The 103,141-nt window shown below is 46.2% G+C and overlaps 1 protein-coding gene across 2 annotated transcripts; it reads left to right on the top strand.

Moving 5' to 3' along the window:
• The first annotated feature begins 35,586 nt into the window (after window positions 1-35,586).
• TRANK1 (tetratricopeptide repeat and ankyrin repeat containing 1) lies at window positions 35,587-101,269 on the top strand. 2 transcript variants are annotated; one of them, XM_032647449.1, is made up of 24 exons: window positions 35,587-35,803; window positions 38,031-38,081; window positions 40,057-40,183; window positions 42,016-42,166; window positions 44,768-44,886; window positions 47,419-47,502; window positions 48,086-48,239; window positions 49,989-50,120; window positions 52,277-52,447; window positions 58,328-58,489; window positions 59,031-59,285; window positions 60,830-61,006; window positions 61,654-64,545; window positions 71,161-71,360; window positions 71,644-71,781; window positions 77,571-77,717; window positions 79,042-79,198; window positions 82,135-82,223; window positions 84,532-84,635; window positions 84,741-84,873; window positions 91,226-91,371; window positions 94,454-97,503; window positions 98,576-98,674; window positions 99,692-101,269. In XM_032647449.1, exons 1-24 carry the CDS (start codon window positions 35,673-35,675, stop codon window positions 99,787-99,789), a joined length of 8,967 nt encoding a protein of 2,988 aa, XP_032503340.1. In that variant the 5' UTR covers window positions 35,587-35,672; the 3' UTR covers window positions 99,790-101,269. The 2 variants fall into 2 exon arrangements, with proteins under 2 accessions (XP_032503340.1, XP_032503341.1); XM_032647450.1 differs by lacking the exon at window positions 38,031-38,081.
• Window positions 101,270-103,141: the final 1,872 nt, after the last annotated feature.

Here is a 103,141-nt window from a genome sequence, read left to right as displayed (position 1 = left end):
TTTCTGGTTTTGGTATCAGGGTGATGGTGGCCTTGTAGAATGAGTTCGGGAGTGTTCCTCCCTCTGCTATATTTTGGAAGAGTTTGAGAAGGATCGGTGTTAGCTCTTCTCTAAATGTTTGATAGAATCCGCCTGTGAAGCCATCTGGTCCTGGGCTTTGGTTTGTTAGAAGATTTTTAATCACAGTTTCAATTTCATTACTTGTGATTGGTCTGTTCATATTTTCTGTTTCTTCCTGGTTCAGTCTGGGAAGGTTATACCTTTCTAAGAATTTGTCCATTTCTTCCAGGTTGTCCATCTTATTGGCATAGAGTTGCTTGTAGTAGTCTCTTAGGATGCTTTGTATTTCTGCGGTGTCTGTTGTAACTTCTCCTTTTCCATTTCTAATTTTATTGATTTAAGTCCTCTCCCTCTTTTTCTTGATGAGTATGGCTAATGGTTTATCAATTTTATTTATCTTCTCAAAGAAGCAGCTTTAAGTTTTATTGATCTTTGCAATTGTTTTCTTTGTTTCTATTTCATTTATTTCTGCTCTGATCTTTATGATTTCTTTCCTTCTGCTAACTTTGGGTTTTGTTTGTTCTTCTTTCTCTAGTTCCTTTAGGTGTAAGGTTAGATTGTTTACTTGAGATTTTTCTTGTTTCTTGAGGTAGGCTTGTATAGCTATAAACTTCCCTCCTAGAATTGCTTTTGCTGCATCCCAGGTTTTGGATCGTCACGTTTTCATTATCATTTGTCTCTAGGTATTTTTTGATTTCTTCAGTGATCTCTTGGTTATTTAGTAACGTATTGTTTAGCCTCCATGTGTTTGTGTTTTTCACTTTTTTTTCCCTGTAATTGATTTCTAATCTCATAGCATTGTGGTCAGAAAAGATGCTTGATATGATTTCAATTTTCTTAAATTTACTGAGGCTTGATGTGTGACCCAAGATGAGATCTATCCGGAGAATGTTCCGTGCACACTTGAGAAGAAAGTGTAATCTGCATGTTTTGGATGGAATGTCCTATATATATCAATTAAATCTATCTGGTCTATTGTGTCACTTAAAGCTTGTGTTTCCTTATTAATTTTCTGTTTGAATGATCTGTCCATTGGTGTAAGTGAGGTGTTAAAGTCCCCCACTATTATTGTGTTATGGTCGATTTCCTCTTTTATCACTGTTAGCAGTTGCCTTATGTATTGAGGTGCTCCTATGTTGGGTGCATATATATTTATAATTGTTATATCTTCTTCTTGGATCGATCCCTTGATCATTATGTAGTGTCCTGCCTTGTCTCTTGTAAAATTCTTTATTTTAAAGTCTATTTTATCTGATATGATTATAGCTATTCCAGCTTTCTTTTGATTTCCATTTGCATGGAATATCTTTTTCCATCCCTCACTTTCAGTCTGTATGTGTCCCTAGGTCTGAAGTGGGTCTCTTGTAGACAGCATATATATGGGTCTTGTTTTTGTTTCCATTCAGCAAGCCTGTGTCTTTTGGTTGGAGCTTTTAATCCATTCACGTTTAAGGTAATTATCAATATGTATGTTCCTATTACCATTTTCTTAATTGTTTTGGGTTTGTTTTTGTAGGTTCTTTTCTTCTCTTGTGTTTCCCACTTAGAGAAGTTCCTTTAGCATTTGTTGTAGAGCTGGTTTGGTGGTGCTGAATTCTCTTAGCTTTTGCTTGTCTGTAAAGGTTTTGATTTCTCCATCGAATCTGAATGAGAACCTTGCCAGGTAGAGTAATCTTGGTTGTAGGCTCTATACTTTCATCACTTTAAGTATATCATGCCACTCCCTTCTGGCTTGTAGAGTTTCTGCTGAGAAATCAGCTGTTAACCTTATGGGAGTTCCCTTGTATATTATTTGTCGTTTTTCTCTTGCTGCTTTCAATAATTTTTCTTTGTCTTTAATTTTTGCCAATTTGATTACTATGTGTCTCGGCGTGTTTCTCCTTGGGTTTATCCTGTATGAGACTCACTGTGCTTCCTGGACTTGGGTGGCTATTTCCTTTCCCATGTTAGGGAAGGTTTTGACTATAATCTCTTCAAATATTTTCCCTTGTCCTTTCTCTCTCTCTTCTCCTTCTGGGACCCCTATAATGTGAATGTTGTTGTGTTTAATGTTCTCCCAAAGGTCTCCTAGGCTGTCTTCATTTCTTTTCATTCTTTTTTCTTTATTCTGTTCCACAGCAGTGAATTCCACTATTCTGTCTTCCAGGTCACTTATCCGTTCTTCTGCCTCAGTTATTCTGCTATTGATTCCTTCTAGTGTAGTTTTCATTTCAGTTATTGTATTGTTCATCTCTGTTTGTTTGTTCTTTAATTCTTCTAGGTTTTTGTTAAACATTTCTTGCATCTTCTCGATCTTTGCCTCCATTCTTTTTCCGAGGTCCTGGATCATCTTTACTATCATTATTCTGAATTCATTTTCTGGAATGTTGCCTATCTTCACTTCATTTAGTTGTTTTTCTGGGGTTTTATCTTGTTCCTTCATCTGGTACATAGCCCTCTGCCTTTTCATCTTATCTATCTTTCTGTGAATGTGGTTTTTTTCCCACAGCCTGCAGGATTGTAGTTCTTCTTACTTCTGCTGTCTGCACTCTCATGGATGAGGCTATCTAAGAGGTTTGATGGGAGCAACTGGTGGTGGGTAGAGCTGACTGTTGTTCTGACAAATGCATATCTTAATGAATTTTTTTATACATTTATTTATTTTATTTTTGCCTGCATTGGGTCTTCATTGCTGCGTGCACGCTTTCTCTAGTTGCGGCGAGTGGGGGCTACTCTTCGTTGCAGTGTGTGGGCTTCTCATTGGGGTGGCTTCTCTTGTTGCGGAGCATGGGCTCTAGGTGTGCGGGCTTCAATAGTTGTGGTGCATGGGCTGTAGAGTGCAGGCTCAGTAGTTGTGGCTCACAGGTTCAGTTGCTCTGCGGCATGTGGGATCTTCCTGGACCAGGGCTAAAACCCATGTCCCCTGCATTGGCAGGAGGATTCTTAACCACTGCGCCACCAGGGAAGCCCCTATCTTAATGAATTGTTATAAAGTAAATACCCATATAACCACCATTCAAGCCATAAAATAAAATTTTGCCAAAACCCTAGAAGTCTATACCAACATTCTCACCCCCCAGCTTATACTCCCCTTCCTGATCACAATGCTGCCTTTCCCTCCTAGAGAGATCCATAATTCTGAGTTCTGTGTACATAACTTGCTTTCTTTCAAAAAAATAATGTTATCGGGAACTCCCTAGCAGTTCAGTGGTTAGGACCCAGTGCTTTCACTGCCTTGGGCCCTGGTTCAATTCCTGGTCAGGGAACTAAGAGCCCACAAGATGTGTGGCAAAAAAAAAAAAAAAAAAGTTATCATTTAAGTATGCATCCCAAAACACAGTCTAGTTTTGCTTATTTTAAGCTTCATATAAATAGAAGAATATAGTATATATTATAGCTGACCTCATTTGCTCAATATTATATTTTGAAATTCATGTTGTTGCATGAGGCTGCAGCTCATTCATTTTCATTGCTGTATTCCAACAGATGAATCTAATACAATGTATTTAGCCCTATACTGCTGATGCATATTTACGTTATTTCCAGTTTTTGCTACTGTGAATAATGCTGCTATAAAATATCCTTGTCTTGGAGATCTGTAGAAGAATTTTTTATGGGTTACTAGTATAGCATTGTTAAAATCTCCCAGCAGCATTGCAAATTTCTCTTTGAAGAAAAAGTCTGACAACTTTTGCTTTAGACATATGGAGGTAGTTATTTGGTACGTACACATTTAGAATTGTTCATTCATCCTGATGACTTGAACCTTTTGTCAGCATGAAGTGGCTGTCTCTAATGCTTTTTGACCTAAATTCTGTTTTTTTGTTTTTTGTTTTGGCTGCATTGGGTCTTCATTGCTGCACCCGGGTTTTCTCTAGTTGGGGTGAGCAGAGGCTACTCTTCATTGCGGCGCGTGGGCTTCTCATTGCAGTGGCTTCTCTTTTTGCGGAGCACGGGTTCTAGGTACGCAGGCTCAGTAGTTGTGGCTCGCGGGCTATAGAGTGCAGGCTCAGTAGTTGTGGCACATGGGCTTAGTTGCTCCGCTGCGTGTGGGATCTTCCTGGACCAGGGCTCGAACTCATGTCCCCTGCATTGGCAGGCAGATTCTCAACCACTGCTCCACTAGGGAAGCCCCTAAATTCTGTTCTGTGTGATGTTACTAAGGCGAGACCAGCTTTCTTTCTTTCTTCCTTTCTTTTTTCTTTCAGCCATGCCGTGCGCCTTGTGGGATCCTACTTCTCCAACCAGGGATCAAACCTGGGCCCATTGCAGTGAAAGCACTGAGTCTCAACCACTGCACTGCCAGGGAATTCCCCTCTTTCATTTTTTTAATTGCGGTAAAATACACATAATGTAAAATTTGCACTTTAGCCATTTTAAAATGTACAACTCAGTGGCATAAAGTACATTCACAATCACCACTATCTCATTTCAGAACTTTTTCAATCTTCCAAACAGAAACTGTATACCCATTAAACAACTGCCCCTCCCCCTTTCCCCTCGGCCCCTGGTAACCACTATTCTACCTTGTCTTTATGAATTTGAGTGTTCTAGGTACCTCACACAAGTGGAATCATACAACCTCTGTCCTTTGGTGCCTGGCTTATTTCACTTGTTTTTGGAGCTTTAAACAAACTTGCTATAAGACATCATCTTCATATAAATGCACTAAGCAGAGATTTAAAAACAAACAAAACAAAACACCCACTGAGCGTAAGGCCCTGTGGTAAAGCAAAGATAAATAAACCACTGTCCCTACAGCGGAGGGCATGATGGATTGTGAGATGAGTGGCGTGTGGTTTTCCTTTTGCTTGACCTCAGCCGCTGTAAAGAGAAGTCTGTGTATGACATTTAGATGCCACTGAAGTTGCATCCCTAAGCGTGCGGGGCCAGAGTTGTTTTCGCTTGATGGAGGTAAATCCCGAGTCCACTGCCCAGGTGTAGTTGCTTGCTCCGGCCTCACGGTGGCGCATTTCCAAAGCAGCAAGGGTGCTCCTACCAGGGGAGGAAACAAACCCCTTCCCAAGTGTGGTGGCCGTGATCGAGGTGCTGCAAGAGCTTTCTTCTTCTCATGACGCCACCTCAGTTGTCCCTACACAACCCTCACGCCACAGTCCCCCTTTACACAGTCACTGCCTTTCACCTGCGGTCTTAACATTTCCCCCTGCCATCCTCACCGTCACAGCCCAGTAGGGCTGTCCTTTGAGCCCTCAGTTTCATTTCTTTCATTTAATTTGCTCCTCCCTCTGCCATATGAGAATCAGTTTCCGCATTGAATTGCAAATTTCTTGGCAAAATCCTGCTGAACTTTTTTTGTTTGCCCCACTCCTAAGCTCTTAAGATGAGACACTCGTTGTCACAAATACCAACTTGGAACTATAGTCAGCAGCTTCGAGACGAGGGGCTCGTTACTGACATGTATTGCTTACTCATTCATTCCACGAGCATTGTGTCACTAAGTGCCAGGGAGCTAGCAGCACAGAACCAACAAGATAAAATCCTAGGGTTCAAGGTATGTGCTGTCCAGGGGTAAATAACAAGTAAACTGTTATAAAACAATGTGGTAAGGGCTGTAAGAGGGAATAAGTGGCAGTGAGCAGGAAGTGCTGAAGACGGGGAGGTGGGGCTGGTGGATGGTCAGCTTAGGCTTCCATGGGAAGCGAGGATGGAGATGAGTCATCCAGAGACTTTTGGAGTTTACCAGATGGAAGAGGGCAGCAAGGCCATTATCAGGCTGCAAAAATAGCCCCTGAAAACAACATTATTTCCTCATGCCTGTCTGGAGTTCAAGAGGTCAGGGCAAACCACGTGTGGGGAGCTCCCTGCTTGCTTCGGCTTGCCAACTGGATCTGGCAGGGGTGTTTAGTTTTATTAGTGATGATAAAGGTGGCTGATCTATCTGGCCCGTATTGCTGCTCTCTCTCAGTAGTTTTCATCTCTTGCGCACTACCAGTTGCCCCGCCGTCCACTCTAGCCTCCAGTTTACATTACTGAGAAATGGTCTGGTACGGAAAATCGCTGTGGTCCCTGTCGTAACAGCTTTCTCACAAGTTGGGCTCAGTGGGAACTGGCCAGTTGGCCATGGCTGCCATTGGGATAGGTGCCTGCCCACCCTTGTCCAAGTAACTGTGTCCAGGGTTGGGATCTTGTTGTACAAACCATGGCCAGTTGTCCCAGAGGAAGCAGCCCCAACTGGTTTATTAGCAAGTTGCTGAGGGCAGGACAGTTGTCCCCTGCTTCTTCAAAGGCAAGGTTTCCCAGTCTTGGCACTATTGACATTTTGGGCTGTGTAATTCTTTGTCGTGGGAGACTGACCTATGCATTGTAGGATGTTTAGCAGCATCCCTTCCCCCTCTCAATGAGTTATGATAAGTAAAAATGTCTCCTGGGAGAAAACTCATCCCTGGTTGAGAACCACTGTTCTAAGGGGATAGGAGACTACAGGATTGGTCCTTCCAGGTGGATGTAGTCAGTGGTCAGGACTGTGAGAATGAAGTCTACTGCGTATATACCTGCCTCTACAGGGCTGGCTCAGAGGCTGAGAGGAGCAGCTCCTGCTGTGGGCAGGGATCTGAATGGAGCATTGGTGGGTTCAGATGTGAACAGCTATGCTCAGAGCGGGGAAACCAAGACAGAGTATCGTGTGTGTGTGTGCATGTGTGTGTGTGTGTAGCTGCATGGATTTGAATGAGCATGTGCTGTGGTTTACTCTTTTTTTTTTTTTTTTTTTTTTTTTTTTTTTTTTTATGCGTTACGCGGGCCTCTCACTGTTGTGGCCTCTCCCGTTGCGGAGGACAGGCTCCGGACGCGCAGGCTCAGCGGCCATGGCTCATGGGCCCAGCCGCTCCGCGGCATGTGGGATCTTCCCAGACCGGGGCACGAACCCGTGTCCCCTGCATCGGCAGGCGGACTCTCAACCACTGCGCCACCAGGGAAGCCCCATGGTTTACTCTTTGTGTACATATTTCTGAGAATGTGCAGTTCTCAGTGTGGGTGTACGTATATGCATGAGGACATAGATATCTGTGTGTTTCGAGGTTGGACTGTACATAGTCCACACTGCCCCTCCTTCTGTGTTATCAAGATAAATTAGTGTCATATATGACACTTAATTGGTACTCTCAGTATGCTGATTCAGCTCTACTGAAGTTGAAATGAAACTTGGTTTGGAGTGGTTTTTCCTATTGTGTAGACCTGTCTATCCCTAGACATAAGTAATGTGTAATGAATGGGGTGTTAACCCCAACGGTCTCCAATGACATCATGCTTCAGCACCAGAATCCAGGGTGGACCGAACTCAGGGTCCAAGAAAGCACAGGCCAAGTCCATTCTGAGCTCATCTGTGTTCTAGAGACCTAGAGTCTCAGCCCTTTGACCAACTGGTTGTACAACAAACCAGTTAACCTTTCATTTCTTTAATTTCCCTTCTTGTAAAGTGGAGTTAATTAACATCCTTCTTAGGGGACTCTCTTGAGAACAACTTACATTATCATAAAGACTTAAAAAAATAGTGCTACATAAATGTTGAGTGAAAATAAATTGTTCTTCCTCATTATATAATCTCCTCCCTTAAAAAGTCAGCTGATGTTTATTTATGTACTCTGTGTTCCTGCTACTTTATCTAAATATTTGTCTTTCTTACTTGGTTAGCTATGTGGATTGGGTCTGTATCTTCATTTGGTATAGTGGCCATTGTGGCCACTAGTGACTCAATTGTCATTCGTGTTCATGATGTTTTTGACAGTGATGATTCTGTCCTGCCTAATTCCCCAGATCATCAATCAATTTGAAATGAGTTCTTGGACACTTTCAAGAGAGAAGAGCTTGTATTCTTTCAACCAACCAACCAACCAACCAACCACATGTGAAAAGCAAAAAGATATGTGGGTCAAGACTCTGTCCCTGAAAACACGGTAGTAAGGGACAAGGCACAGACTTGGAGGAGAGAGACTCATGGATGCTCCTGCCAGGTGACTTTCCTGCTCTTTTAAATTAATATTATTTTTTTTTCCCTCCAACTCTATTGAGGTACAGTTGACAGATAAAATTGTTTATATTTAAAGTGTACAACATGATGATTTAATATACGCATACTTTGTGAAATGATTACCACAATGAACACATCCATCACCTTATGTAGTCACCGTGTGTGTGTGTGTGTGTGTGTGTGTGTGTGTGTGTGTGGTGAAAATAAGATCTATTCTGTTAGCAAATTTCAAGTGGTCATTGTGGGTTTTCTTTCTTTTCTTTTCTTTTCTTCTTTGGCCACACTGCATGGCTTATGGAATCTTAGTTCCCTGAGCAGGGATTGAACCCGCGCCCTTGGTGGCAAAAGCTCAGAGTCCTAACCACTGGACCACCAGGGAATTTCCTCAAGTGTTCAGTATAGTATAGTTAGTTATAGTCATCATGCTATACATTGTATCGCCAGAACTTATTCATCTTACTGAGGCTTATATCCCTTGACCAGCATCTCACCATTTCCCCCATCTCTAGCCCCTGGTAACCACCATTCTACTCTCTGTTTCTATGGGATTGGCTTTTTTTACTTTTGATTCCACATATAACTAAGATCATACAGTATTTGTCTTTTTCTGTGAAGCTTATTTCACCTAGCATAATGTCCTCTAGGTTCATCCGTGTTTTTTGCAAATGGTAAGATTTCCTTCTTTCTCATGGCTGAATACTATTCCATTATACTCTATCCACGTATGTATGTATGTATGTATCTCATTTACTATATCCATTCCCTATCTTGGCTATTGTGAATAATGCTGCAATGAAAATGAGAGTACAGATATCTCCACAACGGACTGATTTCATTCCCTTTGGATAAATATCCAGAAGTGAAATTGCTGGATCGTACAGTTCTCTTTTTAAGTTTTTTGAGGAAACTCCATACTGTTTTCCAAGGTGGCTGCACCAGCTTACATTCCCACCAACATTGCACAAGGGTTCCCTTTTCTCCACATCCTTGCCAACACTTGTTATCTCTTGTCTTTCTGATGATAGCTATTCTAACAGGTGAGGGGTGATATCTTACTGTAATTTTGATTTGCATTTCCCTGATGATTATTGACGTTGAGCACCTTTTCACGTACCCATTGGTCATTTGTTCATGGCTTTTTTCAATAGTAAATACTACTACACTATCTGCAGTTGGTTGAATACGTGGAGGCAGAACCTCGGATATGGAGGAACCTCGGATATGCAGGAACCTCGGATATGAGGGCCAACTATAAGTTATACGTGGATTTTCGACTATGCGGAGGGTCAGTGCCCCTAACACCTGCATTGTTCAAGGGTCAACTGTAGTTATTTATTTATTTATTTTGGCCTTGCTGCGCGGCACGCAGGATCTTAGTTCCCCAACCAGGGATTGAACCTGCGCCCCCTGCAGTGGAAGTGTAGAGTCTTAACCACTGGACCACCAGGGAAGCCCCCTGTAGTTATTTTTAATACTTTTGTTCTTTAACCTCTATACTAGAATTAAATGATTAACACACCACTGTTACAGTATTAAAGTATTCTGAATTTGATTATACACTTACTTTTATTTTATATGCTCATATTCCTAAGTAGCATCCTTTCATTTCAGCTTTAGGAATACCTTTCAGCATTTCTTGTAGGGCAGGTCTATCGGCAATGAATGCCCTTGGCTTTTGTGTGCCTGGCAAAGGGTTTATCTTTCCTTTGTTGCTAAAGGACAGGCAGCTTTGCTGGGTAAAGTGTTCTTGGTTGGCAGTTTTTTCTTTCAGCACTTTTATGTATCATCCCACTCTCTCATGGACTGCAAATTTTCTGCTGATAGCCTGTTGAGGGTTCCTTTGTATGTGAGATTCTTTTTTTTCTCTTGCTGCTTTAAAAATTCTCTCTTTGTCTTTGATTTTAGAAAGTTATATTGCAATGTGTCTTGGAGAAGATCTCTTTGGGCTGAATCTGTTTCGGGACCTATGAGCTTCATAAACTTGGATGTCCAAATCTCTCCCTAGATTTGGGAAGTTCTCAGCCATTATTTATTTAAATAAGCTTTCTGCTCCTTTCTCTCTTTCTTCTCCTTTGAGGACTCCAATAACATGTTGTTTTGTCTGATGGTATCCTATAATTCACATAGACTTTCTTCATTTTCATTCCCTGTGATAGCTTCTTTGCTTTCTAGAACAACAAAGTATCCCAGGATCAACCTGTACATTTCTGCCCCCAACGTGGAATTAATGATTTTCTTTAAAGAGTCCTGGCTCCTTGTATTGATAGAAAGGAATGGTGTTTAGGGATCACCTCCTGGGTGTCAGGGATGCATGCTGTTATTAAACCCAGCAATAATGCATCACATCAAGGATGAATAGAATGTACAGAGCCAGACAATAAACTACAAGTTCATACTGATATTTCCAATTTAGTTTTCAGATTATAGAATTTTCCCTAACTTCTTTGAGTTTATATTTGCATTTCTTTTCTCTTACACTGAAAATCTTGATTCTGAATGAATTTACTATAATTGATTATTTGCTTATTCTAACTTATACACATTACTGAGTAATAAAATATTTCCAGTAATATCTCTAAATACATGTTTTTAAGAATGTTTGTAAAACATACCAATATTACTTAGTAACAATAAGACTATGAAATTCAAGATTTCTCTGTTCTTTCTTTCCCTTAGGGTATATCCCTTTGGTAAACAAAACTGTGTTTTAAAGTCACTTGAAATAATTTTTGTTTGGTTGTGCTACCCACTTGATATACAGTTAAGTTCATTTGTCTCAGTATGGTTTCAATTTTAGGAACTACTCTTCAGAAATTAGATTTAATTTTTCAATTATATTAAAGGTTCCCATGGTTTCAAAGTCAAAGCTATAAAACAAGGTGTATTTAAAGAAGCCTAGCTTCCCTATCTTTCCCCTCTACTCTGTTCCTCCTTATAAGTAACCACTTGTCTTAGTTTTTGGTTTTCCTTCCATTGTTTCAGAAAATATAAGCAAATGCATAAAAATATCCACCTCTTGTTATTACTCTAAAGGTAGCATACTATAAACACTTTTTCCCACTTAATAGTATTTTCTGCCCACTAGCCCATAGTGTTTTATCCTAGTGGTCCTCCTCATGACTCAGTGCACAGTTCTCTATGGTGTGAATATATCATGGTTTATTCAATCATTCTCTATTAATGTACATCTGGTTCCCTCATTCTTAATTCTGAGCGGATAACCATCTGAGGAAAATCCATAACAAGGAAAACAAAACAAAAAACAGAAACAGAAAAAGGAACCTGGAAAACAGAGCCTATGTAGAGAAAACAAAAACTACTATATCTGCAGGGAAATTAGAAAAGTTATGTAACCATGGAAAAGAGAACAGGGTACTCCAATGAAGGAATGCTTACAGAATAAGAAAGAGCTCTTGGAAAAATCAAAGTGTGGAATCAGAAATTTAAAAAAATTAAAAACCAAAAACTTCATTAAGAAGGATCAGAAGATAAAGTTGAGGAAAGCTCTCAGAAATTAGAGCAAAAAAACCAAAAAACCAAAACCCCATAAAGATGGAAAATAGGAGAGAAGTGATTTGAAAATCAGGGGACTACATCATAGAGATCAGTCCTGGAAGTCCAATATTTGAATAATAGGAATTCCTAAAAGAGAGAATAGGGAAAATGGAGGAGAAGAAATAACAAAATTATTTAAGATAATTTCCAAGAACCAAAGAGCTTGAGTTTCAAGACTGAAAGAACTCACTCAGTATACAGTGGATGGATGAATAGGCTTGCATCACAGAACATCGTTGTACAACTTCAAAACATTGGGGAGAAAAAGAAGATTTTTTTAGACTTCTTAAAATTAAAAAAAAAAAGAGGTCACATAAGATGAGTAATTGGGTGTTTTCAGAATTTGGAACAGCAGAAGTGGAAGCTAGTGGTCATTGGAGTAATAGCTTCAAAGTCCTGAAGGAAAATGATTTCCAACCTAGAATTTTACACCCAGCCAAACTATATTGAGGGTGAAGGTTTTCAGACAAGCACAAACTAAAAAAACATAAATTACCCGATGATGCATAAAACTGGAAAAAAAAATCCCAATAGGAAGTAGAATGTTATTTACAGACACAAACACAGCCATCAAAACAATCAGTTAACAGAGGTAAAAGTGGTTGCCCCTGGGAATAGATCATGTGGGAGGGGGGAATTATCTTTCAACTGTGAGAATGAGTAATTTTGATAAAAATAGCAGATAAAAAATATCAGAGAGAGAAGAAACAATTTTTTTAAAAAAGATGACTTTTGAGAACTGTTTTAAGTTGATGTGACTGTTTTGAAGACTATGATAAAAGATACAGAGGAAGAAGTATGACTCTGAGATGTTTATGGAAACTGGTTAAAGCATCAAAGTTTAGAGGCACCTTTTAAACCATCTGCACTCACCAATCTCCTGGCTTGCCCTCCTTTATGTAAGAACCTGACTAGGCCTTCTGGAAAAAGAGACTCCTTTCAGTTGGTAAAAAAAAAAAAAAAAAAACGAGAGAGAGAGACATGCTGGAAGAGGTGGCTTGGGCCTTTCCTAAATACAGAACTGGGAGATGTTGGGAAAAACATTGAAGAAAGGATATTTCAACTTTCTTAAAAGTGAAAGGACCAGTGATGTCAGGGAAATGCCAAATAGCTCCAATGATTTGGAGAGTAATAGTGTTTCCCAAATTTATTTCATGTTATAATCACCAGGAGAGCCTTTAAAAATCCTGAGGCCCATATCATACCGCATACCAATTAAATCAGATTAAGTAGGAGTAGGGGCCAGACATCAGTATTTTTTTTTCTTTTTTTTTTTTGGCCATGCCGGGGGACTTGCAGGATCTTAGTTCCCCCACCTGGGCCCTCAGCAGTGAAAGCATGGAGTCCTAATCACTGGACCACCAGAGAATTCCCCGACATCAGTATTTTTTCAAAGACCCTCAGGTGATTCCTGTGTGCAGTCAAGTTTGGGAACCACTGGGGTAGAGTGTGTGTATGAGGAGGATAAGACTGAAAGGATAGGGTAAAATTGTGAAGGGTCTCAAATGCCCAGCTACTAGAGGGCAATGGAGGTGCCACTGAAAGCTTTTTAACTGGAAGTGATGCAGTGTGGTATATGGGGAGATTAATACATAGAAGAAGTGGGAGGAGGTGAGTTCCAAAAGCACGGAGAACACCGATTAGACTGATAGTCTAGTTCTTAAAGTCAGAGGAAGCAGCACAGAGAAGTACGCAGGCTGTGTGCGTTTGGTGTGTCCACGGGTCACCGAGTCCTCCCTGCCTTATTGGAAACTACTGTTCCTCTCTCAAGCTCCACGGGGCCCGTCTGGTGTGGTGGTCCCCCAGATGGGTGGGAGAACCACCAGGAGGCAGTGTCGGCCAAAGCCCGGCCCAAGAGAGGGCGGCGGACTCCACTCTCTGATTAGGCCAGATCCCCGGCGTGGAGGAAAGTGATCCCTGTCCCAGAGAAGTTGAAGACCAAGCAGGGGCGGTGGGTAAGGAGGCTATGCAGCTTTTTGCGCCAACAACCGAAGGGGCAATGACAGCCTGAGGTCGTCCTAACTGCCCCCCAACTCCTTAGGTCGTCACTGCCCTTCCTTGCTATTCCCGCCTGAGGTGAGAGGTTCACTCCTCTGCCGGCGCCATGAAAAAGCCAGTGAGGGTCTAGAAGTCGGCGGCCTCGCCGGCCTCTTCCCACCCGAATCCCCAGCACCCCTACAATGGAGGGCCGAGCGCATAGTAAGTACTCCGTATGCAAGGAAAGACTCAACGGAGGCAAACAGGAAGTGGGAGCTGCTGGGCACGAGGGGCATCGACCCCGGGCTTGTCACCCCTAGTTTCTTTGTTGTCGGGGACGGGAGGCCAGGGGCAGAGGCGGGCCAAGGCCGTGGGCTGACCATTTCCTCAGTCCCCCCGACAATCGCGGCGACCCAGCTAGGGCGAGAAGTCACGGTGACCGAAACCTGTTGGAGGGGGGCTGTATGCTCGCCCGGTCCCTCGTGGTGACCGGCTCGAAGCACTAGTTTTCCAAAGGCGGCCGAGAGCCACCCCACTGGAGCGCTCGCCCGCAAGATGGGATACATCGAAACGCCTCTTTTGAACACACGGTGACAAAGACCCCCTCCCACCCAGCGGCGACGTGCACGTGACAGTTTTCGGGCCGTCGCAACTACGTGGGAACTTGGAATAGGTCTGCGGCTGCACACAGCCGGGCGCCGGGGTCCCCGCACCCACACCCCGCTCGTCAGGGCCCGGGGGCCGAGCCACTGCGAGCAGGGGACACCCCCCAGGGACCCCCCGCCCCCGCCGCGTCTGTCCCCCGGGAAGCGGCTCCCGAGGCGGCGGCGCCGGCCATGTGGGACCCGCGGGCAACCAGGTGCGTAGCGGCGCGGGAAGCGCGGGGGCCGCCTCCGCTTTCAGGGCCCCGCGCCTCTTTCCGGAAGGAGGCGGACCCGCGCTGGGGCCGGCTACCCCCGAGGCTGCGGCCGGGCGGGCTGCCCTCGCGCTCATCCAGGTGCAGACTCGGGCCTGTTGCGCGGGGTCGGACGCGGGGGGCGGCTACGGCCTTCCAGGCGAAGCGGGACGGGGCGCGCGCTGCGACAGGACTGCGGCGGCGTGCGGCCTGCCTCGTCCCCACCCGGGCACCGAAGATGAAGCTCCGGGTCCACCTCCCGCCTCCTTCCGGGGACCCCGGGGCCGCGAATGAAATGATATGGGAACGCGCCCCCGGGGCACGCCTCGGGCTGGCAGGCGCCTGGGCGCAGGGCGGGATTTGTGGGGAACTTGGGAGATTGCTGGCCACTTCCCGGCCGGAGGAGGTTGGCGATTCCAGCTCCAGGCAGGCCTCTCCCCCAGCCTGCTGGATCGTGAGCTGGGCTTGCCCGAAAGGGGCTTCACGACCCACCGACCTCGGCTAAACGAGTGGGAGAAGGGGATTGCAGTAGGGGCCCGGGGCTCAGAAGCAGAGTCCCCAGAAGCCCAGGCTTCTTCTGCTTCTGAGCGTTTGCAAACGCGGACTCGGAGCCCGGAGCCTGGGAGGCGCAGTCCGCCCCCTCGCCGCGCGCCCACTAGGAGCCCTAGCCGGATGAAATTGTGCCTTTCTGCAGGCCCGCTCCCAGCTGGGGGCGTTTCTGTGAGGCTGCAAGCTTTGGTGCTTCCCAGGGAAAATATTTCGGGAGACGTGCAATTTGAAAAAAAAACAAAAATTTAAAGAGGAGAGAGAATGGGGGACTCTGAGGTCTCTAGTCCCCAGCCCAGTTGCTTGTGGTCCAATCAGTCCATACTCGGGAAGAAAGCAGGGAGCCAAGGGCCTTTCGTTCCCAGCACCCAGGTTCTGCCCCCTGTCTGGTGCTGAGCCTCCAAGGTGGAAGACGCCTTTCTGAAGAAAGGCTGTTACCCGGATGGCTTGGTCTTTTGTAGTTCACACTGTTGTAGGAGAGTCAGAAGTTTGTTTCAACTGTTTTGTAGTCAACTCTGTTTTGTAGAATTGCAGGATGGATGCTTGAGTTCTAAGTACCCTGTGCCGGCCCTTGCATCCTCCACAGGGCATGGAGGTGGGATGGGTGTGTGTGGCATTCGTCCCTAGGGTCAGATCCCTCTGCTTCAGGCCTGTGATCTTTTCAGTCTTTTCCTGATCAAGATCCACAGTAGAGAAGCACACCCACCCACATACATCTATAAGTACAAAACTGCAAGAAGAGCTTCACAGGATATTCTCTCTACAGGGAGAGGCACAGTGATATTTTCTATCCTATTCTATTTTCTGTTTTTTAAGAAAGCTAGTCATAATCCCCTAACTTGATTTGATGACTGACTAACCAATTCTAGGTGGCAAGCTTTCTTTGGGGCACGCCCAGAGGGACTGAGGAGAGAGCATCAGCATTTCCCTGGGAACTAACTTTGGAAGGGATGAGCTGGTTGATGAGGAGACATGAAGAAGGCTGAGATTCAAACTTGAGTAAGGAAATTCATACTTGAGTAAGGAGAGTATTACAGGTTGTGGCTGCAAAGGTGGGCTGAAGGGTACTTCTGGTTACTCTGGCTCCATGTGTCTGGCCCCGCCAAGCTGGCCGCCTGCCATAAGCATAGTGAGTGGGGTCTTGTGTGAGTGGTGTGAGTGCTGGGGAGGTAGGGGAGTAATGGCTTCTTGCCATCATGTCTTTTTTCTTTTCTTTTCTTTTCTTTTTTTTTTTTTGGAGGAAGAAGGAAGGAGAGTGCTGAAAGGCTGCCACAAGCTCTGGATTCATAAATTCGAAAGGGGACTCTTAAGTCTCTGCACAGAATTTCACAGCAGGGTCAGGAGCAGGGCTGTGAATATTTTATAGATGAGGAGCCTGAGGCCCATCACCTGGTAGTCATTATAGCTAATTAGTAGTAGATCTGGGGTTAGACCAAAAAGAGGCTTTGTCTTTGTGGAATTCTTAAACTTCTCATTGCTGACCAGTCCTGTTTTCCTGCACTTGCTACCAAAGTCCCATGGCTATGCTGTGCACCCTCTTATTATTTTATTTTTGCTTCTTGGGATGAAGATTCTGTTAGCAGACAAAGTAGAGCTTGCAAGCCCCATGTTTGGGTGGGGAAGGTAAGTGACCCTGAGGATGTTTTTAAAAACTGAAGTGGGGTTGGGCTGTGGGCCTCTGGTCATTGTCACGGTGTTGGCATTGCTTTTATTGACCTCGAGGAACAAGCTCACCTCTGCCTTTCCAGATGAAGAAGTGGAGCTGACAAATCAGCGCCCTGCCTCTGGGTTTCTAGTCAGTGACACAGCTGACCTTGGCTCCTGGCTTTTGTAATAAGTTTCCTTGAAGTGTAGCCTGAGGTTCTAAGGCCAAGAAATCTTTGTTATGAGAAACCTTTACAAGAAAGAAGACCTTGGGGGAAATGGACAGTCTCTTTAGCAAAGATGACACTTTACGTCACTGCTGAGATTGATGGTGTGGACAGTGGCAAGGGTGGGGATAAAATTTGGGTTTAAACTTTATTTTTTTATTTTTTATTTTTGGCTGTGACACATGGCTTGTGGGGAGTCTTAGTTCCCCGACCAGGGATTGAACCCGCACCCTCAGTGGAAGTGTGGCGTCCTAACCACTGGACTGGCAGGGAATTCCCTGTTTGTTTGTTTTTTAATATTTGTTTATTTGGTTGCGCCAGGTCTTAGTTGCAGCACGGAGCTCCTTAGTTGGGGCATGCAAACTCTTAGTTGGGGCATGCATGTGGGACCTAGTTCCCTGACCAGGGATCAAACCCGGGCCCCCTGCATTGGGAGCACGGAGTCTTAACCCCTGTACCACCAGGGGAGTTCCTCCCTGGGTTTAAACTTTAAAAAAAAGGTATTGAACCAGGTAAACAGACATCTTGTGAACCCCAAAATCTCACAGTGCCCAAACCAAGAGCAGTGTTCTTTCTTTGGTTAGTGAGGTTGTCCATTCTGCCTGATCAGACATTTTTCTTTGTTTCAAATTTCCTAAGTAAGCATTGCCTTGTTTCCTTGATTTTGTGGAAAATCTGGAAGTGTGAATGAGCCTTACCTCTGACCCCCTGACCCAGCTTACCTGATCTACTCCATCTTTTGCCTGGGCATTGAACATCAGCATCAGTGCCCACCTGCACCCCCGTGGCAGACAAATCTCCATTTGTCTGAGCTTCCATGAGCCTGGCGAGCTGGTGGGACCTCCTGTGTGTCTGTTGGAGACAAGCCACGTCTGAGTTTAGCTATGTCTATGTTTGAAGTTCCGATGACATCTAGATTGAGATGTTTTTATCTTTTAAGCACTGAGTCCTCCGATCAATGGGGTCAGCACTTGGAAAGGGGGCGGGATTGCTAGCCTTAGAAAATGGTGATGACCTTTTGAAGGTGTGGGGGCAGAAAAATGTTCCCGTCTTCTCTTTTATGTTCCTTGGCTGGTTCTAATAATTAAATTGACATAAGAGAGTAACAGGAAAAAAACGAATTTAATTTCCTGCATATGGGAGCCCCATAAAAACATGAGACTCAAAGAAGTGACCAATACAGGAAGCTTTTATACCTTTTAGGCAAAGAAACAATACATTTGTGAAGCATTGACAAGACAAAGGGGCTTGGGGTAATAAATTGGTGAAAAAGTAACAAGGTTTGTTTACACAGCTCTCTTGGCCCTAAATTCCCTGTCTCTGGTGACAAGGATGCCTTCTACCCTCCTGGTACAGGGAGGGTGCCTTTCACATGGGAAATTTATTTTCTGCTTCCAGGGGGACAAAGGAGGGTCACAGTGTCCTTTTCGCACTGGCTGTTTGTCAAGTACCTTTAATTCGAAATAATCACTATGCCAGAGGGGCATATTATTGGGTGGCATATTCAGAGGAAACCACGCCATTTTGGGGAAAACTGCACAACAACAGAAAATATAGAGAATTATGTGCTCTACTGAGCAGCTGGATTTACTGTGAAAAATACTCTGGATCACAGCCTTGAACTGGGATGACCTTCGTGTCCACCTGCGGCCCCTGGGGCTGTCTCCTTTGGTCACCCTCGGGCCAGCTCATCCTCTGCCATCAGAGTCCACTGCACCTGGAGGCTCCAAAATTGGTGACTTCCAAGGCTTATTGGCGTCTGGGGTCTGAACTCACTGTCCAGGTACTAAGGGTCCCCGTAATCTGGCCTCAGACTTTCTCTCTAATATACCCTTTCTTCTCCCGTCAGTATCTCACCTCTTTTTGCTTTTCTGTTTTCCAAGGCAGTTTCTCTCCTCATATACCTGAGGGCTCGTTCTGGCCGATGGAAGGTGTAAACACCCAAGACCTAGGCGCTGCTAACGGGGTCAGAACAGAGGCAGTGCCAGGCAGCCCTGTGAGAAAGGGTGAGTGGACCTGCAGACAAGCCCTCCAGGAGGGTTCCCAGATCCTGAATCCTTCCCAGGACGAAGTCTGGGAGGTCAGCTTTGAGCTGTGCCCGGACAGATGGAGGGCACTTCCAGCAGGCAGATTGAGGGGCGCCAGGAGGGAGAGGGGACATTCCAGGTAAAAGGGGCAGCTTCGGGCTTCCCTGGTGGCGCAGTGGTTGGGGGTCCGCCTGCCGATGCAGGGGACACGGGTTCGTGCCCCGGTCTGGGAGGATCCCGCGTGCCGCGGAGCTGCTGGGCCCGTAAGCCATGGCTGCTGGGCCTGCGCGTCCGGAGCCTGTGCTCCGTAACGGGAGAGGCCACGGCAGTGGGAGGCCCGCGTACCGCAAAAAAAAAAAGGGGGGGCAGCTCCTTATGAAGAATAATGGCGAGCACCGTTTCCTTACATACAGGCTAGAGGTAATAAGACCTTGAGAGCGTGTTTGGAGGTTCTGACTGGGGAGCGAAGCTCCTTTTAAACCCTGACTGAAAAGTGGTCCTCCTCAATGGGGGAAGGGCGTCGTCTTCCGCCGGGCATGCGCAGGAGGCCGTGAGGGAGGAGCCGCGGCAGATGTCATTTAAGGGTACAATCTTGCAACTACTAGTTTTGGAGACCTAATGCACAGCCTAGTGATTATAGTCAACAGTATTGTATATAAATCTCAAAGTTGCCAGAAGACTAGATCTTAACTGTTCTCACCACAAAAAAGAAATTATACTTGTGTGTCATAATAGAGGTATTAGCTAATGCTATGGTGGTAATCATATTGAAATAGATAAATATCGGGAATTCCCTGGGGGTCCAATGGTTAGGGCTCCATGCTTTCAGTGCAGAGAGCATGGGTTTGATCCCTGGTCCGGGAACTAAGGTCCCACAAGCTGTGAGGAGGGGCCAAAAAAAAAAGATAAATATCAAATCACAGTGTACACCTTAAACTTACAAGAGGTTATATGTCAGTTACATCTCAATAAATTTTTTTTTTTTTTAAAAGAATAGTGGTGGGCTTCCCTGGTGGTGCAGTGGTTGAGAGTCCGCCTGCCGATGCAGGGGACACGGGTTCGTGCCCCGGTCCGGGAAGATCCCACATGCCGCGGAGAGGCTGGGCCCGTGAGCCATGGCCGCTGAGCCTGCGCGTCCGGAGCCTGTGCTCCGCAACGGGAGAGGCCACAACAGTGAGAGGCCTGCGTACCTCAAAAAAATAATAATAATAAAATAAAAAGAATAGTGGTGAGCAAAAGGCCTTATACGCACCAATATAATGATAATAATAATAGTTGACTCTGTGCCAGGCTCTATATTAAGTGTATTTCATATATTTTTATTTAATCCTCATAAAAATATTATAAGCAATCTCCATTGTACAGGTTTATCTGCACCAGAATGTAAGCTTCATGAAGGCAGCAGAGGTTTGGGTCAGTCCTGCTTATTCCCATGTCCCAGCATCCAGCAGAGTGCCTTGCACACAGGAGGTGCTCAATACTTGTTGACTGGCTGAGGAAAGAGGGAGTCCAGTCATGTAGGTGATACTGTCCCTGTTTTGCACTAAGGAAACTGAGGCCCAGGGTTAAGGGAATTGGCTACCTGACACCAGGCCTGGAAGAGGCCCAGTGGAACTGGATCACAGGTTTCTGGACTTTCTCTTCTGTGAGGAGGAGAGAGACACTCCTATCCTCCCCCTGGTGCTGGCTCTGGCCCTGTGACACGCTGTGCAAAGGCATGTGACAGGGAGGGAGCCAGATGAATTTGGGTTCATGTGGTTACAATGTGGAGAAGGCTGGAAAGGGAAGTTGAAAGGTGTGTGTGTGTGTAACAGCTTTGTATTTTATTTAGAAGGCTGGGAGAGTGGCTGAACCACATCATTTCAGCCTGGCCCACGTTTGTATTTTTTTCAAGGCCAAGTCCAAAGCCCTGTGTTTCAGGAAACTGTCAGCTGGTGTTAGAACTTGGGCTAGACCTCAGGTCCCCCCAGCACTGCTAAGGGATCTCCCTTCGAGGGGGTGCCCTTCAGGAACACCTGTAGACTCTTAATTATGGGGAGCTCCTGGGCACCTCTGGATCCTTCCCATGCCCCAGTGGATGGTGTGTCAGGCTCTCTGCTGTGTTTGTCTTGCCTTTCAGACTGAGGGGAAAGCAGGTTGCTGTGGTCTTAGGGGAGGGAGGTGGGACAGAGGCCATTAATCTGCATCTAAAGTATTACAGAGGGGCTTGGGGAGTGATGTGGAGGTGAGCGTGACTGGGCTGCTGTTATCCAACTTGAGTTCTCCTCTGAATGATGAGAAAGCACCTTTGTTCATGGGCTGTCACAGGGGCGGGGTGGGGGTGGGGCTTATGCCCTTGTAGGGGCTGCTGCAACTTCACAACCATCTGTAGCTCCCAGGTGCTCTGAGGGAGAGCGAGAAGCCTAAATGAAGGGATTGTGGCAGTAGTTGGGCATCCTGGATTTAGCACAGATACTGAGTCAAGACTTATGAGCAGCCTGAGCTGGCCGATGTGTAACTTCCTCATTTGTCTTGGGGCAGAGTGTGGAATGCCAGCTTTTCAGGGTCGCTTTTTTCCAGGTTTGATTTTAATTTTCAAGGCCACCCTTCCTGTTTCCCCCAGTCCCCCTGACTGCTTGTTCACCTCATCTCTCTGGGGTATTGTGAACACAGATTTTGGTATCAGACTTGGCTTTGTGCCTTGTTTGGAGAAGTCCCTTTTCTTTTTTTTTTTTTTGTCCTTTTTAAAATAAATTCATTTATTTTATTTTTGGCTGCGTTGGGTCTTTGCTGCTGCGCTCGGGCTTTCTCTAGTTGCAGCAAGCAGGGGCTACTCTTCGTTGTGGTGTGTGGGCTTCTCCTTGCGGTGGCTTCTCTTGTTGCAGAGCACGGGCTCTAGGTGCGCGGGCTTCAGTAGTTGTGGCTCACGGGCTCAGTAGTTGTGGTGCGTGGGCCTAGTTGCTCCGCAGCATGTGGGATCGTCCCGGACCAGGGCTTGAACCCGTGTCCCCTGCATTGGCAGGCGGATTCTTAACCACTGTGCCACTAGGGAAGCCCCCCCACCCCTATTCTTTGGTTAAACCTGTTTTCTGATCTGTAAAATTGGGATCATAATTATACTTCCCTCACTGGCATTGTCAGGGACATTTGATGAGAAAATGTCCGAGAAGGGCTTAGCATAGGGCCTGGCACATAGTAAGTACTCCGTGAATGTTACCTGTTATCACACAGCTGCCTGGGACTACTCTCATTCGAACTGAGCAGTGCAAAAAGGCCAATCTGTGACACACATGGAGGAGAAATTGTGCCCACCTCCAGCCACCAACTGGGGGAGGGGGGCCTCCTTATGGCCTTTCTCTTTGGAGGTCAAGTGATTGAGACTCCACTTCAGAGCCAGGAGTTGAGATGCATCCATCTTGGCCCTTCAGCGATATTTCTTGAGCATCTTCCAGGGACCTGGTGGTTTTAGGTACTTGGAACATCTGCCTTTCAGGGTCCAAACCATCTGCACTCTATCCAAGACTAAAATGTGCTGGAAAGCTCTTAGCTCTTCCTTCCTTGAGAATGGATTTCTTTAGTCTGAGTTTACATTCTTCCTCCTATTTATTTATTTATTAGAGTTAAAATACTCCTCTTGTGAAATTGTGGGGTCAGCAGATGGTACACCTTTATTTATTTCTTTATAAAGATGGTACACTTAAAAAAATGTTCTGATTTGGCAAATTAAGGAGTTGGCAACCTTATTTAGATTCCCTTCGATTTCTTTTCTGTGTGTGCAAATGTTACTGTTTGTCAGTTCCAAAAGTCTACCACTGATCTACAGGATTATTCTTTGCTTTTAGCATTTCTGAATCTCTGGGGCTATCATTTCACAGGTGATACGTGGCCCTGTTTGCTGACTGTTGAATTTTCAACAGGTGCTTATAAATTTGAGTAAACATCTTTCTCCTTTGTTTTCCCCAAATTGCCAACAGCTTTGGCAGTTTTATTTTGGTTGGAGTCATCTGGTTGTTTCTGGTTTGTACTTTGTGTGGTTGGCTTTTATTAAATTTGTGTTCTTCTCCGAGGGAACAATTGACGTTTCTTGGCTTTCCCCGGAGATGGCCAGAAGGCCAAACCACCAGTGAAATCGGCTAGTTTAAATGAAACCCCCCCAAACCTTTCTTCCTCTCCCATTTCTCTCACTTAATCTGTTTTTGATAGGTAAAGAAAGCCAGAGAATCATTTATTCAGGCAACAACGCTGAGTCCTCGGTTGCAGAAATAATAAAACTTAGTAAAACTTAGTTTCTGCCTTAAGGGTTCAGGCTACTGGGGAAAGGCAGAAAAACAGTGTCTAGCATGGAGCTTTTGAGACCTAGCACAAGGCCTGCAATATCGAGGTTATGGGGGAAATACATGTTGAAAGAATGATTAGATCCTAACTCAGAGCGTTCAGTGGTTATAAAAGCTACACACAGGGCCTGACAGAGGCGTTCGGAGCAGCAGTGGTGACTTCAGCTGGGGTAAGCGTGGCAGTTGACAGGTTTGCAGGGATGTAGAGTGTAGGGGAGAAGGGCCACAGAATCTGAAAGTCCTTTGGAACTTTCATGGAACTTGTGCTTGAGAGGAGGTGGGGGTGGAGGAGGCCTCATTCATGATCCTGGAGGCTTTTTTAACCTGGGCACAGCACATGATCTGATGGATCTGGGGACTGTCTTGCTGATGGAGATGAAGAGGCTGAGCAGGAGCTGGGTGAGTGTGGAGCAGGGAGCGCTAATTACAAGGCTGATATGGTAGCAATCCAGGCTGATGGGAGCGATATCTCTGGAGGGTGTGTGTGAGCCCAGCTTGGGGACACCTGTTCCGGGGCCTGCATGCCTCTTTGGGGGAGACAAAGCTGAGGGTGAGGTGGGGAAAGTGACTTGCTGTAGGGCACTTTGGGTGTTCATGCTTGGATGCACAAATTGATTTTGGCCCAAGTCTTTGTTATGCAAACTAGGAGTGGCACTCAGGATTCATCTGGGGCATGAAAGTGTGGCCACCTAGAATGAATGTTGCCAAAAGGATTCTGAGGCCTCCTCAGGCCCTGCGGGCATGAGTAATGTGACCAGAGGCATCGGGTGGGAGGGGCAGGACCCTGGATAGGGACGCTTGTCTAACGCGAAGTCGTAGAGAGGGGTGACATAGGCAAGCCATTCTCACTTCCTTCCTTTCTACTGAATGAAAGAAAAAACTCCAATGACTTAGGCCAAAGGTGGAAAGTTCTGGAAGGCTGCTGCTGTCTTTGGCAACCAGGGAAGGTGCAGGGCAGCTGCTGGGCCTCAGAGGCAGGGGAATGTGGACTTGTGGGGCCCCAGAAGGCCCTCCTTCTGCCTCTCCTCTCTCCAGGTATAGGAACTGTCATCTCTCTCCCAGAGTGCTTTCTTCTCTGGGTTGGGGGTAAGGCCACACACACTCCTCTGGAGCCTCCTACCCGAGCGGCCACCACCAGAGGAACTTTTCCCAAAGTTCCAGTCCAAACCCTCCCAGGAAGGGGGACTCTCTGGCCTGGAGGTCTGGCACCCAGAGCCCAGTCGAGGCCCTGGGCCTGCCTCCACACACTTGGGCCCACCCTTTCAAAGGAGCAATCCCAGTAGAGAAAGATTTGGGGCCATTTTCAGATGTTAACACTGCTGATCCCTCCCACCCTTCATTCAAGGCCTTGAATCACAGATTTTCCTCAGCTGCTTAACTGGTAATTTCAGGGAACCCCTGTGAAAACCGGCAAATCCTAGGGCTGTGGTTTTGCCCCCCCTCCCCTCAGGGCTATGTATATATGTTTGTGTGTGTGTGTGTGTGTATATATATATTTTTTTTTAATTGGAGTATAGTTGATGTACAATGTTTTGTTAGTTTCTGCTGTACAGCCAAGTGAATCAGTTATACATATATATATATCCACTCCTTTTTAGATTCTTTTCCCATATAGGTTATTACAGAGTGTTGGGTCGAGTTCCCTGTGCTATCCAGTAAGTCCTTATTATCAGTACTTATCTATTTTAAGCCAGGACCTGGAAGCAACCTAAGTGTCCATCAACAGATGAATGGATAAAGATGATGTGGCACATATATACAATGGAATATTACTCAGCCATAAAAAGAAATGAAATTGAGTTATTTGTAGTGAGGTGGATGGACCTAGAGACTGTCATACAGAGTGAAGTAAGTCAGAAAGAGAAAAACAAATACCGTATGCTAACACATACATATGGAATCTAAAAAAAAAAGAAAAAATGTTTCTGAAGAACCTAGGGGCAGGACAGGAATAAAGATGCAGACGTAGAGAATGGAGTTGAGGACACATGGAGGGGGAAGGGTAAGCTGAGACGAAGTGAGAGAGTGGCATGGACCATATATACACTACCAAATGTAAAATAGATAGCTAGTGGGAAGCAGCCGCATAGCACAGGGAGATCAGCTTGGTGCTTTGTGTCCACCTAGATGGGTAGGATAGGGAGGGTGGGAGGGAGACGCAAGAGGAGATATGGGGATATATGTATACGTATAGCTGATTCACTTTGTAATACAGCAGAAACTAACACACCATTTTAAAGCAATTATACTCTGATAAAGATGTTAAAAAAATAGTTATCTATTTTATATACAGTAGTGTGTATATGTCAATCTCAATCTTCCAATTTATCCCTTCCCCCTGGTAACCACAAGATTGTTTTCTACATCTGTAGCTCTATTTCTGTTTTGCAAATAAGTTCATTTGTACTGTTTTTTTAGATTCCACATATAAGTGCTATCATACAATATTTGTCCTTCTCTGTCTGACTTACTTCACTCTGTCTGACCCCAGGGCTATGTTTTTAACAAAATATTTTCTCTTTGCTGGGTAAACAAAGCAAAGGTCCTGTAAATGTTGCAGGGATCACCACAGCCCGTACTGCTAACCTGAACCTTCCTGAACTGGGGGCAAGACCAGGTTCTGGTCCTGGCTTTCCTGCCCACTCACAGGCGGTGTGGCCCAGGGTGCTGGGTAGGGGCAGGAGTCAGCCCAGGTCTCACCCCTGGTGCTCACCACAGTGTGACTGTGGTCAGGCCCCCGAATCTCTGAGCCTGGGATTCCTTGCTCGGGAAAGTTTAGTCCAACCATCTCACTTTCTGAAATCCTTTCTCTTTATATAATTCTGGGAATATATTCAGAGAGGTGTTGTATTATGTTCCTAGGTCTGCAGGAAGTAATTGTGCAACCACAAACTGGGTGACTTGACAGAAAGGTATACTTTCCTAGTTCAGGAGCATCTTCCCCATTTTTTTTTTTTTGCGGTATGCGGGCCTCTCACTGTTGTGGCCTCTCCCGTTGCGGAGCACAGGCTCCGGACGCACAGGCTCAGTGGCCATGGCTCACGGACCCAGCCGCCCTGCGGCATGTGGGATCCTCCCGGACCGGGGCACGAACCGTGTCCCCTGCATCGGCAGGCGGACTCTCAACCGCTGTGCCACCAGGGAAGCCCAGCCTTATATTTTTAACAACTATAGTGTTCTCTACTGAGCTGTACATTCTTTATGTAAACGTCTCCACTTGTTGGACTTTTGGATTTGTATCCTTTTTGCTTTGACAAAGAATGAGGCAATTAACATCCTCATGTACTTGAACGATGTAGGTCTGTAGAATAAATTCCGAGCGGCTGTGTGAGAAGTTCGTGCATTTCTGAAGACAGATGCTGCACCACTTAATCTTGCCATTTTAGCTGTATGTGAGAGTGATTCTCCACCCATAATCTTGCTACTTAGGATGTTATTAAACTATTTTCAGGGCTTTTTGATGTACAGAAGTTTTAAGTTTTTAATGAATTCATGGCTATCACTGTATGGTTTCTGCTTTTGGTATCATTAGAATGGGCTTCTCAAATGTGAAGATTACATACAATTTTTTCATTGCATTAAAACCTTTTCGAATTTATGTAATTCAAGAATCAAATAATACAGAAAGGTTACAATGAAAAGGCGGGATTAGGTCTCTGCTCCCTCCTCCATCCCATACCCCAATAAAGGTAAATAATTTTATTTCTGGTGCATCCTTCCAGAATTTCTTTATGCATATATAAGCAATTGCAAATATATATTCTTATTCAGCTCTCCCCTCTTTTTAAAAATTTTGCACAAAATGGAACGTAATGTACACACTGTTCTAAATTTGCTTTGTGCAAATATATTTTGCAGATTATCCCAGATCAGTAAATACAAAGCATCTTCTTTCTTTTTAAAAACTTGTGTAATACTTCACTGTGGGGGGGGGGGGGGCGCTACGCTATAATTTATTAAACCAGTCCTCTGTTGATGGGCATTCAAGCTGGTCCCAGTCTTTTATTACTGTAAACAATTTGACAGTGAATAACGTTGTACATCTACCATTTCCTGTGTGTGCAATCGGTCTGTAACATTGATTCCCAGAAGTGGAACTGCTGGGTCAAAGGCCCTATGTATGTGGCACTTGATTAGATCTGACCAAGTTTCCTCCTGGAGCAGTTGAAGATAATCTAAAATTTGTAGCTATGGTTTCTTTCTCTCAATGGTTTTTTAAAAAGCATTGGTATAAAAAAATGAGATATTTGCAGCTAATAAAAGGCACAGATTTTAAGGGTACTGTTCAATGAGCTTTAACCAATGTATATACCTGTGTGACCACCATCCCAATCACAGTAGAGAACATTTCCATCCCCCAGAAAGTGCACTCACACCCCCTTTCCAATCAGTCATCCTCCCTCCTTCCCTAGGCAACCACTCTTCTGCTTTCTTAGATACGCCAGTTCTAGAGCATCAGCCAAATGGAATCACACAGTATTTAGTCTTTTGAGTCTGGCTTCTCTTGCTTAACATAATGTTTTTGAGGTTCTTTACGTTGCTGTGTGTGCCAGCAGTTTCTTTTTATTGCCGTGGTGTCTTTTATTTTTTAACCTTTTTTTTTAAACACTTAAAAATTTTTAATTTACTTTATTCATTTATATTTGGCTGCGTTGGGTCTTCGTTACCGTGTGAGGGCTTTCTCTAGTTGTGGTGAGTGGGGGCTACTCTTGGTTGCGGTGCGTGGGCTTCTCATTGCGGTGGCTTCTCTTGTTGTGGAGCACAGGCTGTAGGCGCGTGGGCTTCAGTAGTTGTGGTACACGGGCTCAGTAGTTGTGGCTCGTGGGCTCTAGAGCTCAGGCTCAGTAGTTGTGGTGCACGGGCTTAGTTGCTCCGCAGCATGTGGATCTTCCCGGACCAGGGCTCGAACCCATGTCCCCTGCATTGGCAGGCGGATTCTTAACCACTGCACCACTAGGGAAGCCCCTGCCATGGTGTCTTTTTAACACTAGCAATTTTTTCATTGACTTAAACGAATTTTGGTATATGATGTGTTAGTTTTCTACGGCTACCATATTAAATGTCCACGAACAGTGGCTGAAAATCATGCAGATTAATTACCTCACAGTCTGTAGGTGAGACATCCGGGTTTGCGCAGCAGGTTTTACAAAGCTGAAATCAAGGTATTGGCTGGCCGGGCTCTTACAGGGAGGGTCTGCCAAGAATCCTCTTCTTCTTCTTCTTTTTTTTAATATTTATTTATTTAGTTATTTGGTTGCACCGGGTCTTAGTTGTGGCAGGTGGGCTCCTTAGTTGCAGCATGTGGGCTCCTTAGTGTCAGCATATGGGCTCCTTAGTTGCAGCTTGCTGGCTCCTTAGTTGTGGCAAGCAGGCTCCTTAGTTGTGGCTCACCGGCTCCTTAGTTGTAGCACATGGGCTCCTTAGTTGCCACAGGCGGGCTCCTTAGTTAAGGCTCCAGGGCTCCTTAGTTGTGGCATACATGTGGGATTTAGTTCCCTGACCAGGGATCAAACCCGGGCCCTTGCATTGGGAGTGCAGAGTCTTACCCACTGTACCACCAGGGAAGTCCCCAAGAATCCTCTTCTAAGCTCAGTCGTGTTGTAGGCAGCATCCAGTTCCTTGCAGCTGTAGGACCAAGGTTCCTGTTTCCTGTCACCCAGGAGCCTCTCTCTGTTTCCAAGGCCACCTGCATTCCTCCCCACGAAGCCTCCCTCCATCTTCAAGGCACGAAGTGATGGGGCTAGTCTTTCTTGGGTTTCACATCTGCTGCTGCATCTCTCTTGCCTTCCTCTTCCCCAGCATCTTTCTGACTCCAGCCAGAGAAGGTTTCCTGCTTTAGAGGATTCATGTAATGAGATTGGGCTCACCCAATCCAGGATAATAGCCTTGTTTTACAGTCTGTAATCTTGATTACATCTACAAAGGCCCTTTTGCCACACAATGCATTGACAGGTTCTGGAGACTGGGGCATGGACATCCTTGGGGGAGGGTGTGTGTGTGTGTGTGTGTGTGTGTGTGTGTGTGTGTCTATTATTCGGCCTATCAAATAGTATGAATTAGAAATTTGACTTCTTTTCAAGATATTTCACCAGTTGTGTCAATGGATTCATTCTTTCCCTATTTTAAAAGCTACCTTTTTGACACATGGAATTCTTTTATAGTGTATGTTTATTTCTGGACGTTCTGTTTTGTTCCACCGATCTGCTTGCTTTCACGTTAGTATCAAACTTTAAAACTTAGTTAAGTTTTATGAATACATTTTAAAATGTTAGAGAAGGTTTTTCTCTTGATACTTTTCTTTTTGTTAAGAATATCTTGGGGGCTTCCCTGGTGGCGCAGTGGTTGAGAGTCCGCCTGCCGATGCAGGGGACACGGGTTCGTGCCCCGGTCTGGGAGGATCCCACATGCCGCGGAGCGGCTGGGCCCGTGAGCCATGGCCGCTGAGCCTGCGCGTCCGGAGCCTGTCCTCCGCAACGGGAGAGGCCACAACAGTGAGAGGCCCGCGTAACGCATAAAAAAAAAAAAAAAAAAAAAAGAATATCTTGGCTATTCTGTCTTGTGTATTCTGAGATGAATTTGAGAATTCTTGCATTAATTTCTTTAAATATCCTGTTTCTTAATTGGAATTTTGTTGAAAATACATTAATTAATTTAGAGAGGATTTGATATTTTATAATAGTGAATTTCTCCAGACAGAATAATGTTGAGTATTAAAAGTTAAAATTCAAGACTGTTTATTGTTGGGTTTTTTTTGGTGATATGCGGGCCTCCCACTGTTGTGGCCTCTCCTGTTGCGAAGCACAGGCTCTGGGCGCGCAGGCTCAGCGATCGTGGCTCACGGGCCCAGCTGCTCCGCGGCATGTGGGATCTACCCGGACCAGGGCACGAACCCGTATCCCCTGTATCGGCAGGCAGACTCTCAACCACTGCACCACCAGGGAAGCCCAAGACTGTTTTTTTGAGTAAAGTTTTATTTGTTTTTTTCCATATCAGTTTTGCAATTTTAAGAGTGCTAGTGGCTATTTTATAAGGAGATTTTTTTTAAGTTTCTTTGAGAATTTTATGTGTAATATATACTTACATTTTTTTAGTTAAAAGTTTTCTTATTACTCTTTTTTTCTTTGAAAATCTGTGTCTGTTCCCTCAGGTTGGACAGATACAAGGTTTTTGTTTCTGCTTATTTGGGTTTTTTGTTGTTGTTGTTGTCCTGTGTTAATTTAAGCCTGTGAACATCAAATTGTAAAGCAGTGTAAATATAACGGACTTCCCAGGAGTCCTGCTTCTGCTTTTCTGCCCATAGTGACATGTTCCATTTGTAATTGAGAATTTAACAAAAAACATGCTTTGAAGTACTGGTTAGTTGCAGGACAGGAGTGAGTCAGTCTGAGGTGAATCGAGTCTTAATATGAATATCAGGGGAAACAGGACTTTCAGCTGGCTGTATTGACAGGTCTGAACAGTAGGGATCGAGCTTGAATAGTGGACTAAAACAATTCTGTCCCCCTCAGACAGAAACCAAGCTGCTTCATGAAATCATGTCAGAAACCTTTTCTTCTTTATGCTTGCTTCGCAAGGTCAATAACAGCTTAATTGACTTGTACCTTGCTTTTGCACATCTTTGCTCTGTTTAAGGGAATAAGTAGGATGGAAACTTAAGGTTGTGTATTTATGGGGAAGCTATGGAACAGTGAGCTAGTTTCTAGTTGTACTACTGCGGCCACTAACGGAGGATATATGGCAACCTGTGACCCCACGTTCTATGCCGAAATGTGGTGAAGAAGTAATTCCATGAGAACTTAGTTCCTGATAGCAGATACTATTCATCCCAATGTGTTAGATGTTGTGTGGGATAGAAAGCACGGTGCTCAGAGGTGGCAATAAGGTAGTGCAAGGAGCGTGGAAATTGCACCCCTTCCCCCAAGAGAAAAAGAAAGAAAAACAAAGAAAACAAATTGGAGTCCCCAGAATGAGTTCTGACTTTCGATATTTATCCCAGACTGTCTGTACCCACCTTCCTGTGGGGAGCAGGAGGGAGTCGGTTTTAAGAATTGCTGTCTCTGGCCTCAGTCTGGAATTGTCTCTACACCCAGCTTTCCAGAGTTGATCTTGGATCATCCACTAATTTGGGGGTGTTTTGAAAGGATTTTAATAAAAAAAGAAACACCACCACCAGAAACCAAAAAAAGTAAACACATTTGCTCTTAGGATGTCAAGTCGTACCCAGAGAAGAGATAGGGGAAAAGCGTCTCTCTGCCCCTTTCAGCTGTCCTGAGCCCACCCCAGTTTTCAGTTTTGCTCCTACAAGTCAGTTATAGAAAACTTCATGTGTATATACACAATGGAACTATAATGGAAAAGAATTGAAAAAAAAAAGTATAGATATATACATATGTATGTGTAACCCAATCACTTTACTGTACCCCTGAAACTAATACAACATTGTAAATCAACTATCCTTCGATAACCAAAACACACACACACACACACACACACACACACACACACACACGAAACTATAACAACATGCATCTGCTCTGTTTCAAACTTGCTTGTTTCAGAACCTCCCTAGTGCGTTTGCATTTTTCTTGCATCTACTTCCTCCATTGTTGCCAGGCAGCCCTGGCCACCTCCCAACAGCTGGACCTTGAATCCTCCTAGGGACGTAGTGAAACTGAGCAAAAGACAACTCTACTCTGTGAAACTGCCTTTATGTTCTAATCTTTTAGCTTTAGCCCCGCTGACAAAACTGAAAGTGCAGGGGTGTGATCGCTCGGTGCCAGCAAGTGTCACACTCTGAGGGGTCTGACTGTCTGCTGACCGTTTAGCCTCTGCCTTGGCTCTTCAGAGTGGAGTCGAGTTCCCAAAGTCAGCCCACCTACCTTTGGATTCCAGCACTACCACTGACCCTGGGACTATGGCAAGGCGCTTACCTCTCCTTGCCTCAGTTTCCCCATATTGTGTCAAATGGGGACACAGTCAAGCCTACCTCCTGGGGCCTCTTGTAAGAATGAAATGACGTGATGCTGTAAAGCATGTAGCAGGTGCTAACCACATATTCGTTCTCAAGGGTATTGGCATTATGGTAAATTATTACCACTTGTATTTAACGGTTTCATCCTACAAATAGACTGCTCACTTGTTAAAAAGAAGACTCAGTAGCTGAGCCCTAAGTATTCAAAGGCAGAGATATAAAGCATTCTCCCCTGCAGTGAGGATGTAACTGTAAATAAATCCTACTGAGAAACAAAAAGCCTTCCCTGTGGTTGGCAATCTCCCTTTCCCCTGTCACGTGATTGCACCAAGAAAAAATAGAGATGTAAGTGGATGAATACATTTGATGTCTACTCACATAACGTTAAGAGCTCACTCTTGGTTTCTAGAGGAGTATGAAAAAAATTTCTGACGTGAATAGTTTTTATTGTATTTGTAAATACAGTGGAAAGGTTTTGTGTTTGAATTCTTCAATTAAGCCCTTAAAGAGTCTCATTTTAATAACATTTATGGTCTGATTATGAAGGTGGAACATTCTTGGGCAACTGGAAATTCAAAAAGCACGAGGAGGAAGATTAAAACCCTGCCTAATCCCTATGGTGTGGCTGTTAACATTCTGGCGTGTTTTCAATACATTAGATGTGTTTAAAATTTAATTTGGGATTATACGCCTTTTTATGTAGCCCATATCTTTCATTTACTAACATAGCCTATCTTTAAGTGTTCTTTTACAACATGACTTTAAAAATAACTATGTGGGGCTTCCCTGGTGGCGCAGTGGTTGGGAGTCCGCCTGCGATGCAGGGGACACGGGTTCGTGCCCCGGTCCGGGAAGATCCCACGTGCCGCGGAGCGGCTGGGCCCGTGAGCCATGGCCGCTGAGCCTGCGCGTCTGGAGCCTGTGCTCCGCAACGGGAGAGGCCACAACAGTGAGAGGCCCGCGTACCGCAAAACAACAACAACAACTGTGTGCTGTTCTGCCATATGGATATTGTACAACTAATTCAAATCCGTTATGCATTATGAAATATTTAGGGTTATTTCTGGTTTTTCACTGTGGCAAACATCCATGAGGCTAAAAATATATCAGCAATGTAGTGTATTTACCCTGTAAAAAGGATATGACTGGGGCTTCCCTGGTGGCACAGTGGTTGAGAGTCCGCCTGTCGATGCAGGGGACACGGGTTCGTGCCCCAGTCTGGGAAGATCCCACATGCCACAGAGCGGCTGGGTCTGTGAGCCATGGCCACTGAGCCTGCGCGTCCGGAGCCTGTGCTCCGCAACGGGAGAGGCCACAACAGTGAGAGGCCCGCGTACCACAAAAAAAAAAAAAAAAAAAGGATATGACTGCTCCCACCATTTGGGGTCATTCTTTTAAGTATTTCCCAGTGATACCTTGCCATTTTAATTCTTCATTTCTTTGCTTACTAGTGACGGTGGACCTGGGTATCCACTCTCCATGTATTTAGCAATTACTTGTATTCCTTTGTGAATTTTCTGTTTAGGGCCTTACGCATTTTGGTCAGGGTTGTTGGTCCTTTCTTGCAGTGAAAAGGTATTTATCAAAGAGGGGTATCGGGAATTCCCTGGCTGTCCAGTGGTTAAGACTCAGCACTTTCACTGCCGTGGGCCTGGGTTCAGTCCCTGGTCGGGGAACTAATATCCCACAAGCTGAGTGGTGTGGCCAAAAAAAGGGGGTGGGGTATTAACCCTTTGTCAGTTGTTACAGCCATTTCCTTTTTCTAGCTGTCCAAAAATGGCCAGTTTAAGATTATTCATTGGACACACTGGCCTGCAATATTTGAAAGAGAAACATGTTTTTATTCTCTATTCAATCAATTCTTTAAATTTTTTTCATGTTCTACTCTGTCATCTCTGTATAAATGTGAGCCATAAAATTGAGAGATTATCTAATGCAAAGTCTAGGTGGAATTTCGTATTCTGACTTGTTTAGCAATCACATGCCTCATTCTGGTACACCTCTGCCTGAGGAACGCAGGAATGCAGTTCAAAAGCCCAATAAGCTCATATGGGTTTAAAATAAGCCACCACTTCTATCTGCTTGAGTCTGCTTCCCCAGCCCCAAAACCCCTGGACAAGATTTGAAATAAGAACAATAAGAATTATTCGCTATCCAAGAATTGTGCTGGTGGAGAAGGCCTTTGGTAATTGTATGACCCCACAGGTACAGGGCCTGTGCAGCCACCTGAAGTGTCCTCATTTTTAAGACCCTCCCCACTGCCTTGCCTTTGCTGCTGCCATCTTGGGAGGAGAAAATTCTAAGGGGCATCTCTTCTGACCCCTACCTTTTTTTTGGCCACAGCACGCAGCATGCAGGATCTTAGTTCCCCCAACAGGGATTGAACCTGTGCCCCCTGCAATGGAAGCACATAGTCTTAACCACTGGACTGTAAGAATGAAATGACGTGATGGAAGTCCCTGACCCCCACCTGTTCCCTGCCTCATTGGCAGCTGCTTCTCAGGGCTCTCCAAGGCCTCTCCTCTCCACTACCTTGGTTCAGCAAACACTTGCTGAGGCCCATCAGGTGGGCAGGGCTCCAGGCCCTTCTCTCCAACCACCCAGAGACCACGCCAGAGAGAATCAGTAACAGACAGCCTGTCTGAGTCTGGCATTCAAATTTATTACACCACAAATATTTAAGTACCCATTCTGTGTTAGGCCATAGCATTACAAAATAAATAAAGCAAGAGTCATGAAAGAGGCAGGTGCTTCCTGGGGGATGCAGACAGGTAAGCAGGAAGTGGCAGTCTCAGAGACAAATACTCCAAGGCTTATTTTACTGGTGTTTTTAGGAAGAGAGGAGGGTGGGAGAGGCAGTGGTGGTGGCCCCATGTCCTAGCCCCTTGAGGCCTTTAGGACTGTACCTCCCCTCCCCTTTCCCTCCTTCTAAGAGAGTGGAGGGACTGTCAGCTCCTTGTATGAGTAGGTGATGCAGGACAGGGTCAAGGGCAGAAACTTGGAATTGGAGTCAGAATCGGGAAACGCCATTAGCAGATCCTTAGGCAAGTGACTTGAACCCCTTTGAGCCTCAGTTTCCTCATCTGAACAGTGAGGACAGAGCCTCCTTCTGGGCTGCTGTGATGGGTAAATCAGAGAGTAATACTAGTGGCGGTTATGGGAAGAGCTGCCACTACCTACCAGCTTTATGTCAGCTTGTGCATGGAAGCAGCCTCTTTGCTCAGAGCCTAGCTGGTCATTAACACAGAATAGATGGAATCATTCTGGCTGCTTGCTCCTGAGGTCAGAAGAGAACTGAGGAAGAAACCGTCTCATCAGAGCAGACACCCAGTCTGGTTCCCGGGTGGTGAGGGGTGTGGTCAGGGTGTAACCTAGGCCGGTGGGAGGGGCCAGGATGAACCACCTGCCTCTCCAGACTCAGCGATGCAGATGTGGAGGGGAAGGAGACCTGTTCAGGCGGGCAGCCAGCCTTTCCTCCGTCTCCTCACAGGATGGACCCCACAGCTTACGCTGAGCAGTTGAAAGAATCTGGCAACCAGGTTTTTAAGAATGGAAACTTCTCTTTGGCCATCAGAAAGTACGATGAAGCCATCCAGATTCTCCTGCACTTATACCAGTGGGGGTAAGTGTTTGGATTTTCTCCCTGCCTTTTGTTTGTAATTTTTTTAAGTAAAGGGGGACTCACTCTCTTGCTTTTGTTTTTTTCTCATTTGTTACCACACCACCTAGTTTCTGTTTCCTTTCTCCTCCCACTTTCTGTTTCTCTTCTCTGCAGTGTTAGCTCCGAGACTAGAGGAATTCAGGAAACGGAAAGTGAAACATAGGGGACTGTTGATAAACATTACAAACTTCCCCTTCTTTCTGGTTCCTGGGATGACTGAAGCCCCCAAGCCCCTCACTTGTCGTTCATTTCATCTTGTTTATCCATTCCATCAACCCGCTGGCCACAGGGCACACCACCAGGAACTAAGCCTCACCTCTTCCCCTGCCCCTTCAACTTCTAGCAGACCTGTTCCCAAACATTTCAGGATCACGACTGCTTACAGGCAGGACCCCAAAGAGCTTTTGTTGATGTAGTTTGTAACTATCAATAAAGCCTGTATTAGAACTCAAAACTGAGAAACATTTAAAATATGTATTTATTCATTTTTTAAAATAGCAGTAATAAACCCATGATGTTAACATAAGCAGCATTTTTATGAGAAATAACTATTTTTCAAAATGAAAAATTTGGTGAGAAGAGTTTTACATTTTCGCAAGTCTCTTTAATGTCTGTCTCAATGGAAGATGTCTGTCTTCTCACATCTGCTTCTGCATTTAGTCTGTTGTGATACCACACGCCAGGTAGCCTCTGGAAAATTCCCCGTCCACATGAGAGAATGAATGTGAAAAAGGCACACACTGTCTTGGTATTATTGTATTCATTTCCTGTTGCTGCTTTAACAAATGACCACCAATTTAGTTGCTTAAAACAATACCCGTTTATTATCTTACACTTCTGGAGGTCAGAGGTCTGAAAGGAGTCTTACAACGCTAAAATTAAGGTGTCACCAGGGCTGGTTCCTTGTGGAGGAGACTCCATTCATTTCCTTGCCTCTTTTACCCTCGAATGGCTGCCTGTATCCTTGGCTTGTGGTCCCTTCCTGCATCCTCAAAGCGCATCATTCCAGTCTCTGCTTCTGTTGTCACATCACCTTCTCCTCTGCTGTGGCCGGCTCTCTCAGTCTCCCTCTTATAAGGACCTTTGTGACTGTATCATAATCCAGGATAATCTCCTCTCAAGATCCTTAAATTAATCCCATCTCCAGAGTTCCTTTTGCCATAAAAGAAAATATTATTTGACATATATACACTAATATGTATTAAATGGATAATTAATAAGAACCTGCTGCATAAAAAAATAAATAAAATTCAAAACAAAAAAACCCGTCATTTGGAAACCATTATTCAGCCAACTACAATTGTGAAGATATTTTGACCTTGGAAACTATTTGAAATAGTAGTTCCCAAGGGAACTACTGTTGTTCCCTCTGGGGGAACTACCCCCCAGAGGTTCCCAGATCATACTCTGGGGACAGCTGTAGTAGAGGAAGCAGAAGTTGGCATTTGTAGGGTGCATGCAGCCTAAACGTGTACCGAGAAGGGGCACTGACTTGAATTCCCGACACATGGCTCCCACCTCCTCCCTCCTTGGTGTCTACACTCCAGCTGGACTTGAATTGACTGCAATTGGCCTGAGCCTGTGTAGTTCTGTCATTCTGCCCCCTCAGGTCAGACTGGGCCTAGAGCTCCTCATTCGGGGGAAAACATTGACCTTTCTTGAAAAGCTAATGTTGTGTCATGGTTGTGGCCATAGACTGACCACACTGTGAGTACTCAGATCTCAGCACCACCACTTACTAGCTGTGTGACCACTAATGGGACACCTGCCTGCACCCTCACATGTCGCCTGTCATGGGACCTTCCTGACACAGTTCCCCGTGCCCATCACTGCCTTCCTGCTGCTGCCAGCTGACATAGGGGTTCAGGGAATTGTGGTTAACTGAGCAGGTGCTCTCAGGAGAAGGGGACTGAGGGAGAAGCAGGATGGGGCAGGGATGGTGTCTCCGCTGGAGTCAGCTGCAGCCTGATCCCCTGGGGAGCTCTGGGGCCCCTGAGATGTACTGCAGAGCTGTCCCACTTTAGGAAAGGAGGCTGACCTTTTAATTCCCATGTCAGTCAGTCACCGGTCATAGGCTGTCTGGCCCCAGGAGTTGTCCTAGGGAGTGGGGCTGGATTAGTCAGCTCAGGCTGCAGTAACGAACTACCACTGACAGGGTGGAATAACAACAGAAATTTATTCCTCACAGTTCTGGAGGCTGGGAAGTCCAAGGTCCAGGTGCCAGCCAATTCAGTTCCTGGTAAGTGCCCCCTTCCTGGTTTGCAGCCAGCCACATTTTCACTACAACCTCACATGGTGGAGAGAGAGAACGGAAACCCTCTGCCATCTCTTATAAGGGCACTAATCCTATCGTGAGGGACCCACTCTCCTGACTTCATCTAAACCTAATCACCTCCCCAAAGGCACCCTCTCCAAATACCATCACTGTGGGGGCTGGGGCCTCAACGTATGAATTTGTGGGGGGAGGGACACAGTCCATAACAGGGGTGTAACTTTCTGAGGAGAGGGCAGCTCCCATTAGGCTGAGGATAAATCTCTGGAGAACGGGGCATCAGGAGACCCTAGCTGCAGCCAGCACTCATTCCTGCTGGGGTCGGCTGCACTGGCCAGGTGTCTGGGCAGGACACGTGGCGACTACTACAGTATGGCCATGGCTCCATTGTCAGTTACCCTCTGACAGCCCCGCTGCTTCTTCTGTGCTTCTGGGTCCTCATCCTTCACTGAGAGGGAATGATGGGCAGTGAGAGGAGCCGGATACACCAAGCACTGCGGGTAGGGACATAGTAGAGGAGATTTTTGCTTTGCTTTATTTTTGTGGGTATCTATATTAACTAACTTTTCTGTTTGTATTATTTTTACAGTTAAAGTATTCAATAAAAAAAAAAGAAGCATAAGCCTTGCTTTTCCACCTTGTGTGTCTTGAATTCAACAGCACTTGGGCTTCTGTTGACCTGTTATGGTATATTTTGTGTTTTGCTTCTTGCAGCCTGGTTTCAGCACTAACCTTGCAGCTGTGTGACCCCCTAGACCCAGGCAGGAGGGGCCCTGCCCTGCCAGGCTTTATAGGCCTGCTTTGGCCGTCCTCCAGCTGTACCCTCCCCACAGGTGGGAGTCTGGGGCCAGGGGCTTTACCCAGCCAGAGCCCTCTGTGGGTACCAGGCCCCTGGAAGTCCTGTCCATGGACCCTGCTCCTAGGGCCTACACAGGCCTCTTACCCACAGTCCGTTCTTTGGAGCGCTGTCCAAGGTCAGGAGTGTGGACAGAGCTTGGGATTGTGTCTTCTGCAGTGCAGGATGAAGGCTGAGATGGAAAGAGACGAGGGAGTGGGCAGGGGTGCCAGCTTGGCTCACCCTCCCCTGACAGTGCCTGTGTTCTAAATTTGAAGCTTGCCTTTCAGTTATTATAAAGTAGAAGGCTAAGAGATATTTTATTGAACATTTGTAAGCTTGAGTTATGGCCTTCAAATACTTAGACTAGCACTGTCCAATAGGACTTTCTGTGATGATGAAAATGTTCTATAGCAGAGAATTTGGCTATTGAGTACTTAACAGGTGGCTAATACAACTAAGGTACTGAATTTTAAATTTTAATTAATTTTAATTAATTTAAATTAATTTTAATTTAAATGGCTACACGTGGCCTGTGGCTACTGTATCAGACAGAGATTAGCCACATGGTGTGAGGGCCTCCTTTTGCACTCTGGCCCTGGGTTCTGCACGCATTTGGGTGGCCCTGCCTATGTAGTAGAACAGTGTTCATCCTGCATCTTTCGCAGGGCCCGTGGGGACAGTGTGGTCATGTGTTCTGATGAGCTCTGCCTCCGTGCGTGTGGGGTGGCTCCCACGGTGTCTGTTCTCTGCGAGGGCTCGGTGGGAACTCCCATCCTCTCCATCTTTTCGCAGCATCTTCTCCAATGGTCTCTAAAGGATAAAAAGACCTGTGGAGATCGGTAGGAGGTAGACCCAAGGTGTTGAGAACATTTGTCGCGAAAAGTTGGGAACAGGATTTGGGAGTGAGGAAGGGAGATTGGGACGTCGCAAACATCCCAGGCTTTCCAGGCTATGAGGGTCAGATGTCATAGGCATCGTGGGGACACTTCCTGCTGAAACTCTATCACCATGGCAGCAACCAGCACCAGAATGGTGGCCTTCGAGGTTCTGTATTTGCAGGACGAAAGAACTATTTACTGACCACCAGTTTGTCCTTTCTCACAGGGCTCCCCGCAGGGACTTGGCTGTGCTGCTATGCAACAAATCCAATGCGTTTTTCAGCCTCGGGAAATGGAACGAGGCCTCCGTGGCCGCCAAGGAGTGTCTCCAGTGGGATCCAACCTACGCGAAGGTATGGTGATCACCAGATGCTGCGACTGCTGCCTCTTCCTCTTCCTCTGCCTCCTTCGCTTCCTTCTTTTTAAAATGGAAATGCTAGGAGTGCTTCTCATTCAACTTTCTTTGCACTTAAGACAGATGTGCACAGAGCACGCATGCTGTATCTGGAGAAGAGCAAGAAGGATGGTGGCCAAGTGTTGAAAGGCATTTGCAGGGGAGAGTGGAGCCGGGCCTTTTGGCAGATGGAGTCCAGTGGAGATCGTGGTGGAGCTCATTTTGTTCTGATGTAGTTGCACCAAAATTCATAGTCTGTTCATGTTCTTTGCAGTTTGCAAGTTTCTTTGTGGCCATAAGAATTCTCCGGGAGAGGGGATTTATGGCAATCTATATTTCTTGGAGTTTCTGCTTCTAATCAGAAAAGGGAGGCTCCAGGAAGGCTCCTTCCTCTTTCTTTCTTTCTTCCTTCCTTCCTTCCTTCCTTCCTTCCTTTTTCTTTCTCTCTTTCTCTCTCTCTCTCTCTCTTTCTCTCTCTCTCTCTCCCTCCCTCCTTTCCTTTCCTTCCTCCCTTCCTCCCTTCCTCCCTTCCTTCCTTCCTTCCTTCCTTTCTTCCTTATTTGGTTGTGCTGGGTCTTTAGTTGCAGCAGGCAGGCTCCTTAGTTGCAGCACATGGGCTCCTTAGTTGTGGCAGGTGGGCTTCTTAGTTGTGGCATGCAAACTCTTAGTTTTGGCATGCATGTGGGGTCTAGTTACCTAACCAGGGAATGAGCCCCGGCCCCCTGCATTGGGAGTGTGGAGTCTTAACCACTGTGCCACCAGGGAGGTCCCAGGAAGGCTTCTTTCTGCATCTGTTGAATCTCAGAGGCCTTCAGCCTAAAAGAATCCTTATGCCAAAGTGTCACGTTTTGGGGTGATGTATTCTGATCCCCTTCACCTCCCTCCAAAATAAAAGGTGAAACTTAGAACTGGAAGGTAAAGACATGGGAAATTCTGTACCAGCTTGCTTGGTTGGGGCAGGGGGAACACCTTTTTTTCTTTCCTTTTTCTGATTGTTATCTACTGTTTTAGACTTTTAAATGATGGTGAAAACAAATCAGTAAATAATCAGGGATTTGGTATTAAGTGGAATTTCAGGTGCTTGCTTTTTTATGAACCCAGTTGGTGAACACCTTGTGTTATCTTAGACAGAAAATTGTTTTGGTACCTCTTGATACTGATTCTTTTTGATGGTTAAAGTGGGGAAAGCAGTACGAATCATTTTGTTCCTTCTCAAGAGTTTGACAGTTTGTATACAGGCAAAACTGACCATTTTCTTGTATTAATCATTGTAATTTTCCTCTCTCTCCAGAAACCAAAAAAATTTTTTGGCCTCTGGTGTATGTTGCCTATAATGTGGGGCTGGGTAAACCTCAGTGCTTGTCATTACCATTGGAAATTGTGTTTACTTTGATTGAAAGGAGCAGGGAACAACTCCTGTGCTGACATGACAATCTCATTCTTCTCCAGAACACTGTATTCGTAAGATTGGTTTCATTCCTCCCTTCTTGGCCAGGCTGCGATTTGAAGCATGAATACATAAACCACACATGTCATTGGAACCGGGCCTGCTCCCTTCTCTCTGGGTCCTATGTTAGATGCTGTACATGTCATGGACTTGAAAGGGATTATTTTCTTGCCAGTTAAAAAATGGCGGGAACAATGGAAATCCTGTATCCAGAGCTTGTTAGAAATCTGTATGTACCTAGAAGTCAGACTCCTGCAGTCTGTTTCCTCACAGCCTCAATCTTGCCTTCAGCAGCAGGTCAGAAAAGATGGGTGTGTTAACGGTTTTGCTTTTCTTTGTTGCAGGGATACTACCGAGCTGGTTATTCCTTGCTGCGGTTGCTCCAGCCTTATGAAGCTGCTCACATGTTTTTCAAGGGTCTGAGACTCGTGCAAAGCGTCCAGGACCAGACCCAGGTTGCTGATTTCTTGGTGGGAGTCTTCACCACGATGGGCAGTAAGTCAGGACTGGGGGAGGCCCACCCTCTTTCTTTTAAAGTGCTTGTAATTTCTTTGAAAGCCTCCTGGGGACTCAGGTTTCTGGGGAGATAATTACAGGGTGTTTTTCTTTGTGGCTCATTTATGTAGCTTGAATGAAACTGGTTTTTACACTAGAAAGCACATGGGAAGCTTTGTTGGCTGGGGCCTTTGTGAAAACAACTGGGTCCTTTTGCACAAATCACTTAAAGTTGTCCCAATTTTCCAGTTTTGTTTCAGACTTCTTAAGTTTTCTGTGTTGCTAGCCATAGGGATTTCCCTGCTTATACTACGTGTTTTACGTGATTTTTGCATGTATCTCTCCAGTGTGTCGAGAAAATGTTCCTGTTTGCTATAAAACCAATCTGAAAAGGCTGAGGGAGGGGCCTGTGGAAGCTGACAGTCTACGAGGGACACACCAGGTTGGGCGGGGGGTGGCGGTTTGCATCACTTATTGGGTTATTAGTCTGAAGACCTGGCCTGTGAGGTGGCTTTGTCCGTGGCCTGGAATTGGCAAAAATAGACAATTCTGAAACACAATGTAATATGCTCCCTGCCAGGGACAAAGGAGCTCTTTCCCTGGTTATCACAGCGCAGTCTAAAGTTCTGCCAATGGTCAGGCTGTTGTTTTCAAATACTGTGTTTGGTCAAATTTAAGATTGCACTAATTTAAGATGCGCCACTAATTTACGTTCTGCCGTTGAGACAGCATCAATAGCAGCACATGCCCCGATTCTACAGATGGTAGAATGTGAACAATGACACATGTTAGAATTGCTGGAAAATGCTCTCAGCTTCAGAAATGGGGAAATTACTGCTGACGATAGATTCAACTGATACAGATCCAGCTCTTCCCATTGCAATTGTGGGAAAGCAACTTTTGTGCTCTGTGGATGGGATCCTACAGATTTTGGGAAGTTCGGCACAGAGAAGGGGAGAGAGCAGTGTCAGGCAGTGGGTGGGAAGGGGTTAGAGGTGGGCTCAGCTGTGTCTCCTGGCAGAGAAATAGGTGTCCAGACAGGTGCTAATGGGTCGCAGCTTTCACGTCAGCCTTTTGCCGACAGTGACTAAAGCCTGCTTCCCTTTCCTCTGAACCTGATGGCTTGACCCATTCCCTACACTTCCTCATTGTTCTCTGTGTCTTTTAAAAGCCACTGTTCTGTCAGAAGCCAGGCCAGAGTTATGGGAATTCCAGACAACTGTCTCTTGGTGACTGCCCCTCTAAGAAATCTGGATCCTGAGGGGGGCAGTTAACAGGATTTCTTAGGGTAACGCATCCCAGACTTTTCTACCAAAGTATACCTGTTTGGAGGATGAATGTTATGCCCGTGGCCCAATTTCTAAATTTTGAAAAATGTATTTATGAAAATTGTATATCTTTTTTATACAATATATGTTTTGCTATTTACTCATTTTTGGAAATTGATAATCCTAGAAGAGGTGCCATGTTATTCTGGCCCCTGACCTGTCGCCTTGGATGTTCGCATCCACGAGTTTGCAGGGTCATGAGATGCAAAAGGCCACTAGCTTGAAAGAGTGCAAATTGACTCAAAGAGCTGCTCGACCTGGGTTCCCGTCTTGGTTTTGTCATGAACTAGCTGCACGATAAGCCACGAAGCTTGATCTCATTTCTCATAATTTCTCACTGTTGGATGAAAATGACATTTGTCACCTTTCTTTCTTTCTTCCTTTCTTTATTTTTTTTTGCGGTACGCGGGCCCCTCACTGTTGTGGCCTCTCCCGTTGCGGAGCACAGGCTCCGGACGCGCAGGCTCAGCGGCCATGGCTCACGGGCCCAGCCGCTCCGCGGCATGTGGGATCTTCCCGGACCGGGACACGAACCCACGTCCCCTGCATCGGCAGGCGGACTGTCAACCACTGCGCCACCTGGGAAGCCCCTGTCACCTTTCTTAAAGGAAGTGAGTTTTATAACTTCCCTTAAGCGCCCATTTCCTCCTCCATATATGGAGGTAATAGGCACTGCCTTATTGGTTTGTTTGAGGGATTAGTATAACACCCATCACTGGGCTTGGCAAATAGAGAAGCTAAGTGAGTGTTAGGTCACATTGTGCTGCCTTAGGGGACAGTTTCACCCAAACTTAAAATGATTTTACCACTTCAGTTATATAGGATTTTATATACTTTGAAAAGGCCCTTTTTTTAAAATTTAAAGTTTTAAAAATTTTTATACAGTTTTTAAAGATTGCTTTCCATTTACAGTTATTACAAAATATTGGCTATATTCCCTATGTTGTACAATACTTCCTTGAGTCTATCTTATACCCAGTAGTTTGTACCTCCCACTCCCCCACCCCTATATGGCCCCTCCTTTTTTTTTGGCTGTACTACGCGGCTTGCAGGTTCTTAGTTCCCCGACCAGGGATCGAACCCTTGCCCCGTGCAGTGAAAGCATGGAGTCCTAACTCCTGGACCACCAGGGAATTCCCAGTTCTCTTTTTTTTTTTTTTTGCTATCTTAAATTTATCATTTGTCTATGTGTGGTCTTAATTGGAGGACCTTTTCCTAGATGTTCTAGACTTTCTCTAAGTTAAAATTTCTAAATTCTGGAACTTTCTTTCAGGTGACCCTATTGTTTTGCAAAGTTTCTTGCCCTGCTTTGATTATATTTTCACTACTGGATTCTCAACTGAAGTGTGGCAATCTGTAATAGAAAAGTTGGCAAAGAAAGGATTATGGCATGTAAGTGAAAAGAGATCTTGTGGGGAAAGTACATTCTTGCTTAAACGATTTCTTTCTGCTGGCACTGGGGGATTATAATTTAGTACTTGCTTATCTTGATGCCAAAGTAACTTTTAAACTTTAACCTCATTAAATATGAAAAGTCACTGAGACATATTGGTTCGCCAGTTTCCATTTTTTAAGCTAGGAAAACAGTTTGTGGCAACCTCACTCTTGGCTGTGTCTCCACTGTCATCAAAGAAGTGTAAAGTCCAGATGCTAATGGTGATGTGGAATGAGGGAGGTAAACAATTGCCTGTTCATCTTCATAATCCTCTTTATACGGCATTTGCTAGCCAAGTGCCTGTGCTTCTCAGAGGGTTGCTGTATGATTTCAAGGGACTGTTACCCTCAGGAAGCAGCAAGGCTGTAGGACCTGAATCCAGAGCCAGGGATCCATAGGATGGAGGAGCCCAGTGGACTGTGGAAGCTGGGCTTCACTGCCACACAGGTGCCTCCCTGAATCCAAATCCTCCCCAGTCTAGTCTGGGCTAATTCCTTCCTCTCTGAGCCTCATTTCCTCATTTGGAAGTTGCAGGATATAAACCTTTTCCCTCCCGGTTGAGGTGAGGATTAGAAATAAGGGACCAAAAGCACCTGATAATAATGTTCATTGAGGGTTTACAGTGTGCCAGACACTGAGCCAAAGGGGTTTTATAACACCTGGCACCTGTATGCTCAGTGCCCAATGAGTAGTAGCTGTCATTGACGGCAGCCTATAAGCGCTCTTGAGAATGGGCTGGCCCAGGCTGGGAATTTGGTTAGAAGGGACCTGCAGGCTTTTTAAAGCCAGGCAGTCCAGAAAAGTCTGGACTGCAAGGGCAGCCTGTAAGGACTCTGGACCCAGGAAGGCTGGATGACTGTAGGATACAGGATTCTTCGGTTTTTGAGAAGGTCACGGGTGCTATTGGGAATCTAATGAAATCGATGGGACTCTCTTTGCACACACACGTACACACAGTTTACGAGTGTAGCTTCAGGGAGTTCATGGGAACCCCCTAAAGTCTGGCCACGGGCTCCCAGAAGCACATCCCCATATTACAGTCTCGAGAACGTGGCAGTGAGGGGGCGGAAAGCAGGCTGCACTCTTGGGGAACCAGGAATCAGAAATCCGGGGCCCTGTTAACAAGAAATCTGGGATCTTCTCTTTTCCGATAAGATGGGTAAACTAAGAGATCTTTCTAGTTTTATTTTTAAAAGTGCTAAAATTCTGTGATTCCAAGTGTTAGAGTAGATCTGTGAGTGGGAGGCCCTAGGCCTCATTAACAGGAAAGTAGTTCCATTTACAGCCCCCAGGAAAGAATGTTTTACGTTCCCTCTTCCCTGCGTGGGATGAATGTGAATAGAGCTCCGTAGTCTATGTGGGGAGGGAGGGAGTGGGAACCCAGTAGCTCCTGACGGGTTATCACCCAGCCAGCCATGGAGGCCCAGGAATCCAGCCCAAGTGGTGGTCCCATATCCTACCAGCAGTGGAGCCTAGGCCATTTTCAAACACTGCAGACAGAGGCACCTTATAAAAGCCAGGCCAGCCATCAGGATTGTCAGAGCCCTGAACCTGTCATCTGGGAGTGTCTGGGCAGTGGGATCTGTTTAGGGTGAGCAGTTAAGAGTGGGCATCAAACTGAAAGAAGCTGGAAGCAAGATGTAGCCATAGACTGAGTCCCTGTGGTGCCACGCCCACCGGCAAGAGCATATGTCAGGGATGTGGATTCTGAGACTGGGTCTCCAGTCATGGCCATGCCAAGCCTAGAACTCCTGGACCAGCTGGCGTACCTGGATGATCCCAGTAGGGGCCTCTCAGGATTTGCTCTCTGTGTGACCTAGGGAAAGTTGCTTAACTTCTCTGGGGTTCAGTTTAGGGTCGGTGGTTTAACAACAGACATTCTGAGGAAAAAAAAAAAAAAAGTCCTGATCTGCGGCATTTGCCACTTCCTGTAGTGTAAATTCTCTCGATTTCAAAGGCCAATTTCAAGCTGCTAAGTCGACTGGAGGACTCACATTTGGGAAGAGCTGTGCACAGTGAGCTCTCACTGATAGGAGCTGGCCCAGCACACCACTCGATAGGGTCTTGTGGACCTCAAGTAGCAGTAATGTGCTAAAGAATTAATTGGGGTGGGCTATTTCAAAAGGATTTGATTCTTCTACTTGCTAAGCTTTAAGAACTTTGCAGGAAATTACTTCTTTACCTCCCTGCCCCTGTACTGTCCCAATGCTGCCCGCCATCGGCTGCTCCTGTCCTCAGCAGGCTTTGAGGAAAGGTGGCGAGAGCTTAGCTCTCAGCACCAACAGGAAGTTTGCCAGACAGAGACACTTTGGTTATCATGGCTCAGGCTGAAGAGCTTGGCAGGTGACTTAAACAAAGAGACAGGGCTAGAGGGTGTCTTGTTCTGTTTTTTTGTTTCTGTGTTTTAAAGCTTAAGATTAATTTTGTTCTAATAACCCATGTGGAGACCATTATTGTTCCAGCTTTTTCTGTTTCTCCCCTTTCATCAGTCATTTCTACTTCTGTCAGAGAGAAAAGATCGGCTACCGAGAAATCTCCACGTCCCAAATTTATCACTGAAAAGTCTCTTTGAGGTAAGGTGGCTTCTTGACACATACGGTTTCAAGTCAGGCCACTTCTGGACTGTGGTGTCTGGGACCTTCCCCTTCAGCCACCTCACTGCAAATTTGTTATTTATAGTAATCTTAGGCTGGGGCCACAGCTAATCAGGGTTTTACTGATTCTAAACTTTATGGGTGGGGGGTGGGAGAAGGGGGAATTGGATGAAGGCGGTCAAAAGGTAACCACTTCCAATTATATGATAAATAAGTCCTAGGGATGCCATGTACAACATGATGAATAGAATGAACACGGCTGTATGTTCTATATGAAAGTTGTTGAGAGAGCAAATCCCGAGCGCTCTCATCACAAAAAGAATTTTTCTTTTTTTAATTTAATGTTGTATCTATATGAGATGATGGATGTTCACTAAACTTGTGGTCATCGTTTCACGATGTAGGTAAGCCAGATCATTCTGCTCTACACCTTAAATATATACAGTGCTGTATGTCAAACTATATCTCAATAAAACTGGAAGAAAAAGAACCCCAAACTCTATGGGGAAGGAGTTTGAAGTTTCATATTGATATGGCCACTGCCATAATTCTTCCTGTGTAGTTTTTTTTCCTCCAGAAATGTGTCTCCTTCGGACTTTATGAGAAAACGGCACAGGTGCCCAGGCTAGTCCAGTGGCTCATCTCCATTGGTGCGAGCATCGAGACCATAGGACCGTACCCTCTGCACGCCCTCATGCGCCTCTGCATCCAGGCCAGTGAGTTCTCTCCTGACGGTGCGCCCTCCACGCTGTCCTCCAGCTTGGACCTCAGGGACTGTGCTTAGCTCAAGTGAAACCAGAATGTGGAATATTCAGATGATTTGAATAGTTCATGATTTGATCATTCAGATGAATGAAGGCAGCAGGGAAACAGCATCATTTTTCCTTCTCCCGGGACCTCATAGCTAGAGGCCCACACTGAAAGGATGCTGTGTTCTCAGACAGATCCTGGCAGCAGAGTGGAGCCCTGGGATTCAAGGACAGGCCTTGGGACAGACAGCCTTTGCTGGACAGAGCTCTCAGGGAAGCTGTGGAGGGAGTTTCCTCCCGGTGGCAAAGGCAGCCATGGTCTTCTTCCGAGTTCATTTTCTCTCGACTAGAGGACCAACTACTGTGGGGAGTGGGAGGGGGGAAACCCCAAGGGAAACACTGGCTATTGCTGATACAGTTTGCTTGTGGTTCTTTTAAAGGAATCCTATTTTCATATGTGTACATATAATTTGTCTTTTTTGAGTCTTCACCACCTGGCTATAGGATTTGAATTTTAAAATATTTTTATCATTAAAACACACACATACAATATCCACATTTACACTTTAGATAGAAGTCTGTTTTTCTTTTCTAAGCATATGTAGCTTCACTGTTGGACATTGACCCACACTATCTTAGAGCCAGAAGGAGCCAAGAGAACTTGTCTACACTGTCTTCCTCTTTTAGGCTGTAGCATCTCCTCAGGATGGGAGTGGGGGTGGCCAGTGGCTTGAAGACCTGAGCCCCCATCTTTGCTTCAGCCAGATTTGCCCTATCGTGATACATTTCATCTGTTGGAGAATCCATAAAAGGTTTCACTCTCATACAGTGGATAAGACATTTAAAAGTATGAAGTCTGATTACAAGCAATCTGATCCAATCCTCCCAGTTTCAAATTAGGTGTGCCTCTGGGTATGAAAGTCACAATTCCTCTCTGTGTCTACTTTTTAAGTTTGCTCCCGCGGTTAGAGGCAGGTGTGGATGAGATCAAGTCTTCAAGTTTATCCCCGATTTGTCTCTCAGAGGAAAACTGACATGGTGACAAATGGTGTCCACAGAGTTGGCAGAATTATGTGGCTTTCCAGGACTTACAAGGAAGGAGTCTTCGGAAAGAGTTTGAAATGTCTGTCCTGTTGATAGTAATGTAGTGGGGTAATGATTGTTGCCCTGCCCAGGTTCTCTTTACGACCAGTGTCCCCAGCCCCACCTGCTGCACCACAGCTGCCTCCTTTGCCAGGGAGCTGCTCTTTGCCAATAGGCACCATGTCCCTCTCTGGAGGCGGTTCTGTAGCTCTGGATTGATTGACACCGGGGCACAAAAGGTGAGCTCCTGCCTCAAGGTGGGTCAGCACTGTAGTGCAGTGCCTGCTCCACAGCTCCCCGTGGGATCAGGCTGAAGCCGACTCAGCTGAGGCCACATCTCCGCTTCCCTTCATCCCCTGCCCTGCTTCCCTCCCCGTCTTTCTCCCTCTGTCAATAAATCACACATACAAGAATCTCTGTCTCAGGCTCTGCTTCTAGGGAATCTGACTTCAGTTTTCTATGAACTTTATATGACTCATCCTTTCAATGCACAAACTCTGTGTCTCCACACCTGTTTGTGGCAAGTGACAATGTGTGTTGGATGCCCCTTGGGTTCCCTCGGTGTGGTGCACAGTGATTTGCTTTGCAGCTTTTCTGTGTGTTGAAAATAACATCAGTAACTCATTCCTTCAGGGGAAAACCGTCTTTTCAAGTGGTTAATGGACTACAAGCCTGAGTGGAAAGGTCACATCAACCAGAAGGACGAGGATGGCCGTACCGTCCTGCACGTGGTTGCCGCCCACTCCCCAGGGTACCTCACCAAGCGTAAGTGGCAGCACCCCTCAGAGCTGTGCTGTGGGTGGAGTGACTTCAGGCGCTAGGGAACCCACGCAACTGACCGCTTTACCCTTGCCATCCCGTGACAGGCTTTAATAGTCAAAAATATCAAATTATGCACTCTTTTTTTTTTTTGGATCATATTTTCAGTTTGCTTTTCAGAAAGAAGTATACTCTAATATATTTTATCCTTGAAAGTCTCATCCAGTGATACTCTTCTTGAGCAAAAGTACTTACATAGCTTTAAATTTTAAAAAAACTTGCTGTGATTTAAGACTCTAATTTTTTTCTGGATTTAATTATTACAAAATTATTATTACTATAGAGATCACCAAAGCAACATAAATATATTAAATTTTCTGTAAGTAATTGTTAAAAAAAATAATTTTGGAGGGAGGTGAGAGAAGGATGTGTCGTGGTACCTTTTAAAAGGGGCTTGGCAGCTACTTGATTTTCCCTTAGGTTGATACTCTGGAGGTCAAGAGCTTTCACCTCCTTTGGGGAAATACTTTGGTAATTGCATGAGTTCTCTACACTATGTAACCAATCACCGTAAACTTAGTGGCTTAAAATGACACTCTAACTCTGTAGGTTAGTAGTCTGACATGATATGACTTGAGTTTTCTGCTCAGTGTCTCTTGAGACTGTAATCAAGGTACTGGCTGAGGCTGCATTCTCATCTGGAGTTCCAGCCCTTCCTTCAAGCTCACGTGATTGTGGCAGAATCCGGTTCCTTGTAGTTGTAGGACAGAGGTCCCGTTTTCTTGCTGGCTGACAGCTTCTACAGATCGCACACATTCTTTGTCCTGTGGCCTCCTCAGTCTTCAAAGCCAGCAGGGGAAAACTTCTTGCACATCAGATTCTTCATACTTTGAATCTCTGCCCTCTTCTGTCTCTGACCTCTAAACCTTTGACCTTTAGGGCTCATGTGATCAGGCCAGGATAATCTCCCTACCTTAAGGTCAACTGCTTTGGGACCTTAAATACATTTGCAAAGTCTCATCATAGCAGAATTTAGATTAGTATTAAAATGGGTAACTGGGAGAAGGTGTGTGTACGCCAGGGGTTGGGAATCTCAGGGTCTGTCTGAGAATTCTGCCTATCACAGTGTGGTACTTGATGGGTAAGAAGTATGAATTTTTAATTTTGTCTTATTTTTGTAAAGTGGGAGAAAAGCAGCTGTGACTGGGGAGATGGGGAAGGAGAGCATCACCAGCAGGACGATACCTGGAGTAGAGGTGCTTTGTTAAGGTGGTGAATTTTAGGAAAGCACGGGTATGGAAGCTGGGAATTGGGCATTGATTCCTTTAACCTCTGTGCTCACATAAGTCTTGGTACCTCCAGGGATACACCTGTTACATTCTGAAATCTGTTGCACCTGTGATCACAGAGCCACCTTGATGCTTGGCAAATAGATATGTCAAAGCAGCAAATGGAGGGCTTCCCTGGTGGCACAGTGGTTGAGAGTCCGCCTGCCGATGCAGGGGACATGGGTTCGTGTCCCGGTCCGGGAGGATCCCACATGCCGCAGAGCGGCTAGGCCCGTGAGCCATGGCCTCTGAGCCTGCGCGTCTGGAGCCTGTGCTCCACAGCAGGAGAGGTCACAGCAGTGAGAGGCCCGCGTACTGCAAAAAAAAAAAGCAGTAAATAGAGATGGTAGCCAGAGGTGGGGCTGCAAGGGTTGAAACAGTGACAAGAAGACCCTGATGCAAAAGCAATTGCCACTTTCTTCTCTTGTCTCCAGACAGGCTTTTTTTTCTGGGAGTATATTCTGTTTCCTCTCTAGGGAATAAAGAAATCTGAAGTCACAGCTTGCTGTCATCCTTACAGCTGTAACTGTTGCCTAGTAACCAGATTCCCCCCCTCCTTGCTTGTTGCCAAGGAGAGGGGAGAAAGGTAGAGAGGAGCGCACTTCTGAACCTCTTAAAAGCTATTGCCCTTCCCATTCCACACAGGACTCCTTGCTCTGGGGACTTGGCTGAATTGCCCAAGGCCATCAGTTTCTATAAGCAGAGAGGGACACTGGTCCCCTTGCCCCAGGCTGCTCGGGCCGGGAACTGGGAGGAAGTGCACTCATGGGGACGTCTCCTTATGGAAGAAACCATGACAAACCCCACCCCGCCTCTCACTTTGGCCTGCTCTAGGACAAACAGACGATGTGCAGATGCTCCTGAGCTTTGGGGCAGACCCCACTCTGCTGGATCGACAGTCCCGGTCCGCCGTGGATGTCCTAAAGAGGAGCAAGAACTTCAAAGCCATTGAGAAAATCAACAGCCACTTGGAAAAGCTGGCAGCATGTTCTAAGGACCTCTCAGGTACAGTTTCCAGGGAATTAACTTTTTAGAGGGGGCAAAACTGGTTCTGCACCATTAGGTACAAATCAGTTTATCTTTTCTTGGTACATGAAGATGGAAGTGAGCACCGCCCCCGCCCCCCCCCCCCAGTCTTTGGAAAACTCGTTTGCTTTTTCTGAAAGATAGAATGAAGCAACTCTTACTGTGAGAGTGTCTACCACTTTCTGGAAACTTGGCAAGTCTACCTTTGGGCAGTAAGGGTGATTTTTTTTTTTTCCATGCATGCACACAGTAAGAAAGAAAACATTCAGACAGAACATGAGATAACAAAAATCAAGCCCACTTTTCAGAAACCATAGCTAACAATTAAAACTACACTTATAAAAGCAATTATACGCCAATAAAGATGTAAAAAAAAATTTTTTTTAAATAAAAAAAAACTACACTCATAGCTCTGTTTTTTGATCTGTAAGTTTGGGACGGCATATATGGACTAATTGCTGTAAAAGGTAAAGTGCAACAAGTCAGCCCTCGTTGTTGAATTTTGTCTAGTAAAGCTGTGTCATTTACATCCTATTCCTTAACTCTGGGTTTTCTGTGCTTCATCTATAGATTGATTCTGAACATTGAAAACCATTAAATCACATTTACATGGTAGTATGATTTCTACAAATAGTTGCATAGTTGGACCCATAAAAAAGAATCACCAAATGCCCTGAAAACTTTGCTCTTTAAATGTGATACTCTTTGAGCATCCTGGCTTGATGAAACATATACATACACATCATTGTGTATGTGTGTATTAATGTATGTACACACATATATTTTTAGACTTTAACTTAGACGGTAGCCCCAGCACATATATATTATGCTTCTTTTAGTTCTTGTGCTCATATATGGCTCTTGTGGCTCACACTGTCTGTCTAGATTTTTCTCTTACTCTGCTAGGTACCAACTCCAGTAAGTTTTTCATGGAGGAGATATGCATAGTAGACTTATGGTGTTTTTGAAAATGTCTTTATCCTTAGATTGAGAATTGGTCTGCATATAAGCACTGTATTTTATCGATCCTCAGTTGCACTTTCCCCCCACATTTTGCCACCTTTGAAACGTATGTGTTTCACAATCAGTGGCGTGTCACAGTTTAATGGCAGCATTTTCTGGTGTGTCTGACAATCTGGGGTCTCTTAGATTTATGAAATACTCTGTAAAACCTCGTTCCTTACAACTTTGTATTCTAGCCTCTGTTACTGATTAGATGTCAGTTTCATTTATTTTCCCTTTTAGAATTTTCTGTCCTTAGAGTTGTGGAATTTCCCTGGGATGTGTCTAGATGTGGGTCCGTATTCATTCTTCTTGTCTGGCACCTGCTGGCCTCTTTCAATCTAACTTTTTTTAGCTCAGAGAACTTATTTTCTATCATTTTGTTCCCTTCCAGCATCTCTTTGCCACCACTTTCACATGGATGAGCTTCCTGAATTTGTAACATGTCTCTCTACTTTCCCTAACGTCTTCTATCTCCTTTTTTTCTTTCGAGATCTTTAACTAGGACTTTAGCTTTTCCTTTTATAATTCAGCTTGCCTATTGCATTTTTTAATTTGGAAACTCAGTTTTCATTTCTAAGAACTCTTTCTGGTTCTCTGTTTCTTATCTGTGACAACTTGTGCTTGATTGACATTTGCCACTTCTCGAATGGCCTTTAAGAATGGTGAGAATTTTTTTAAAGACCGTTGTCCTCTCTTCTGTGAGTTATTTATGTTTTTTGGGGGCTTAGTTGATCCCTCTTCTTGCTTCTCTTTTGTGCTATTGCTTTTCCTATTTTATCTTCTGATCTTTGGATGGTTTGTATTTATGAATGAACAACTAGACTTATTAATACTTAATATATGGTTAGTGTGCATTTATTGAAGTTATTTGGATGTGTTTCTCCAGAAACACTCCCCCACTGGAATGGGTGAGTAGACGGCAGGTTGTAGGCAGCACATGGGGTGTGTGTGGTGGGGAGAGTGGGAGGCACCCTGCCAGGCTGGGGATCGTGGCAATTTCCAGGGTCAGGAAAGTTTTATGTGAGGGAGATTGAAGCTGCTTTTCCTTTAACACTGCCCCCTGTTTCCCCATCTATGTTTTAATTTTTATTCATTTATTTAAAATATCTCCTGTTGTTTCTGTGAGAACATGGGAATAAATGTATTTGCAGAGTCCTGTTTTTCTGGGATGTTCTTTTAAAGCTGTGAAATGTCATGTTTAGTTTTTAAATGACTTCTCTTTTAAGGAATTGTAATTGTAATTCTGTGAGGTGGTGTAATTAATAAATTATTGTGAGAGGCCTCCTGAGAGCTTATACCTGTAACCTCAGTTTCGGGATGGTTTCTACTGTTTGAGAAATTGAAACTAACCAAACAGATTTCTCTGCCAATGAATTTCAAGGTTTTAAAATAAACTTTTAGAGAAGGACCACCAATGAATGGTAGAAAATGGCTGATGAGCTTGCAAATTTATTGTTCATTAATTCTAATCTAAATTCTTAGAATGCTGTAGACTTTAGCATGTCATGCACTTTTGCTTTTGTTTTTAAAGTTTTGATTTTTTTCAGTTTCGTGGTATAATAGAATCTTAAATATCTGCTGATTCTGCCTTTCTCACTAGCTGCTGGGGGAAGCCAGAGCCCACCGGGAGTGGGCAGGGTGGGGGTGTGAACCTGAGTGGTCAGGGTTACCTGTCTTTCCCGGCCTCTCACAGCCACCACTAGATGGCAGCATGTCCACCTTCTCCAGCAGCTGATGCTCGACTGTCCTCAGGACCAACGAGATTGGAGTCTCTGTTTTTCTCGCAGTTGTGATTTTCTCTGATTCACTAGTGCGTGGCCTTTCAGAGTGAGAACGAATCCAGGCCTCTGAAGCCTTTCTCTCTGGTCCTCCCCTGGGCGCCAGCTGCTTTCTGCTCTGTGAAGGCGCCTCTAGCTCTGCACTAAGAGGATGCGGACCTTCTCTGTGTGTCTGTTTCCCCGCATAAACGGAGCCTGTGACTCAGAGGCCATGGTGTGTCATCCTCAAATCCCTCAGCACCACACAATGCCCTGTTTTCAGTAAATGCAGATGTGCGGTATTGATGATACTTCTTCCTCATTATAAAGCAATAGATTCTTTTTTAAAAAAGAAAATTTACAAAATGTAAGAAAGGAAAACAAGAAAATATTAATTCTGCATAAGCCCACCTGCCTGAAAAAATTAGTATAGTTGTGATTTAGTCATTTACTCTTATTCCATGCATTTATAGTTACACATTTTTTATTTTCTTTTATAAAAATGAGATGGTAAATTAAAATAAAAATGAGATGGTGAAATTGATAAATTTCAATTGATAAAATATATGTAATAAAACTTACCAGTTTCACCTTTTTTAGCTCAAAAGGAAGATTTCATGCAAAAACAAAATCTCTTTGAAATGATTTATTTCTATTTTCTAACACTTCTGAGTGCTTGCAGCTTCAGAAGATCTCTTGTAGTTTTAATTTTTAATTTCAAATCTGCTTGTATATATCTACTAAATATGATCATTGTAGAAAATTTGTAAAAATTTCATTTTATATAAAAACAAAATTTTATTGTAATTACACCTTGGCATATTTTTATCCAGTCTTTTGGTTGTTGTTCAGTACTTATGTAGTCATCTTTTTTAAAAACCTGTGATTATCATGTATAAGCAATTCTATATCCTGACGCTTCTTTTCTCTCTTATTAAGCTTATAGAAAATTTAGAAAAAAACCAGACAAGTTCAGAGTAATAAACAAATCACCCGTACCTACCCAGAGATGCAGACCCAGGGCTACCATTGTCAGTGTTTCAGCACCTTTCCTTTTATGCTGTTTTATGTTGTTGATATATCACTCTCTGGTTTCTTTTCTGATTTCAGGACCCTTCTCTGATCTGACCGCCTTCTTAATTATTCTGAAGCACACAACCCTGCGTTTATTATACAACTGCATCTAATTGTCTCTTTTGTCAAGCTTGGTATATTTCTGTTCAGTTTCAAGTGACTTTTGTAGTAAACTAACTGCCCTGGTGGAGGAATGATGCCCTGAGGCATGAGGTAGGGGGACAAGTGGCAGGTTTCCATCTGCCTGGTGGTGAAGGAAGTTCCTCCTTTACCAAGCGTCCTATTCTCCTGGTTCGTGAGTTTTCATTGTTTTCTGTGTCTTCATAGGCATTCTAGGATGAAGGTGGGATGCCAAACCCAGGGGTGCTAGTCGATCATTGTTACACCACACAGTTCATGTTCTTTGCCTCAGAATAGGCAGCTCACTGAGGTGATATAAGTCTTCCTTTGCCAAGGTTTTCCATTTCCTTTTCTCTGGAGGTTAGTGCTAGGGTTAATGTTAGTTCTTGCTTCCATCTGGCACCAGAAGGTCTCTTGATTAGAGGGCAGTGGGCGTTTGCCCCAGAAGTTGGGGTGTGTGTGTTTCTGGTGCTCTGATCTGTTGAAAGGTGATCCAGGTGCGTATCAGAAGGCAGGCAGCTGACATCAGAACTCTGCTTGGGTCCCCTGGGTCCTTTCCCATTGTTGTGTGCTCCCTGGTGTGCCTTCACTTTGCAAAGCCAGCACCTAAGGCTCCTTCTCAAGGAGAACAGCCTATGGGCTTATGGAGCCTGTTTTGCTCAGGCTCCTTCAAACCAGAAGTGCCTGGGAATTTACATCCTCCCAAGGCAGGCTGTGGCCGGTGGCAGAAAGAGGTGAGAATCTGAAAGCCCGGTTCCCTTGCCTTGGATGGCACAGCTCTGAGGTGTGACTCACTCCAGATCCCCCCAGGGGTCAGGCAAGGCACACCCCCACCCTGTGGGACTCAGCCTGAGCTCACACCCTGCCTGGTTCCTCCCCGACCCTGACCTGATGCCCCCACCCTCACTGGTCTCTCCCTTCATAAACTACTTGCACACAAATCCTTGCCTCAGGGTCTGCTGTGGGAGACATGGCTGATAATAGGATGCTTTTATTTTTCCATCTCTAAAGTTCCTATTCTGTTAGAACATGACATTGAACATGCATTCACCTGTTCATCACATGATAGCACTTATGCTGTGGGCCAGGCCCATCTCGTTGGGTGTGAAAACAGATGTCCAGTTATCTGTTCAGTAGGATTCCATTTTCACCAAGAGAGCTTTCTGAGTGTATGATCTGATACCAAATAAAACATTTGCCCTTTTTCAACCTTTCTTCAGTGGTTGATTTCTAATTATGACTACTTTCTCAGTAAATTAAACCAAGGGGATAATGTTTTCCCTCTTATGGCCAGAGAGGTGGCTTCTTACTCTTGGCTTTTTCCACTTGCCAGTTAGATGCATGGGTGGCTGGCATGTAGTTGATGTTGCTGCTGCAGTAAGCCACCCTCCTGCCATCACTTCCCTGAACTGTTGTATCAGTTATCCATTGCTGCATAACAAACAGCCCTCAAACTTAGTGGCTTAGAGCAACAAGCACTTATTTAGCTCATGATCCTGCAGCTCAGCCATTGAGGCTGGGCAGTTCTCATAGCCTTAACAGAACTCCTTCAAGTGTCTGCTTCTTGCTGATCTTAGCTGGGCTCTTTCACATCTCTGGGGCTCAGTTTGGACAACTGAACTGATTCCTCTTTGTTTTATGATGTTTCTTATCTAGCCTGGATCTGAATAGAACTAAACAAGGCCTCTTGAGGCCCAGGCTCAGAAATGGCACAAAAATCACATCTGCTGCACTCTCCTGGTCACAGCAGGTCATGAAGCCAGGCCAGAGTCAGGGTCGGGGAGGGGAACAGGCACTTCAAAGTCTCCTGGCTCCACAGAGGAGTGGAGAGGTGTGGTCATCCTTGCAATCTATGGGGCTGTGATCTCTGCAGTCACAAGCAGCACTCGGGGGTATTTTGCAGGACTGAGCAATGGCGGAGGACCAGCTAGCGAGGGCGACACTTTCCGGAAGGCCTCTGAGCAGCTAGTGACATACATGAATTCAGGAAGCCGCTTGTTGCAGAAAAACTTTTGGAAGCAAGAAGTGGTTCAGAGGTTCTTGCGCCTCCTTTCTTCTCGGCAAGGTAAGGTTTCTCACAACCTTCAGTAGCGTTCAGAGATGCTCTACGCACCTTAAAACTCTTTTCTACTATCTGTTTAAACATTGATTAAAAAATAAATGCCATGATCTACATGTAAAACATTCAGACAACGCAGAACATTCTTCAGTGAAAAGTCGATCATCCACCCCTGAACTTCAGTCTCTAAATCTCATCCGCAGAGGCAACCTCTGTTATTAGTTTTTCACGCAGCCTCCTGGAATTTGCAGATACTATCCTTATTTAAAATACCACAGATGTTTCTCTTTTCTATTGGCTAGGACTCTACACTCCTTGGGTGTTCCCAACCTTCCCAAGAAGCTCACGCACCAGTGCTGACACTGAGGTTCACACGTGGTTGAGTAGCATGACCCAACTAACTAAGTACTTGTTTATGGTTTCCCCACGTCTTCAAGATACTGATCCGTAACTTGGGGTGATGATGTCCCTCTGTGTTGGGTTTTGGCTGGGGACAGAAATCACATGAACCTTTTTCTGGAGTGTGGTGTGTTCTTGTTTTTGAAAGAAATCCCTCCCGACCTGGTCTATGACATTGACCGCGACTGTGCCAACGCCTTCATCAAGTTTTTACTGGAAAAACGGAAATGGCCTGAAGTGCTTCTGCTGCTGACCCGCAAAGTGAGTGGGGAGCCACCGTCCGGGGACTGTCTCATCAAAGACTGTGACCTCTCGAACCTCAGCCTCTGTGCCATCCTCCCCGGCCTCAGCACCTGGGACCAGCGGAAGACCCTGCTCCTGGGCCACCTGATAGACCACGGAGGTGAGTCCCAGATGCTGAGTCAGCACCGGGAGGACATCCCAGGGGAGTCCAGGTGCCACAGTTCATGGGGCTTTTTGCTTGATTTCAGAGACTCCTTTAAATTCTGCCTCATTCTCTTCCTCCTCCCTATCTTCTCATTGGAAACAGTGATAGGGTCGATGCATTTTTGTGAATTCTTCCCTTTCTCTCGTGTAAGAAACCTCAGGCCTATGGAGGGGGCCTGGGCCCTGGTGTAGCCACAGCGGTCATTTCCTTCCAACCTCCGACTGGACTTTTCCCTGCACTCAGTATGCCGCAGGGGTCCTTGTCAAACGCTGTGACATTCTTTTCCATGGATTGGGATTTGTGGTGCTTGTTTTTTAAAGAAACAGCCAAATAATGGGTGGGTGGAAACATCTGCTGTTTTAATCGGCACAATCAGGCTTGGCTGGATGTATGTCTGGAGTGTGCAGACGTCTTGCTGGATCAGGTTTTATTTTAAAACGAATTTGGAAGCACTAACCTCCTCCTTACGCTCCCCCCACTTAGGCCACTACTAACTGGCCACTGTAACTACTGACGTCTCCTCATTTATAAAATGGGAATGAAACTAATCCCCCTTTCTTAGAGCTGTTTGGAATATTCAATGAGTTCATGGATGCAGACTCTTGGCGGAGCGCCTTGGCTGTGTGGTTTTCCACCTGCCTTGCCGTTTAAGGGGAAATGACCTTCAGAAGGAGTGATGCCACATTGGTCCCAACTCTCAAAGTGACTTACAACGCCTTCAGGTGTTGGCTCTACCCACGGGTTTCAGGAGATAGATGGAAGGCCGCCTGTGGTTTATGTCTTCAAACCCATTCCTTGCATGGAGTGTTACTACCTTTGCCCAGAAACGATGGCGGTTATGGAATTCCTGTTTTGTTCCTGATGAAGCAAGCACTTATTGAGGGCCTCCCCGGGGTCAGGTGCCAGGGCACAAGGATGGACAGTGAACATATGGCTGGCGGTGGGTGGCAATGCAGGAGGGCTGCAGTCCTCAGCGGGTGGAGGTCAGGGAGCTTGCAGTGCAGAGGGGAGGTGTGGACTGAGCTAAAAAGAAGGTGATGTGGCAGTGGGGATGTGTCAGGGAACATGGCAAATGAGGGCCGATGGGCATTCTCGGGAAGAAGCTTCCTAGAAGCAAAGGATGTGGGAAGCGCGCTCACGTCCAGGTCACCGAGTGTATGTCCAGGACTGTGTTGGGCAAACACTGGGAGTTCCGTTGTTCACGCCATCCCTACTCCAATGCTGATGGTGGTCCCGTGGCGGGGTGGGAGGGGGAGATGGAGAGACAGAGGTGAGGCCCAGGGACAGGACACCTGAAGGGGGCAGGCTTTCCCTCCAAGGGCACTGGGAAACCCTTGCCTCCCAGAAAGGGGGCGTGGCAGGAGGCCCTCAGAAGTCAGGTCAGCACCCCCTCTTGATTTGGAATAAAGGGCAGAATCGGTCCCGCCCTCCTCAGGTGGGCCCTGCTGACCTTGGCTCAGGGATGCTGCTCACCGGTCCCTTCTCTCTGCCTCCCCCAGCTTCGCCCGAGGGTCTCCAGGGCAGCCAGGAGCAGCCGCTTGCCATGTGCCTGAAGCACGGGGACTTTGAGCTGGCCTTCCTCCTCTTGACCAAGGGTGCGGACCCCCGTAGCATTTCTCTCACGGAAGGCGACACTCCTTTGCATGCCGCACTCCACATCTTTCTAGATATCAAAGGTAGGCCTTTATTTTGTAAGCAGTCTTTTTCTTGAGGAGGAAGCTGGGTGTTAGAATGGATGCTGTGCTCCTTGGTCTTTCCTACTGGGAAAACTAACCATCTGGAAAAGGCCCATTTCTTGGCCAGGCCTGTATCTCCTGGCCCCTCACCCATAGCTTGATGGGAAGGAGTGACCATCATGGTGAACGGTCAGGGTGGGTTGATGGAGGAGGATTCTTAAGTTCCAAACTTAAGAATCGGCTGTCCATAGCTGCAAATACTTTCCATTTATTTACACCACTTCAAGGGTCCTGACATAAAGGCTCTTACTGGAATATTTACGGTGATTTCTGGGTTTCTCCACCTTAGCATTATTGACAGTTGGGCAGGATAAATCCTTTGCTGGGGGGGCTGCCTTGTGTATTGTAGGATATTTACCAGCATCCCTGGCCTCCACCCACTAGATGCCAGTAGCACCTCCTAAATTGTGACAATCAAAAATGTTTCCAGACACGGCCACCCGTCCATTGGGGAGCAAATCGCCCCCAGTTGAGAACCACTGGGTTATCAAATCCTTGGGGAAGTTCAGTGTTCTGAGGACCCCCGGCTGGCGTCTCTGCTCCCCAGAAAAGCCGTTCAGCACTCACAGGATTTTTGTGTCTTTCAGCTGACATCGGTTTTAACTTCCTCAGCCACCTGCTGGATCTGTTCTGGTCCAAGCCCACCGAGTTTTACTACCTCAACCCCAATATCCAGGACAACAGCGGAAACACGCTGATGCACATCCTCTTCCAGAAGGGCATGCTGAAGCGCATGGGGAAGCTGATAGATCTGCTGGTGAAGTTTGACATCAACCTCAACCTGAAGAACAAGGAAGGCAGAGATGCCCGGCACCGGGTGAAGAAGACAGACGCACTGCTCTTGGCCTGGAACAAAGCCCTGCAGGAGAGCAGGCGCCGGGGCCGACAGGATGCTGCCGCCCACCCAGGGAAGCCCCCACGCTGTGCAGCCCCGGCTCACACGGCTCCACTCAAGGGCTCCTCCAAGTCGCTGTCCTGCAGCAGCACTGCAAGAACCCCACCCAGAAGAGCCGGGGTCCCTGAAAGCTGGGAGACCCTGCCGGATGCCCAGACTACGAGGCCAGAGCCTGGGGCTGCCAGGCCCTGTTCGCAGAGAGACCGCCTTGTGCAGGACATCACGGCTTTGATTCAGCAGGTGGAATTGGATCCGTCCCTCCAGGAGGACTGTCCACAGGACTCCGAGCCTCTGGGGACAGGAGCTGGCACCGTAGGAGAGAAACAGGAGCTACAGGGCACCCCGGGGGCGGGGGGCTCTGACTGCAGTGGGAACAACCCCGCAGTCCTTGAGGCCGCAGAGGGACATGCGCAGGCAGGCCTCGGGACCCCGCAGCTTGTGCCTGCTGGTCGCAGGGGGACAGAGGGCAGCGACGACCAGGACGACCAGAACGTGCCGGAGAAGGAGGCCTGCCTCCTGGACTTCGAGAACATGACATGGGAGATCGAGTGCACTTCGGAGATGCTGAAGAAGCTGTCCAGCAAGGTCATGACCAAGTTCATGAAGAAGAAAATTATCCTCACCATCCAGAAGCTCGGCAATGGTGAATGGACCAGGGGCCTGCAGAAGCGGCTGAAGAACTTGAAAGGAAGCATCCAGCTCTTCGAGGCCAAGCTGGACAAAGGGGCCCGGATGCTGTGGGAGCTCGCCATTGACTTCTCCCCGCGGTGCAGCGAGAACCCCGAGAAGATCATGGCTGCGGAGCACAGTGCGCACCCCACCGAGAAGGCGAGGCGGGTCTACACGGAAATCATCCGGATCTGGGACATCATCTTAGATCACAGCAAACTGTCGGACTCCATCAGGGCCATCTGCAGCGCCTACAACCGGGGCCTGTCCTGCGTCCTGCGCAAGAAGCTGAAGGGTATCAACAAGCGCCAGGTGTCCGACAGTATGAAAATCCAAAAGCGGATACCCCGCTGCTACGTGGAGGACACGGAGGCCGAGAAGGGCGGGGCACACGTGGATCCTGAGTACTTCCCCCCTGCCAGCGCGGTGGAGACGGAGTATAACATTATGAAGTTCCACAGCTTCAGCACCAGCATGGCCTCCAACATCCTCAACGACACGACAGCCACGGTGGAGTACCCCTTCCGGGTGGGTGAGCTCGAGTACGCGGTGATCAACCTCAACCCCAGGCCACTGGAAGCCATCATCCTCATTGGGCGGAGCGGCACTGGCAAGACGACTTGCTGCTTGTACAGGCTGTGGAAGAAATTCCACGGTTACTGGGAGAAAGCCGAGCAGGCGGGAAGCCCGCTGCTGGCCAGGCAGATCTGGCTGAAGCGAAGGTTGGAACTGGAACCCGCAAAGGAGGGTCCAGGTGGGGAGGAGGAGGACGAAGAGGAGGAGGAAGAAGGACCCACTGAGGTGGTAACAGTGGACAGCCTAGAAGAGGAGCAGGAGAGTGAAGCCTGTGCGGGGGGAGCCAGTGGGGAGCCAGGGGACTCCGAACAAGGGGTGGAAGGACCCACCCCAGAACAGCCCCACCAGCTGGAGCATCTACATCAGATCTTCGTGACCAAGAACCACGTCCTGTGCCAGGAGGTGCAGAGAAATTTCATTGAGCTTTCCAAGTCTACCAAGGCCACCAGTCACTACAAACCACTGGAACCCAATGTCCACAAACTCCAGGACCTGCGGGATGAGAACTTTCCTCTGTTTGTCACTTCCAAGCAGCTGCTCCTCCTGCTTGATGCTTCTCTGCCCAGACCATTTTTTCTGAGAAATGAAGATGGCAGCTTGAAAAGATCCATCGTAGGATGGTCCATGCAGGAAGAGTTGACTGTCACCAACTGTCAGGAAGATGAGGAGGAGGCTGAGGCAGACAGGGACTATGGTGAGGAGGAAACAACCGTGGAGACACGCCCATGTGACAGTGACCCCCGGGTGTACGTGACATTTGAGGTGTTTGCCAATGAAATATGGCCCAAAATGATCAAAGGCAAAACTTCCTACAACCCTGCCCTGATTTGGAAAGAAATAAAGTCTTTTCTGAAGGGGTCTTTTGAGGCCCTCAGCTGCCCCCAGGGGAGACTGACAGAAGAAGCATATAAGCAATTAGGGCGGAAGCGGTCCCCCAATTTCAAGGAAGACCGGAGTGAGATCTATGGCCTCTTCTGCTTGTATCAGCAGATCAGGTCTCAGAAAGGGTACTTTGATGAAGAGGATGTGCTATACAACCTGTCCCGGAGGCTGTCGAAGCTCAAGGTGCTCCCATGGTCCATCCATGAGCTCTATGGTGATGAGATCCAGGACTTCACCCAAGCAGAGCTGGCGCTGCTGATGAAATGTATCAATGACCCCAACGCCATGTTCCTCACCGGGGACACGGCTCAGAGCATCATGAAGGGCGTGGCCTTCCGCTTCAGTGATCTGCGCTCTCTGTTCCACTACGCCAGCAAGAACACCACGGACAAGCAGTATGCAGTGCGCAAGCCCAAGAAGATCTACCAGCTGTACCAGAACTACAGGTCCCACTCAGGTACGTCCAGGCCTTGGGCTCTCCCTACAGGGGAGGTGCTTGGGCACTGACCTCGGGCTACTTTTGAAGCTGTGGCCTAGCTTTTGTTGGGTTTTTGTAGCTAAGGATAATATTTTGGAGTTTGTTAGTAACTACCCACATGAACAAGAGATCTTATGCTTTTTGCCACTACTCATTCTTTTCTCTCTCTCTCTCTTTTTTTTTTTTTTTTTTTTGGTCACTTGGCTTGTGGGATCTTAGTTCCCTGACCAGGGATTGAACCCGAGCCGTCCGCAGTGAGAGTGCAGAGTCCTAACCACTGGACCGCCAGGGAATCCCCCTTTTTTCTCTTTTTTTATTGAAGTATAGTTGATTTACAATGTTGTGTTAGTTTCAGGTGTACAGCAAAGTGATTTCAGTTATATATATATATTCTTTGTCAGATTCTTTTCCCTTATGGATTATTACAAAATGTTGAGTATAGTTCCCTATGCTATACAGTAGGTCCTTGTTGGTCATCTATTTTAATATATAGTAGTGTGTATATGTTAATCCCAAACTCCTAGTTTATCCACTCCTCCTTCCCCCTTTGGTAACCATTAAGTTCAGTAGTCATCGCTACTCATTCTTAGGTTGATGATTTAAGCTGTGGTTGAATGGAAATGAACCTCTAAGTAATTACAGCTTAAGGTGTTGGCCATGACATGAAAACATTTCAGGGGAACATTTAAACTGCTTAAGAACTTTTGTTAAAGCACTTTGGAAGCACCTGCTTCTAAAATGTAAAGTAATACGTCAATTACAAGTCATTAATCCTGAAAGAAAGCAGCTTTTCTTCCGAAGAGAAGAAAAGATGGCGCGGGGGTGGGGGGGGGGGTGGGGGGGGGACGGGGGGACGGGGCGACGTTGTGGGAGATAATGCACTCTCAGGTGCTTTTAATTTGTGCCTCACGTGTGCCCCTTCCCTGTGCCAGGCACGATGCCAGGCAGTTGACATAGGTACTGAATCTGGGCCACGGAGGTGAAAGCCCAGAATCCTAACCACTGGGCCACTAGGGAACCCCCATGGGTACCTGTTTTTAAGCCTCCAAAAAACCCTACAAGGTAGACATCATTCCCATTTTACAAAGGAAGAAACTGAGGCACAGAGAATACTTCCTTTGTGGTTTATAGAATGCTCACCAATTCACCTCCTATGTCCTGCATGTGTCCATGAACAACATAGAGTATTATTTTACATGTTTAAAAACTTTGTTTAATGGACTCATACCAGACGTACCTTTCTGCAACTTCGTAATTTTGCTTATAGTAATGTTTTGGGATTTCTGCATGTTGATACCATGGAGCTGCAGTCCATGCATTTCTCAGTGCCGTTAGTAGTCTAATTCATGACTGCACCACACTTTGTTATCCACTTTCCAGACAAAATTATTCTTCCTTTATCCCTCAACAAAAATGTTTTCGTTTTTTTATACTTCTCTTGCTGACAACGCATATCCTACTTGCTTTACACACTGAAATGCTTCCCTTATCATTTTTACATATTACAGTTTTTAACTTAAAAGACCTTAACAAAACCAAGAAACAAGTAATTGAGCTGTTTGTTTATATCAGCATTTTCTTTTTCTTTTTTTTTTTTTTTGTGGTACGCGGGCCTCTCACTGTTGTGGTCTCTCCCGTTGCGGAGCACAGGCTCTGGACGCGCAGGCTCACGGGCCCAGCTGCTCCGCGGCATGTGGGATCTTCCCGGACCGGGGCACAAACCCGTGTCCCCTGCATCGGCAGGCGGACTCTCAACCACTGCGCCACCAGGGAAGCCCTATATCAGCATTTTCTGATTGGCAAGCTTAAGAACATAACCTCTAAAAACATATATTTTTCTCATAGCACAATTTCTCTTTAATGTGGTACAAGATGCTGTTTAAGGAACCCAAACATCTTTTGTAGTTCTGCTAATTAACCCAAGGCTGAAGTCTCAGGCAAAGTGGGCTGTGTTTGTATTTCAAGGACATGATAAGCGTTAATTTCAAGCTTTCTCCTAGGCATATTTTTGTGCTCTCAGGGTCAGAATTCTGAAAACAGTATTTTATCAAGCTAGCTTTCTCTAACTGCATATGCAAAAAAGAACCAGTTTAGAGTGTCAGAAGAGTTTCATCTTAACCAGTTTTCTCTGGAGTCTGAAGAATACTGTTGGCCCACAGTGTTAAAAAGAAAATCGTCTTTTTCTTAGTCATAGGTTCATAGCCAAAATTTTTCTTAATGAATTGAACCAGAATTTCCCATTTTACAAAAAGCAACAAGAATACCAATCACACAAATGGAATACACACTCACACACCAGAAGACAGAACTGTCACAAATGCACTGAGAGGATGACCGATACGGAGTCCCAGACAAACACTTCCCGACACAAATGGTCCTCAACGTCAGAAACACGTCAGAACCAACTGGCAAGATGCCCAGATAGCACCTCATGCTCAAAAGAAAATTTGCCTTGTGCTCACCAGTGCCCTTACTCAGGCTTGGAGTTCGTCAGCTCGTCCAGATGCATGTTTCCGTTGCACCAAGGAAAAGCATATCGTTGGCAGCCAGTGCCGAGCAAGGAAGAAACAGGGAGGATCTCCGAAACAAATGGTTAGGGCAGCTGCTAGGAACGTCCCCCCAAATCCCCCTCCCGAATCCAGTAAGCCACGAGCAATGGGCTCCTCACAGCCATCCCAGTGCTTCTTCATGGCGGCAGCTCTTCCCAAGAAAACCCTGGAAGCCAGATATCGCGAGAGCGCAGCCTCACGTTGGGTGTCAAAAACTTCCCGCAAGTGGGTCCAGGTGCTCGCTGCTGCTCAAAAGCCAATAGAGAGTCAAGGTTGGTGGAAAGGAAATTTTGCTTTATTTCAGAGACCAGCAACCCAGGGCTGGGGTGTCAGATTCACGTCCCAAGGCCAACTCCCCTTCCCCCCACCCTGCCAATCAGTGGTCAAGAGCTTTTATAGAGGGAGGGAGGAGGCTACATGCAGAAACAGCACAGTCAGCTCTGACAGTCATCTTGAAACTGGTCATCGGTGGTCTGATGATTGTCTTACTTAAATCCTTCTGACCTGGGGTTAAGGTAACCTCCTATGTAGTCTTTTAATGGTTTTAAATTGTGCTCCTTATATTTAGGTAGGTGTCAAAATTTAGGTAAATTTAATTCAATTTAAAATGTATGTGTGGTGTGACATTGTCTTTATTGAAATCATGCTTCTGTGATCTAATTTTCCTTTTTTCCATAGGGATAAACAGTTGTGCTGATGCCATTTGCAATTCTTCCTTTTCAAATATCTGTGAGTCTGTTTCTGGGCTCACTATTTTTTTTGATTTGTCTAATTTGTCTGTTTTTGTACTGTTATCACACTGTCTTTATTTACTGTATTATCAAATGTCTCCAGTGACTCTTTGTAATTTTGATTGGAATTGAAGTTCTCACTCTTTGGGAAGAATTCACATCTTTACATTGTAGGGATTTCTGAACCATGACCTTGGCATATTTCTCTGTTCAGATTTTTTTTTACTGCCTTCAATAATATTTTATAATTTTCCCCAGACATTTTACACAGCTCTTAGATTTGTCCCAGAAACCTTATACTTTTGGTTACTATCATGGCTGCACCTTTTTTCTCTTTTTAAATTTTCTAGCCATGTCTTGCTGGTATAGAGGGATGCTGTTGGTTCTTGTGCATTGATCTGGTATCTCACAATCTTGCTGAACACTCTTACTACATTTACCATTTTGACATTTTTATGCAGGTAAGGGCAGGTTTGATCTTCTCTTCTATACTTGTCATTTCTTTTTTGTATCATATTTTATTGGTTAGGACCTTAAACAGAAACAGTAACAGGCATCTGTATGTTATTCCTGAAGTTAATGTGAATATTTTTTTAACATTTCACCATTTAAGTCTGGTGCTTATTGTAGGTTTTTTGATAGATTCTCTTTTTCTGGATGCATTTCAGGTAGGCTATGGTTTGGTGAAAAGAGAAAACACACACAGACCACACACACGTACATACACATACACACACACATTGGTACTCTTAACACCCTTACAGTGTAAAAGTAGATTAACATTCTGATTTGTTTAGCCAAGCATTCAGAAAACAATTAGAAGCCAGGTGGCCTCCCAGAGTGTAGCATACACCACACAGCTCAGCCCAGCTTTCCAGGACTCTCACAGTCTTCCTGATGCTGCCCATCAATTACAGGGTCTGCCTGGGTCTGAGCAGCTCGGCTTCTTGCTCTTCCATGTCTTTCTACATGTGCTGTGCAGGAAAAACTGGCACAAAGAAGTTTATGCTCGAAATACGAGATTTTATCCATTCAGGAAACATATATTGAGCTCCTCCCCTACCTGACACTGTGTGGGGGCTTGGTGACCAAGACGTTCCCATTTCTCTGCCCCCAGGGGGTAGCTCCAGACGGCACCCCCTTTTTTGTTGTCGGACTCTGTAGAGGGGACCTGGCATGAGTAGTTGAATGAGCCCCTTATTCTGATGGTGTACATGGGTTCAGCACCACTGGTCTGGGGCAGCAGCCTTTATGATCAGCAAGATAGAGTATGGCAAAGGGAATTGTCCTGTGAGCAGTTGTTTTTTTGTTTTTTTTTTTATGTAGTAGGCAACCCACCCAGATGATCACTACATAAACTCCATTTTCCACTTCCTGTCAGGATAAAAGGAAGACTGTGCGTAAATGTTTCTGTGTATATAACCAGAAAAAGCCCCAATAATATGTATTAGATTTGAGAGACTTTAGAAAACACAAAACGTTAAAAAAAAAAAATTCAAGCCCCCTATAAGGCTACTCACTACTCACATTTTGTTTCATTTCCTTCTGATCTCTTTACTGGCCATATACAAATATGCATTTATCACACCCATTTATTGATTGATGATGTGTATTTACATAATCAATGTTATGATTGATGAACATTGTTTAATCAATCATAATTCAGTGAATATTTAGTGAATAATTCCCCCATCTTTTATTCTTTTTTAAATTGAGATTCACATAGCATAACATTCACCTGTTTAAAAGGTGCAGTTTAGTGGATTTTTAATATATTCATAAGGTTGTGCAACCATTACCACTATCTAATTCCAGAACATTTTTATCACCCCCAAAAAGAAACCCCATAACCATTAGCAGTCACCCTTATCCCCTCCTCACCCCTGTGAACTACCAATCTACTTTCTGTGTCTGTGGATTTGCCTATTCTGGACATTTCATATAAATGGAATCACAAAATATGTGACCTTTTATGTCTGCCTTCTTTCATTTAGCACAGTGTTTTCAAGGTTCTTCCATATTGTAGCGTGTATCAGTACTTCATGGCTTTTTATAGCTGAACCATCTTTTATTCTTTGAACATGTTTGTATAAAAAATTTTATCTAGTTCCCTAGAAGGGCATTTAAGTGGATTCCAGTTTTTCACTGAAATGAACACTTGCGTGCTTTTTTCTGATCCTCTCATTAGTGTACATCTCTGAACCACAGTTGCAGCTGATCTGCTTAAATTCAACAGTTTCCACTTTGTATTCTTGATTTCTTTATATTGCATAGTGTTAATAATAATAGCATTGGATAGGAAAATTTTCCTTTACTATTTGGTAATAGCAATGGGTACACATATGCCCATTTCATAGAATTCTAGCTGGTGTTGGGCAAAGGGCACATGGCCCCTAAGAATAGTGGGAGACCCAGGATGATCCGTATTCAGTCCAGCTTCTTTTGGAGGTGTTTACTAACTTCTCAGACCTTGGAGTCCCTGTTTGCAAAAGTGGGGTTGTCTGGTCTGTCTCACCGGGCTGTTGTGAGAATTAAACAGGTTAATCTTTATGAAGGTGCCTCTTGTTTAATCGACATCACTGTCAGTGTTACTTCAGCGCTTAGACAAAAATGGGACCCAAGGAGAAAGCTCTTTGGAAAATCCTTTATCCAGCTCTGACAGTTATTTAGTATACTCCTCTCTTTGCTGGGTATAAACCTGGTGGAAGAGGGCAATGGAAGCCGAGGTTGCTGCCCCACCTAACGTCCAGCTCTTACCATGTAATGTTGTCTCCAGTGCTCTAAGTACCAACAACAGGGGACAGGATAGTTCTTGTTTTTTAACTGTATATTAGCCCCTGTATTAGCATTCTAACAGCTCTAAGTGTCTAGTTACATTTCTGCCTTGACTCTTCTTCATGAGGTCATTTTCTCTCACATGAATATAGTCCAGGAATGAGATTTACAAAACTTTCTTAGGACAGCAAACACATCTCTGCCTTTGTCCGCGGTACCCGGAGTAATACAGCTTGGAGCCAAAGTGATAATCTAACAGGATCTGGAAATTGGCTGCAATTGTATGTACTCTCAGGACTGATACTGCTTCTCAGGAGAAAAGCAAAACCAAAATAAGAAAACAAAATGCACGAGAGTTCCCTGGCGGCCTAGTTGGTTAGGATTCCAGGCTTTCATTGCCATGGCCTGGGTTCAGTCCCTGGTCAGGGACCTGAGATCCCGCGAGCTGTGCGGCGTGGCCAAAAAAAAACAAAACAAAACAAACCAAAAACCCCAGCCATGTTGGCGTGTTGTACAGTATCTGACTTTTTTTATCCCAGGAATCCTCAATCTGGCATCTGGAGTGGTAGATTTACTTCAGTTCTATTTCCCGGAATCTTTTGATCGCCTTCCAAGGGATTCTGGCCTCTTTGATGGTCCCAGACCAATTGTCCTGGAGTCCTGTAGTGTAAGTGACTTGGCAATATTGCTTCGAGGCAACAAAAGAAAAACCCAGCCCATTGAATTTGGAGCCCACCAGGTGAGTTTCTTGAGATTGTATGTTTTAAAATAAAAGGCAGTTTGCAGTTGAAAAAAGGTTTGAGAAGCTGAGTTCTTCCACAACGTAGAATTCAGTAGCCCCTGTCCCAGAACGAGGAGGTTTCAGAGATGGGTGAGTGCCGAAGTGTTATTAATATTCCCACCACGATGGCCGTTCCTCATCAAAGACATTACTCGCCTCCCACAGAAATAGTCTCAGCTTTACTAGATTTCTCTTTGTACAATGTGAAGTTTTTTCTCTTCTATCCCCCTTTGTTTCCTAGGTAATCCTTGTAGCCAATGAAATGGCAAAGGAGAAAATTCCAGAAGAGCTGGGATTAGCGCTTGTGCTAACAGTTTACGAAGCCAAAGGCCTAGAATTTGATGACGTCCTCCTTTACAACTTTTTCACTGATTCTGAGGTATGTCATACTGAATTCTTTTTCTCACAGCGCATGTGTGTGTATGAGCTCCACTTCCACTCCAGGAAAGAGAATTTTGGAGCTGAGTAGATGAGAGTTGGTCACAGGTGACCGTTTCTCTTTTGGAGCATCATCCATTTGGCATGGGGTTTTGTGTGTTTGGATGCGGCTTTCGACAATGTCTGTGGGTTGTTTCATAGTGTGTTGTGGGATGGCTCTCCCCGTGCCTTGCCCTTCCCTGTTTTCTTGTATTCACCTTTTCTGAATGCCTGGTACCCAAGCGCCAGCTTCCGGTTTTCACTAGCTACTGTTAACCTTGACTCCCAAGGATCCTCAAGTTGGAGCAAGGTCTAAGGAGAGCCTTACAAATGAAGGCAAGGTTAGCAATGTCCACCCTATGAGGACAGAACCGGGCAAGGTCATTCATAGGGAGACAACTGCGGGAAGACACGTGAGCCTTGGTTCCTGCCCACAGGATCAGGTAATGCAGGGGACGAGAACAGCCATCCTGCCTGAGCTCCCTCCGGGCATGGCTTTGCCACCACTGCTTGCCACCCTTGCCCACAATGGCAGCAAAAGAGTCCCCGGACTGACCCCCAGTGACCTCTGTGCCAGCCGATTGTTTTGACTTGGCTCCTGAGTCCTTGTGATGGCTTTTCTTCCCAACCTCAGTACGTTATAGGTAGAGCCGCCAGCTCAAGGCCATTGTCCTCAGTTTCATAGCTACTGCCTTCTCTTCACCACCGTCTTCGGTGGAGGCTCAGGTTGGCTGCTGACCATGCTGTGGGGTCTCCTTTGGGGACATAGCTGGCTGTACCCTGGTCCCCATTGCAGACTCCCCGCTGCACACAGTGCATGCTTGAAGGGGCTGTTTTCATACCCAAGTCACGAGCACTGTTAGCTTTGACTCCTTAAAATCTGCTCCAGAACTGACCCTTTAAATGGAGTCCTTTGTTTCTGTTTTGGTTTTTTCTGGTCTTTTTTTAAATGTCACATTTGCCTCGATAATACCTATGACTAATATTGCTATGGATGTTTTACAGTTTATAAAGTGCTTTTTGAAGGCATTGTCTCAATTTATCCTCCACCAGCCCTCTGACGTTGTGTGTATTTTTATTACCCTCATTCTACTCATAAGGCTGAGGGTCATGGAAGTTACATAAGTTGCCTGTAGTCGTAATGTAGGTGGCAGAGCTCAGAGATGAACTCAGATGCTTTGAATTTCAAATCTCAAGATCTTTCCACTGTACTCCCTTCCTTTTAATACCCTGCATGCAAATCGGCTTCCAGAACCTTCCGTAATGAATATATCATTACCATACCTTAAGTGCACTCCTTTTCTATTGACTTTTCTGATAAAATCAGATGCACTCTCATTAATCCTGGAACCATTTTTAATCTCCGAGGACTAACTTTTTTTTTCTCATAATACATCCATTGGTCATGGTTGGACCGAGGCGCTCCTAAAAGAGGAAAGGGTAAGACTTTGTTGTTCGTGTCCTTTATTAAGTGCCAGTTGTATGCTTGTGCTAGTAAGAAGCTCCAGGAGCTCTGGACTTATGGATTGGTAACTTGTGGTCATCTCTGTTTGTGAAAGAAAAATCTACTTAATTATCTTTCACCCTGACCCTGGAATGGCACAATCCTGGATCCCTTGACCCTAAGCTCCCACCAATGGATCAGTGAGTTGCATGAAATTAAAACAATCACAAATTAAGTCTTGTGGTAACATCCACTTCATCCTATACACAGAATGAGAATTCTAAAAAGACTTCTGATGTGATGCTTCCCAATTACCAGGGAATGGAATCGTGCATTCCCCAGCACAAAGCACACCCTCAGTTTATCATTCCCAACCACAGGACCAAAAGGCACCAGTCAGCAAATGAGAGGAGATGCTACAATCAAAGGAGAGGAAAAACAGAGGTCACAGAAGTCCCCATGCGTCTGTGGTCTGGCTGCTCACGTGGGGCTTCTTTTGGGGGTGATGGGTGAAGGCTGCTGAACAGTACTTGCTGTTTGACATGGGAGACTGTGGAGGACTCCTCTCTCCATCCCTGGCCTCCTCTTCCACCCCCGTTTATGTGTCTGGAAGGTGCTGTGTGTGTGTGTGTGTGTGTGTGTGTGTGTGTGTGTGTGTGTGTAGGGGGCTTCTTATTGCCCTGGCTTGTGATTTTTCTCTTCAGAGGATTCACTGTTACCTGTTCAACCACATGGACACTGGGGTCATCTTCTGAGATGAGAAAGGAACCAAGGAATGGTTATGTCAAGGCCTTCTCTTGTAGGATTTTGCCTCATTTGGGGGAGGGGAAGTCATTCTCTGGTCACCTCCAAACTCTCCTCCTGTGGGGACTTGGAGGGGTGCTTGCCATTGACACTCTGCCCCAGTGGGGAGTCCCTTCCTTCACACTCATATGTGACCAGGACAGGAGAGGCTTTCAAAACCACAATTTTTAAGAGCTGCTGAACTAACCTAGAGAACAGGCCCCACAAAAGAAGCCTTGCTGGTAGAGTCTAAATCCTTTTCCTTCATAATTATTAATCCCCAGAGAAGAAGCTAGAAGACTTCTAGATGCTTCTTCCTTTTATTGCCGGGAGTGCTGCAGGCCTGTATTCTTGCCGTAAACACACGTGCTCGCTCCTAGGAGGCTCTGTCTTGAGAGTGAAATGTGTTTTATTCATGGAAACAGGTTAGTCATGTGCCATACGAGCAGCTTCTGCGTCTCCTTCGAGCAGTTTTAAGATACAGGTGCTTTGGGCTTCCCTCGTGGCGCAGTGGTTGAGAGTCAGCCTGCCGATGCAGGGGACACGGGTTCGTGCCCCGGTCCGGGAAGATCCCACATGCCACGGAGCGGCTGGGCCCGTGAGCTGTGGCCACTGAGCCTGTGCGTCTGGAGCCTGTGCTCCGCAACGGGAGAGGACACAACAGTGAGAGGCCCGTGTGCCGCAAAAAACAAAAAAAAGATAGAGGTGCTTCACTGGCCTTCCAAGTTCAGGCAGCCTGCACCTCCCGCTGTCTGCCGGACCTCCTCAGATGTTAGCATGCGTGTCTCTTGCCTGCTTTCTTTGGCAAACAATTAAGTCGGGTAAACAGCTTTACGAAGATGAAAAGATAGTCACAGATGTGTCCTGAGGATTTTTTTTTTTTTAACTTTCAACTACTAAAATTGATTACATGACTCACATCTCTTCTCATAACCTGGTGATTAATTCCCTAATTGGTTAGTAGCATAACCACTCTTATTTAATAGATAGTATTTAAAGCATTTAACCTAATGTGTTTTTTTATAATTAATTTATTTTATTTTATTATTTATTTTTGGCTGCGTTTGGGTCTTCGTTGCTGCATGCGGCCTTTCTCTAGTTGTGGAGAGCGGTTGCTACTCTTCATTGTGGTGCATGGGCTTCTCACTGCTGTGGCTTGTCTTTGTTGCGGAGCCCAGGCTCTAGGCGTGCGGGCTTCAGTAGTTGTGGCATGTGGGCTCAGTAGTTGCGGCTCACTGGCTCTAGAGCACAGGCTCAGTAGTTGTGGCGCATGGGCTTAGTTGCTCTGCAGCATGTGGGATCTTCCCGGACCAGGGCTCGAACCCATGCCCCCTGCATTGGCAGGCAGATTCTTAACCACTGAGCCACCAGGGAAGTCCCTAACCTAATGTTTATAGAGCTTACATTATAGAGGAACTGAAGGGAGGTAATGAACTGTATCCACTCCACCTTTCCATCATCCTTGAAAAGATACATAGGTGGCAAGTAGCACCATTTTATAAAAAAACTGAAGGATAGGAGAATTGACTACCTACTCCCTCAAGACACACAATAAAGTATGAAATCTGAAACGTCATGGGAATTCTTCACTGTAGATACTGTGTATAATCTGGTCACGTTTGCCTCCCCAGGGTCTGTAAACTATGGCCTGGGGGCTAAACCCAGCTCACTGCCTGTGAGCTAAGAATGGTTTTTACATTTTTAAATGGTTAAAAAAATCAAAAGGAAAACCATATCCTGTGGCATGCGAAAATTTAGTATTAAATTCAATTTTAGTGTCAAAAGATAACGTTTCATTGCATCACACTTGCCCATTCATTTACTGTTGACTAGAGCTGCTTTTGCTCTACAGTAGCAGAGTAGAGTAGCTGCAATAGAGACCATATAGCCCACAAAGCCAAAAATACTTATCATCTGACCCTTTAGCAGAAAAATTTACAGACCCTGATCTACAAGTCAACCGTGGTTTTGTGGTTTGATTTGGGTAAAGGGGAAAATGGCTAAAATGTCAACTCTTTATCAAGCATTGTAGAGACACTTGACATTGATCATCTCCTTTTATCTTTCCAACAAATGTGGTTAGTTCTGTCATCCACATTTTACAGAACAGGAAAATGAGACCTAGAAGAGGCATTTGTTCAAGGTCACATAATAAGTGGACAAACTGGGATTTAATTTGTTCCATCTGACCTCAGAGTCCACCTTGCACAGCCGACCCCACGGCTCCTGAATTTCACTCCATCCTTTTTTTGGGGGGACGTGGGGGCCTTGTGGCTTGCAGAATCTTAGTTCCTCAACCAGGGATTGAACCTGGGCCCTCTGCAGTGGAAGTGCAGAGTCCTAACCACTGGAGTGCCAAGGAATTCCCGAGCTCCGTCCTTGATTGGATCACTTGGTTAGGAAATTTTGTCACATGTCTTTTTTTTATATCATAAGAAAATAATTTTAATTTTTTATTCTTACATTTCCTAGCATTTATATTTTCCGTGAAAATGTTTCAAATTATTTACACTTTGAATGCAGTTACATCTCTTAATCCTGGGCATTTAATATAACACAAATTATGTGAAAATTCGGTTATAACACAACTAGTAATTTTGCTGACATAAGGGCAAGACTCTATTTTATAGAATAGATGTAAAAATAATTTATGAATTATTACATCTTTATTACTCATTTAAACGTGGCTAAACTATCCACATGTAACAGCAGTAATTATATTTTTATTATCTTGGTTATTTGTGACTCTTAGTCATATGAAACCCAAAGCTTAACACAAATTATTTTGTATTTATATTTTTTAGACTTATTTTTTATTGAGGTAACACTGGTTTATAACATTATATAAGTCGCTCGTGTACAAGATTGTATTTCTACTTCTATATAGCCTACAGCATGCTTACCACCAAAAATTTAGTTTCTGGGACTTAGGGAACTAAGATCCCACATGCTGTGTGGCATGGCCAAAAAATTGAAGGAAAGAAGGAAGGAAGGAAGGAAAAATAAAAGGAAAAATAAAACTTAAAAAAAAAATTTAGTTTCCATTTGTCACCATAGAGTTGATATTTTGCCATTTGTGACAACATGGATGGACACCATGGGTACCACCCTAAGCATCACATGTGTCTTAATGACTGACCCTAAGTGGCATTTTTTAAACACATTGTGAAAAGAGGTGAGGATACTGGTTTTCTCCCTCCATTCTGCTTGTGGACATTCTTTCAACAACAGGAACCTCCAGGCCCTAAACACTCGTGCTAGAAGTGAGCACATGTGCCTGCTTCTTGGCCGTCTTAGCTGAGCGTCTGGGGGTCTTCTCGGTAGCTGCCCTGATCCCTGCCTGCACCACCTGGGCCCCGACCCCCACTCTGAGGCCATAGGATGGCCACCTTCTCACAGCTGGTGCTGAAGGCCTGGCCGCTGTGCCAGGCAAAGGGGGCTCAGTCCTCTGTGAGGCCCAGGGAGGCTGAGTGTGCACTGCAGAAGCATATTCTGCTGGTCTTTCATTTGTCTTTGTTGTTCAGGCTTACAAGGAATGGAAGATCATTTCCTCATTTACCCCTTCATCCTCTGAGTCCAGAGAGGAAAGCCGTTGGCTGATTGAGGTGCCCCTAGAGAAATGCAGCTCCTCCCAGGGCAGGGCTCTCATGGTGAATCCGGAAATGCACAGGGTGAGTATGAGCCATGGGTCCATGAGCTTGCCTGACAGGGAGCCAATAAGCAGGGCTTGGCCGATAAGATTGGGTTAAAGACGGAGCCTGTGCTGCGGGTCTTCCTGTCCGTCAGTACTAGGGGGTGGAGGGTGGGAGAGGGAATGTGGTCGGCTCAGTGCTGGCGACCCCCTCTTCTCAGCAGAGAGCCAGGCTTGATGCGGGGGTGGGGGGGGCGAAGGGGGAGGGTGGCACCTTCTGTTCGCCTCTGGAGCTCTGTTCAGAAACTCTGACATTGCTGACGGGGAACTCAGAAGTGAAGTCCGTGACTGTAGTCAGTGGAGACCATTGTCTTCCAGCCTTGTCTGTGAAGGGACCCTGTCTCCCTTCCCCTGGGCGACCCACTACATCACCGAGAAGTAGGCCAGAGCCGAAAAACTCTGGAGTTCTAGACCGACGAAGGCCGACAGAGGCCTCGAGAGTGAGGGCAAAACCACAGAAAACCGAACCAGCAAAAACCAAAAGCTTTGGGAGAAACTGCTGTCCTGGTTTTATGTCTCCTACATAGTAGAAAACAAATAAACAGAAGAGCAGTTATCCGGTTATTTCTGTAACTACCTGGAAGGCCCTGCACATAGATGTTAAATCATCGCCAAGCTGTGCAGACCTCTGGGTAGCCACAAATCCGTTGTTGTTTTGAAATGTCATGATTTAATCAAGGAGGTCCTCCCTGAGTCTAAGACATAGTCCCCTTATACCCAGAGTCCTCAGTCATGGGGTAGGTCAGGAGTAATATAGTGCTGATAATAGTCACAGTAGCAGCGTGGGACTGCTCCATTTTTTTAATTTTTATTATTTTTTTAAATTTTGGCCGCACTGTGCAGCTTGTGGGATCTTAGTTCCCCGACCAGGGATTGAACCCTGGCCCTTGCCAGTGAAAGTGTGGAGTCCTCACCCCTGGACTTCCAGGGAATTCCCACTGCTCCAAATTTTAAAAATAAGTTACAGTAATTGCGTAGGATGTGACTTTTGGGGTAAACTGAGTGAAAGGTACATGGGACCTCTCTGCAGTATCTTTGTAACCTCCTAGGGATCTATAATTATGTCAAAGTGGACAAGTACAGCAGATTCAAGGGTGGGCCTGTACTAACACTGCCCCCCGCGCTAGAGTTCGCTTCCCTGTGCTGCGGCCACAGTGGGCTCCCCGCGTCCTGCTCAGGCCTGGGCTGTACTTCATAAAACTTACTTTTTGAATATTCCTCCAAAATCAGAATAAGCCCGTTGAAGTGAGATACATCGTATTGTAGCCTGAAGGCTCATGCCTTTGTCCTCATCTTGTCTTTAGCTCCTGAACGGGGAGCTGAAGCAGCTCTACACGGCCATCACCCGGGCTCGGGTCAACCTCTGGATCTTTGACGAAAACCCAGAGAAGCGGGCTCCTGCTTTCAAATATTTCATGAAAAGGAATTTTGTCGAAGTCGTGAAAATGGATGAAAATAAAGGTAAGCGCTCATTAAAATATTCTGGCTGTTGGACAGAAAGCATGTTACTCTCAGCTGCCCTGTGGCCGAGGGTAAAGTGTATCGTTTTTGGAAAACACTTTCTTTCCACATTCTTCTGAGACATGAGTGTTCCTATTTATTGCTAAAGTGTGTGGGAGACTGAAGTTGTAATGAGAGTGGGAGGGTTAACTCCTTCAGGGAAGAACTTTTATTTGTCCTAAAAGGTAAGGATCATGGGCAAAGGATAGACAAAGTAGGCTTTGCTGGGAGAATACAAATTAACTGTGGACTTTTGGACAGCTGTTTGGCAATATCTATCAAAATAAAAAATGCACCTACCTTTTGACCCGGTAATTCCACTTCTAAGGATCTATCCAGAGATACTCTTTTGTACAGTCTCTAAGATAACATGGACGAGAGCGCTCGTTACAGCCCTGTTTGTAATGATAAGAAACTAAAAATGACTTAAGTGTCCATGAAGGTGAAAGTGTCTGCAGTGGCTCCTCTGGTGCTGGGACCGGTGGGTGTGAGATTGTTAACTAGATGTGGACCTCTTTAACTTTTCACCATTTCTGTGCTGTTTGCAGTGTTTAAAAAAATAAAAACCAACATCATTATGTATTGTTTTTCATAAGTTACAAAGGCTAGCTAATTAAAAAATGGAATGAAGGTCTCCTGATGGGATAACTGGGAGATAAATAATCAGCCCTCGTGAAGGAGAAAATTGTTCTGTTTCTTGGGGGTTAGCTGTTGAGTTGGCTGCTCCAGGCCATGGTGAATTTCTCCAAAGATGGGGGAAAGCCCACAGCTCTGTGGCTGCAGAGAGGTTTGTTGGTTTCCTGAGCATTTTCCAGCCAGTTTTACGGAGACTGTTTCTGGTTACAGCCAATGGCTCAGTTGGGGACCAGGATTAGAAGCTCTATTCCTGGGACCTGACTGTGGTGCTATAATGTGAAAAGTCTAAGGCTTGGGGTTAACCTGGCTTCTCAATAGAACTTTCCACCTGTGCAGCCATGGGACTTAATTCAGCTAACACTTTCTCCCCCTGGGCCTCCACTTCCTCTACTGAAAGGAAAATGAGCGCATTGGCCTACCGTGGTGGTTCTTATTCCTCCCCGCAGCTCCGAGTCCTTTTATTCTCACAATATGTTCTGGCAACCCATTATAAGAGATCAAGATAGGCGATTTTTTTTTAATTTAAAAATTCAAAATGAAAAAGGATTGCAATTAATATTATCTCTTATTTGCATTAAGAATGCAAGGAAAAGTCCCGTCTTAATTGTGAGTTATGAGTTGCACGTGGTAAAGTCTTTGAGGACATCTGTTCTCACTGTTCTGGGGAGCTGGGGACGAGTGTGGTGACTTTGCATTTGGGGGTCTCTTCAACGCGGCACCAGTAGAGGTCACCGGCCAGGTGCAGAGATACTGTGTGGGGCTTTGCTGTGGGAATAAGATGTCACCTGGACACTCACAGTGCACACAGCACCAGAACAAGATGCTGCAAAGTCAGCTTTGCACACAGTGCGTGCGGGGGGCTGCAAGGATTGGCATGTGTTTTTTTTGTTTTGTTTTGTTTTGTTTATTTATTTATTTATGGCTGTGTTGGGTCTTCGTTTCTGTGCGAGGGCTTTCTCCAGTTGTGGCAAGCGGGGGCCGCTCTTCATTGCGGTGCGCGGGCCTCTCACTACTGCGCCCTCTCTTGTTGCGGAGCACAGGCTCCGGACGTGCAGGCTCAGTAGTTGTGGCTCACGGGCCCAGTTGCTCCGCGGCATGTGGGCTCTTCCCAGACCAGGGCTCGAACCTGTGTCCCCTGCGTTGGCAGGCAGATTCTCAACCACTGCGCCACCGGGGAAGCCTTGGCATGTGTTTCTGCACCACCTAAACAAAGCTGGCCTGCCTGCCTGCCTGGCCCCTCTGGTTGATATCTGTTGGCTGAGGGGACTCTGACCTTTCCGGCTCAGATTTGACTTCCACGTCGTCCTGATATTCAGCCTTTTGTGTGTTTTGTGAAAGTGTGGCTCGGAATCCCCAGAGAGTGTCGCCTCCACCCCCACCCCCACCACCGCTGGCGGTGCTCGGGGGTCCTCGGCAAGGGGGGCCAGTGCAGTCACTGCCAGCTGCTGAGGCTGACAGACGGGGCCAATAGCAGGTGGTGGCAGTGGTCCACATCCACCAACCAGAATGTGTCAGATCGCTTGCTGTGATGAGGGCAAAGTCTGCACATTTGGAAATACTGTCACATCCTATCACCTTTTCCCTTGCTGAGGCCCCGGCATGGGAGTTTGCCAAGAGCTACATGGCTTTGGATTTTCAAGGAGGAACTGGAAATTGCTGTCTGTCTTCTAATTTGTATCCTTAGGAAGGGAAGGCAGACCAAAGTTCAAAAATCAAACAGCATCTTTTCTCACCTCCACCTCCTTCTCCCAAAACCCACCACAACCTGGCTTGGTAAGCTACACTCTACCTTACATGAACGCTAGACAGACAACATAGGTATGTTTGTTTGCTCAGGCCACCATAGCAAATACCACAGACTGGGTGGCTTACACAACAGAAATTATTGTCTCAGTTCTGGAGCCTAGAAGTCTGAGATCAATAAAGCTGTCAGTGGTTTGATTTCTTCTGAGGCCTCTCTCCTTGGCTGTAGATGGCCTTTTCTCTGTGTGAGCCCCCCGTGTCTGTTCGTATGTGTTAATCTCCTCTTCTTATAAGGATGCCAGTCACATTGGATCAGGGCCCACCCATATGACCTCATTTGACCTTAATCACCTCTTTAAAGACCCTTGTCTCCAAATACAGTCACATTCCAAGCGACTGGGGGTTAGGACTTCAACACTTGAAATTTTGGGTGTAGGGGAACAAAATAGAGCCCATAACAACAGGTTTCAGTGAAGGGATCCCCAGAGAAGCAAACCCACGTTTCTCTTTCATTTTAGACCTCGACGATAGCATGTTTGTTAAAACCTCAACCCCTGCGGAGTGGATCGCCCAAGGAGATTACTATGCTAAACACCAGTGCTGGAAGGTAAGGAGAGAGAGGTCTGGGTGACCTGTGGCCTCGTCAAGCCTTACCAGCAGGTTTCTCATCACTGCATTTGTCACCAGGACGGGGGTGGGGGTCGGGGTCATGGTACTTGTGCTGCTGCCCCTTCTGCGACATCAGGTCACCCGCCATGCAGAGATCTCCCTGTCCCGCTCCCCACCACCCCCATGCGGTCATGACAAGCCTTCCTTTTGGCCAAGTGCCAGCATGTGATCATAGGAAGAGGAAGGGTCCTGGCCTCTGCCCGCTGAGGAATCCTTCTGTCGGGAGGGATGGCGAACAGGCTGCACTCCCGATGGGGGAAGCTGCAGAGTTGCTCCATAAGGGGGCTAGGATGGATACAAAGAGGGGTGAAGGCCTGTGGTCACCCCTGCCATCAGGTGTAAGGGAGGAGAAAACAGTTTGCACTGTTGTGTGTTTAGTCGTGTCGGGATAGTGTTTCCGTAAATATGCAGCTGCAGAAGTTGACTGAGCCCGGCACTGTATTCACTGCCCATCCCTGTTGTAATTGGCAAGGAATACTAAACACCTGGCTGTTGTTATAAAACCAAGATTTTTTTTTTTTTTCCAGAGAGGGGATAGAGCAGGACAATGTGGGTATGAAATTAGAAACCTATAAAGTCTTTCCCTTTCTCGCTTCAGAACACAGCTGGTGTTATATGTATTGCCCGTGGATTTCCAATTCTTTATTCCTTGAAAGATACCTTCTGAATGTTCGAATCTAAAATCTTTTGAGGGGAGTAGCACAGATGAGAATGTTACAAAAAGCCTCCCCCTCACCTGACTTTATTTTGACTCCGCTAAAGGGCTTTGGGACTCTGGAAGTCTATTGTTTTTGGCTGCATGTCAGTAAGTGTCTCAGAACCACCGTACAAGTGGAAACCCTTGAGATCCATTCATTCAGCATATCCTGTGGAGCTGTGGGCCCAGCATTGCGTTTAGGTCATGGGGATGTGACAGTGGGCAGGACGGGTGTACAGAAAAGGGCACAGTGCCAGCGGTTCCCGATGTCACATGTGAGTGACAAGCTGCCTCCAGAACCGCCTGTCCTAGACGGTGTGGCCAGAGAAGGCTACTTTGAGTGGGAGCCTTGAGCTGGGACCTGTAGGGTACATGACATTAAGCAGGCAGAGGAGGGATGGAAGAGCATTTCACTCAGCGGGAAGAATGTGTGCAAAGGCCCTGTGGCAGAAAGGAGCATTTCGCGTGTCACAGGAATGAAAGGAGGCCCACGGGGCTGGGGAGGCTGGAACAGAGAGCCCGGGGGGAGAGATGCCATCCTGCCTGTGTTATCAGTAAGTGCCACTTAATCCTTCTCTTGCCCACACTGAGGCCTAATCTCTACATGCTGGGCAGAACATGAACTTTCTACCCTGTAGTCCGTACTTGGAGACATGATGTCAGCAACTTTCTGCTGGTGGGGAGCAGGGAGCAAGCTGACTCCCCTGGGACACTTGTCTGCCCATCTTCTATTTGCTACATACAGGTCTGCGTGTGCCAAGGATCTGGTCAGTCATCTTCTGGGATGTGTTGGGACACCACCTCTGTCCCCGTTTCTACCATAATAGGTGCACTGCTGCTGCTCTACCAACACTGCCCACTAGCTTTGGTTGTTACCAACTAGAGGGGACCTATGTTGAGCTCAGAAAAGCCACTGGGCAACCTTGGGCCAGTTTCTCCATGTCTTTGACCTGAGGTTGCTACCAAATACAGTGGGAAGGATGAAACATCTCACACGCAACTATTGAAGATCAGATGACGGTGTTATTACGGTGACCTGTAAAAATATGTCTGATGTGCCTTTTCCATGGCTCCTAGGTGTTTCCAAAGGGAAGCTCTGAGTCCAAAGTGTTAGCTGGTAACACAATTAGGCTTTATCCTCTGGGGCTGTTTTCTCTTTTCTTTTTTAAAAATTTTTATTGGAGTATAATTGATGTACAGTGTTGTGTTAGTTTCAGGCACACAGCATAGTAAGTTATACACACACATATCTCCACTCTTTTTTAGATTCTTTTCCCACATAGGTCATTACAGAGTACTGAGTAGAGTTCCCTGTGCTATAAGTAGGTCCTTATTAGTTATCTATTTTATATGTAGCAATGTGTATGTGTCAGTCCCAATTGAGGCTGTTTTCTTTAGTGTTTCAGCACCTTCCTGCCCCTCCCTCACGGATTTGGCTAGGGTGAGACCCAGTGCTTTGTCTGTGAAAACATGGAATGTGTGCTTTAACTCTTGTTCCTGTGTCACCTCTGCGACCTTGCTGGAAACAGAAACCTATGGTCTATTCCAGGTTGCAGCCAAGTGTTTCCAAAAGGGAGGTGCATTGGAAAAGGAGAAGCTGGCTCTGGCCCACAGCACTGCCCTGAACATGAAATCCAAGAAAGTCAGCCCCAAGTAAGAGCCTCGGGGGTCATTTCAGGTTTGCTCTGAGAGAGAGCTGCAGGTTCAATCTACTGGTATCACATTCCATGGAAACTCTGTTCTATTTCCCCCTCCCAGGGAAAAGCAGGTGGAATATTTGGAACTGGCCAAGACGTATCTGGAGTGCAAGGAGCCAAAGCTGTCCCTTAAGTGTCTGAGCTACGCCAAGGAGTTCCAGCTGTGTGCCCAGCTGTGCGAGAGGCTGGGAAAGGTACGTCTGGCCCACGGCTGCTCCTAGGAGAACTGGGCTCCGTGGGGCAGATGGAAGGGTGGCCCCCAGCCTCCACCTGTGTCAGGAAGGCCTTCTGTCCTCCCAAGAGGGAGAGGTTGGCCCTGTCGACTCTGTGGGTGGCCCTTCTTCCTCCATCTGCTCGAACATTTAGATGGTTTCAGGGACTTGTGTGTGTGTGTGTGTGTGTGTGTGTGTGTGTGTGTGTGTGTGTGTGTGTATGTGTGTGTCCATGTCTGCGAATGTTTGCGACCCATTATTAACCACAGGGAGGCCAAATGTTCACATCAAAGGGAAGATGGGTTTTAGAATATTCCTGCCTTTTCTTTCTCCATGTTCAGTCTGGAGTCAGCCTGGGTGGACGGTCTGGCAGTTACATGGTGTTTTCTCTGTGTCCCAGCAATTACTCTAGATCTGCACTGACCAATCTGGCAGCCACATGTGGCTACTTAATTAAACATTTAGGTTAACTAAAATGTAATAAAGTCAGAAATTCACTTCTGCAGTCTCACTAGCCACATCTCAGGTGCATGTTGTGATAGAACATTTCCATTGTTCTAGAAGCGCTAGTGGACAGAGTTGCTGGTCCAGAGCACAGGGCTCACAGTGTGGTCTGCAGGCTGGCACAGGCCACAGACTCTTATTATCTGTAACAAGATAAACTCCAAAGAGGAAAGTAGACAGATTTTTATGGCAATTTGGCATTGTTGTGACATCCGAGAGGTGATGTCTTAGTGATTCATTTTTCTTCTTTTTATTGAGATATAATTGATGTATATAATATCAAATTGGTTTTAGTTGTACAGCATAATGATACATAAATTGCAAAATGATCACCGCAGTGTTTAGTTAATGTCCGTCACCACACATAGTGATGATCTTTTTTCTTGTGATAAGAACATTTAAGATCATTTTCATTTACATGTGGAATCTAAAGAATAAAACAAATGAACAAAGATAACAAAACAGGAGCAGACTCACTGATACAGAGAACAAACCAGTGGTTACCAGAGAGGAGTGGAGGTAGGGGCAAAATAAGTGAAGAGGATTAAGAGGTACAAACTACCAGGTGTAAAATAAATAAGTACAGGATGTAATGTACAGCACAGGGAATATAGCCAGTATTTTATAATAACTTTGTATAGCATGTAATCTATAAAAATATCACATAACTGTGTTGTATACCTGAAACTAATATAATATTGTAAGTGAACTATACTTCGATAAAAAATAATAAAACAAAAATAAATAAAAATTTTAAAAGATCTACTTTCCTAGCAACTTTCAAATACACGATACACTGTTATTAACTACAGTCACAATGCTGTACATAAAGCAGTTCATTTTTAAAATTTTAATTAAGTTTTTAAATTGAAGTATAGCTGATGTACAGTAATATGTAAGTTACAGGTGTATGATACAGTGGTTCACAATTTCTAAAGGTTATCCTCCATTTATAGTTACTATAAAATATTGGCTATATTCCCCATGTCGTACAATATATCCTTGTAGCTTTTTTAATATATATATATACTTTTAAAAATTTATTATTTAATTTATTTATTTTTGGCTGCATTAGGTCTTTGTTGCTGCCCGTGGGCTTTCTCTAGTTGCAGTGAGTGGGGTCTACTCTTTGTTGCAGTGTGCAGTCTTCTCATTGTGGTCGCTTCTCTTGTTGCAGAGCACAGGCTCTAGGCGCCTGGCCTTCAGTAGTTGTGACACGAGGGCTCTAGAGCACAAGCTCAGTAGTTGTGGCGCACAGGCTTACTTGCTCCACAGCACATGGGATCCTCCCAGACCAGGGCTCAAACCCGTGTCCCCTGCATTGGCAGGCAGACTCTTAACCACTGCGCCACCAGGGAAGCGCCTATCCTTGAAGCTTTTTTTTTTTTTTTTTTTTTTGATACACGGGCCTCTCACTGTTGTGGCCTCTCCCGTTGCGGAGCACAGGCTCTGGACGCGCAGGCTCACGGGCCTAGCCACTCCGCGGCATGTGGGATCTTCCCGGACCGGGGCACAAACCCGTGTCCCCTACATCGGCAGGCGGACTCTCAACCACTGCACCACCAGGGAAGCCGGAAGCTTATTTTTTACCTAATATTTTGTACCTCTTAATCCTCTACTTCTGTCTTGCCCCTCCCCCGCACTGGTAACCACTAGTTTGTTCTCTAAATCTGTGAGTCTCCTCCTTTTATGTTTTGTTCACTAGTTTGTTGTATTTTTGAGATTCCACATACAAGTGATATCATACTGTATTTGTCTTTCTCTGTCTGACTTTTTTCACTTAGCACAGTACTCTCCATCCATGTTACTGCAAATGGCTGAGTAGTATTCCATTGTATATATGTACCACATCTTCTTTATCCATTCCCCTGCTGATGGACACTTAGGTTGCTTCCATATCTTGGCTATCGTAAATAATACAAAGCAGTTCATTTTTACCATATCCTTTGTGGTGGGTTGGACGTGGAACCATCTGGTCCTCACCACGGGTGCTGCTGTAGGGTTCCCGGCTGCAGCTGCTGCATTTCCTCCTGCGTCAGGTGTTATGTCCGTCCAGTAGGGAGGGGGCTGTTCATGCCTGTATGTGAACTGGAGGAACTCCTGGACCCTCGGAGCACCCTGGGCATTGGGCTGGGTTGGGGGTGGGACCTCCTGGGAGGTTTGAAGTGTGGCCCCAAGTCAGTGTCAGAGAAGATAAGGTCATCCCAAGGCTGCCCTCCCTGCCCCATGTTTATTATGGGACGTGACTAGTTAGCATGTGGGAGAAGGGGGTGGAATGGGGATTTCAGCGTGTGAAGGAAGTTTGGGTCATAAGATTCCAGGAACTAAAATGGTTTCTGAACTCTCCATGTTCCTTTGTCCCCCGGCCTCCATCTCCAAGGCACTCCCTTGGGCCCTAAGCAGTGACAGCGACAGGGGACAGGCCTGAACCTGTTGCTTTCCCCTCTTTGCCTGACAGCGCCCATCCCGGCTGAGCCAGAGCCCCCTTCCTTGTCTGCTCACCTTGCCTCCCCGAGGCCCGCCGAGCTCCACCTCTGAAAGCGGGGTGGGGCCCAGCAGGCCAGATGTCCGGCCGCGTTCCCTTCTCCAGGACTTCAGAGCCTTCAGGATATGGAGGCCGCCCTGGTCCTGGAGACACAGGCTGCCGGCCTTCCTCACGTCCCCAGGGTTGACCACCGGTGCCAGCTCCTTCCGCCTTCTCTCGCCAGCACACTCCAGTAGCTCTGAGCCCCAGCTGGGGAAGAGTCTGGTCCCTTTCTTTGCTCAGGCCCCTCCCTGGCAGGATATTCAACCCTCAGACAGCATCAGACCTCTTGTGGTCATCCCACCAAACTAGCCAGCATGATTCAAGTTGACCACCCTTTGCAAAATCCTTAGGCCACACCGCCTCCCTGTTCACAGTCCCCGGATATGTGCTGACCCTGGGGAGAAGGGTTTGTGAAGCAGCTGTGGGAGCAGAAGGTTTCCTTTCAGGGATTCCTCTGCCTTGCCTGCTTCCTGCCTCTCCAGAGGTCAACACTGGTTTCCCTGGAAACCTTTCAGGGCCCTTGCTCTGGGCAGCAGGAGCCCAGACACCTGGTTGGTGGGGGGGCGGGGGGCCTGCTTAGAGCCAGCCCTCCTCTCTCTCCACCCAGTTGGGTGCACGCTTGAACCTAAGGGGGCCTGCGTTCACCCTGGGGCTTTTCTTCTGAGTAGTCAGCCTTGTCAAGGAGAGGTAAAAGTGGCTAGGGGTTATGGTTATGGGGTTTGATTGATGTGGGGCGATGGGTCTAGTAGCTCCCTGGTCTGTGAGGTCTCTGGACATAGAAGAACCTCACACCTGGATCTTGTTCGTATTTTGGCATTTCGTGTAGCTTGTCTTGTTAAATAAAACCCAGCTGAGATTTATTAGAGAGTCTGGCATATGCATTTTGTTCTGTTCCATTTTGATTCTGTTTTCTCTTTGGATGTCAGGTGCAGCCAGTCGAGTTAGGAAATGAAATATTCAACAAATAGGTAGCCCCCCAGCTGCCCCCCGCAGGGTGTACCAGGCACTGTGGGCGCGTGGCAACCAACAGGCAGCAGAGCAGGGGCCTCTGCCTTTGTAGTTTTCCTTTCTAGTGTGGGAGAGAGGTGACTGAGCCAATAGTACAGAAGATGTCAGCGGGGATGAGGGCTGGGGGAGGGGAGAGGGGGTGTCAAGTGTTGCTGTTTTAGGTGCAGGCGGGGTCAGGGAGCTGACTTCTGCAGGGAGACCACGAGAACAACTGCCTCCGGAGGACATGGCAGATAAAAGCCCCCAAGGTGGGAGCGTATGGGCGAGTTTGAAAAACAGCAAGGAAGCCAGTTTGGCCAAAGCAGAGTGAGTGGGGTCGAACTGGTAAAATGAGCCAGAGAGTGTGGCAGGAACAAATCAGGTAGGACCTTGTGGTCCACGGTAGGGACTGGATTTGTTCCGGGGTGAGGGGGAGCCGGTGGAAGGTTTTGATTGGAGGGGTGACATGAAACGAATTATTGGGATGCTCTGTGGAGAGCTCTGTAGGCAGCAAAAGTAGAAGCGGAAAGGCCAGTTAGGAGGGGTGAACAGTGGCTTAGGCTGAGTTGCTACGGCTTGGATTGCCTCCATGGTAGTGGAGGGGCTAGGAAGGGGTCCTGTCTGGGAAATGTTGGGAGAGCCAGGCCAACGCGATTAACTGATAAGCTGGGCAGGAAACGTGAGAGGAAGAGGAGTGGAAGATACTCTTCTGTTCACATAAACCCACCATCGTTTTATATTCTTCATCCTCTTCCTCCTCATGGCCATTTCCATTCTCTTCTCATTGGCTGCCATTCCAATGCAGTTAATATATGTCCCCATCCACGTGCATAACCGAAGAATAAATAGTATTGTATTCTCTGTACATATTTGTTTTAAGCTTATCTAAATAGCGTCTTGTTCTGTTTGCTACTTTTTCCACCCTCTGCTATGGTGTTAAGGCCCAGCCAGGTGTCTGACCACTGTTCGTATTCCAGAGTGGACATCCACTGCGTTTGACTTACCCATTTCCCTCATGGGGAACATCCAAGTCGCCACCAACTCCCAGCTGCCACACACAAGTATTATGACACAGCGCATCCCCTTCCAGTGCTGTGAACTGCTAGGAGTGGTTTTGCTGACCCCAGGGGGTGCATGTGTTTAATTTCACCAAGCGAAAGTTGAAAGCCACTTTGCTTTCCAGAGCAGCTGTACCACTCCGTGCATGAGGGGTCCTTGTGCCCCATATCCATGACCACGTTCAGAGGGTTCTGATTTTCTAATTTTTGCAGACCTCATGGATGTATTTCACTGTGGCGTTAATTTACATTTCTCTGGTTATTAGCAAGGTTGAGCATCTTCATTTATTTGTTAGTCATTTAAGTTCCCCCCACTGCAGACTGCCAGTTCATACCCTTTGCCTAGTTTTCTGGAAAGTCTTTTTCTTGTGTTTGCAGGAATCCATTTTGTGTTCTAGACCTGTCCACTCTAGTACAGTAGCCAGCGGCCACATGTGGCAATTTATATTAACATTAACTAAATGAAATCAAAAATAACAGTTCCTCGGTTACACTATCCACACATTTCCTGTGCTCACTGTTCACAGGTGCTAGTGGCTACCATATTGGATAGATAGATACAGAACATTTCCATCTTCACAGAAGGCTCTGTCTGACAGTGCTGGGCTAGATGTTAATGTTTGTCTTCTCTATGTTAACTTTATTTGATGTGCTCTTTGTTGAACAGTTTTGATGTATAGCTGACCCTTGAACAGTGCAGGTATTGGGGCACTGACCCTTCGTGCAGCTGAAAATCCACATATAACTTACGGTTGTCCCTCCATATCCGAGGTTCCTCTGTATCCTTGGTTTCATATCAGGGATTCAACCAACTGCAGACCATATCACACTGTAGTATTCATTATTGAAAAAAATCCTTGCATAAGTGGACCCGTGCAGGTCAAACCTGTGTTGTTCAAGGGTCAACTGTAATCAAATCCATCACTTTCTCCCCCAAAGTTCATGTGTTTTGAGTTTTGTTGAAGACTTTCTTTACCTCAAGGTCACAAAGATATTCTCATACATTCTCCTCCAATAGCTTTCTCATTTAGACCTTTAACCCATCTGGAGCTTCCATCTGTGTATGGTGTGAGGTTGGGATTTCACTTTATTTTTCTCCCTATAAAGCAGTAGTTTTCCTAAATTACCTATGTTTTAGTGTTTTTCACTAGATTCTAATAAATCGCAGACGTCCTCTTTATTATTCATGGTGTTGGTTTACTTTTAAGATGAAAAGTTATATTATAAATACTCTGAGTAGAATTTTACTCTGTCCTAGATAAGAGATGCCGCCTCCTTCTATAAGCGAAGCCAGTGCTACAAAGATGCTTTCAGATGCTTTGAGCAGATTCAGGAATTTGATCTAGCCCTCAAAATGTACTGCCAAGAGGAACTTTTTGAAGAAGCTGCTGTGGCAGTGGAAAAGTAAGTGGTTTTATTCTCTTCCTTTCTCCCCCACATCCCCCCAAGCCCTGCCCTCCTGTTGCTCCTTGAGTAGGTGTTGTCTTGCTCTTCTGAAGCGACTTGACCAAGTCACCCTCCTTCCACTTGCGTGGTGACCTCCGTGCTGAATCAAGAACTCCTTGAATACAGTGTCATGAGGAGGGGGGGCAGAAGAAGATGAAGGATGCGTTACGAGTGTCTATAACGTGCCCAGCAATTTCGTGCTTAATGATAGTTCTGTCTTCTCCACCTTTACCTGCTGAGTTGACAATTTCACTGATGTGTGGATGGATAGAGGTCAGAGCACTAGTGGGCGGTCAGGATTCTGCTTCATCATGATTTACTGGCAGATGCGCAGCCAGGCCCTGATACATATGTGTATGATACATATGATATGTATATACACATGCCCTCAGTTGTAGGACACACAAGTTTCATACATGGCCCAGTAGAGCCTCCTTGAGCCTTCAGCCTAACTGATGTTCCAGAGGTGAAGTGCAGATGGGTGGGGTTAATGGATGACAAGGAATCTAGAAACAGCATGTGGTTGATGCCTGTCAGAGGTCTTCCTGGTGGAGTGTAACAGCTAGAATTGTAGAGTCTGCTGTTCTGTATTTCTGCTCAACAGCTCCTGGAAAAGTAGGCTGTGGCTTAGCTCTGTATTTTCTTTGCTTTCTACCAAATTATACATGTGACAAAATGAACATGATTGACCAGGTGTTCGAAGTTTATATTAAAGTTAGTATTTATTAAAGTATATCATATATTATTAAAAAGCACGTAATTTTCACAAAGTAAATACACTTGTGTAACCAACACCTAGATAAAGAAATTGAGTTTTATTTTTGGAAATGGAAAAGAAGGTGTCTAGTGCCAAGGTTGGTAATTGAGCATATTCCTTTATCCAGGTCTTTGGTTTCATTATGTGGAAGATATACACAGTGTATATGTATTAGTCAGCTCAGGCTGCCGTAATGAAATGCCATAGATCGGGTGGCTTAAACAACAGAAATTTATTTTCTCATGGTTTTGGAGGTTAGAAGTCCACGATCAAGGCTCCAGTCAATTGGATTACTGGTGGGAGCTCTCTTCCTGGCTTGCAGACAGCTGCCTTCTTGCTATGTCCTCACATGGACTTCCCCTGGTGTTTAAGCATGGAGGGAGAGAGAGATTGTGGGCGACAGAGAGCTCCCTCTCTGGTGTCTCTTCTTTTTTTGTTTTTTCTTTTCTTTTTTCTTGTTTGGCCACATTGCACGGCTTGTGAGATCTTAGTTCCCCGACCAGGGATTGAACCCGGGCCTCAGCAGTGAAAGCACAGAGTCCTAACCACTGGACCGCCAGGGAATTCCCTGGTGTCTGTTCTTATAAGGACACTAATCCTATTAGATGAAGGCTCTACCCTTATGACCTCATTTAACCTTAGTTACTCCCTTAGAGGCCTCATCTCCAAATACAACCACACTAAGGGTTAGGGCTTCAACATATGAATTTTAGGGGACACAAACTGTCATCCATAACAGGGTGCCCCCTGTGACATTGATTGGGTGCTGTGTACGCTGAGTAATCAACCAGGCCAATTCCCTTGTGAGGCCATATGACAAAACCACCTGAGAGGGTTTTATTGTACTTTCAATTATTTAATCTGTTCTCACTTCTCCGGGAGAGCATTGAATAATCATAGATTTTCCCCAGAAATATTTTTTTAGGGTCTATCATTATTTTGTTTATCTTTATCAGTTTTCCTGAGGTATTCAACTGACTCTTTTTAATGATATGTTGAGTTGAGATCTAATGTCGTCAATATTAATTGGAGCCTCACACTTGATTTTTCTGAGTGTCTTTTGAATGGTCTACATACTGTATGTAGAATTCAGTGGCTAACTGGCCTGACTCAAAATGTAATGAGGACATTTTAGATTTGAAAAGAAAATACCTAAGAAAATTTTCTTAGTTTAAGAATTTTTTTTCCTTTGGCCACGCCGCGTGACATGAGGAATCTTAGTTCTCTGACCAGGGATCGAATCCAGGCCCCCTGCAGTGGAAGCATGGAGTCTTAGCCACTGGACCACCAGGGAGGTCCCGAAAAATTTTTAAACTGGTTGTAAATACCCCCTACTCCATCAGCCAAAGCTCACAAGAGAGGCTAATCCTCAGTTACACCCCTTCACAGAGGGCCTGTTATATGAAGGGATCTGATATTTGTGGGATGACCCTGGGGCAGCAGGAGGTCCCTGGGCACCTCTCTGGTTGTGAGGAAATGTGTTTTGTCTCCTGTGAGAGTTCAAAAGTAAGCATGTTTCATTGGATTGGCCCAATGCCTTGAAAATTCGTATGTGGGGTATACTCACTTTGATCAGCAGAGTCAAGAGGAGCTTGACTTTGGGGACTTCGGGGCTTCATTCATCTCACACTAACTCAACCGCTTACATTCCTGGCAGAAGAGAAAAGTCACAGGTTGGTTAATAAGAGGAAGATTGATGTAATGGCTGGTGTGTCTGCAGCCCCCATCTCCACTCTTTCTCATTAATCAGGTATCAGACTCAACAGGGTTGTGAACCCAAAGTGATTAGCAAGCTTTTATGCAAGTTTAAGGGATTTTTTTCAAGGATGATTTTGGCTATGCATAATTTCTGCCTTACAGATTGACTTTCCAGCGTAATTGTTACTTGCCTAGGTTGCAACTCCACTATATTTCTTTTTTTTTCTTTTTTGTTTATTTTTTCTTTTTTTGTTTTTTATTCTTTTTTTGGCTTTTGGGAGGGGTTTGTTCTTTTGTGTGTGTGTTTCTTTTTTGGTTTTTTTTTTAGTATTTTTTTCTTTTTCTGCAACTCCACTATATTTCATTAATTAAGCATACTATTGCTTGGTTCCTTTGAGGAATAAAGAATTAATTTTATCAGTGTAAAATGAAGCCTTGATAAAGATGCTGGATAACTTTAGGTCCTATTCTGCAGGTCCTATCTACAAGTGGTCATTTTATGTTGAGTTGTTCTGTGCTGCATTTTATAAAGTTTCTGTTGGGTGATACTGAGTTGACATTGGTGTTGTCTGTCTGTCGTTGCAGGTATGAAGAAATGCTAAGGGCCAAGACCCATCCCATTTCCAAGCTCTCCTATTCAGCCAGCCAGTTTTACCTGGAAGCTGCAGCCAAGTACCTGAGCACGAATAAGATAAAGGAGATGATGGCTGTGCTCTCGAAGCTTGACACGGAAGACCAGCTGGTGTTCCTGAAGTCTCGGAAGCGGCTTGCAGAGGCTGCCGACCTGCTCAACAGGGAAGGTCGGAGGGAAGAGGCCGCCCTGCTGATGAAGCAACATGGCTGCCTCTTAGAGGCTGCCAAGCTCACCGCCGACAAGGACTTCCAGGCCTCATGTCTGCTGGCGGCCGCCCGCCTCAACGTGGCCAGGGATTCTGATGTCGACCATACCAAGGCCATCCTCAGAGAAGCCCTGGACCTCTGCCATCAGACCAATCAAGCGTCCGGCATCGCCGAGGCCCACTTCCTGCAGGGGGTGATCCTGAGAGACTTTCCAAAGCTCAAGGACGCCTTCCTGAGGTTTGATACCCTCAACCACTCGGCAGGGGCAGTGGAGGCGCTCTACGAAGCCGCCAGCCGCTGTGAGGCCCAGCCCGAGGATGTCCTGGCCCTGGCTCCAGCGGGCCTGGAGGTCCTTCTCAGTCTGGTCAGGGCCCTCAAAAGAGTGACCAACAATGCCGAGAAGGAGATGGTCAAGTCTTGCTTTGAGTTTTTTGGGATTTCGCAGGTGGATGCCAAGTACTGCCAGATAGCTCAAAACAACCCCGGACCCATATTAAGAATCATTTTTGACCTGGATTTGAACTTGAGAGAGAAGAAAACGAAAGAGCATTTCTTGATAATGACGGACCAGGTGAAATTAGCCTTAAACAAACACCTTCTGAGCAGGCTGTGTCAGATCACACGGAACCTGCTTGGGAAGACCTACCTGGGCGTCTGCACAAGGTTTATCGTGGGCTTAAAATGCGAGGATGGACACTGTGAAGATTTCCACAGGCCTTTGCGGCGTCATGAGGCCAAGTGTTTGGTTCAGACAAAAATACACCTGGTGGCGATCAGCGGATTGCTTTTGGAAGCCAAAAAAATATTCCCTAAAGTCTTAGCTAAAGAACTTGAAAAAATCGATGATATTTTGTCTCCGGATAAATATGGCCTTTGCAAATCCCTGCTGAATGTTCTCTTCCCTAAGCATTTCCATCAGAGAGTATTGTCAGAAAACCCCATGGCATGCAAAGAAGTCCTGAAACCACGTTACAGATCCTTCCGGTCCTACAGGTCTGCCCTGAAAGAGTACATCCATGTCCTATTTCAAAACGAAACGGCTCGAAGCCGCCGGGAGTCCACAGACCTGTGGCTGAGCGCCATGCAAGCTTTCCTTCTCTCTTCTAGCTACCCTGATGAGCTTGAAAAGCTGCTCCACCAGGAGGAGGACCAGTACAACCGGGAACTCAAAGCCCTCCAGGCTGAAAAAGAGGAAAGGAGCACGGGGAGAGGCAGCAGGATGAAAGGAATAGAAGGGAAATTTGGCATGCTGACGCCCAACAAGGATGATGAGAGCGTGGAGAAGACCCACCTGTGCTTCATCCGGCTGCTGGAGGATTCCATCCACCAGTTCTACGTGTGCAGGAACCCAGAAGACTACAAGAGGCGCTTTTTCCGTTTCATGAACGTCCTTGTCAAGAGATGCAAAGAGCCACTCATCCCCAGCATTGGGAACACGGTGGCCCTGCTGGAGTTCCAGTTCATCCACTGCGGGGCGGTCCTGGCCCGCCTCTGGAAGAACGCTGTCCTGTGCCTCCCTAAGAGCTACATCGCACTGTTGCACTACTGGGAGTTCCTGTTCAGCAAGAAGGACCGGGAGCCTGGGGGTGTGTTTGCCATCATTCAGGAATACAGACCCAAGGACGTGACCAGAGCCATTCAGGATTTCCGGTTCCACCTGTCCTACCTCGTCAAGGTGCTCTGCGGCCGCGAGAACGAGAACTTCAATGTGCTGCTCGATGCCTTCAGTGAAATTGACTACCTGGTGTCTGGGGAGGCAGAGCGGACCCTGGTGCTGTGCTTGGTGATGCTTGTGAACACCGAGGGGGTGCTGCAGCCGTCATGCAAGCCTCTTCTGTCAAGCCACTTCCAGGAGATCGAGGCCAAGCTGCAGCTGATGAGCAGGAACTTCCCGGGCCGGGTCCCCGAGAGGCTCCTCAGAGTGGTGAAGCGGGTGCAGCCGGCGGTCAACGTGAAGTCTGTGATGGAGGCGCTGCAGGACCTGCTCTTGGAGCGGGATGAAGAGTACCTGATGGACTGCCACTGGCAGTGGGACAGCGGGCACACCAAAGGGACCACGGTCCGAGGCCTCTACCACGAGGAGGTCAGACTGAGCCGCCTGTTCTCTGAGGACCCCATGGGCTACTTTGTCGAACCCGAGTGCGAGGTAGGTCAGGACGAGATGGAGGAGCTGGCCTTGGAAGACCGGGACCACCTCCTTGCCACCATCCTGTCGCAGAAGCAGCGGAAGGCCTCCATCCAGCGGAAGCTGCGGAGGGCGTACCTGGTGGTGTCCCTGTGCATCAGCTGGAGGAGGAGGGTGGGGGCCCAGGCCGAGCACTTCAGGGAGGGGGGCAGGGAACCTGGGGCTGGGAGCTTCAAAAAGGCCGATGTGGACAGGACCCAGTGTGACCTGTGTGGGGTGAAGTTCACCCGTGGGCCCGAGAACTATTTCGGCTCTGATCAGGCATTTGAGGGAGCGGCTCCTGAGGCTGTGGCCCTTTCCGGGGCCGAGCTGGAAGACGAGCAAGGTCGGGAGAGGAGCAGTGAGTCTTACGAGCAGCACATCCGCCTGCAAAGCCACCAGAGGCAGCAAGCAGCCTACCAGAAGTACTCAGACTTTTTCCACAAGAAGGTGGACCCGGCTATTGATGAAGGCAAGCTGGTGGTGCAGGACATGGAGCAGAATGTGTGGGTCCGCAGCCACCTGGGCTCCAAAGAGAACAGCCACGTGTTGCAGAGGAAGGTCCAGGAGAACATCAAGAAGGTCTCGGACATGGTGGAGGATCTCTACAGGCGGAAGGCCTGGGCTGGTGGTAAGGGCCCTCAGAAGTGGGGTGCAGATGGTGTCAGAACCTGGGCTTTGAGAACACATGTCCGACTCCAGTCCTTTGTAGTGATGTCTGACCTGGGGATGATGGAATCTTGGCATTAGCAGAAATACAAGTGAGGACCATGCGTTCTCCAATTACAGCAAAGCCCCATTGTTTGGACCACCCCTCCCACAGTTAACAATGTGTCATCATCTTGGGTCAGAATGGTTTCCCCTGGCACGACAGACAAGAAAAATGTTTGCTAACCAATTCTATGTAGAGCATAGAGGGGGAATGTTTCAAGTCTTGAGGAAACTTTTTTTTTTTGAGGTACACGGGCCTCTCACTGTTGTGGCCTCTCCCATTGCGGAGCACAGGCTCTGGACGCACAGGCTCAGTGGCATGGCTCACGGGCCTAGCCGCTCCGCGGCATGTGGGATCCCCCCGGACCGGGGCACGAACCCGTGTCCCCTGCATCGGCAGGCAGACTCTCAACCACTGCGCCACCAGGAGAGCCCTTGAGGAAACTCTTTAAACGTGCCCTGATTCATTCATTCAGTGATTGTTTCTTGAGCACCTACTATGTGCTGAACCCTTGACTAAGATCTAGAGGTACGTAGCTGATCTCTTCCTTTTAGGAGGGTCCTCACACCATACCCAGTGTGAGCTTTTAATAAGAATTCTTATGTGGTCTGTGAATCAGATTTCCTCTGACATCCTTATTAGCTACATCTTAGCAATGCTGAGTGGAAGTTATGTATAAAATCAGTGAAATTGCATATTTTTAAATCATTCTAGAATTCAGACACTCTGGTTTAAGATAATCACTGTTTGAACAAAAGCTTCCTCGAAAGGCTTGCTACTGGCAGTGTCTCCAGACGGGCAGGACTGGTAATCAGGCTGGCATCTACTTGTGGTTTCTGCTCCTGGTGGCAGACAGTGGCCTTGTGCTGCCCCTCTCCACAGGGGAAGCAGAGACGAGCTCCCAGGAGCTGGGGGCTTTGGCTCTAGTACTGAGTGTCCTGGTCCCTACAGCCGCCCTTTCACTCAGAGCTCTCGTTCTTTGGTTCCCTAGCGGAGGAGGTCATGGCTCGGCTGGTCAGCGTCCTGATCCTGTCCGTCAGGGATGCGCGGGAGTGGCTGAGGAAAACAGAGCTGCACTTGAAGGAAGAAGGTGAGGAGTCCTTCACCCCAGGGTGAGGCTCTGGGTCTTGTGGTCCTTGATTCTGCTGGCTCCCAGGTCAGTCTGAAGTAGGGCCGCCTGTGATGTGAGCAGTCACCGCCCCCAGTGACTCAGGTCAATAGTGATAGAGTGGCAGGGTTCCCCCATCTGACTGTGAGGGCTGTTATTCAGGGCTTGTGCCAGTTGCTTTTCCAAAAACATTTGCCACTCATGAGCTGTTATCAGTGATGCTCTGTCACTACTCCCATGGTGGGCAAAGTGTTGCAAAGCCATCCCTAGATAAATGTTTGCCTGTGCAAACCATTCATGTAAGTCCATGAATATGTATTGAGTGTCTAGAATGTATCAGTACTGTTCTGGGCTTGGGGATATAAAACAAATTTGTGAACAAAACACATAAAATCATTGGGGAAACTTGCATACATCTTCCTTCAGAGGGTTTAAGGCTGGTGTATAGTGAGTTGGGTTTCTTTCCCGACAGTCAGCCTTATCTTGCCGAGTTCTGTTTGATCTAGAAAGTCTCCCCCTCTTGGGGAGACCTTATTTCTTCTTCCTCCCAGTATCTCACCTGCCCCAGATTGCCCTTCTGTGAGTCCTCACAATCCAGAGGCTGCTGGAAAATCCAGACCCCCGAGCTGGGGAAAACTGGAAATGTCTGTGCCAATAAAAAATCTTTAGATTATAGTCACTTCTGGCACTATGACTTTTGTGATTGTTTCAAACAGGAGAATATAACTGGGATACCAGCTCAAGGCTGAGGTTGATTTTAGGCTTTGTTTGACAAGTTTTTCATTTAAAGGGCCTCTAAAATAAGGCCAGAGGAACTAGCCTGTAAAAGAACATTCTGGAGAAGGGTGTTTACTTTGGCTCTGCCTGGTTTTTTTTTTTCTTTAATTTAAAACAACGATTACAGAGACATCAGGTTTTCCTAGGATGTTATATGTTGCAGTAGAGTGAAAAAGATCACCATTCTGCACTTCATTTCTGTTTTTTTTGCTTTTTAAACAGGTGTCGTTCAAGAAGATGATTACGAAAATGAAGTGGAAGACTTTGGTGAGCTCCGTCCCAGAAGGCGTTTTCGGAAATGTGCAAAGTGGAGAAAGTAGTAACGTCCACCCGGCTGCTGCTTCCTAAACCTTCAGGACGTTCCATCCTGACTTAGAATCCGAAGTGCTGGGGCAGATGAGGAGAAGAATATACATTAGCATAAGAAGTGGCGGGAGGGGTCTGACAATGCCTTTGCTTTTCATTCTTGTCATTTCTCTCTCTGTGGTGGCTCAGGGTCTGACTGCTCCCTCAGAGCAGGGGCCTCTTAAGTGTTTTCCAAGTTCGAGTCCAGCAGTACTGGGTCCCCCTAAAAGAGGCTCAGGCGAGAGGAGTCATAGCTGGAGGGAACATTGGGATCCACCCCCCGAGGCCCCCGGGTTCTCTGGCTCATGATCACCATGACACTGGTCAGTAAGTAGCAGGGACATCCCTCACCTCAGAGTTGCCACTGCCCTGGCCCGGGAACACTGCCCCCGGATCCTCTCATCTCTGTTCATGCTGCTGGCCACCCCCGACCCCAGGCCACACTCTGGTCATCTCTGAGCCCACTTGTGGCTTAATTCCTTCTGTTATATATGTTAGCCTTTTCTCTCGGTGGCAACGTTTCTGCCTGCCTTCCCCCCATTGTTTGAGACCATCCTCAGCTGCCCGTGCAAGTCGCGATTAGACTACCTCAGAACGTAGTCAAGAATTCCCCATTGTCTTCTGGGCGGCCAGCCTCAAGACCAGCCCCCTAGAATGAAAGGCTGGGGGATGTTGGCGGGAGTTCCCAGCCTGTCTCTCCAAGGTTGTCCCAACTCTACCTTGGCTCTGGTGCAGACATTCCAAACAGTGTTTTGTATGTAGCCCTCTACGTCTGGTTTCCTTGGGTCTCCCTGGCAAGTTAGCTGTCCTAGCTTAGCTTGGCATTCCGATGAGTTTTCCCCCACTGAGCTCTCCACGGGAGCACCAGGACCTGCAGAGCTGGAGGTTGGGGACAGATAGACAGAGGAGAAGCCAGCCTTGTGGTGCCCATCCAATAGGATTTGGCCATGAATCACTGCCCTGTGGCCAGCAGGTCTGGGAAGAAGAAGGGGCCGTGGGCCTGTTTGCGGGAGGCCGTTGCTGACCACTGAGCCTTCGGTATGTCCCTTTCTGGAAGCTCTTCCGCCTCTCTCATGGTCACTTCCCTCTCTGTCCCCCACCCTTCAGCCCGGCCTGGTGCCAAAGGTCAGGCTCACATGGGTCCGTCGCTGTTTCATCGTCACCACAGAACCAGCCTTCTCCCCGTGCTGCTGCTGCTTTGGCTACTCTTTGTGTTTTTCTTCATTGTCTTCCTAAATGACTCTGTTTCCTTGAAATGTATGGTATCTAATTTTTATTAGTTTATAGTTCTGATTTTTATTCCAGGTGTTTTTATAAACTTTACTTGCCAGGAAAAAAAAAACCAATCAAATCTTGCTGTATTATCACATTTTATAAAGTTAAATCATTTCTCTTACATTTCTCTCCACTTGTTTATTTCTCATCTCTACTTAGAGAGTAAAGGGGTAAATCGTGCAGCAGGTTCTTTCTGGTCAGCTGGTGAACAGAAGCTTGCCGTGTCTTCCGAAACTGAGAAATCCAGGGGCCCACAGATGCAGCTGACTGCACCATCTCTTGAGGGCCTGCCTGTGTAAATTCTTTCCCTTTGGGTGTTTCCAAGCAGGCAGGGTGTGGACTGGAAGGGGTTTTGTCCATGCCCCATAACAAGAACATTTCTCTTGGAGACGGGAGACCTGGAATTGAATCCTGGTCCTGCCCCAAGGAGCTGTATAGCCTGGGACAAGTCAGACCCGGTCCACACTCCCTGAGGGCTAGAATGCGGGACCACCCCCGAGGGACTGGGGATCTGGTGTGGCGGGTTTGGGGCACAACATTTAATAACAACACAGCATTGTGCCTCTTGTGCTGGTCATTTCTCCTCACGCATCTGTCTCCTTCAGGGTTTTTGCAAGATGGGAATCTGTCATTCATGGGTTCTCCAGCCATGACACCATCTTAATCTCAATGCCTAACCTCTCTCTCTCTCTCTCTCTCTCTCTCTCTCTCTCTCACTCACACACACACACACACACACACACACACACTCACTCACTCACTCACTCACTCACTCACTCACTTACTTCTCCCTGGCCGTCTCCAGCAGGCTGACTCAGGGTCTGAGTTGCCTGCGGTGTGTTCCCAGATCGATACCATGTAGTTGCCAGAAAGCCACCCCTGGGTTGGCCTTAAGTTCCTGATCCAGAGGATGGGTAAATCAACTCAGCAAGTAAGGTTGCTCTCCCTCTGCCACAAGTATCTTTCCTCAGCCCTGAGGCTGTCTTTGTCCGATCCTGTCCCTCTAAACGTTCTTCGGAGATTCTGCCTGTAGAGTGCAAGGCAGGCGGGGACACCAGGAGCCATCTCCCCACCCAGCAGCCCCCCGTAGCAGCCGAGAGGTCGAACGTCCATGGGGGGGGGGGTCTCCCTGTTGAACTTGACAGACCCGTCCACCTTAACCACAGCAGAGACAGCAGGCCTGCCAACAGCAGTAGAGAGCTGAGCCTCACTCCCACCCGCCGCCCAGAAAAACTTGTCTCCTCGCCTGCTAAGGGGGAGGGAAAGCCATCAGCCAGGTACTGGGTGTTCTTTAGGTGGGTTGTTGTTGACAGACCTGCCTCCTGGTTCTGCAGAATCCTAACTACTCAGAATCCTGTGTTCTCTGCTTAAGACACAGCATCTCACCCTCCTCAGGGCTGATGTGACCTGAGCATCTGATAGGACCTTGGTGGGGGGATGGGCTGCACTAAAAGGAGAACTGTCATCACGGGATCTTGGAAGTGAGCCATTAAAATTGAAATTTGGCTTCTTTTACCGGCCATGGGCGTTCAGAGACGTTATTTAAAATCTCTGAGCCCATTTAGGCATTTATAAAATGGAAATAATGACACAAGCTTGGATCTTGCATGTAATTACATTATCTTCCCTCCTCCCCTGCCTCCCTTCCCTAGTGGGACCAAGAATGCAAAAAAAGATTCCAGGAAACTATTTCCGGGGCAGGGAGGGGTGGTCACGAAGGATGATGAGCTCTGGGGACAGCTGCCTGGACAGAGGTGGGGACATTTCTGAGAGGGCTTTGTTCCCAGGGGCCTAAGCTTTTTAGAGACTGAGACTATTTTTAGCCCAAGTTTTTGTGATTCTGCAGGACAGCTGTTTCAGGCATGTATGTCGGCCACCCTGTGGTATTTGGAGTCATTTTAAGGTTAGGGAGTGGGATAGGGGAAGAGAATGAGAATAACTCCCGAGACGTTTCCTTTGTGGCTACTCTAGAGCGTCTGGAGGGGCCAAGCAGGTGAACACCCTTTTTTTGTTTGGCTGTGCCACGCAGCATACAGGAATCTTAGTTCCCCG

This window comes from Phocoena sinus, chromosome 11 (genome assembly GCF_008692025.1).
Source record: "Phocoena sinus isolate mPhoSin1 chromosome 11, mPhoSin1.pri, whole genome shotgun sequence".
Classification (NCBI taxonomy): domain Eukaryota; kingdom Metazoa; phylum Chordata; class Mammalia; order Artiodactyla; family Phocoenidae; genus Phocoena; species Phocoena sinus.
This window is presented reverse-complemented; position numbering and strand designations above follow the sequence as displayed.

Excerpts from the sequence above, each read along its gene's own strand:
- TRANK1 (XM_032647449.1), top strand. The coding sequence starts at position 35,673 with ATGGACCCCACAGCTTACGCTGAGCAGTTGAAAGAATCTGGCAACCAG. Across the intron at positions 44,887-47,418 it reads CAAAGAAAGGATTATGGCAT|TCATTTCTACTTCTGTCAGA; the intron begins GTAAGTGAAAAG and ends CCCTTTCATCAG. Across the intron at positions 71,361-71,643 it reads TTGAATTTGGAGCCCACCAG|GTAATCCTTGTAGCCAATGA; the intron begins GTGAGTTTCTTG and ends TTTGTTTCCTAG.